Raw genomic sequence first — 144,179 nt, forward strand, 5'->3', positions numbered from 1 at the left:
TTGATGTTTAAACAAAGTCTACATTGTTTCAAGGAAGCTATTTAACCAGAAGTTGCACAGGGTGAAGTTGAAAGTACCCCTCCGTAAATTTTACGGACCCCATCACGAGTTGGTTGACCGTAATGGAATAACCGTTTCACAGATGATATCGGATATGTTCCTTACGTCGTAACCTCAATTCTTTTCCCTTTTCACGAGTGTGACCTACCGAATAAGACTTTTTATCGGGATTGTAATAACATGACGATACGACGGGTTCTTAAAGTGGAGCTGGATATGCCTTCCCTTCCAGAGCAGCTAGGATCAACCCCAGTTTTTGGTGGGGTTTGTGTTGCTTAATCTTTAGTTTTTATGACATGTGTTCTATATTTTTTTTGTCTCTTTCATTTTTAGCCATGGCGTTATCAGTTACTTTTCGATTGATGAGATTGACTATCCCTCTAGTATCTTTCGACTCTCTCTTTTAAACATTTAACAATTTGCATGAAAATTTTCTTTCTCTACGAAGTTTCGATGTCATTTGTTTTTGCCTGCGGAGTTTCCATATCAATCATGCCATCTCCTATAGCTACCTTTTCACTTCCTATTTTTAAACTAGGTATGTATGTCAATATCATTGATCTATATACACCTGTAAATATTCCATACCTTGAATTCAGGGAATAGTGAATCTTTCTTGCTTATATCATATATTCCTTTAATATATCCTGTTTGAGACAGTGAACATTCACTTTTGCATAGTAAGCGTAGATGTGATACTTTTTTGTTTAACAGATTGTGTTTGTGGTTTCAACCAATAATTGTTGAATATCTTTTTTTTACATTTTTTTAAATATACTTTTTTTATTTTTGACAATGTTTCCAATAATTTTAGTTTGTTTATAGATATTATTTGAAAAAAAAGGTTTTATTAACTGTAAAATGCGAAAATAGAATACGACTTGTAATTATAATTTTTTTTTTAAATGGAAGAATAAAAGAATATAAAATAGATCATGTTGTTTTATACATACTATTGACCAGTTACTACATTCCAATTTTTTTGGAGCTAATTTTTCTTGTCTCTTTTTATAAGTATTAAAAAACACCGATTTAGTATTGTTCAGTGACTATCTGAATTCACCATATTAAACAGTTCTTTGATGATTTAAATATATAAACAAAGTCTACATTGATACAGAATTAACAATTTGGACTAAACGTTTTCTTTTTCCACGAACATTCGATTTTATGTTTTCACCTGAAGTGTTTCCGTGTTAACCATGTTTTCATTTGTCACAATTTGTCTGATCTTTTTATATGTCAACATCCTTAATTCAGTCACGATATAAAATACCAAATTAACAATTTGGATGAAAAATTTCTTTTTCTACGAAGGTTCGATTTTATTTGTTTTCACCTGTGGTAATTCTGTACTAACCATGTTTTCATTTGTGACAATTTGTCTGCTACCTTTTTTCAAGAACGACGTGCTGCGGGAAAATACATTGTTCGCTTAATTTATCTCGCCTTTAATTTGTTTTTGGATATTGTTTAAAAACACCGATTGAGTAGTGTTCGGAAGACTATCTGGACTCACCATATTAAACAATTCATTGTTGATATAAATATTTTAACGAAATCTACATTCTTATACAATTAATAATTTAGACGATAAATTTTCTTTTTTAACGAAGGTTTAATTACATTTGGTTTACCTTTTTTGCTGTTATCACTATTCTAGAATTTTCATTTTTATACACATTTTAACCTGCCTCAGGAATGACAATCTTTCGATAATATTAATTAGCGTATATGTATTATTTGATTAATAGGTGGTTTGATAAACTGTGATTTGCGAAAATACGAGTTCCGATTTTCGCAGAAAAGAAGGAGAAAAGAATCATCCATAGTTTACGTCGTTAACTTTAGGATTAAACGCCTTTTTAAAGGAATTTATTGGTGTATAAACTCGACCAATTCACTCACAAACAAATAAAAGTCTAAAGAACTGGGTCCAGTGTATACACCAATAAATTCCTTTTAAAATGCGTTTAATCTTTATAATTCATTAAAATTGTAGATAAGGAATATATTTTTCAACATTCGCTACCTCTATCACACGTAAATTGTATATTTGTGTAATTGAATAGGCCTGGCGCATGAATAAATTTGGTTTACTCAAAAATATGTACTCAATGAAATTTGCTATCTGATAAAAAATAAAGTACAAAAACTCATATTATCATTCACACGATGTTTTAGTGTTGTTTTTTTTAAATACATAACGAATAACTTGCAATGAAAATAAATTTTGTTTACGTCGGTGTTATTGTCGCCACCATTTTGTTTACATTGGTTATGAAAAGAAGTTCGGTCAACGTGGTCTATCGAATAATAAACAACGTCAAGTTCAAATCCCGGAAGTGCTTTCGACCAATCATATCAACGTATTTCCTATTATGCAAATCATATAAGAATGATTTCATTCTCTTGACCAGTTACAACAGTACTATTTTCTTAATTTTCATTGAAAAGCTTTTGAGCTTAAAATGTTTATAAAACTTGTAAAATAATACCATTTTAAAGTGCAGAAAATGTCTCGTCCATATGGACAAAAAAAATGCCCAAATATAAACATAAATTGCCAATTGAGCTTTGCAAATAATACCCAGAAAGAAAATGTTTAGTTTTGTATGTAGCTCTTCCTCTTTCTCATTCAACTTTGTACTGTTTTTCAATGAAATTGTTCAACTATAACTTTCCACACAATTTTTTAATGGAGATAAAAATCTGTCTATGTTCTTTTTATTTCAAAACCACGTATGTAATGCTGCCAGGGTCTCATTGTACTCTAAACTGCTGTGATTTATACCTTGTACTACTTTTTTACGATGACTTGCATACAAAAATCATGATAGTTACATGATTTCCTTCTTTTTTTTAAGTTTACCTTCCTAATGTATGATTTTTATTTCTCAGAAAGAACTTAAATCATTTAAAGCAGACAAGTCCACATGAATTAATTCCTTGCATTGAATATACGCAACACAAATCCATATACCGGTTGCAGTTCACTGCTCCATTGTCGTACACGTGTACATGCAACACAACTGATCCTTGAAATTGTTCTCAAATAAAAAGCTACATAGAAATTCAAAACCACTTTTTGATAACTGTTGGATATTTTTACTAGTCCGCCCCAATTCCAGTAAACATCATATCCTTTCGTTTCACTGTTGTTATATCCCAAAAAAATATCAGTATTATGTCCAACCCATAAAGATAATTCAATTCAGAATAATCTTTTTAACAATACTTTTAACAATAAGAAAATATTCAAAAAAATAGACTATGTTGTTTCACTCTATGTTTTTTTCATACACCGGAAACTTAAGTTGTGATACATGACTGGTATGTTGGACATATCTCGATAAAACAAAGGAAGTGAAAAGGTAATATGTATGCCCGCACAATAAATGTTGCTTGAATAAGATAGAAGACAAACTGTCACATATCCAAACATGGTGTATACAAAAAAGATAAACAGCATTTTTCGCATAAATTGTTTCATTGCGTAATAATACAGACTTCGTTTAAATATTAGAATTAACAACTAACGCTAGATATGTTGATTCCATAAAGACTGTTGAACAACACTTTATCGGTGTTTTGTATACGAATAACAAATTATTAAGAAAAACAGGATAAATCATAAGTAGTAGTCAGCACTTCGGTGTTGACATCAATATCAATTATATAGTCATTTTTATGATTGTCCAGTTTCAAAACTTTGAATTTTTCAAAAAAAAACAAGGATTTTCTAATACCAGGAATAGATAACATTTATGGTCCTCAATGCTCTTCAACTTTGTACATGTTTGGCTTTATATCTATTGTTATCTGAGTGTCACTAATGAGTCTTATGTAGACGAAATGCGCGTCTGGCGTATTAAATTAGAATTCAGGTACCTTTGATAACTATAAATTAAGCAAACAATTTTTTTTATAAATATTATTACTCTTTGTAACAGCTTCTTGTATCATTTTTAGTATTTGAACCGTTTGTGTTGTTCAAGTATATCTTTTTATATACAAACTTTAGACTTCAGTTTACTAGAATATTCAATTTAGTACGTAAACATTTTATGATTTGTACATATTTTTGTGAAAGAGCCAGCAGCTACACATATCTTATGGTTGTTTTTCTTTTACACTTTTTTTGTGAAAGAATCTTCAACTACAAGAAGATTCTGAAATATATTGCTCTTTTAATCTTTTTTTTCATTATTGTACAAATACTTTTATTTGATGTTTGTTGTTTCTTTGTTTCCATGATTTACTCTCTATTATGGTTTGTCACGTGTTTTCTTGTATTAAATTGTTGACTTACGGAATGTCCTAGGTTGACGAGTTTAATCAAATCGTGATCCCGCAATCTTTATCAAGTAACAATGACTTCATAATTTTTCCAATGCGACATTCTTGTACGCTTAATTTGGGAAAATAAATGGACTAATAATTAAGTCCAAATGTTCAACATTGCAAACATAACTAACAATAAACAACACAATAAAATTCAGAATGGATATTGGAAATGTGTCAACGAGACAACAACTCGTCATAAGAACAGAAAATAAACGCTTGCATGGTTGGAAACAGAGTTTTTTTCTGTACCATCATGATCTATCGGTGGTCATATTTGTGCTTTTGAGAAAATTTGTTTGCGTGTTTTATAAACCGATAATGACTTTTCCATCATGGATATATTTTTATAATTACACATATATTGCTGTGAACTTATTTAAATTAACTTGATGCCAATATATCTTTCCATAATTCAAATTATGACATATACATTCATTAATCTTAATATTTGTTTATGGAATTTATAAATTAGTACTAGCCATATACTAGACTGGGTATCATTGTCATTGCACAACTATACAACAGACTCTCAATGACCGTGATTAAGGTCAATAAATGTACGGCTTCAACAATGAGAACAACCAATGCGACAAAGTCATCTATGAAAGTCTCTGACATAACAAATGAGCTACATTTGTAATGCAATCGCAAAAATAAATAAATAGTAACACTAGCCTGATTGATAACAAAACGATAAACGAATAATAAAAAATGAAGGTCTTCAACAAACAACCCCAATTTTAATAGAATGTCCTTGTTTGGCTTGAATGTTTGACTGATCCGCACACAACTACTGCTTACATTCTCGATATATTCATATTTTATCCTAAATATATGTAATCGAACTGTTTTATATAAAATTTATTATCTAGTGTTTTTTCAACATCATATATTCACCCTCTATTAATTTAAAAAACGTATTTAATATGAAAAAAGCTGCAACTGACTCTTTATGTCTGTATAAAACTTCTCCCTTAAAGCACATGTACAATGACTCATCGTCTTCTTTTAAAATGTAAAAAACAATATCTTCGTAGAAAATTGGACTTAGAGTGGAGCATAAAAGGTTATTTTATAACATGCTGACCACTATATGGACCAAAACACTTTTAGGCAGTACATTATTCAAACAATGACCGATGGTGAAACAAAAAGGTTATATCATGCAAGGAATATGTGATTGTCCAACTCACAGATAACGTAGAGAGCTCTCCAACACGCTTCAACGAGTTGCAACCGCCAATGATTTGAATAAAAACTGAAGCAAATGAATCTGGCGGCACATCTGCATATAACAATTTATGCTCGATCTCTTTTTTTTCTCTTTAGCAAGAAATCCTCTGTCAGTTTTAAATATTTACACAAACAATACAATCACTAGGGGAACAATTCATATTAATGTGGCAACTAAGGAATCAATATGACTTACCTTCATGTGTAAGTAACTGTCAACCGCATTTTAACACATCATATTAACGCGTGTCGTTTTAAAATCTCTGACCAGAAATGAAAACTTGACATTTGATTTTCCATTGTACTTTATTAGTATAGTATATATTAAAATCAACTATTTATTTCATTCTTAGTGGGTTTTTTTTTTTCAATTTGAATACAAGCTTCGTATTTGTATTTCATATTGAAATTGTATCGTGGTATTATAAATCGTTGTTCAATCAGGTTTAATTGACTTGCATAACTATCGCTAGATAAGATAAGATAAGAAAACTTTATTTTGATTCGGCATGAGTACAAATAAGCAACACAGGCTGTAAGGAGCTTTTGACCGAATATAAAAATATATAAATTACATAAAAACAGTGCAGTTTGACATATATAACCTGTAATACAAAGTTGAAATCTCACATACAAAGCATGCAATAAAAATAAGCAACAAATTTTCGAATGAAGTAAAAACATGCTTGACCAGAGCAACCAAAAGCAGCATACATAATAAATAGCTCAAGAATTATTTGCAAGCAGAACAGCGAGATTCCAAACCGTTCCAGGACTGAACGAGACTTTTAAAATGTGAAAAACTGTTTTCAGTCCTGAAATGGTTTGGAAGGCTGTTCCATTAAGTAGCATCAGCAAACTTGAACGATTTTTTACCGTAACGGGTTGGCTTTACCTGTGGAATTGCAAGAATATTTACATACCTGAAAGAATATTTCGATTTTTTGACATTCACTAAATTTTGTAAGCACACAGGAGCTATGTTGTTTATAATTTTATCGCTGACAGCAATATATGTATACATAGCATTGTGTGTGTTTTAAGGATGTAGTGACAACATTTCTTTGGTTTCTGTATATCCAAAATCTTAAACCGCCATTTAAAATCACTAGTTTCAATGTATCAGTATTGTCTGTTCGGAATTCCGTGTCCTACATGCTTTACGACTTCGAACTCTGTTAAAGGTTCAAGTTTTATTTTCTAAGAGTTACTGATTAGATTTTCTTTGTAGTTGGAATATACCCGTCTGGAATTCAGAACTAAACCTATTTTCGTTGATATTTTGTTTTGTTTATTCTACAAAACCAAACCGTCAGAAATTTGGTTATTCTATGTCAAAAGTAATGTTTTCTCCTAATCTATGGCAGATTTATAAATAACGTAATTTTCCGGGTAAAATATAACGTCACAATAAAATAATGCCACATTAAGTCTTCGCCGACTTCAGCAAAGATTTAACGACCGTGCAACGGCTGTATAGCCAGTCAAGGTCGTTAAAAATTTCCATTTGCAAAGGCTCTCCAAAGTTTACTGAAGTCATGTGTTTAAGATACTCAGGAACACACTTTCCGTTTTCCCACAAAATCATTATGCCGATTGTTTACAGAATGATGTGATCTTTTATTTAGAGGACGGATAATAATTATTAAATGTGCCGTTCGAATTCCGTGATAAAGAAAGGCAAAGCTGTTTTAGTAGTGGGTATTTTAGGAATAAAGTGATAGTAAACAATTTAGCGTCTACGGCTAGCAAAGTCCTTAAAGTGAGAAAATGAAATTACAGGATACCACCAAGTTGACTATAAACGATTGATTAACGATAAAAAAAATACTATGTGAAAATTCAAACTGTTTAATTTTCTTTTTATATATAAAAACTGCTTTCTTTTATGTTAATGGACTTTTTTCTGGTTGTTTTAATCAATTGATTAAACTGGTACCATACACAGATTTAGAAAAGCTAATTTCGGTATTATGGTATAACACTTTTACACTTTTTTTATGTTTGAGCTCATGAATGATTGGCCATTATGGAATTTTTATTTAACAAATGATAAAGACATGCTCGCGTTGTCGTACATTTCAACTTTAGAGGAAGACGTGTTGGTGACCTTCTGCTGTTGTCTGTTGGTAGGGATGTTGTCTCTTTGACACATTCCCAATTTCCATTCTCAATTTTATTATTTAACACAAGTTAGTGCTCGTAGGTGTACTGCCTTGTTCTACATTTGCACAAAATCGGCCATAGATTCGGAAAGAACAAAAATCCGCCATAGATTAGGAAATTACAAAACTTGCCATAATTTAGAACTTTAGAAAAATTAAAATTGAAACTTTACGGGTACCCCTTTTGGTTGTACTTTGATATATGTGATTAAAGGGATTATTATCTACAATATTGTGTCACAGGTTTTGGATAATTTGTTTTTAAATGAATTTAAAGGTGTCAAAAGATGAAAGGTGAAATAAGGTTTGGCACCCGGGACCAGCAGTTAAATGAAGAAATGTTCTAATTGGAGGCATATATCAAAAATCTAGGAAGCAGTTTCATAGTTTGTGAGTGGTTGATTAAAGTAATGAAAACAAATTTTTACTACCATTTGACCTGAATGTGCTTTTTCATCCAAGTTGGAAGACTACGTTTTAGACAATTAATGAGCTATATTTTGAGATTTATTAGACCAAAAATAAATGTATCTACAGGTTAAGAAGAAGTAATATTTCAGCTTTGAATTGAGTTAAAGATTTTAAAACCGGCATGTACATACAAACGCCTGTTAAGGATGTTTGCTCCTCTACTTTTTGAATTTTTGTCAGATTTTCGGATTCCTCTGGTTTTTTCCATGTATAAACTTTTTAAAAAATTTGCCCACTAACCCCTTATTTTCTTTTTATGTTTTTATAACATATAATTTAAAAAGCCATATTTAAAAATCTTATGAAATCCTTGTTATTTTTTCATAGTTTTTTTAAATAAAGAAGGTGTCAATGTTAAGTGAAAGAAAATTATAGAGAGAATTATTTCCCGCCAAATTTTCAACGGCTTATATCTGTAAATCAAGCACACGAACCGTCCATTTTTTCTGCTTTTTTGTTTCTTTATTTATATACTTTCAATTTTAAAAAGCTTATTATTTCTAAACAGATCAGCGAACATCCTTAACGTCATAATCAAACTATGTTTTTACATCTATACTTTCGCGGAACATCCGACTTTAGCGTATGAAAGCATCGCACTTTAGCGTGATCATCGAACTTTAGCGTCCCCATCACACTTTAGTGTCCTACATATTTAACATTGCAATAGCGCGGAGGTTTGGTCATCCACAAAACCAGGTTTAACCCACATTTCTTTTTAAATGTCTTGTAACAAGTCAGGAATATGGCAGCTGTTATCTAATAGTTCTTTACTATGTATGTTGCATTGTCGTTTGCTTTTGTTATACATGTACTTCAGTCTTCTGTTGTTTTGCTGTTTTCCTGTTATAGTTGACGTGTTTCCCACGGTTTTAATCAGTAACCCGGATTTTTTTTCTCTCAGTTGATTTCTTAACAGTGGTATACTACTGTAACAGTTGCCTTGCGGTCCTATAAGATGTAAAATACAAAAGAAACTCGTAAAAAATAATTTACCGATGTTTGGTTGGGAAGATAAAACTCTACAGAATAACACCGATAATGACGTTTAACTTAAATTTGTTATTTTTAATTGCCTACATAGCATGACATAAAGACAAATATGAAAAGCAAAATAGGTTTTAGATTAACTTTTACTAGATATCTGTGCAATGTCAATACTCAGCTTCAATAACACCTGCTTACAGGTTGCATTTTCGTAAGTATTGACAATGCAATTCCCCATAGGAACTCCTTTTACGGCTAAAACTATACCACTTTTACTATGAAGTTTTGATAAAAATTTTATCCTAGAATTGAAAGTTCATATGCACTACAATTGATTTCAAAGGTTCAAATATAGGGCTGTGCGGCATATTTTCAACGTTTATATGAACTGAACTTCTCAGAGTTTAAACTAACACTAATTGTCTTAACTACCCCTACCTCGAATAAAGGGTTACCATAGATTTCAATATGAACAATATGCACATTTATATTTACTGTTAACATTCTCGAGTTATATCTCTATGAAATTGAACACAGAGAGCATAACTGGGAACCAGTTTGTAAACAAAATTAATTGTCTATGCATATTCAGGTTCTCCCCAAAAGAGGCGTGGTTTGAGAAACAGCTGTATTTACAAAGTGTAACCTATACAAATATTTATTCAAATTGAAAACTCTCTAAAATCAGTTTTTCTCACGTTAAGACTCATTTGTTTCAATTTTAAAAGAATTTAGAAACAGGACTTTAATTATTGCCAGCTTACCTTATTTGCATATTTTCTGATATAAAATGCCTAGCACCTGTTTAAAACCATTTCGATTACATACTGAAAGCATATCAGAATACTATAAATGTAATGTTTAGCAGTCAATCATTACAACATTCAAGATTACATAAAGTATCCAATCTTGCCTCTGTCTTCAGTCCACATCTTACTGTATGCCTATTTGTAAATGAAAGGAGTAGGTCCGGTAAGGACCGATTTTGGCCTCAAATTTCAGGTTTATCTGACGAAAGATTTTGACCACTTTTTAAACACTTAAGTGTCTATTTCATTTGATTCAATTAGTTAATGTGAAAGATTTTTATCTGATTTAGTCATTAAAAACGATCCGATTCAAGCTCAAATATGAAAAATCTACCAAATATGCCGAAAAATGTCACTTTTCAGATGTTTTTTGTCAAAAATGAAAGTGGCCGCATCCGTGTTCATCCTCAACCTTTATATATGTTATGTATTATCATAAAATACAACTTGCATTTCAATATTAAGGATGAACACGAATGCGGCCACTTCCGTTTTACACGAAAACCGTCTAAAATTTAACTAAAATGCTAGAATTGTGAAGATTTCAGTAATTTAGCATGACTTAATGGTGCTAGTACCCGATATATGTGCATTGTATTGTCAAAAACAACCCATATTTATGTAGCAGAAGCATTCTACTGTCCAATAAATAACTAAAAGTTTACATTTTAACAATTTTGTAAAACTGCTATATTTTGGGGCCAAAAAGGTGTCTTACTGGACCTACTCCTTTCAAATTTTCTGCCTCAAATGGTCAATTTAGAATTCTTGTCACAACAGTATCATCTGTAACCATATATCAGACACAATTGAGCTAATATATATACTAGAAGTGTTCAAACAAAGCCATATTTGCAATAGTTGTATGTATGCAGATACAAGTCTGGGACATAAATTCACTTAAAATGTTATAGAAATGGCTGCTATCATCTGATTTTTGCTAACTTCCAAGCATATATATATATAGTTATGGTTTTCTTTATCAAGAACTTAAAAATCATAACATCATAGCATGTACAAGTTAAGTTATTTGTTTTAAGACCCAGGGGTAGGAAATTTTCTATATTTTTTTGCCCCTGGGGCCTCTAATTTCTTAATTTAATCTGCTGTTTCTAGTAATTTGGAATATTTAGTACATATTCAGGATAGAACACACTATTGTTAGATTTGTTGAGATATTTTTGTATTTCTAGCTTGAATTTTTTATGCCGTGGTGACAAAAATGTAGATTTAGGTGTTTCGGCTTACTTTTGGGCTATCGACAGGACACAAACATCCCATAAATATTATTCAGGAAGAATCTATAATTTTTAATGATTGCGAACAGTACATATAAGCCCTTCTTAACAATTCAACTTACATACATGCAAATATTATGAATTAATTTTGTATTCAGGACTTTAGATAAACTATGCATACTGTAAACAGTGAATTTATGCTGAGTCATCATATCCTAGGTCCAGGATTCTATCAATCTTCATGAAATATAAATAAAACTTCATATATTAGTTCAATTCTTTAAAATCTGTGAAAAAAGCAAATTTGGTTACATTCTGAAGGTTCTCTTTTTTTCCCCTTTATAGATTGCATTTCTATAAATATTGACAATGCAATTTCCCATAGGAACTCCTTTGACGGTAAAACTGTACCTCTTTTACTATGACGTTTTGATTATCCTAGTATTGAAAGTTCATATGCACTACAATTTGTTTCAAAGATCAAAATATAACATTTATATTTACTGGTAACATTCTCGAGTTATGTCTCTGTGAGATTGATCACAGAGAGCATAACTGGGAACCAATATGTAAACAAAATTAATTTTCTTTGCATATTCAAGTTTTTGAAACAGTTGTATTTACAAAGTGCAACCTACAGAGAGTTCACATAAACTTATCAAATCTGACATCATACAGCATACTCATCAGCTATTACAAATCACTATCATAATTATTATACAGTCAAATCAACAATAATTAAGTGCACTTTTTGAAGACTTAAACATGTGTTTTAAAGAAATTAATTAAATACCAAACATCTTGAAAAAGCTTGGCCTACAGACAAAAAAATGATAAATCAAATGAACATGGTGTTATTCAAATATATATATTTATCATATACTTAGACTAAATAACATATAATTTTTACTGTATGATAATAGCAGTAAAATAACGTGAATTCCATATTTTTCGAATTGGTGCTTAGCGGGCTGATATGAAAAGTTTATCACATGCTTTGATTGTTATCACATGCCTTTCCGTAACGTTATCACATGGCATTCCGGTACAAAATGTAATACTCGGCAAATTCCGGAAAATACACCTCAATGCTACGTTTTCAGTGAAAAACATTACGAAACAGTGTACAAAACAATTATTTAGATACTGAAAAGTATATTGTGTAAAAAAATAAAAAAAATAAAAATAAAAATAAAAAATAAAAAAACAAACAAAATTAATAATTAAATAAATGCATTCTTTATAAGCTTCAAACATAATTTAGAAAGTTACTTTGAAAAGGTTGACTTTTTCAAACAGTGTTCATTATGTATATTGTTGTTTTTTGGTGTTTTTTTTGGTTTGTCGAGTCGTCCATGTTAAAAATGTTTTCTCCTCTGTTGAGGCATATGGTAGAAATATTTGATATATCGAATGTACTAAATTTGGGTCCGACGTCCGTGAACTTTTCAATCTTTTCTATTTAGGAACCACGTAAAAGGATCAATATATGAGGTTTTTTTTCTCCATTATTGAAGCATATGATAAAAAGATGCGGCTCCTGGGCTGATATTGAACCTAGGGCTGATAATACATCCGATATGAAAAATGCTATGTAATAATCTGATATTACAATGTGTTTAGTAGTAAATACAGTAGTTTTGCATATTTGATAAATAGCCTGCTGCTTAATCCATATCTCGCAACTTTGATGCACACTCTTTATCGCATACCCTTTATCACACCCTACCCTTTATCGCAAACCCTTTATCACACCCCTACTTATTTTTATTTTTTACATAAAGTCAGCTGGTTTTGTTTTTTTTTGCTTAAGAAAAATTTTCCTCAAAATAGGTCCAATAGAACGGTCATTCGGTCGTGACGCAATTTATTGAATAACGTCATTGTTTGGTATGTGACGTCATGAAAGTCAAATTTTCATATTTTTTGGCAATATGGAACTATAAAAAATACAAAACACACAAAAAAATACAATAAACAAAATATTTTTAAAACAACAGCACGCAATTTGTAAGGTGACCTAGGTGCTTCGGATAAGTAATTGAGCAGTTCTTTTTTTTTTTTAAAAGGCCTTTGAAACTAGACAAAAGTAGAACTGAAGGTAACCCAGTGCTATGGATCAGAAAACAGTTCATATAATATAATAAATACTCTTCTGTTGAAATATATGATAAAGGATATAAAACATGACAAAATCCGTATCACATGCCGTATCACCCTCGACCAATATCATCCCTCGGGCCTAAAGGCCCTTGGGCTGATATTGGTGTCTCGGGATGATACGCAAAATGATACGGATTTTGCCATGTATTATTCTCTATATATATTTAGGTTTTTTAAAAAGCCAAATACTGAATTCGATTAATGATCTGCATTGATACACCTTTAATAGTATGTACACCTTTTATCAACAATTTTTTATCATTAATTTTCGGAAGAGAACAATTAATAATAATAAACAGCTGCGCTATGAGCGCATGATACGCCTATCAATTTTTCAATAAAGTTCAATAACTTCTAAATGTTATTTTCAAAATTTTATAAAAAAAAGGTAGGTTATCTTTATAGATATAAATCAGTCATGAAAAGTTCAATGAAAACTGCTCGGCTATGCACTTTAGGGATATTGTTCAAAAACTTGAAAATAAATTTTTTATGAATAAAATCTTATTATATTAAAACTCGACAACGTAAAATTTAGAATTCATAAAATTCAAAAGGTAGCTTACAACAATAAATAAAAACAATTTACTAAAGTTTCATAAATCCTGAAAGCCTTTTCGAGTTGTTGTCTCAAAACTGGGCAAAAAAAGTTTTGAAATAAATAGAACCCCATAAAGCTGAAACGTATAGATAACATAATTGAAGAAATAAAAACTGCTTCATGTTCTTATCTTGATGAAAGCAAAATACAAAAGTGATTAAAATCCTGTCTTGTGATATACCAGTTCGTGTATCAAATAAGCATGATAAGTAAACACACTGTATTAGATAATGTAATTCAACAGCAAAAGTTATAACAAAAACAAATAAGGATGTGTTTTATAATCATAACAATGATGTGAACTATGTACTGTTGATAGGTGTGTCATTCTCCACATCTGATATATACAGCTAAAACGTTTTATCAATAAACGTAAGATTATTAACAAGACCCACACATTCTTCTTTCAGTAACAAGATTCATTGTATAGAAATTACTTTCAAAGTCAACAACAGGAAATTTTAATATTACTGTAAACCAAATTATTTTCATGGATACTTTATTTTGCGTTTACCCTTTCTAATCCTTTTTGTAGCTATTTAATTTGGTGATTTACTATTTACCTGATGTTTATTCAAGAAAGATCCAAATTTGAAGTATTCACAACGATTTATATTTGCGGTTTTTTTTTATACTTGCAAAAGTTATGATAAATCAATTGGTCGCGAAAATTAGTTGGTTTACAGTATTTTATGTCATCAACCCATTAGAACAAGACAGTCCTGGTTTACTGCCTGCAAAAAAATACACATAATTTGTCCACAGTTTAAGATATGCCCTACAGTATTTGTCAGTAAAACCAGGACATATAGCAGAATATACTGTTCAACTGTTTAACTGCTGCCAAGAAATCATTTCCGGACAGTAAAGAAGAAAGACTGAGTGTCAAGTACAAATGCATCACATGTATATCTCAATTTCCCTTTTCAACTATAATCTAATGGATCCTGTGTAATTTGTGGTCATGAACCAAAATGAAATATGGTTACAACCTAGATACATTGTAGCATATTCATTGTTTATAATTCCATAACACCATCCCAACACTTTACTACAGCTATGAAATATTGCACCGTATACATTAGATTTTGAACAGTGAACCATTTACCTTTTAAAAGGTTAACGTTGATCAAATTTTATATCTGTGCAGAAGTAAACATTTCTTTAAATTTTGTTAGCTGATAAAGATAGATCAGAAAACTATCAGGAACTATTCTTTCTGAACTGTTCTCAAATGTAAAAATTGAGTTTACAAATTTATTAGAACTGTCTGGATATTACTCCTGTGACTAAAAAACATAAACATGATCATAAGAAAGACATTGTTTATTAAAAAAAAACTTATTAACCTTGTTTCAATCAATGCAGATTAAAATTATATAATTTTGAAAAGAAACAATTAAATATGTTTGTGTAACTCTGCTTCAACTACTATTATGATGGAATCTAGTGGCATCAATTCCATGATTGATGGTCTGAAAATGTACAAATGAAGTTGTTTTGCAAATGATTTTAAATAGAATCGAGTTAACAAGTGTTTAATGGGGATGATTTTCTTCCTGCAAGAATTGATATTAAAGAACCTTAGTGAGCACGCTCACATACCCCACGTCCCCACATTGTCATTGGAGAAATCAAATATGTGTAAGAAAAATAAATTGTGTAAGAAAAAATATTGAATAATAATTTCCAGTCAATATGCACATCTACATAGTATATCCTTATTATCTACAAAATTTCATGAAATTCTGTTGTGTGGTTTCAGAGGAGTTGAGATGACAAACTGTTGCAGAAGTACATTGAATTAAATAAGTTCAAAGGGGCGTAACTCCTAGACAAAAACGGATCGTAATTTTCTGTTGATATACACATCTACGTAGTATGTCCTTATTATCTACAACGTTTCATGAAACTCTGTTGTGTGGTTTTTAGAGGAGTGGAGATGACAAACAGTTGAAGTAGTACCTTAAAGCAAAAAAGTTCAAAGAGGTGTAACTCCTAGTAAAAAAAATGAATCTTAAATTCCTGTCGATATGCACATCTAGATCTACATAGTATGTCCTTATTATCTTAAAAGGTTTCATGAAATTCTGTTATGTAGTTTCAGAGGAGTTGCGATGACAAACTGTTGCAGTAGTACATAAAAGTAAATAAGTTCAAAGGGGCATAACTCCTAGAAAAAAATTTGAATCGTAGTTTCCTGTCGATATGCACATCTAGATAATATGTCCTTATTATCTAAACAGTTTTCATGAAATTCTGTTGTATTGTTTCAGAGGAGTTGCGATGACAAACTGTGCAGTAGTACATTGAAGCAATTAAGTTCAAAGGAACGTAACTCCTAGAAAAAAATTGAATCGTAATTTCGTGTCGATATGCACAACTACATAATATGTCCTTTTCATCTAAAAAGGTTTCGTAAAATTCTGCTGTGTGGTTTGAGAGGAGTTGCGATGACAGAAATAGGACTGACGGACGGACGGACGGGTCAAAAACATTTTACCCTCCGCAACTTCGTCTCGTGGGGTATAATTAAAGTCTAATTTTTTGTTATATTTGCAGGCATCCATTTTGTGATAATTTAATTGTTAAAATGTGTTAATTGATAACATTTTATAAATTTTGCTGCATGCAAAATTTTAGGGAAAGGACAAATTTAACAAAATTTACCACTTGTTGAATTACATATACCTCTATACAGTTATCACATGGCACTATTGAATTTGATTTCTTTGTTTTATATGATAAAAGTCTATGACAAGTAAGTAAGAAAAATATTTCTTACAACATACTAAAATACATAGTACAGTTAGCATACCTAAGTACAATGAATCACTTAGTACATTATATTATAGTTAAGCGCTCTATTACAGATCAAACTGGGTCTCAACAACTCTTCCAGTATGTAAGTCTCTAGCTCGGACTAAAAGTTCAGTGTTACCAAATATCATTGTCCCTTCCATCTCCACTGTTTGCCCAGATCTGATATCTGGTAGTGGAATGATTAAGTTACCTAGTCGCTGACAGTTTGGATCTGTAACATATCGTGGGTTAGGGTCGGTCGATATGTAAATTGTAAACTCTAGGTTACTTTTGTCTGATTTGAAAACTTGGAATACTTGGGACACTTCATGACCTGGCATCACTTTCTGACCAGCTTGAACATATTTAAAGAATAAATCCTTGCATCGATTAACAACAACTAGATGTGATTTCTTGTATTCTGGGTGCATATGAGGACCCCATAAGCTCTGGATACCATAAGTACGTCTCATTAATCTGGCACTGATAACCTTTGGTTGGTTGCCATATAAAACTGCTCCTTTAAGGACAGCAAGACCTGCTTCTGCAGGAATAATGATCTTTTTATGTTTTCCAAATTTTTCTTTCATTTTTTGCTGTATAAGTTCACATTCAGAGAATCCCCCTACCATAATAAGATTTTCTAAGTCTGATAACTTGTCATCACGAAACATTCTTTCTAGATGTTTTATTAAGGCTTCGGTTGTAGATTTGAATAAATCTCTAAATGTATCTGGGGAAATATGTAACTTTTGCTTACTGTAAGAAACTGCCTGACCATACGGTGATTGCTCAAGAGCTGTCTCCATTTTACCCCTATGGCTTTTAACTACATCAATTAAGGCAACAGGCAATGTAACGACTACTTTGTTAGTTTCATCTACACGAATTGACCTTTTTTTGGTTTCAAATTCTCTAAATAAATCAATAAAGTCTTCCAGTTCAGTTTTTCTTAATTCTTCCATGACTTTGGATCCAAATATTCTTATAAGAAAGCCATGGAAAGCTTCATCTATAGATTTCCCACCCCAGGGACCACCACTGGCAGGAACAACTTGCTTCAGTGAACCATCTCCATATCTTTGAAGAACTGTTATGTCGGCTGTGCTACCTGTACAAAATATTACATTATATATTAATGTCTAAGAATATAACTTAAACACACTAATTAATACATTAAAAAGTTCTATTAGATGTTAAATAGAAATACGCAATATTTCGCTAAACAAATTAGCTTCATCAGGCGTGTGCATCTCTCAAGGTGAAATCGGATGCATGACAAAAAATATTTGTGTAGCTAAATCTATACAAGAGTTGAGGAAAAGTGTAACATATTGATTGATGTTGCATAAAATAACAACTTGCTTCAGTGAACCATCTCCATATCTTTGAAGAACTGTTATGTCGGCTGTGCTACCTGTACAAAATATTACATTATATATAAATGTCTAAGAATATAACTTAAACACACTAATTAATACATTAAAAAGTTCTATTAGATGTTAAATAGAAATACGCAATATTTCGCTAAACAAATTAGCTTCATCAGGCGTGTGCATCTCTCAAGGTGAGATCGGATGCATGACAAAAAATATTTTTGTAGCTAAATCTATACAAGAGTTGAGGAAAAGTGTAACATATTGATTGATGTTGCATAAAATAGTTACATATTTTATGCAACATCAATCAATATGTAACACTTTTCCTCAACTCTTGTATAGATTTAGCTACAAAAATATTTTTTGTCATGCATCCGATTTCACCTTGAGAGATGCACACGCCTGATGAAGCTAATTTGTTTAGCGAAATATTGCGTATTTCTATTTAACATCTAATAGAACTTTTTAATGTATTAATTAGTGTGTTTAAGTTATATTCTTAGACAGTTATATAATTTTAATTCAGTAACTGTATCAGTTTATTTTCACAAACTGATCCACGCTTAAATAGATTGAATGTTGATTGTTGCTATTTTAAGACATTATATATATATTATATATAATATATATATATAGAGAGAGAGAGAGAGAGAGAGAGAGAGAGAGAGAGAGAGAGAGAGAGAGAGAGAGAGAGAGAGAGAGAGAGAGAGAGAGAGAGAGAGAGAGAGAGAGAGAGAGAGAGAGAGAGAGAGAGAGATGTTAGTCACATGCATATTGTTAAAATATAATTTTTTTAACTCTTTCAGTCTTTTGGAAAAGGTTGTTTGTCCAGAGACAGAGAGAGAGAGATGTTAGTCACATGCATATTGTTAAAATATATTTTTTCACTCTTTCAGTCTTTTTGGAAAATGTTGTTTGTTTTTTTAGATCAATGTCAAGATCCATTCTGTTACGTTTTTGTGATCAATGTATTTGGCAATCGTGAATGGAAGTCAGCAGGGTTTAAGAACATAAGTTGGTCAAAGCATTATGTTAACATATACTTTTTCACTCTTTTGGTCTTTTTGAAAACTGTTGTTTGTGCAGTATTTGGACCCCTCTTCAACGAAAGGAGTAGGTCCGGTAAGGACCGATTTTGGCCTCAAAGGAGTAGGTCCAGTAAGACCCCTTTTTGGCCCCAAAATATAGCAGTTTTACAAAATTGTTAAAATGTAAACTTTTAGTTATTTATAGGCTAGTTAAATGTTTCTGCTACATAAATATGGGCTGTTTTTGACAATACAATGCACATATATCGGGTACTAGCACCATTAAGTCATGCTAAATTACTGAAATCTTCACAATTCTAGCATTTTAGTTAAATTTTAGACGATTTCCGTGTAAAACGAAAGTGGCCGCATTCGTGTTCATCCTAAATATTGAAATGTAAGTTGTATTCGATGATAATACATAACATATATAAAGGTTGAGGATGAACACGGATGCGACCACTTTCATTTTTGACAGAAACCATCTGAAAAACGACATTTTTCGGCATATTTGGTAGATTTTTCTTATTTGAGCTGGAATCGAATCGTTTTTAATGAATAAATTAGTTAAAATCTTTCACCTGAACTAATTGAATCTATGAAACACACACTTAAGTGTTTAAAAAGTGGTCAAAATGTTTCGTCAGATGAACCTGAAATTTGAGGCCAAAATAGGTCCTTACTGGACCTACTCCTTTCAGGTTCATCTAACGAAAGTTTTTGGACACTTTTCAAACACTTAAGTGTCTATTTCAATTGATTCGATTAGTTTATGTGAAAGATTTTAACTGATGTAGTCATTAAAAACGCTCCGATTCAAGCTTAGATATGAAAAATCTATCAAATATGCCAAAAAAACGTCACTTTTCAGATGGTTTTTGTCAAAAATGAAAGTGGCCGCATCCGTGTTCATCCTCAACCTTTATATATGTTTTGTATTACCATAAAATACAACTTACATTTCAATATTATGAATGAACACGAATGCGGCCACTTTCATTTTAGACGGAAACCGTCCAAAATTTAACCAAAATGCTAAAATTTTGAAGATTTCAGTAATTTAGCATGACTTAATGATGTTAGAACGCGATATTTGTGCATTGTATTGTCAAAAACAGCTCATATTTATGAAGCAGAAGCAATTTACTTTACAAATTATTGCTTAAAGATTACATTTTTGCAATTTTCTAAAACTGCTATATTTTGGGGCCAAAAAAGGGTCTTACTGAACCTACTCCTTTGTTTTACATACACACGTATACAAATTGCGGTTGTTATCTAACGTTGTTTTCATATATTTATGATACTTTCCTTTTATTGCAGGATAAATTAATATTATTCATATATTTTTTTTTCAGATACTTTGTTTCTATTGTAGATACTAAACATTGTTTTTTGTTTTTGTTTTGTGTTATAGCATTAATCTTTGGTTAATTCGTATTCATTTCAGACATATTTACTTTCTTTTTCTTTTAGGAACTTAACATTTCCTTGTTGCAGAAGATTTTGTTTATTTCAGATTTTATCTCAGCATTTTATTTTTACAGTTAAGGTATTATCATTTTGTACAGCCATGTCAGATTATCTATCCAAGGATGAGATCAGTAACATAGTTATGGCCTTCAAGGAGATGGACCTCAAACCATGTGCACAGACAGCAGATGATTTTAAGACATGGATGGAAGATTACAAAGACACTGATGATGATTTATGGAATGCCTATTTACCACGGATATCAGCATTTTCCAGAGATGCAAAGACTGGTGCATCATACGACCTATGGAAATATGAGGTACAATGTCTCATCAAGACAGGACATACACATGAAACCATCAAAGAGAGGGAGGATGAATCTATGATGTATGTGTTGGTTGAAGACGTTCAACAAGAAGTTCACCAAGATATTCAGCTGGATGTCGTTATCCAATTAGATGATTAAACAGTATCGGTTGAAGAGGAGGCTACTGTTCCTGGTAACGCTGGTGACGATCAGGACCGCACCGAGGAACATTCTGAATTAGAGGAGGACGCTTCTTTTCCTGAGGATTCAGGAGGTTCAGAACACGAAACATCACTAGATGATCAAGTACATGATTCGGCAACAGATGCTTTACATGATGTAACAGATGATGATAGCAAGGAAGAAGAGAACATTGATGGTGATGAAGAACCACAGCAAAGACGATCTACCAGAACTTAACATCAACAGCTACAACCAAGTAAAAGGTTTTTGTTGTACAACCAGTCTCCAAGAGTGCACAACCCGAATTGATGGTTCGTGCTGACTACCTTAGGATTGCAGCATCCTCTGGAACTTTTATCAACACGGCTGATCAAGTTTCTAGAGCGATGTTGAAGCTGATCAATAAGCCATATGATTGGATGAATTTTGTATTTCAGTTTTGTCCAGTATTAGACGAGGACGTCTTTTCCTCACACAGAAGGAAGATCAATGTTCTATATTTTTTTTTATTTTCACCATGATTTCAGTTATGTCTTGGAAGACATTCTCGCAACAGGGGGAGAATGTGACTATTTACACCACTGGGTCAATGCCACTGCTGAAGGACGTTTCGTCCCCGAGGGTATCACGAGCCCAGTAGTCAACACTTAAGCGTTTAAGTGTTGACATGAATATCAATAGTGTGGTCATTTTTATAAATTTCCTGTTCACAAAATTTTGAATTTTTTTGAAAAACTAAGGATTTTCTTATCCCAGGCATAGATTACCTTAGCCGTATTTGCTACAACTTTTTGGAATTTTGGACCCTCAATGCTCTTCAACTTTGTACTTGTTTCGAACTTTAAATATTTTGATATGAGCGTCACTGATGAGTCTTATGTAGACGAAACGCGCGTATGGCGTACTAAATTATAATCCTGGTACCTTTGATAACTATTTACACCTCTGGGTCGATGCCACTGCTGGTGGACGTTTCGTCCTTGAGGGTATCAACAGCCCAGTAGTCAACACTTAAGCGTTTAAGTGTTGACATGGATATCAATAGTGTGGTCATTTTTATATATTTCCTGTTCACAAAATTTAGATTTTTTTGAAAAACTAAGAATTTTCTTATCCCAGGCATAGATTACCTTCGCCGTATTGCCACAACTTTTTGGAATTTTGAATCCCCAATGCTCTTCAGCTTTGTACTTGTTTGGAACTTTTAATATTTTGATATGAGCGTCACTGATGAGTCTTATGTAGACGAAACGCGCGTATGGCGTACTAAATTATAATCCTGGTACCTTTGATAACTATTTACACCGCTGGGTCGATGCCACTGCTGGTGGACGTTTCGTCCTTGAGGGCTATCAACAGCCCAGTAGTCAACACTTAAGCGTTTAAGTGTTGACATGGATATCAATAGTGTGGTCATTTTTATATATTTTCTGTTCACAAAATTTAGATTTTTTTTTAAAACTAAGAATTTTCTTATCCCAGGCATAGATTACCTTCGCCGTATTGCCACAACTTTTTGGAATTTTGAATCCTCAATGCTCTTCAGCTTTGTACTTGTTTGGAACTTTAAATATTTTGATATGAGCGTCACTGATAAGTTGTATGTAGACGAAACGCGCGTCTGGTGTAATAAATTATAATCCTGGTACCTTTGATAACAATTTACACCACTGGGTCGATGCCACTGCTGGTGGACGTTTCGTCCTTGAGGGTATCACGAGCACAGTAGTCAACACTCAGGTAGCAATAAACAGTTAGGAAAAAATATCAAAATTATCGCTCATAAATTTTAACATCCCCTTTTCATTGCTTTCTTGCAATATTAAGCTTATTATTTGTGTCATATATGTGCATATGTATGGAATCAGAATCTTCCATAGATTTTATATCCAGTATATAAAATGGTAAAATATAGTTTCTTTTGGATGTATCCATGGCAACAAAATGCATTCATTAGCTATAAAATATTGTAAAAAGGGAGGAAAAGATGTCGCATATTTCCCCAAAATTTGGGTAAAAGTAGAATTTCAATCGCCTGAAGTAATACCTTTTCAGAAGCTGTTTACATATATCTTTCAGTTAATCCAATGAAAATCATATGTCTTTCATCTCATTTTTTGGTAAAAAACTTCGTGTAGAAAATAATGTTTGTAAACATTACATTAATTTCTGGACCAATGACCCGTCTAGCTATGAAAATACGGAGAGTCAAACAGAAAATAGCCCATAAAACATGTTAAAAATAATCTTGAAGTCCTTATAAATCTTCTTTGAAGGCTAAATTAATACTCAGCTGTCTAAAAATGAATTTTATTACACAATAACTATCATATTTAAAAAATTCACAGGGGCCAAAATGCGAAACTAAACTCCTAACTGTGAATTGCTACCTTAAGCGTTTAAGTGTTAACATGAATATCAATAGTGTGGTCATAGTTGTGGATGACCAATTCCATGGTGTCAGTCACATAACTTTATAAAATTGGTTCCATATGTTTACTTGTGAAATAAAGTGATGTAAAAGAACCCTAGATTTGTCGTTTTATGGATACCCCGTAAAACAAGACTAATATATTTATATCTTTCGACATGAGCTCCCTTTCGATCTTTATAAATTTTACATTTTTCATTACTGAGTTACCAGGTTTTATTCATAAAAAGGGGGATTTTCCGGTTTAAAGTTAATATCTCAAGAATGTTTTCTTCTTCTTGCAAGAAATTTTGGTAAATTGTTTATATCTTTCGACATGAGCTCCCTTACATTTCTTTTAAATTTCAAATACCGGTATTTAATTACGTTTTAGGGTTACCAGGTTTTATTAATAAAAAGGGGAAATTTTCCAGTTTTCGGAAAATTACAATTTACTCAAAAATGCTTTCAGCAGTTATTCTCGTGAAACTATTGTGAATTGTTTATTTCTATTTATGTAAGCTCCCTTTAGAATTTCATAAATTTAGATTTTACATTTCTGAGTTATGGGAATTTACTTTTTTTTTTACAATAACTCAAAAATGCTTACAGCAATGCTCATTGAACGGTTTTACACTAGTTTTATTTTTTTGGGCCCTTTATAGCTTGCTGTGCGGTGTGAGTACAGCTCTATTTTGAAGACCGTACTTTGACCTTTAATGGTATACTTTTACATGTTGTGAAAATTGTGACTTGCATGGAGAGTTGTCTCATTGGCACTGATACCCCATCTTCTTATATCAATGATCTTCACTTTGGCTTTCACATGAACACGGACTATGTTTGTAATTGTAAAGTAATATGAAAATGGTTTGTGTAATTATGAAACGGATTTCCTTTTATCCTACAGTTTAGTCATCAAATTTGACCTCCCCTATGTCAGGAAGGTACATGAATGTAAAAATTTCCAGAAATGGTGAAGAAAATGGCAAAGGAAGACGCCTGATAAATGTTTCAAGTACAATTCAGCAGTTGGTAAGTATATTATTTGTATGGTGCCAGATTTTGTTGTTGTGTTGGAAACCATTTGTGGCCTTCCGTTGTTTTTTGCTCTTTGCCAGACTTTGGTCGATTGTTGTCTCTTTGACACATTTCCCAATTCCATTCTTTTCTACTATACATTCAATTAAATATCTTGAAAGTTCTTTCTGTCCGAATAGCTTTTTTTCTGAGACTTGTTGGTGAGACAGAGATTGGGATACACTGCTATAACAAATAGTAAGGAGAATTATTAAAAAAAAAAGACATAATGCAATAGAACATAACCCCATGGAAAATTGACCATCAGGTCAAAATACCGCTATGGTAATTAACCCCCCCCCCCTGTACATGTTGATTGGAAAATTGAACATTTGGGTAAAATAAAGATGACTTATATCTCTGAAAACAAAGCATTTAAAGCAAAACTGACGTCGGGTAAAATCTTTAACCAAATATCATGAAACTTACACAACATGATTAATACCACTAAATACAGATCAAGTACACATTTGGGTAGGTCACTTTTACTATTCTGGAGTTATGTCCCTTTATAACATTATACATATATGCGAGATTTGGCATCATCTGTGTCCCATGGAGACATTCCCCAGTTATTTTCTATAACATCTTGTGAAATTAAGCAAATTTAATTTAAAAAACAAAATTATGAAAATGGACAAATCTGACATTTTGATAAACTAAGTATTTATAGTGAATCTATTGTTTTATTCAGAGATGTCTTGAAGGATGGACCATGATGATCGGGCATGTATTAACCCTTTATGGAAAAACACTGTCATTGAAAGTGAATTGAAACTATTTGTACCTATATCATGTGTATAATACAAAAAGAGAGCCGTGGTGTAGTGGTTAGGGAATCGGACTACTAACACAAAGGTTCCTGGTTACGGCTGGTGTTTCTGGAAAGCCAAGCAAAACCAAAGGATATTTTTATATAATGGACTTATGTAGGCAAGGCAAAAAATGTAGGTATGTGTATAAATATATGTATGCAATAGTTGGAGAGTGTTTTAGAAAAAAAAATGTTTTTCCAAACACATTGCAGTTGATAAAGTTTCATGGGTTACCTATATGAAATGAATAAATACAAATTTTCAACTAACTACTTATGGTTATAACACTTAAAAACCTCTTTGATTTTGTGAGTTAAAAGATCAGTTGTGATTGCATTTTGTTTTGCAATATATTGTTTTTATTACAAATATTTATTGCTTCCAGTTTTTAGCTACATATATTAAGATTTAATATAAAAATAAGAATATGCGGTATGATTACCAATGAGTCATTACTCTCCACCAGGACCATTGAACATGTTGAAGTAGAATTTAAAAATAAGCAAAACTCATGCCAAATGTAAAACCAAAAATCATGTGTTTAAGACTTAAATATCAATCAGCATACATCTAACGGATTTAGAGAATGGATCACCATTATTCATAGGAGAAGCTTGACATTTTACAATGCCAACATATACATGATATAGGTATCAACAGTTTGTAAACATGGAAACAAACAATAATTTTTTGTTTGGTTTTAATTTACTGATAGTAAAAACCAGTTTTATATTTATTAAATACTTTCCAGTTTTACTCAAATATGTTATATCAAAAGGAGACAAATATAAAAAGGAAGATGTAAAGGCCAATTTCATGTTAAGAATTGTATCAAAATTCGTTTAGCAAATTTATTGATTTTTTAAAACTTACCTATGTACATTGGTTACTTTCCCCTTCTCATATATTTCCTTTAAAATTGAGAAATGGGTCACGACAATTTTGAGCCCTTTAATTTTGAATTATATAGAAATATCAGAGTATAACAAATAAGGTATGTTGATTTTTACATTTATTCTATGCATTTTGTGGTAATATGAAAGTAAATTTAGCTATTTCAATGCCGTTAATGTGAACTTGAGACAATGATAAATATTGCCAATCTGAGTGATAAGTGTTTATTTTCGAAATACGAACTTTATTCATTACTTGTGTAAATCCTAGATGTTACAATGATTGTTTTCTATATTTTCACACCAATGTTTATATTTTTGTGAATGATTTGAACATTGTTATTGGTATAATTCTCATGATGATTGTATTTTCTTTGTTGTCAATCTAATCTCGCCTGTTTATACTTTGGATCTAGTAACTTTGAATATTTTTGGAATAAACTTGAGGTGTGAATTGTATTATATTCATTTCGACTGATATTAGCGGGATACAGAAGATGTGGTACGATTGCAAATGAGACTATTCTTCACAATAGAGACCAAAAGGACACAGAAAAGCATGTTTAAAGTCACTGAGGTTATTTCATTATGTTTAAAACTAGCAACTTACAGTATATGGGAATAATTAAATGTATGATTATGAATGTAATTGTTTTCTTTTCAGATGAAAACAACTTTAAGAAGAATGACATTTAAAAGATAAAACATTCAATTGATGTTGTTATTTTGTCAACAACAAAAATTATAAAGTAGATTGTGAGGTTTTGAGAATGTTGTAAATAAAAAAAAAGTTAAATCAAATTTTTGAACGTTTTCTAACAACAAATATTCTGCAACAAATAGACAACAACAAAAAATTATAAATGAGATTTTAAAGAGTATTTATTGAATTTTTCATTTAACATGTTTAAAAAAATAATGCTATCTCAGATTTCTCAAGACATTAGGTATTATTAAACCTGCAAAGGACACAACTTCTAAATTGTATTTAAATTGATGCTAAAGTAAACATCTAATACACTTTTGGGGTTTTCCTGTTCATATTACATGCATAAGTCAACAACTATGTTATTCAAAGTTTAACCATAAGCAACACTTTAACAAAAATTTGTCAAATACTTGTACAACATTCCACAAAATCTATTTGAGACAATTTTGACCTCTATTTAAATATAATGTGGTATTACTGCCAATGAAACTACAATGAAATTCCATCAAATATTTCATATCATGGTCTTTTCAAAAATCTTAGTGTCAAATGTACCTGATAAAGGTTTTAAAAACATGAATAGCATGTGACTGATATTTTTTTGTTTATTGGTGTATTACAACAGGAAAATTTTAAAGACTGATGAAAAGTGAAGTCTCGTCTGCAATATGATGCTGATGTTGCTTGTCAAAATGAGATTTGTGGTCAATATAACATAAAGAGATGTTGTATGATTACCAACTGAACAACTATCCATTAGAGTCCAAATAAAACTGATTAAATTAAATTGAGAATGGAAATGGGGAATGTGTCAAAGAGACAACAACCCGACCAAATAAAAAACAACAGCAGAGGGTCACCAACAAGTCTTCAATGTAGCGAGAAATTCCCGCACCCGGAGGCGTCCTTCAGCTGGCCCATAAACAAATATATACTAGTCCAGTGATAATGAACGCCATACTAATTTCCAAATTGTACACAAGAAACTAAAATTAAAATAATACAAGACTAACAAAGGCCAGAGGCTCCTGACTTGGGACAGGCGCAAAAATGCGGCGGGGTTAAACATGTTTGTGAGATCTCAACCCTCCCCCTATACCTCTAACCAATGTAGAAAAGTAAACGCATAACAATACGCACATTAAAATTCAGTTTAATAGAAGTCCGAGTCTGATGTCAGAAGATGTAACCAACAAAAATAAACAAAATGACAATAATACATAAATAACAACAGACTACTAGCAGTTAACTGACATGCCAGCTCCAGACTTCAATTAAACTGACTGAAAGATTATGATTTCATCATATGAACATCAGGCACAATCCTTCCCGTTAGGGGTTTAGTATCATACCATCATAACATATATGAGAAGAACATAACCCGTGTCATGTAAACAACTGTTTTTAGAATAAATGTGTTTAGTTCCGATGCAAAGACCTTATCAGTGACTCAATATTAACGCCAACATATGCAATCTTTAATGACTTGACAACAGTATCGTAATTATATCCCTTCTTAATAAGTCTATTCAAAAGTTTTGTAAGTTTCTGAGGTGAATACTGACACCTTTGTGCTTTATAAAGAATATTTCCATTTAGTAAATGTTTTGACTATTTTGTGATATCGAAAACCCTGGTGTAATAATTTTTCAGTAATACATAAATTTCTCTCGTTAAAATCTAAAACATTGTTACATACACGAGCGAATCGTACAAGTTGAGATACATAAACACCGTAAGATGGTGACAAGGGAACGTCACCATCTAAAAACGGATAATTAACGATAGGAAATGAAAAATCATCCCTTTTGTCATAAATTTTAGTATTCAGCTTTCCATTAGTGATGTAGATGTCAAGATCGAGAAAAGGACAGTGGTCATTGTTAGTATTAGCTTTATTTAAAGTAAGTTCAGCAGGATAAATTTCATTAATATACATACTGAAGTCGTCATTATTGAGAGCCAAAATATCATCCAAATATCTAAAAGTATTATTAATTTTGTTTATCAGATGTTGTTTCGATGGGTCTTTGCTTATTTTTGTCATAAATTGTAACTCATAACAATACAAAAACAGGTCCGCAATAAGTGGTGCACAGTTAGTCCCCATTGGAATTCCGATAATCTGACGATATACGGAATCCCCAAAGCGAACAAAAATGTTATCTAGTAAAAATTCAAGGGCATATATAGTATCAAAGCATGTCCAATTAACATAGTTTTTTTTGTTTATTGCTACTAAAAAATGACCTTAAAGAGTTTGAACATATATATTCACGTTCTGATTTTTTGAATGCCCATTTAATTAGGTGTGTGAATTTTTTCTTAATGAGAATGTGAGGCAGTGTGGTATACAGGGTAGAAAAATCAAACTTTGAACAGATTCAAAATCACCAATATAAGCATGCAATTTATCAAGTACTTCCAACGAGTTCTTGACACTCCAAAAGTAATTTATTCCACTATTTTCGAAGGCCTTATTTGAACAATTTATTATCAGGTTTTTAATTGTACCAAGTGTGCTTGTAAGAAGAATAGACAATTTAGTAGTTGAACAATGGCTTGAAGACGAAATAAATCTATATTTGTAAGGGGTTTTGTGTAGCTTCGGAAGCCAATACATAGTTGGGACTTTCATTGTATTTGGCTCTGCTTGTAAAGCGGTGGCTAAAAGTTTATGTTTGTTACAGATTTCGTTTTCTGAAAATGGAGTCAGTTGGAATGTTGGTGAATTGGTGATTTCCTTTTTCAGAACGTCAATGTAAAATTTACGTCAAACAATAATAATATTATTAGCAGCTTTATCGGCCGGGACAAAAACAGATACCTTGGCTAGTTCTTTTAGTTTATGTTTGATATGAGAAATAGGTTTATTGTGGTTATTGTTAATAGTAAAATGTTCTTTAAAATGTTGAATACGTATATCAACTATCTTCATTACTAAAAAAAAATTAAAAAAAGAGTCCAAAGATCTTTTGTCAGCTTTTTCCTGTTTTATCCATTTCATACAGTAAGTATGGAGTGAGTCGTGGATGATATTACGACACTCATTCCAATTAATAATTGACGGGGGACGATATTTAGGTCCTTTACTGAGGAATGATTATATGTCCAGAGAACAGCCTTCAAAAGTAAAAAGAAATCGCCTTGGTTGTGTGGAACATATGGAATGTGAACTAGTTAACTTGACAAAGGTTTTATGGATGATCTGGAATAATATCTTTTAAAATTTGTGAAACATGTGTTACACACATGTTATACTCATCATTTAATTTAAAACGCATATTATACACAGGTTTCTTACAACATATGTTTAACGCATGGTTTTGAAACATGCGTTTAACATTACATATATTTTTCACGGGTAACACGCACGAATAACGCATGTTTTAACATGTAATTTGCATGTGTAAAACGCAGTAATAAAGCATATTTGAAACATGCGTTATACGTGCGTGGTAGGAAAAAGACGTTTTGCAAACGTTTCCAAACGCACGTTTTATGTATGTAAAACATGCGTGGCACTTTTTCCTGTGTATGTTTATTTGTAATTGTCATTTGATAATAGTTCAACGTCTGGACTTTATTTGAATTTCTTTCTTACCTACTTACTTATATCGTATATTGTCACTTGGAACTAAACCCTAATTTCACATGTATAAACAGATCCAATAAGTTTCCTCTTGTTTACTTTCTCTTCAACTTAAACCATTGAAAGGTTAAAGTCCAGGCGTCATCTGTCAAAGTCTTGTTGAAAATCATTTTTTATTATGGTATATTGAATATGACCCGTTTTGATGTACCTTATAAAACAACTCTAGAAGGCAGATATTTTTAAGATGATTTTGCACACGTTCGAAAAAGGAATATCCACATAAGTGCTAAAATGTGTAGTAGTAACATAGTTTAAAGTTAATCTGAAAAATCATGTTGTTAATATTAATCGTATGAATGTGAATCAACGGTTAAATGTTTAGAACCAGATAACACGTTCAATTTTTTTTTTTTCGGAAACAAAAATTAACGTTAATTCCTGCGAAAAAAATGCTGAAACTATTATTGTTGATAAACATCGATTATCACTAACATTTTTAGAACTTGACCGTTTGAAATTAACAAAAAAAAAAAGAAATTTTCTAGACACACGAAAATATCATGGTTGATTATTATACATAATTCATTTACCCCTCTATAAAAACTATTTGCATTATTTATGAATGCTAAACTGAAACAAGTATGGACCAAAAAGACATTACAGCATTATGATGTGTGAGGTTGGTTTCCTTCTCCGAAATTGAAAATCTACTGTCATCAGAATCAACAGACGCTAACTTTATTATTTTCTTTCCCATAAAATATCATTAAAAGCCAGTTGATTTTATCTAGTAAGTGGTGTCAAGTGTCTATCAAAATTATTTTCATACCGTTGTTGTTTTTTTAAATAATATTCGATGTCTAAACATTACATGTTCATCTTTTAAGACTTATAGTGCATTTGTATCTAACACAAACGATGCAAAAGGCTAAGCGTGCGTATGTTTTAATCATTTGTTTCTAACATACATTGCACGTTTGCAAAGTTTACATAAACTTTGACAAACTATGCACTCGCTAAAAAATGCGTCTACAGTTGTCGTTCATCGTTTGTTAGTACAAACGCTACATTTGTTTCTAACTTCAACCTGATTAAACGATGTATGTGTTTCTACATGCATTATTGAAAGTTCAAACAGTGTCAGTAAAAAAAGATTAAACTATGTATTTGTTTCTACTATTTTAAGACGTATCAACCGTATCATATAAGTTGACGTTACCGCATCTGCAGATATACCAAACAAACAGTATGTGATTCAGGGCTTTGGTTTTATGTACTTTCAAATATGCAAATGGGCACCTGATTAATTTATAATGTTAAAAAAAAAATTAACAAAACAATTAGGAAATATCGAGTTTTTGTGGAGCATGTTATCCGACATTTAAAGATATTCCGAAAAGTTGGAACAGTTAACAGGCATGATAAGAGTGAATACGGTAAAATCGTTTGATTGTGTGATAACTTGTGCTCACGTTGAACCAAATTGTTATTTAACATATTGATACTCATTACGTTTTTTTCAAATATATTTTATGACATATGACGAAAACTCGTGTTTCTATTACCTTTTATGATAAAATCGCAAATGAACTATATTCAAAGTTCCTGTGTTTATTCATGTAAGATCTTGAAATATTTTTGAAATAGATTTTGCAATTTTGGCGTAAAATAGGCAATATTGGTATTGGTAATTATAGACAATCGAAAATTCCAAATGAGGTGTTGCGAAGTGATGGATCCGTTACAAATAGCATGGACGATGTTTTACAAAAATGGAAAGACAGTTTTCATGGGTTGTTGAATTCCGATCCAGATAACAACAAGAATTTTGGTGTTGAAAATTTAATTGTAAAGAATGATACTGTTTGTAATGATTTAGATGATTACATATCTTTTGATGAAGTTTATAAGGTAGCAATGACAGCCAAAAATGGAAAAAGCCCAGCTGTAGATTGTATTCAGGCAGAATTATGCAAAAATTATGCAATTATTTTTTACTTTAACTAAATTGTTTAATATTTGTTTTAAATTTGGCAAAGTTCCAAATATGTGGAATAAACAATGACCACTGCCCTTTTCTCGATCTCATATTTATATCACTAATGGAAAGCTCAATACTAAAATTTATGATAAAAGGGATGATTTTTCATTTCCTATTGTTAATTATCCGTTTTTAAATGGTGACGTTCCCTTGTCACCATCTTACGGTGTTTATATATCTCAACTTGTACGATTCGCTCGTGTATGTAACAATGTTTTCGATTTTAACGAGAGAAATTTATGTATTACTGAAAAATTATTACACCAGGGTTTTCGATATCACAAACTAGTCAAAACATTTACTAAATTTTATCATCGGTATAAAGACATCATTCGTAAATATAGCTCAACATGCAGACTTCTAATACGTTCAGGTATTTCACATCCAATTTTTTATGGTAATATTCTTTATAAAGCACAAAGGTGTCAGTATTCACCTCAGAAACTTACAAAACCTTTGAATAGACTTATTAAGAAGGGATATAATTACGATACTGTTGTCAAGTCATTAAAGATTGCATATTTTGGCGTTAATATTGAGTCACTGATAAGGTCTTTGCATCGGAACTAAACACATTTATTCTAAAAACAGTTGTTGGCATGACACGGGTTATGTTCTTCTCATATATGTTATGATGGTATGATACTAAACCCCTAACGGGAAGGATTGTGCCTGATGTTCATATGATGAAATCATAATCTTTCAGTCAGTTTAATTGAAGTCTGGAGCTGGCATGTCAGTTAACTGCTAGTAGTCTGTTGTTATTTATGTATTATTGTCATTTTGTTTATTTTCTTTGGTTACATCTTCTGACATCAGACTCGGATTTCTCTTGAACTGAATTTTAATGTGCGTATTGTTATGCGTTTACTTTACTACATTGGTTAGAGGTATAGGGGGAGGGTTGAGATCTCACAAACATGTTTAACCCCGCCGCATTTTTGCGCCTGTCCCAAGTCAGGAGCCTCTGGCCTTTGTTAGTCTTGTATTATTTTAATTTTAGTTTCTTGTGTACAATTTGGAAATTAGTATGGCGTTCATTATCACTGGACTAGTATATATTTGTTTATGGGCCAGCTGAAGGACGCCTCCGGGTGCGGGAATTTCTCGCTACATTGAAGACCTGTTGGTGACCCTCTGCTGTTGTTTTTTATTTGGTCGGGTTGTTGTCTCTTTGACACATTCCCCATTTCCATTCTCAAATGTTCAACTACGGATCCTAGAGATCCATTATCATATAGAGGTGTTACCTTATATTTAGCACCTTGTGCATATAAGCTTTATTGTGACGTTTTAAATAAAAGGTTAACTGAGTGGTTAGACAAAAGGGATATAATAAATGATGAACAAAATGGGTTTATTAAAAGGAGAAGTACAATAGATCATATCAGTACATTAACATCTGTTATTGAAACTAGAAAAAAAAGTAAGCTGTCAACTTTTGTATCTTTCATTGATTTTAAGAAAGCTTATGATTCTATGGACAAAGTTTTGTTATTTAATAAAGGAGTAGGTCCGGTAAGGACTCATTTTGGCCTCAAATTTCAGTTTCATCTGACGAAAGATTTTGACCACTTTTAAACACTTAAGTGTCTATTTCACTTGATTCAATTAGTTTATGTGAAAGATTTTAACTGATTAAGTCATTAAAAACGATCCGATTGAAGCTCAAATATGAAAAATCTCTCAAATATGCCAAAAAACGTCACATTTCAGATTGTTTTTGTCAAAAATGAAAGTGGCCGCATCCGTGTTCATCCACAACCTTTATATATGTTATGTATTATCATAAAATACAACTTACATTGCAATATTAAGGATGAACACGAATGCGGCCACTTTCGTTTTACACGGAAACCGTCTAAAATTTAACTAAAATGATAGAATTTTGAAGATTTCAGTAATTTAGCACGACTAAATGGTGCTACAACCCGATATATGTGCATTGTATTGTCAAAAACAGCCCATATTTATGTAGCAGAAGCATTCAACTGTCCAATAAATAACTAAAAGTTTACATTTTAACAATTTTGTAAAACTGTTATATTTTTGGGCCAAAAAGGGGCCTTACCGGACCTTCTCCTTAGGAAAACTGGGTGTTAGTACATAATTTATGTATGCTTTAAAGGCTATTTATTCTAATGTAGAATGCAGTGTCAGATTAAATGGTAACATGACTGAATGGTTCAATGTAAATACTGGTTTAAAACAAGGCTGTGTATTGCGAACAGTAATGTTTAATATATTTATTAATGATTTAATTGATGATATAAAGTTGTTAGACATTGGTATTAATATTGATGGTGAAAAATTATCTATCGTGCTGTATGCCGATGACAGTTTTATTAGCAGAAAATGCTAAGGATTTACAAAAATTATTAGAAGTTTTAAATGTATGGTGTAATCATAATAGTTTAAACGTAAATTTAAGAAAATCAAATGTTATACATTTTAGAAATCCTTCTGTAGCCAGATCAGATTTTCAGTTTAGTTTAAATGATGAAAATATTGAGTATGCTTCAAATTACCAATACTTAGGTTTATTGTTAACAGACTTTTTAGACTATCAATTAATGGCAAACGCTGTAGCCAGGTCAGCAAGTAGGGCATTGGGTTTACTTATTGTTAAATGTAAAGCACATGGTGGTTTGCAGCACAATATCTACATAAAGCTATTTGATAAGATGGTTTGGTCAGTCATAAATTATGGCTCATCTATTTAGGGCATGAGAGATTTCTCGTGCATCACTGCAGTACATAATCGCGCCATGCGTTTCTACATGGGTGTGGGTAAATATACCCCAAACGATGCTGTGTCAGGTGACATGGGCTGGAAACCACCATGTGTTAAACAGTGGACAAATATTTTTAGACACTGGTCCAAATGTACAAAAATGGACAATAATAGAATTAATTATAAAGTTTTTAAATGGTCAGTGATGAAAGGTAGTTGTAAATTAAAAAAATGGTGCTACAAAGTTATGGAGATTTTGAAATCCTTTGATTTTGAAAGATATTGTAAAATAAATGAAAATTTTCTTGATAGTTATAGTATATCTCAGTTAGAAGAGAAAATGTTTGATAAATATAAAAAAGACTGGTGTACAAGAATTTTTTCATATAGTACCGGTTGTAAACTGAGAAAATATAATCTTTTTAAACATACTTATAACACTGAGCAATATTTGCTACAGAAAATGCCACAGCGCCATCGTAGTGCCTTTTCAAAGTTTAGATGTGGTGTTGCACCATTAAAAATTGAAACTGGTCGATATGGGAAAAAAAATCTAGACGAAAGAGTCTGTTTTAACTGCAATATTCTAGAGGATGAAAAACATGTACTTGTAAATTGTCCGTTGTATGAAGATTTAAGACATGCTCTTTTTATTGATATATTGTGTCATTATGATATGTTTTTAAACTTGTCTGATGAAGAAATAATTATATATATGTTTAAAAATACCAATATTTGTAATATTGTTGCCAAAACCTGCAATAACATTTTAACAAGAAGAAACAGTATTTTATATCATTAACTACTGTATTTGTAGTATTTTATAAAATGAATAAGTATTATATGTATTTTAATAGTCTCCCATAGTTCTTTTAAGAATGGCACATACATATATTTAATTGTTTTAAATTTGTTTACTGTATAATTAATTTTATAATTGTATCTTGTTTTGATCATGTTGTATGTGGTGAGACTTAAATAAACTATTGAATCTGAATCTGAATCTAGATTATAAAAGAATTTTGTACGATATTCGTGTACCTTCCCTACATTGGCTCCTTTTTATGGGCATGTAAAAGTAGTTGATAGACCCCCTTATTTTATTTTTACAAAACACCACTATCGCAAATATTGAAAGTGAATGTTTGATTGTTTCGAACATATTCCAATTAGTTAAACGTAAAAGAGTCTAAGCTCGGAATCGCATAATATTTGTTTATATATCTGCGGATGCAGATACGTCAACGTTTACGATACGGTTGATACGTTTTTAAATGACCGACCTCTATTGTAGCGTTTAGAAAACAACAACAAACGCCATACAAAGTTTACAAAATTCTGATTAGAAATAAATGCACTCTTAGATTTTTAATGTCTATAAGAAATATTATTAAATGTAATGTTTGGTAGATGTTTTTCTTAGATACTGCTGCATTGTGTTCGTAGTCAAATAAAAACAACGTGGATACTTCGTCACTGTTGTATCATCTGTGCAATTGTTCACTTAACAATGAACTTGTGTACTAAGATTCTAGCTGGTGTGACTCTATCCTGATACATTGAAAGAGGGTGAACAGACAGATTACACGGACAATAGACTGTTATTTTAAATATGGTAAGACATAATCTTTGAATCAATTTACAACAACTTTGACAAATCTCGCTACTAGCCTTGTTTGTAGTGTGCTCGACTGTGTTCTTTACTACTTAATTGTTCTTTGTACTCCCAATGAATTCTTTAGAATTTTTTTTAGTAACGCTTCGAATACCAAATAATAAGCTAATTTCGCCGTATAAACTTTTCAATGAGTTGATAAGTTATTATTATGTTATAGATAGCCTCTGACTAAATTTTATTGTATCTAACTGGTTTGGTCATAGAAGTATTCACATTATGTCAGATTTATAAATAGGCAATTATACGACGTTCCTTTTCCCTATTATAATTTCAATGATCTTCAATAGACCTAGGTACCTTTGCCCTTCCCCTTAAAAAATCCATTTCAGAAAAGAATCACATGTACAAATTTATATTAAATTTAATTTAAGTAATAAATAAGTGTTTTTTCGGCGAATCTACTGTAGTGAAAGTTCATGATAACAGCGTCCCTGAGACGATAATAGTCAATAGTTTCCAAATCAATCTTATTCATGTAAAGCATAACAAAAAATAAACGAGTTGAAATCCATTTGAAGGCTGTCTACCTAAAATATAAAAATAATTCCAAATTGCTCATGAAGGAGGTTTCCGTGTGAGTGGCATTTGAAGTATATTTGTGTAATTATATAGTCTTTTCTCCCTCTGTTGAGTGTTCGTTAAGTCTATTTCTAGATGAAAATTCCATTTCGCTGAAAATAATTTGTAAGTTTATTATGGACGTCTGTACCATGTCTACTGGTATCTTTATGCCAATGTCATATCTAAATATGGTGAAATTACCATATATAGTTTATTATCTACCCGTACAAGTCCGTCGTTCTTCATTGTCGTCTTTTTTTTTTTTACATAGTTCAGTATGCAGTATCTTTCACGGATCAGAATAACCGTTGTCGTTGTCAGTTCAATTATGGTATACTTACATATTTCAATTTGTTGCATTGGTTCTTTGAAAGACGTATAAAAATTATGAGAGGTGATATGATTGCCAATGAGAAAACTAAAGGGACAACCAGTTCCTATTTTTAGGGGAAGGTGGATTTTTTTCTGAGGGAAATATATGTTCAACTTTGTACGGTTTTGACGTGCAAACGTTTCTTTTTACTTTTTGACTCCGTTATCTACTGCATTGCGTTGGGTAAAATATACATTTTCATTCGGTTTGGGCGAGGTTATTCATTTTTAAGTCCTAGCCATAAATCATACATTTGTAGTTAGTAATCCGTCAACATATTAAAAGTTAGTTACGAGAAAGAAAAGGAGATAAGTAAATCAAATAATAATAACACAATTTGCAAAATTAATATAAAAAAAAATAGTGTAATTTTCTTAAATAGACGTCTTAAGACTCTCATAAGACACCTCTCGTGAAGTCCTAACTTTATGCCCAATTTAAAGAGATGTCATAAGTAAGAACCACGGTGTGAAACCCACTTAGGACTTAGATGTGTCGTATCTATAAAACAGTTATAACAAAATGTGAAACAATTCAAACGAAAAAATCAACGTAAAACAAACTTGCTCTCAATAGTAACATGTGATTCATTAGCAAACAAGATTTGGCAACAAAGAGTTATCAAGTAATTGATGAGATTTATACATCAAACAAACTAATTTCGCGGTATTCGAAGCGTTACTTAATAAATGGCTAAAGAATTCTTTAAGGTACAAAGGACAATAATAGACAGTCAAGTAGTAGGGAAGACAGTTGAACAGACTACAAGCAAGGCTAATATTTAGATTTGTCAAGGTTATTGTTAATTCGGGTATGGAGCTGGCATGTTAGTAAATGCTAGTAGTCCTTTGTTAATTTATGTACCATTTCATTTTGTTTAGTTTCTTTTGTTAACTATTCTGACATCGAACTGAGACATATTTTGCCCTGAGTTCTACTGTGCGTATTGTTTATTTCTACATTGGTTATAGGTAAAGGGGGAGTGTTGAAATTAAAAAAAGAAACATGTTTAATCCCGCCACATTGTTGAGCCTGTCCAAAGCCAGGAGCCTCTGGTCTTTGTTAGTCTTTTATGATTTTTAATATTAGTTTCTAGTGTGTATATTTTAGAGTTTAGTATGACACCCATTCACACTGATATAGTATATATTTTTGTTTAGGGGCCAGCTAAAACACGCCTCCAGGTGCGGCAGTGCTGCATTGAAACCCTATGGTGGCATTAAGCTGTTGTCTGTTCTTTGGTCGGTCGTTGTCTCTTTGACACCTTCCCCATTTACATTCTCAATTTTACTATAATTTTCAAATGTCTCGTGTAATTAAAATTTGTTTTTGCTATTTATTTAGGATTAATTGATTGTAGGCTGCTTGACTTTCTTGTATTAAGCATACGTAATGACAAAACATCTGTTATCTTCATTGGAGATTGGTAATTGATTGACGATACCTTTTCGATTTCTGACCTCGTAAAGCACAAACTTATTTACCTCCAAGGTCAACTACCATGTACTTCATTCCATCTTTAATTGTCTGTTTAAATGCATTTTTTTCTCGATTATTTCGATCAGTCATAAAGTGCTGGCAGCAAATAGCAGCTGCTTCAGGCTCTAAAGCAATACTCAAGTGCTCACGTTTTATACCAGCCTGTAAATATATAGTATATAGAGTATAGAAAATTGTTATGATGTGGATCTTCATGAAAAACTACACAGAGCATGAATCTCTCATCTGGTATTGATATAACTTTTTGATATTTAGGTGTTTTTTTTAAATTAAACACAACCCTATAACTTTTCTGAAGCCTTCAAGTTTTTTTAAGTAAAAGATATTGTGGTTGTCTGAATAATAAGCAGACACTCAACATAATTGTTTATGGTATTAACTCTGTGACACAGTCATCCGATATGTTCTATCATGTTTGAACTTTGACCTTGTATTTTGTATTTCTGGTTATTTTTTTCTGTTTATAGTATCTACTTCACCTATTAATCTTATCATGATAATAGACATTATCAGGAAAAGTAATAACAAATATAATATGTAATTTTGACTGTTCACTCTTATTTATAATACATATATAGATAACGGGGAAACTTGATGACACCCGCGCACAAATACTTGACGGTAAACAGGAAAAGTTTGAGTGATGAATTTGAAAATGAATCACACGGTAAAGCTGACCTATATAATCCCTGAGAAATCCTTGTAATGTAATTCCTAAGAACATTGGGGCGAAAAGTATTCATGGGACGGACAGATTGACAGATGGATCGATGTTCGGTACGACGTATGGATGGACGAACGGACAGACAGAGGTAAAACAATTTACCCTTACTTTTTTAAAAGCAGGGTAAAATAACAAAATAATGAGTACACATATGTCCATGCTGTCTCCGAGGTTTGTGTTCTAAGCATTGTGTATGAGTTAAAAAAGATAAGAATATAAATTTAGGTAAAGTACAGACACACAAAAATGACGAACGGATGGACGGTAACAGTTAATGCCTTCCTCGCTTTCGACAAGAGCATGGACAATCATTGAAAGTCAAACACTCCAATATGAGAGGCCACCCATATAGGAATGTTTGTAATTTGCTCTTGCTGACCGCTTTATTTATTTATTACAGTTTTTAGAATGAAAGCAAATAAAACTATAGGCTCTGTTTTTCAAGTTTGCTCTCTATGCTTTGGTTATATGGAGATCAGCCAAAAACTGTAAACTGAATATTACCCTATGTACTTTTTTAGCCATATATGCTATCTTGGTTCGCAGGCGTGGTCTTCAGACACAGTTTTAAAACAAGATACCATAACGATGATTGTGGACAAGTTAATTTAAAGTAGGGGCATTAAGGCCTGGATTTGGCAAAACAAAAAAAATGTTTGATATCTATTCCAAATTGGCACATAATGTTTAGAAATGCATAGGTTCAAGAAATATAAAAGAAAAAAAATAAGATTTTTACCTGATGATGTCACAATTACGTCACAATATGTACTATTTAAAAAAAATATAGATTTTATTCAGTTTTTCATCTTTATTTCTGTTATGGAAACATCGTAATTATCTGTAAGTATTTCGGCGAGGGAAAAAAACTACATTTGCTACCGCAATTTGCAGATTTAACATTGTTGTTATGATATTTAGAGTAGTTATATGTAAATAAACCATGAATGTGTTTTCAATTTAGACTTGTTTATATAATATAGATATAATATATGTATAAACCAGTTTGAAACGTTTAAAAAAAAGGTTTTAGTTTGGGATTATCAAAAAAGAATGCAGCTTAGAATTTTTATCTATTTTTAAACTGGTTTCAAAAACAAATAATCATGAGTAATTGATTAATTTTCTTCACATTTGCATTTGAACTTTAGCCTAAAAACTAACTCTTTAAAAAAACAGCACCTGGAACATCCAGTGAGTGATTTAGTATGTTGTATTTCGAGAGAGGAGATGACAAATTGATTCCTTAAAGAAGAATATTTCACTCCACATTGAACAGTAGTTACATTAAGTAAACAATCATGGTCAGTTTCTAATTCTTATACAACAAACATAATTTAAAACAATGCATCTTTATTAAACAATTATCTGATATTTAATGCCAAACAAGCATTTGGTTTTACGATTGTATTTCTTTTTGCATTTTTTTAAAGAAAGCAACTTGTTAAATACTTATTTAACGTCTATGTTATATTGGCATCTACGTTTTACAAGCGATACAAAACTTTGAATTTTTCGAAAAACTAAGGATTTTCTTGTCCCAGGAATAGATTACCTTAGCCGTATTTGGCACAACTTTTTGGAATTTTGGATCCTCTATGCTCTTCAACTTTGTATTGTTTGGGTTTATAACCATTTTGATATGAGCGTCACTGATGAGTCTTATGTAGACGAAACGCGCGTCTGGCGTACTAAATTATAATCCTGGTACTTTTGATAACTATTTATACCACTGGGTCGATGCCACTGCTGGTGGACGTTTCGTCCCCGAGGGTATCACCAGCCCAGTAGTCAGCACTTCGGTGTTGACATGAATATCAATAATGTGATCATTTTTATAAATTTACTGATACAAAACTTTGAATTTTTCGAAAAACTAAGGATTTTCTTGTCCCAGGAATAGATTACCTTAGCCGTATTTGGCACAACTTTTTGGAATTTTGGATCCTCTATGCTCTTCAACTTTGTATTGTTTGGCTTTATAACTATTTTGATATGAGCGTCACTGATGAGTCTTATGTAGACGAAACGCGCGTCTGGCGTACTAAATTATAATCCTGGTACTTTTGATAACTATTAATGTGGTATTTACATTGTGTCATAAGATTTTGATAATTATTTGTACAGTGAATGTTTACGTGTTTTAGTTTAATAAGCTTTTTGATAAATGTAAGCCTTCTGTGTTGATATAAGCCAAGAGCCTGCAGTTGTTCATGATACCTATTTATTATAAGCTTAAATCCTAACTAGCTTACTATCTGTTGATACTTTACGTTGACTTTCAATGACATTACAACACTTAATCCCTGCGCTGTGTTTTAATTGGTATTAGTCTCTGATGCGTGACTTTTTTTTATTGTTAAATATTTTTGACTTTTTACTAGCTTTCAGTTATAGTTTCGTTTGTTCTTGTAATAATTATACGTTTCTCGTTATTACAATAGATAAGACCGTTGGTTATCCTGTTTGATATGTTCTTCAACTTTGTACTTATTTGGCTTTATAACTATTTTGATATGAGCGTCACTGATGAGTCTTATGTAGACGAAACGCGCGTCTGGCGTACTAAATTATAATCCTGGTACCTTTGATAACTATTTACACCACTTGGTCGATCCCACTGCTTATGGACATTTCGTGCCCCAGGGTATCACCAGCCCAGTAGTCAGCACTTCTGTGTCGACATGAATATCAATTATGTGTTCATTTTTATAAATTTTCTGTTTGCAAAACTTAGAATTTTTCGAAAAACTAAGGATTTTCTTATCCCAGAAAAAGACAACTTTAGCCGTATTTGGCACAACCTCTTTGAATTTTGGATCCTCAATGCTCTTAAGGTAGCAATACACAGTTAGAAGTTTAGTTTCGCATTATGGCCCCTGTGAATTTTTTAAATATGAAAGTTTTTTGTACAATAAAATTGATTTTTAGATAATTGAAGAATAATATAGCCTTCTTAGTGGGTTTATATGAACATTAAGATTGTTTTTAACATGTTTTATAGGCCATTTATATGATTGACAGTCCGTATTTTCCTATCCGTACCGTTCATAGGTCCATACATTATTGTAGTGTTTATTAACAAAAATTTTGCGCTCGATCTTTTCAATTCAATTTTATGGAAAAACGAGCAGATAAGCATATGATTTTTTTGGGACCACTTGATAGATATAAACCTATGGATTCAGGAAAGGTATTACTGTAATTGATTGACATTTTCCTTTAGACCAAATTTTGGAGACTTTTGTGACATGTTCACCCCCCTTTTTTGCTATATTTTGTATCTAAGAAATGCAGATTGTTGCCATGGTTACACCCAAGAGGGATTATATTTCACCCTTATGACCATTAGAAATCAAATCTATGGAAGATTATCTTTCTATAAGTATATACATGCATAACACACATATAAAGCCTTCTTTGTTAGACAGGAGGGGAAAGGGGGTGTTTAAAAATTATGAGTGTCAATTTTGAGTTTTTTCCTAACTGTGTATTGCTAACTAAACTTTGTACTTGTTTGGCTCTATAACTATTTTGATATGAGCGTCACTGATTAGTCTTATGTAGACGAAACGTGCGTCTGGCGTACTAAATTATAATCCTGGTACCTTTGATAACTATTTACACTAGACACTGTAGTTCCTTCAAAGCTTAAAGTTTGGTGTGAGTAAGGCTCCATGTTGAATCATTACCTTGACTTTAATTTTATAAGTTTGTATATGTTGTGACTTAGATGGACTTGTCTTGGTAGCACTCACATCACATCTTTAAAAAAGCTTATTTGAAGGCTATAAACACTTTGAAAAGACATAACATTGGTATTATTCTAAAACTACCATTAATGGTCATATGTGTATTGTTAAAAATTTCTATCTATCTTGATTCAATTTTTAGAAATAATACAAAAACTAAACAAAAATTACTCAAACATCTTTAAAGGCAATAATTCCTAAAGGTTGTAATTTGTTATTACAGCTGTTTAAAAAAACGACGCCTCTTTTGGAAATATATGATATTTATTGATAGTTGGTTTTGTTAACGTACTGGCTCTCAGATATGCTATCTATGTATCTTCTCACAAAGACATACCTTTGAGATGTCAACAGTATTATAAGGTTACTTTAATTTTTAAAACTTTTCATATAAAAAAGTGGTGCAGTTTAGCTGTGAAAGGAATACATGGATTTTGAATTTTTTTGCAAAAGTTAATTTGCTAAGGTAAAACATATGTGATACATGTTGGCTTTAAAATATACTGGGCTGAAGCAATAAGTAATTGTTTATAGAAGACCAACCACGTTATAATTGTAAATTAGATCATTTAAAAAGTTAAAAACACAAAAATACTGAACACAGTGCAAAATTCAAAAAGGAAAGTCCCAAATCAAATGACAAAATCAAAAGTTCAAACACATCAAACGAATAGATGACCACTGTCATATTCCTGACTTGGTACAGGCATTTTCTTATGTAAAAAATGGTGGATTGAACCTGGTTTTATAGCTAGCTAAACCTCTCACTTGTATGACAGTCGCATCAACTGTCATTATATTGTCAACGATGTGTGAACAAAACAAACAGACCTAATAGGTGAAAATGTCAAAAATAGGGGTACAGCAGTCAACATTGTGTTATCATCTTAATCACTATAAAACAACAAATGTAACGAAGAAGCACACAAAAGCATACATCAACTTAAACATCCTCATTTTGCTTATATTATACGATTTAATTTATCTATGTAAAATCCACCCATAAAGGATGGAAGGTTTTAAAATCTTTAAGTGTGTCAAAATTCTGTATTTCCTGTTAAAGAATTTTTTTCAATTCAGACGTATTTAGAAACATTTGGATAATTGGCGTAGCTTGCCGTTCACACTTTCTACCTCTTCGTAACGAGTACAAATACATGTTATATTTTTCTACGATATACAAACTATGCTTTAGCCGACAATTTATTATTTACGCTTAATTTTCAATAAAATCGACAATATTCTAACGGGGACCGCAAAATAAACTGCATCGTAAACAATGATTTTATTGGATCCTTTCGCTTCCAAAAGAAACAGGACACAGGAAATCTATGCGTATACTCTTTTGTATCTACATGTAACGGTCTATTGTAAGATACCAAGTCGGCTGCAGGACACAGGTCCTTCTTTCAGCACTACAAAACACATTTGCTTCAGCCGAAAAAGCACAGTTAGGTTTGATTTAATGTCATATACATTTGGTTTTAAAAAGATGTTGATCAAATATTCTTAATTTATAATACGGTATATACATTTTCGGTTTGTTAAAACGGTTTCTTACGTCTATACTTTCGTGGACCATCGGACTTTAGCGTATGCAGGCATCGCTCTTTAGCGCATACCATCTCTCTTCGTGGTGACCATCGTACGTTAGCGTCCCCATCGCACTTTAGAGACCTACCCATATATTCAAATACGTTTTCATCTGTTGACCTACACTTTTGTTTTCAAATCATTTAATGTTCATTAAATGTAAATGTGACACACGAAAATGTGTCATATTGACACAATTCCATTCTCATCATATTACATTTTCATGATAAATAAAGGTTAAGAACGTCAAAACAGTACACTTTACTTTTCAATTAAATGCATGTATTGGTATCTTATGTTTACATGACCATAGATGAGTTAAATGAAAGATAAAACTAAAATAAATGAAACACTTCTCAGGAACCATTTAAAAGGTTTTCAATCCTGGATGTGAATTAAACCTTATGCAAACCTTAGTGGCAGCTTCCCTCATAAACTGCTTTGCAGAGTCTTCCCATACTGCAGGTACTGTGAGGACATAAAATACATCATTCTCATCGATACCTTTAATTATATCTGATAAACGATCCATCAGGAACTTAATTACATAATGAAACACTGTCAAAGCCTCCATTTCTTTATCGCACGCATCTTTTATCTTGATGTCTCTTGTGATTCTCTGCGAAAAAAATAAAAATTGGTTTTAGCAAACGAATGAAGATACACTCATGTCTATGCTCATATTTAAAAAAACACAAATGGATATATTATGGATGTCAAGAAGTACTTCAAAAATTGAGTATTGCTCGGCGAAACAGATTAACAAATATCAAGATAAAACCAATTACATAGTTTCATGTAATACCTTGGTCTCCTTCTCTTCAGACAATGAACGTTTTTGGGAACTCATTTAGTTAAATGATATATAGATCTGCATGCTTTGTATTATCTAGTCCCAAATAATATGGTAAAAATATTAGTATCAAAAGGAAATATTTTTTTTGTTCCTATTTTGTGAATAAATTCTAAGCAAGTCTTCTAATTTCTAAGTGCGTATCGTTATGTAAATAAAGGCAACAGTAGTATACCGCTTTTCGAAGGTCATACATAGATAAGAGAAAACAGATCCTGGTTACAAACTAAACTGTAAATACAACTATAAGAAGAAGAAAAAAAGGAAACAACTGAAGTTCAACAAAAACTAAAACGACAATGCAACACACAGAGAAATGAACTATAAGATATAATTATGTTTTGTGGCATTCCCTCAATGATGTTACATTTTTCCATCTTGTCAAAAAGTGTCTGAATAATTCTATTTGTCTTTCATTTTGTTTAGTTATTGATGAATAGTCAATAAACACGGGTTCACTGTTGTCCGGTTCTAAATGTGGATAAGATAACGATCTTATTCTTCCACCACATCAGAGGTGCGATGGAGTAAGTGGTTCACTTTCGTTGATATTTGTTGAGGTGTATGTTAGTGGTCTGTCGTTCATTGCACTTTCTACTTCCGTAACGATAGTGTACAAGGTTTAAAAATCGATCAATGCTTTTCCAAGGACTTTATAACGTAGTTTTTGTTACTGCACTATTAGTCTCTCCCAAAATCCACCATACCAGGAGGCACGATTCTGAATAAATCTCTACTGTACACCTAATCTGCGATTTTACTTTGTACATTTTGCGATTTAATTATTTGTTTGATTTCTTTTAAAGCTGCAACAAAGGTCAGCGCATTGTCCGTTATAACAACTTTCGGTATAGACTTGCGACTTGTGAAACGACAAAAAGATTGCATAAAACATTCTGCTGATAAATCCGGTAAAACCTCTAAATGTACTCCTCTTGTTGACGCAGATGTAAATAAGCACACATATGCTTTTGCTATATTTTTGTATTCATCCCTTACATGGAATGCTCCTGTAAAGTCAATACTGGTGGCAGTAAATGGCGGTGCATCTTGAAGGCGTCCTTTGGGTAAAGGTGGCGGATCCAGAGCCTTATACAAAGTTCAATGTACTTTAAGACATGAAGTACATTTACGTAAAATCTTATTAGTAAATTGACGAAAACACGGTATCCAAAGGTTTTGACGTATATGCGATATGGTACTACTAGTTCCTGAGTGTAGTAAATTGTCGTGTGCATCTCGTACTATCAACGTTGTTAGCTTTGTGTTTGCTGGTAACAAAATGTAAAATTTGGCGGAATCGGGTATCGGTGTATTCTTTGTTCTTCCTTTACCACGGATAATGATGTTCTGATCCATAAATAGATTCAACTGACGAATCCGTGATACATACTTTGTACGATCACCTTTTACTAGCGTGTCGTATTCCTAAGGGTAGTTTAATGTTTGGCATGACTTATCCAAAATTGTGCTGACTTCTGTATTTCCTTCACATTACTAGGACCAACTGTTCTGTCTTCATTTGATAATTAACAGTTTTGAATAAAGCGTATACATAGGCCGTCGTTCGTAATAGTTTCTTGTATGATGAAAATCTGTCAATTTTAACAAAATCGTGAATTCCTGTCGTTCTATTCTCAAGTGTTGGTTGCTGGACATCAATGTTATCAGTCAATATAGATAGTACCGAGTTATCTTCAATCGTATTAACCGGGCGTTTTATTGTATCTATTATCCATGACGGACCATGCCTCCATAGCATGCTTTCTGTGTATTGTGTCGCCGTTATTCCATGTGTAAGTATATCTGCTGGATTTTGATATGGGACAATACCCCTAATGCACCTTGAAATGAGGAACACAAAAGTCACGTGTAAACAAAAAATCTCTGTGTAGTGATATTTGACACATTTCTATGATAAACAAATGACTGAGCTGAAGCATTAGTGTTAATTTAGAAAATAAGGGAACACAGAATAAATGTGTAAAAACCATGGAGCTATGAAATGTGTTCAAAGTATTAAAATTTCAAAGAACTTATTGTGTTAAAATTGGGATTTTTTACCATGAGGAGCGACATCGCAAAAGAATACTCGGGGTTTGCTAAATTACGGAAAAATGAATCACACTTCGTACCCCGAAAATTTAACCACATATGTAAAAATGTCTCAGCTTCGAAACAAGCCATCATACATATACAAGTTTACGATATGGGCTGAGCAACAGAAGAAAACGTTACCATTACGGCCTATGGAGAAACAATTGCGCATATTGCCCCATCTGTCGGACAGTATCTATAGGGTCTTGTTAACTCGTTAATTTCAGCTACCCTATTTGCAATAAATCGTTTAAGTGTTTTTTTCGACATCAGCCAATTCAATATTATTTGACTGTCAGACCATAATTCTACGTTGCTAATGTTGGTAAACGTGGATAAAATGTGTTGTGTAAGTCTCGCGCCAATTACAGCTGCCATTAACTCTAACTGCGGTAGTGTTAAACTTTTAACTGGAGCGACTCTGGTTTTCGCCATAATCAATTTAGATTCATTCCCGTTGCAAACATAGGCCACGGAACCGTAAGCTTTCAAGCTGGCATCAGAAAATACTTGCAGTGTTAATGATGTGGTTTCGTTTTGTGTACCGGTAAAATAACGTCTCGAAAAAGCAGTCTTGATACTCTTTTGAATATTTGTTGCGATGTCAATCCATGTTTCGCATAACTTTGTAGGTAAGATCTCATCCCCTTTGTAGGTTCGCGCAAAAGTTCCTGGAGAAATAATTTTGCTCTCATTGTGATTGAACTCAAGAGGCCTAATGGGTCATATATTTTCGACGATTGCTTCAATATCTCCCGTTGAGTTATATCTGTTTCCGATGTCAATTGAGTTACATGTTGTGCGAAATAAAGTTCGTCTTTTTGTACATCCCAACGCATTCTTAGCGCTTTCGGTTTGGTGTCCTAGTCAAGTATTTTATCAGCGAATGCTATTGTCCGTAAAAGCTGACTGTTCCATGTCTATGATCGAAGATTAAATCAACATTTTGTCATTAATTCTCTGGCTTCTTTGTAATATTGTACAGCTATGTTCTCGTAAGTTACGCTCGATATAATATTATCAACATAAATGTCCTGTTCAATCAGTCACTATTCTTTCCTTGAGTCTACACATGCTTGAGTAATGTCGCGCTCAGAATAAAGGGAAAGCATGTAGCGCCAAAAAGAACAGACTTAAACGATATGTCACCGATTTACTGTTTATGTTTTCTGCATCAGACATCCACAAAAATCTGTCATGTTCGTGTAAACCTGTAAGAATGCCTTTTCGATACCAGTTGAAATTGCGATGGCGTTTAATTGGAAATGCGATAATAGTTTTGTCAAGTCATTAAAAACGGGTGGTGTATTCATCAAACAATCGTTTAAGCTCGGGTACAGATCAGATTAGCTTAAACAATATTTTATTACAGATCAGATCTACAACTACAATCGTAAACAATACGAATTGGTGCGGTATATAATGTACTGTCTTGCCGTTACATTCCTCATCATCATTTTTTCAATGAATGTTTAAGCTCTTGGTTCTTTATACTATCGTCATACGTTTTCAACAGACCTGGTTCCCTGCCTAACCTTCTAATTACAGATTCGGTTCTTCGTTTTGCAATACTAAAATTTGTCGGAAGTTGATCATGTTCTCGTTTCCATGGTAATTTTGCGATACATTGTCCGCCTTGCAAAAATGACATTCATTTGACAAACACTAAATTAAATATAAATGATAAATGTTTCCTTATATTTTTATGCTTTCTTTTACATATGTTAGACAACAAAAAGAAAGAGAGTTTTGATCCTTTTGATCCTTTTGAAAATGTTTAAATTTAAAGTTAGAATTATTTTAAATACCTTTGATTCATTGGATGTTTTACTCTCCTTTATTCCCGTATATTTTTATTTTTGTTCTGATTGTTCATGAGTAAGTACAGAATCTAACTAAAAATTTGAAGATCCGAAAATGTTTTAATTTAAAGTTAGAATTATTTTCAATACCTTTGATTCATTGGGTGTTTTACTCTCCTTTATTCCCGTATATTTTTATGTTTGTTCTGATTGTTCATGAGTAAGTACAGAATATAACTAAAAATTTGAAGATCCCGTTACAAAAATACATTTCTTATCTAGGTCTGTCACTGCAAATTTTTTCACATGATATACAATTTATAACATTGCGATCGGTTATATTATTTAACCATTCACGATCTTTTTCCCAGGATTTTTTATATTTACGTTTCCTTTTATCATTTTCATATACTTTATTCCGATCTTCCTTTTGAATGTCACTTATCTTAAAACATTTTGTCCGATGTTCAACTCCTTCCGAAAATTTCAACATTTTGTGTTGTTGTGAAGACGCCAACTCGAGATATTAATCAACTGGATTGTAAAACTAAGTATCCCCCAGCTCCGTGTCATTGATGGTGAAGGTAATTAATTTTGTAAATGAACAGTGATTATTGCGACGCAGTGATTTTTATCGACAAATTTCTAGTAGTCCGCCGGACCACCAGCTGGCATAATATATTGGTCCGACGCAAATTCTACTGGTCTCCGGACCAGTGCCAATTTCGACCCCTGGGGATGAGTGTCATATGCTATATCTTTCCATCCAAGACAAAATCTATTAAAGTAATCAATCATAGGTTCAACGCTGAAAAGTAAGCTATAAATGAAAAGAAAAAAAAATAAGTTTAGATCCAACGCCGCAATTTTTGAAAAGCATGTCAAAGTTCACGTCCTTGTTGCACATACACATGGATAACATTATAAATGATTTAATTAAGGTTGGCAAATGTCGGAGTCCGATAAAAATATACAAAAATTCAATATCTCCATCAGAAAGAAAAAAAGCAACTTTGAAAAGACTAAAACAAAATGAAATTACAACTGATTAATTTATTACCTTCAAAACAAAGGAAACCGTTTGAAAAAGAAAAAAGTCCATAATACGGAAATATGTCAAAAATCAATATATATATATAACTTTTGTTAACATTGTCAGATAAGAATATAAAAAAATGTCTTTTACAGTTTAAATGAAACATGATTGATGATATAGGTTTGATGCATGTTCTGTACTAGTCAAATTCTAAATATGAAAATGTAACTTAGTAATCTACAGTAAATATCTCATTATGGAAAACCGATCTTTCTGAAAGATGTTTGTTTAAAAAAATAAGGAGATGTGGTATGCTTGCCAGCGGACAACTATCCACTTAAGTTCTAACGAAGTGGATGTAAGCAATGATAGGCAACCGTAATAAATTCAACAATGAGAAGAACCCATATCGTAAAATCGGCTATAAATTTTCCCGATTTATGCTTATACGTTGTTGTTTCTTAAAGACAAATTAACATTAGAAAATATTTTTTGTAATTCGAGATCACGATAAAACATTACCGTTTTACCGAGATCTCGATAAAAAATATATCGTTATCTCGATAAAACGAAATTGTTATATCGAGATCTCGGATTATTAAATCGTTACGAGATCTCGGATTATTATATTGTTATCTCGGTTTAATATATCGTTATCTCGAGAAAACGAAACTGTTATATCGAGATCTCGGATTATTATATCGTTATCTCGATTTATTTTATCGTTATTTCGATAAAACAAAACTGTTATATCGAGATCTCGGATTATTATATCGTTATCTCGATTTATTAAAACGAGATGTCGGATTATTAAATCGTAATCTCTGTTAAATATATCGAGATCTCGATTAAAATATATCGTTATCTCGATAAAACGAATCTGTATTTCTGAAATTCGTCATTTTGATGTTATCTAACAAATATTCAAATTAATATCAGAAACAAAAATTCAAAGCACTCTTTAAAAAATTTAACGTAATTCATTCATTTATTTAGTTTCGGAGAATAAACTAGTGGATTTCCATAACTATTATTAAGATACTCAACGTTATCTTTTTTTATTTTCACGTTACCTTTGCTGTTCTTCATCCCATATATATAGATATAACATGTCCATTGTGCCGCAATGACCATAAGGGGTTACGGAGGACCTAAATGCCAAAATACGCGTGAAAATTATGAAAATAGCCAATTCTAAATAATGAAATGGATCTTTTGAATAATGGAATGGACTGCTGCGACCCTTTAGCCCCTAATTACATACATACCTTATACCTCATTCGAAAACTTATTTATATAGAACAAAAGACATATAGTCAATATGTTCCGCAACGCATATTAGAGGAGTAACACAGACCCTTCGGCCCCTTCATACACTACTTGAAAGCTTATAGAAAGAGAGATAAAATGGTATATTAATAAGCTTTCGAGGTATAATGTATATTTGGAATTAGGAGCTGAAGGGTCACAACAGTCCATTCCATTTTTCAAAATATCCATTCCATTATTCAAAATAAGCTATTCCTTAAGTTTCACGCGTATTTTGGCCTTTAGGTCCGCCGTTACCCCTCTAATGGTCATTGCGGCACAATGGACATGTTATATCTATAAATATGGGATGCAGAACAGCAAAGGTATCGTGAAAATAAAAATAGATAGAGTTGAGTATTTTAATATTTATATATATGTTTTGGTATTCAGGTCGTCCATACATTAAACCAAGGAATTTCATATAAAAATAGTTAGGGAAATCCACTCGTTTATTCTCCGAAACTAAAAAAATACGAATCAAGTTAAAAATTTTAAAAAGTGCTTTGAATTTTTGTTTCTGATATTAATTTGAATAATTGTAAGATAACATTAATGTAACGAATTCAGAAACACAGATTCGTTTTATCGAGATAACGATATATTTTTATCGAGATGTCGATATATTTAACCGAGATAACGATATAATAATTCGAGATATCGATATAACAGTTTTGTTTTATTTAAATAACGATATAATAAATCGAGATAACGATATAATAATCCGAGATCTCAGTTTCGTTTTCTCGAGATAACGATATATTTTTTATCAAGATCTCGATATATTAAACCGAAATAACGATTTAATAATACGAGATTTCGATATAACAGTTTCGTTTTCTCGAGATAACGATATATTAAACCGAGATAACAATATAATAATCCGAGATCTCGATATAATAATCCGAGATCTCGATATAATAATCCGAGATCTCGATATAATAAATCGAGATAATGATATAATAAATCGAGATAACGATTTTCTAATCTGAGATCTCGATATAACAATTTCGTTTTATCGAGATAACGATATATTTTTTATCGAGATCTCGGTAAAACGGTAATGTAGATAACAATATAATAATCCGAGATCTCGATATAACAATTTCGTTTTATCGAGATAACGATATATTTTTTATCGAGATCTCGGTAAAACGGTAATGTTTTATCGTGATCTCGAATTAAAAAAAATATTTTCTAATGTTTTGTGTGTCCCCTTACGGCTTCCGTATTTTAATCATACAAAAAGGTACAATATAAAAAAAAAATTAAAACCGTGAAATTTTAGTGAGCCCAAAAGATATTTGACACATTCTAAATGTTTCCCTGTTTAACGAACAAAAAATTCAAGGATCCTTTTTTTTTAACTGTCTTCACGAAAGTTGCTGGCCTCATGAATATGAACACGGACCGTTATCAACGGCTAGTTTTACATTAATTAGTTTGTCTTATGGGTAATTGTGGTCTTCACTGTTTCGTTGCTGTCTTGTGGACGAATACCTAAAATCTCCGTTTCATCATCGATCATATTAATGGATTAGAACGGCTAATTCAAACACACCTTTCGTTAATCTGAGCAGTGAAAGAAAACTTTATATCACAAACTATGAATGTGTATACAAAAAGTGAAAAAACTAAGCAAAATTGTGAATCCAACAATGCATGATAAAATGTGTTGTATTTCAGTAAATAACACGTGTTTTCGGTTGATTGTAAACTTCGTCTTCTTCTTCTTCTTCTTCTTCGGAAGTCCACCCTATTTGCAGGGTCGCCGCATTACAAATATCCTAGTTTTAGATAATTTTTTAAATATGCGTAGTTATTTATGAAATATTAAAAATTTGTTAGGTTTAAATATGTAAATTAGTTTTAATAAAACAAAAATAATAAGGATAAAAGGTAAAAACTTGTATTTACACTGTACAGATCATACTGCCATAAGCTTAAAACTCTGATTACATTTAAAATGCAAAAAATGAATAAAACTTAAAATTAATAAGTTTAAAAAAGTTAAAAAATAAAAATATGTGTTAAGATTTATTTATATCAGTGATGATAACGAGTTAACATCAAACGAGGTTCTTCATTAGACGTTTCATTAAAATTTTTAAAAAAAAAACTCATTAATACATGTTCATTTATTTTAACATGTATTATTATTTATGTCAAAAATAGAACATTGAGGGTCATTTTAGATGTAACTCATCACCTAGCAACAGGATTAATTCTCTATTTTAATGGAGTATTTAAGGTTGGAATGGCAACAAAAATATCATTAATAACCATGATGATATGTTATTATTTATACCCATTCTCATGACCGATACTAGCAGGAATTTTAGATGATGGGATGTTCATCAGCAAGGAGTCAATTACATTTGTATATTATCCTCAATGAATTTCTGTACTCTTGCGGTTAATATGCAGAGTATAAATGTTATATATTCTACATTGGCTAGAGGTATAGAGGGAGGGTTCAGATCTCATAAACATGTTTAACCCCGCCGCATTTTTGCGCCTGTCCCAAGTCAGGAGCCTCTTGCCTTTGTTAGTCTTGTATTATTTTAATTTTAGTTTCTTGTGTACAGTTTGGAAATAAGAATGGCGTTCATTATCACTGAACTAGTATATATTTGTTTAGGGGCCAGCTGAAGGACGCCTCCGGGTGCGGGAATTTCTCGCTACATTGAAGACCTGTTGGTGACCTTCTGCTGTTGTTTTTTCTATGGCCGGGTTGTTGTCTCTTTGACACATTCCCCATTTCCATTTTCAATTTTAAATATATTTCACTGTAATTCTGCTTTCTTGGTATGTAATGCATATACCCAGTCTTTATAGATCTTTCTATAGCTACTAATTGAGATTTTGGTATCCGACGGTTGGTGGAACTGTCAATTAATAATTGGAGTAGTTTTTCAGATTCAATGATGTAGTCGTAGTTGATCTGATTATCAATCATCAAATGTTTGAGTCTGATATGGTGATTTTTTCTGACCGGGTTAAGGCTTTTGCAGTTCACAAGAAAAGGTTTATAGTCTTCTGTTTCTATCATACATAGTTTGCACTCTGCAGATTTTTTTAAATCAAAGCGGTTGTTTATACTTTGAGTTTTATACGTTCCAGTATTCTAGATTTAATTATGCCTTTAGCAACATCTCTCTTGTTGTCTCTGACACTGCTCCAACAATTATTAAGACTTCGGAAATTTCATTTTCTTATTTCCATATGATTTAATGTTGATTTTGTTTCAGCTATCTCAGACCATTTTGTTTTCCATGTTGAATCTATCATATTATGGGTCAATCTTTTCCAGTTTTTCATTGGATTCAGAAGAGGGCAATCCATATGACTTGAGAATATTATCCACTTTGATATACCAGCTGTTGGAGTTCTCATCTTTTGTCGCTAATTGTCTGATTCCTGTTTTGTACTCAATTGAATTTGTATCTTTTGAAATTCTAAGGAATAGAGAAATCATTGCCTTGTCAATGAGTTGTTCAATGGATTCTGATCCAAGCAAAATATATATTGCAAAGTCTGCAGTTCGTTGTGGTAGAGATAGCAGATGTTTAAATGTCTTTTTCTGGAAATTCTCCAATTTCAAAATATCAGTCTTAGTAAAATCAAGAATTTCAAAGCCATATAGCATTCTTGGTATTACAAATGTTCTCCACAGTCAATTTCAAATCAACGGATTTACTCCATTTATTTCATGCAAGCCTGCTCCCTTGAGAGAATACATATTAGGTCTAGCAGTGGATATTTTGTTGACTACATTTGGGGTATTTCGGTATTGTCTTTCAATACCCAGATGCTTTATGGTCTGTTGAAAAAAAGTTCAAGGTTTGATTCTTTGTTCTTTTTGTTGATCAATAATATTTCGGTCTTTTTACTATTAATTTTAACCCTATCATTTTTTGTACAGCTTTCAATGATACGGAGTTGAGTTGAAGCATCCTGTTCAGAAGTTGCACATAGCATAATATCGTCTTTACACGTTGGACTACCCAAGTAATTGGTTCCGATCTTTAATCCAATATTTGTTGCTTTAAGTGTATCTAGGATATTCTTAGTGTATGCTTTATAGAAGTTGGCAGATAAAATACCTCCTTGCTTTACTCCTTACTCGTTTGTGAAAGCTTGCGAGATACATCCTTGAGATTTTACTTGGGTTGATGTATTTTTATACAACTCTCTTATCAGTATCCAGGTAGGACCTGTAATTCCTTGGTGATAAAGTTTCCAAAATAGATGTATGTGATCTACCACATCGAAAGCTATTTCTGCATCTAGGGTGATTAAAATTATTTTTTCATTATTATCCTTTGCTTCATTTATTGCTTCAGTGATTATAAGAGCAATGTTTGTTGATGCAGCACCTTTTGTAAAACCTTTCTGTAGTCTATTTTGTTGCTTATTCAAGGTACCATCAATTCTAGCTCGTAAACAGAGTTCTAGGACTTAGCATATGATAGAGATGACAGTTATTTCTCTATAATTCGATTAAGGCCAAGTTTGGATGGAACTCGAGTTCTGAATCTAGTTCCATATGAAAGGTAAATAATTTTGAAGAGTAAGGACTTTAGATTACCGGAAGTACAGGGCCCCTACTCTGAATATGTTTACATTCAAATTTGATTGGATCGACGTCATAACATCCGGGATATCGAGTCGATCTCTAGTAACCCTGCCACAACCCAGGGCTCATTGAGTTCTAATGGCAGGAAAGCAATATCCAATCATAACAGGTGTTATATATGACCAGGTCAATCCCATTTACTCTAGATATCCATCCGAACTTGGCCGGAATTGTTGGATCCTTGTCTTTTTTATGAACTGGAGTTCCCTTTTTTATAGCAGCAGGTACATGTTTTGTGTAGAAATTGAGTTTTCATTAACATAAAGAATAGTTCATTGTCTCTATCAGATGCATTCATAATTTCTTCATGTCGCTGATTTCTTTTGTCAGCACTTTGTTGTCTTTGTATTGATCTTACTAACCGTTTAGAATCAAGCCTGTGTATGCTATAGATGTTATCTTTAGAAGGAGGCGATCCTGCTTTTTTCCAGAGGAAAAATGCCTTTTTGGATTTACTGACGGCATTGGCAAGTTTTGGTGACCATCTTATCTTTTTCCTTCTATCAAATTTTGATTTTCTTCGAGGATAGCATGTACCCAAAGCGTTATTTAAACCAGTAAGTAATTGTGTAGCTTGGTCAATTCCATATGGTGTTTTAATGTTAAGGTATTTTCTATCCTTTAGTACTTCCTGAACTTTAAGAGCATATTCACTTTTTTCCAGTTAATTTTGGTACGGATAACTTCTCTGTGCTGTTTCTGACTGGCACTTAGTTCTATACAGAGATCGGCAGACACAGGATAATGGTCAGAGGTGTTGTGACCTTCACGTAGGATTTAAACCTGAATAAGTTCTTTTAATCGTATATTGTTCTCTGTTAAAATGGATAGTTGATTATTAGGATTCCTAGAAGGTTTGCCCTTGTAAAATTTCCCATCAAAGTGCGGTAATTTGACTAGTTTAGGTAATCTGTGGTTTTGACTGCAATTTGATACCAAAGAAAAGCCTTGGTTGTACAAATTGTGCAAGTCACGATGGGTATTTTACATGGAGCGGAAATTATCAAAATTGGTTGGCTGTACATTAGATTTTGTGTGGTATGATGGTAGAAAACTATTTGCCTTTGGATCTAAAGACGTTGTTGCGACATTTTGAGAAAGTGAATCAGAATGTCATCTTTTTCTAATTTTTGAAGCTTGGACTCTAAATTAAACATATACTCATCAGACTCTTGAATTTCCTCTGCTACATCCTCCCCCGACGTCAAATCCAGTATCTTTTCATTCAAATCCACAATAGTCCTCTGTTTCTGTTCAATTGCATCCGATATTAATTTCATATCGTCTTTGTCTAAGTCCGAATTCTTTTCTATCTCAACAAATTTCTTTATTAACTTTATAACTTGCCCTCTGTGTCCTCTGCGTACTGCTTTTAACTTTGATTCCACTGTTTACGACTGTGACGGCACCAAAATGTCGGGAATACGTGAATTAAGTAAGAAAACGTTGCATGTTCTAATATGTGTAATCAATCTATAGAAGCCCAAGTATACAAGTAGCACGTCACAAATTCTTACGTAACAATATAAGAAATAGGTGACGTATACTTGGGCTTCTATAGATTGCACATGCAATAAATAAATGCCAAAATAATAAGCATCTGATGTGCATATTAAATGTCAGGGTTATAATATAAATGTTTTCAGCATATTATAAGCCAAGATAAAGAAGGATGAAAGTCACTCATTATCATCTACGGTAGGTTGGTCAAGTGTATTGTGCTTCTCTTGGATTATTGAGAAAATGGGAGTTAATTTGCTATACAAGTACGTGATGTATCTTGTAATTTATAGCCATTATAGATAGCTGTTAAACATGTTAAAACATGAAAAAGTATCATCCCCAAGGTAGCTTCGGTGTTCGACGATTGATTTTTCTTAACTTTCCGTTAATGACTGGGTCAATGTCCGTTCTTGTATTTCAATATGCAAATTTGGGATCACGGACCGTTTTTTTTTAATACATTGAAAGTATCTTAATCTTATATTGGTTATAGAGGGGAAACCTTTGTTTTCTATATTGATGAAATATTAATCTCCAGGATTGTTTTTCATAAATACACATACTTCTGAAATATCAAATACAAATAGGGGTCATTTGCCTTACTTTCTTGAGAAATTCAAAATACACAAATTGACCCATTAATTCAGTTTATATTATCTGTCCCTGATTTTAAAAGGGTTTTTTTCATAAAAAAAAATGTATATACCCTTTTTGACTCATAATATGTTATAGTTTTATAGTTATATTTCAAGTCATATATATGTTACAGGCATTTTCTAAATTTAGGCTTTTTGTAAAATTTTAGGCATTCTCTACGACCGAGTTCAATTGAAACATAAAAACAATTGAACGCTTTGAACACCAGAACAGTTTTATTAATTATAATTATTACTGAATTAAACAAGAAGGGTTTAAATAATCAAGAATAAATTTTACAAAATCATTTCAATAAACTCAACAACTATTTATCATTTCTCAATGTTTGTATGACAGAGCTGTTACACAATATTTGTCCTGAACTTTTATAAATACATAATTGTTTGACGTAAAATATGGTCTTAGCACTTCAACCTTATTTGGAGGCCATCACATTTATTTTTCGTTACAATTATTGACAAAACGTTCGACAGCATTATGTTTCGCAATAAGAAATTGTCAATTGACGCCTTGTGGAGTTATTGCTCTTTATGGTCATTTATAAAAAAAAAATAAAAAATTTAGGTAGTCTTTTGCAAAAATAAATTTAAACCTAGCCACAATTTGCAATAGTCTATCTTGATGGAAAAATGTATCTGATGACACTAACAACCACATCTTTGCATCACATCAGAACACAGACTTGTATGGCAAAACCCATAGTGTAGAGGGGAATTTGTTTCGATGTGGGTGTAAAAAATTAAAATTCTTATTATTTCTGAATGGAAATATTAAATATTGCCACCATGTTAGTAAAATTCAATGCTTTCTTCACGTTTAGATGGAATTTTCTGTCCCTATCCAAAATACCTTCATTTCAATTGCAAACAGCCGTTGAAATTTCTGTCATTTTTACTGGTCAATCCCCTACAGAAATAACCCATATGAATTCTAAAGTATTCAAGTCCAAAAAATGCATGACATATTTGCAACTGAAATCAAACAAAAAACAATCAGTCAATCAAAAAAAAATCTTTTTCCCTGCTTCATATGTTTATTTCAATTATCTGATTTGAATTTAAAATTTCTAAAAATTCTATTGTAGATTTTGTGCTATTGACAGAACAATTGATTCTTTTGAAAATTTGACAAAATAATCACAAATTCACTACTGTTATCTGAAATACAGAGTGAGTACATACTTTATGTAGTTTCACTAATAAGTACACATCATATGACATATAAACCTTCCCAGCTGTTTTTTTTTTTATAATAAATTAATTTTACCAAACCATTTGGTATTTTCGTTTGTCCACTTTTGTCAATGATAACCTTATTATATAAATTGCCTGAAAGTGAACAGGCATTTTGTGGAATTTTGCTTCAAAATTTCAGTCATTTACAAAATGACTAGGTATTTTTAGTCATTTTTTATAGTGCCGGTTAATGTTAGGCATTTCATAAATTGCCTGTAAATTCAAACCGCGCTGAAGAACGTCCATTATTCACTTTTCATTATTCAAAATTCAATAATGAATAATTAAATAGTCCACTATTCACCATTTAAAGTAAAGTAATGAATAATGAATAATGAAATAGTTTATGTTTCATTATTCAAGTTGAAGCGGTGAAAAGTGAAAAAAAAACAATTGACTGTGACACTATAGCTATATCCCGTATTTCTAAATTCGTCTTTTTGGTGTTATATAATAAATATTCAAAATCATATCAGAAAAAAACAAACACTCTTTAGATTTTAATTTGATTTATTTATCTGGGTCCTAGTTTCGGAGGATAAACCAGTGGGTTTTCCTACCTTTCTTTAACAGAAATTCATTGGTTCAATGTATGGACAACCTGAATACCAAAACATATATATCAGAATTGAAATACTCTACGAGGTATTTTTTTTAATTTTTCACTGGACCTAATTGATCTTAATGCCAAAATACGCGTGAAAAAATATCCAATATTGAATAAGGAAATGGATATTTTGAATAAGGAATGGATTGCTGCGACCCTTTAGTCCCTAATTATAGATATACCTTATACATCATTCGAAAGCTTGCACGAGAGGGACAAAAGGTATATAGTCAATATGTTCCGCAACGGATATTAGAGGAGTAACGAAGGACCTAAATATCGAAATAAGCTTGAACATTAAGAAATAGCTTATTTTGAATAATGGAATGGACTGTTGCAACCCGTCAGCCCGTAATCAAGGCAAAATCTATACACCAAATTAAAGCTTATTGATAGAGCAATGTATTGAGTATAGACGATTTGTACCGTAATGACCATTAGAGGGGTTACGGAGGACCTAAATGTCAAAATACGCGTGAAAATTAAGAAATAGCCAATTTTGAATAATGAAATGGATATTTTGAATAATGGACTGGAATGCTGCGACCCTTTAGTCCCTAATAATAGATATACATTATACCTCATTCGAAAGCCTATTAAGAGAGGAACAAACGGTATATAGTCAATATGTTCCACAACGCATATTAGAGAAGTAACGAAGGACCTAAATATCGAAATACGCTTGAAAATTAAGAAATTTTTGAATACTTAGTTATGAAATAGATATTTTGAATAATGAAATGGACTGCTGCGACCAGCTCATTTCAAAGGTGTTGTCCGAGGCTATTCGCCACTTAAATATTTTTTCTGGGATCTGGGCCCGTCTGGCCACCACAGAGGTTTAAAGTCGCCCATTTACGTTTTAGTTTTCCATTCCAACCAAACATTCGGCACTTTTCGGCATAACCCTACGGCAAAGATCCGAACCAGACCTAGCTCATTTCAAAGGTGTTAACCGAGGCTATTCGCCACTTAAATTTACTTTGGCACCCGGGCCCGTCTAACCACCACAGAGGTTCAAAGTTGCCTATTTATGTATTTTCCATTCCAACCACACATTCGGTACTATTCGACATAGCCCTACGGCAAAGTTCCGAACCGGACCTAGCTCATTTCAAAGGCATTGACATAGGATATTTCCCACTTGAATATATGTGTGGGTTCCGGGCCCGTCTGGCTACCACTGATGTTCAAAGTTGCTGCCCATTTACGTTTTTTTTTTTCCATTCCAACCACACATTCGATACTTTTCGGCATATCACTACTGCAAAGTTTAACTGGACCTAGCTCATTTCACAGGTATTGACCCAGGCTATTTCCCACTTAAATTGTTTTTTGGGATCCGGGCCTGTCTTGCCACCAGAGGTTCAAAGGTTCCCATGAACGCAATTTTCCTTATTAACCACACATTTAGTGCACCTCGGCATATCCCTACGGCAAAAATCCGAACCTGACCTAGCTCATTTCAATGGTATTGACATCGGCATTTAACCACTTAAATACTTTTTGGGGATCCGGGCCCGTCTGGCCACCACAGAGGTGCAAAGTTGCCCATTGTCGTATTTTCCATTCAAACCACACTTTCACTTCTTTTCGAAATATCCCTACAAAAAAAATTCCGAAGCAGACCTAGCTCATGTCAGAGGTATTGACATAGACTCTTTCCCTCTTAAAATATTTTTCTGGAATCCGGGCCGTCTGGCCACCACAGAGGTTCAAAGTTGCCCTATAATCACGTTTGTATCTTCATCCGTTTGGTATTAATTTCATATATTACATTCTTATAATATCGTCGAATTTTGGACATTGAAAGACCATCTTTATTAAGCGGTTTCCGGTTGGTTTCCACTATACATATTTTTTTTGTGGGGGTGGGGGGGGCTTTCAATAAATATTTATATTTATATTTCTAAATGTTTCTGGAGTGATTGGTTATTGTTTTTGTTTTATATATCACTCCAGAAACATTTAATTTATTAAATTACATCTTTGATGAATATTTGATGTCATTTTTTGATAAAATTCTATATAACAAAAAGACAAATATTCAACTTATATAAGGGTTTATATTCGAGGACAACGAGAATTTACGACAGCTTGAAGGGGTCATACAACGATTTCAGGCGTATCTTTTCACTCCTGTCAACTATGAAAATCATGCTTTTGATGTTATCAAATATTTCATTTTTTTATGATTTTTAACAAAATTTGAGTATTGAACCGATTGCTAGCAGCAGCAAGGTTGAATATCAAATATCGAATATCGAAAAACGAACCGGCTGCTTACTTCACATTTTTATTTTAAACGGAATAAAAGGTTTTTAAAATCAGAATAGGCATTAAAATTGTCGAATTCCGCTATTAAGTTATAACTAAGATTTAAGGATTTTTGGAACGTTGGAGTCTCATGCCGTTTTTTTGTTTTTAAGACATATCATCACAATTGGCTGCTGGATAAAAGTGTCTGCTATTTTGATTGGCTGCTAAGGCCCTGGTCACAACGAACCCACGACACATCTATGCAGCTCCAAGACATGAACTTTTGTCAAATCGAGGGTCATCGGTGATCGTCGTACGACAGACGCACGATATTTTGAGTGTCGTGGCGCTGTGGTGTGTCGTGGGACAAAATTGGACATGCATCTTTTTTGCTCTACGATTTTTTTGTCGTACCACTGTCTTGTGGCTGTCGTGCGAATGTCTTACATGTACCACAGTCGTGGGACTGTCGTGCGATAAACACATTGTCGTGGTGCCGAGAAATTTAGGTGAGGCACATGTGGGCAGTATGAGAAACTTGCACTAACTTAACAAAGAGGAACACAATGCTTATAACTTCCTCGTAGTGGACACTGATATGTAATGTTAGTTGTAGTGTTCTTTTTTGGAAATGACACCACAAAATGAGATTTGTCACTCAGTCTGGTTAGTACTTATGTGAGATAGCAATATATATAAACTTTACCAACCTTTTTCCTTGCATTCTTACAAATAAAGCATACTGTTTGTGTAATATATGTGCATAAATAAGTAATCAGTATTTTTTATTGATTTGATATCCAGTAGTTGAATGGTTAAAGATACTTATTTTCTTTTTGCTGTATGGCAACAACCTGCATGTATTTTCTTAAAAATATTGCAAACATGTCACATATTTCCCCAAAATTTGAGCCAAAGAAGAATTTCAATCCCATGAAGTGATACCTTTTCTGAAACTGTTTACAACTTTACATATATCTATCAAGAGACCAAGAGTGCATTTCTTTCTAGTAAACGTTGTGTGGCATTTGTTATAGCTTGTTTAACGTTACAGTAGTAGAAAGAAATGCATCGTTTAATCAGAGTTTGCTGACCCTGTTTGAACTGTCAAAAACGCATGCAAATTTTGCTGTTATTTGAACTTATTACGCGGGGAATTAGCCTCCGTTGAAGATGTTATAGACACAGAGGACATCGCTCCTCTATGCATATTTAATTTTATTGACAGTGTTTCATTTTAATCAGATGAATGTATGAAGATAGTGATGATAAAGCCGTTTTAAAAAAAAGTATTGTCCAAAATTACTCAAATTTAGGTATTACCCTCCTTTCTTTCATAGCTGTTATTTTATGAAAGAAAGGATGATAATACCTAAATTTGAGTAAATTTAGACAATATTTTGAGTTATGACAAGCAAGAACACGTTTAGATAATTGATTTAATGTTAAAGTTAGAATAGGCAGGATATTCTTCCCTTCCAGAACACCTGAGTTTATACCAGGTTTTTGTTGGGTTATATGTTGCTTAGTTTTTAGTTTTCTATGTTATGTGGACTGCTGTTTGTCTTCCCGTCAGTTTTCGTTTTTTTCTATGACTGTGTCGGTTTGTTTTCGACCTTTAAGTTTGATTCTTCCTATGGTGTCTTTTGCCTCTCTTTTAAAATGTTGCCTCTTCTTGTAAAAGTTAAGACACGTACTGTACATGGGTGAATTTTTGTACAGTTATATATGATGTTGCCAATATATTTTTGCGGAGGCAGAGTTATGAGAGTTAACCAGATCTGCACACACTTTAAGAGAATCGTGTATCAGTCATGTGTTCTCGTGTATGGGCGAGTAGAGATCAAAGAGTGGTCGAATGTGGTCGCGAAGATATCGGGTATTGGTCGAGTTGGTCTGCGATAAGATAAATATAGAAGTCGCAGTGATCTGGAAGCGATTGGACATTGGTCGAATTAATCTGGAAATGATCGGACATTAGTCGAGCAAAGGTCGAAATGATCGAGTACTGATCGGTAAAATTTGTGTATTCCGACCAAACTCGATCTCTTCGCGACCCTTTCCCGATGAATTCGACCGCTACTCGACAAATTCTCGATCTCTTCTCGAGTGACTTGCTTCTTGGTCCTTACTCGATTGTTTTTGACGTGTCAAAAACTCTCGGGTAGAAAGTCAGATCAATGACGAGTAAGGTAGACTATCCCGAACATCCTTGTCGATTGAGCCAGACCAGTCTCCCGATCACGTAATTTGTCTTGATCGGGGTTGATCGAGTTGGTCTGATCGGCAGTGTGAACCTAGCTTAACACATGCATCCCATGACATGAAAACCTAAACACATAGCCCAAAACAAGTCACGATTGTCGAACGACTGTCTCACGACTGACTTGCGACAAACCAACGACAGTACAATTACATTTTTTTTTCTGTCGTGTTCCCATCGTTTAATCATCGTGAACATGTTGTAGCTGAATTGACCACTCGAAATATTATTTTGACATTTTGCACGAAAGTGCCACGACAACTGTTTGATAGATCTTCAACGACAAAAAAATCGATCGTACGATCCGTTGTGACCGGGGCTTAAAAGTGGCTGCCAGCTTGAGTCTAGTCTCTATCAATAAGCTTTAATTTAGTGTATACTTTTTACCTTAATTAGGAGCTGACGGGTTGCAGCAGTCCGTTCCATTATTGAAAATAAGCTATTTCTCAATGTTCACGCGTATTTCGATATTTAAGTCCATAGGTACTCCTCTAATGTGCGTTGCGAAACATATTGACTATATAATTAGTTTTCGAATAAGGTATAAAGTATATCTGTAATTAGGGGCTGAAGGGTCACAGAAGGCTTTTTCATTATTCAAAATATCCATTTCATTATTCAAAATTGGCTATTTCTCAATTTTCACGCGTATTTTGACATTTAGGTCCTCCGTTACCCCTCTTAATGTCATATCGTTTATACCCAGTTTATTCCTCTATCAATAAGCTTTTATTTGGTGTAAAAATTTGCCTGGATTAGGTGCTGACGGGCTGCAGTAGTCCATTCCATTGTTCAAAATAAGCTATTTCTTAATGTTCAAGCCTATATCGATATTTAGGTCCTTCTAGGCGAGTGACTTTAACCATGAAATTAAATTTTTAATGCACCTACCTAACACACCGCTAAATATATATCATTTGAAAGCTACAAATCTGTACTATCTGTTTTGCCCGGTCGTAAAAAAATCGTACGGTGCAATTTCCGTCAAATCAAGATCAAAGGCCAATGACGAATAAGGGCATATTGTCTAAGCTTTCAGCTTGATTGCATAATAGGACTTTTACATACTTAATTCACATATGAAAACAATTTAAACTTTTAGCAGAGAGATTAACAGTCATTAATCAAATGCATTTTTATATATTTAAAGCGTGTTTTTGATAGACAGCACATGTTTCCTGAAATTCGAGTAAAAGTTAATAAAAAGTGCAAAAACACAATTTTTTCTTTGTTCGTTGTACAGGACATTTGAATAAAAGTGATGGTTTGAACATGGTTTTAAACCAGAGTTCAAATGCAAAGTTGGAATCATCCCTTTGAAAATTTTATGGACGCCAGTACGAGTTGGTTTACAATTATAAAATATTTGTTTCACCAGATGAAGACTGATAAATTCCAATCGACGTTATCAAAATACCGTCATATCTTCCTTGAATGACACCTACCCACTAAGGCTTTGCACCGAGTTAGGAATTAAATGAGCCACAAGACGGGTGTCACATGTGGAACATGATCTACTTACCTGTTAGGAGTCCCTGAATTCACCCCAAATATTTTTGGGGTTTTTTTGTTACCCAATCTGTAGTTTTATATGTTGTGTTTTGTATACTGTTGCTTTGTCGTGTTCGTTTTTTTGGTCGTTTTGTCAGTTTGTTTTCAATTATGAGTTTGATGGCCCTTTGACATATTTCGTCACTATTCAAGTAGTCAAAGGTTTTTAAATTGTAGATCATTGTAGCTAAATGTATCATAATAACGATTTTGTTCTATATATACATCACCGTGAGCAAATTAAGTTATTTTCGAGAATATTTGTCTTATTGCGTTATTCTTATTCACTTTACTTTCAGGCGATTTTTTGGCCGATTTTCATTACTGCAAGTTAATGTCTTTAAAGTAAATTAATACCAAAAAGGACAATCAACATCTTAAAGCATGAATCAGATAAATTTAATTAAAACCATGAACAAAATAAAATTAAAGTCTAAGAGACGAACAACAGTTCACAATATACAGCACACCATGAAAACGATCACTGCCTAAAACAGCGAATGATCTTATGAGATCAGGAAGGGTATTCAAGTTTTTCATTTTTTTATTTCACAACTGCTTATAGTGTTTTACATACACAATGACCTGCATTTGTAATTTAAAAGTTTATGTTGAAAATACTCAAAGTATCTTTTATTCAAATAATTAAAGCGATTAAACTTCTAAACACACTTAATATTACTAACACGATTTTAGACTAAATAAGAAGCAGCAGCATTATATTTTGTTCGTTTACATCCCGCTTTAGACAACCAAGTGTTTCTAAGCAAGGTTGCTTTTTTCAATGTTACCTACGATTTAGTAGCAAAGTCATGTTTGCATCTAAACACGATTTCAAAAAGTTAATACGTTTGACTTCGTAAAAAACAAATTTTTACCTCAATTAGCTCGTAAATTGAAATACCCCTATTTTTATTATGGAAAATCATTCTCCTCCCTGATATTGACAATAAGCGATGTGCTATCTTAACATAGAATAACAAAAAGATCGCTATTTGCAGATGGCAGATTTTTGGGCAACTGCAAACACTTCAATAGAAGGCTGTTCTATGAACAATAATTAATAATTGCATCTTAAAATTCAAAACAAATATTCCCTGGCCTAAGACATATACATTTATCAATTTTTTAGCATACAAATATCGATTCCCTAAGATATATTTTGCTTTTGGAACAATTTTTCATTTTTTTAAGATTTGCGATAAATATCAATTTTCGGGAAATATTGCGCATCTAACCTCTATTTTTTTGTTTGATTTGGAAATAATGTATCATGTTCCATTACATTCATATGATCTTTTGAAAAAATTTATGGTACAAGAATTAGAAAATTGCTTTTTGTTTAGTAATCGCAACAATTGGAATGTTTATTCATGACCTTTGACCTTGATTTAACAGAAAATGCACCGTACGATTTTTTTACGACCGGGCGAAACAGAAAGTACAGATTTTTAGCTTTCGAATGATATATATTACAGCCGTGTGTTAGGTGGGTGCATTAAAGTCGTTAACCAAGCGTCTTTTTGAAATAAGTCACTCGCCTATTCGTTACTCCTCTATTATGCGTTGCGGAACATATTGACTATATACCTTTTGTTCCTCTCTTACAGTGACTTGACTGTTAGTGTTGCTATTCACCTATTGCAACTCATTCAAAATTTTGACCCAATTGCAATTTGTTTTATTAAATCAAATTGTTCAACTGGTCAAATATTTGAACAAACTGTTCAGCCAAAATGTGAAAGTGCAGAGTGATAAAATAAATCATACTTACAATCCTATAAGTCTGTAACTCCACTGTATTGATGTATTTCCTAAATCAGTCTATCAATCTGTATAGTTATATTATTGCCATTACCATACTAAAGGTAAACTGTTTTATTTTGAATTGCTATAAAAATGTCAAAACTAAGCTTTTATAGAGTTTTTCTTTCGAAAAGTATTCTATATTTATAAGAATCACACACTATGTGAATAAAAACATTTCATATTCAGTAAAATATTTGAAATTGCAATATGTTTGTAGGAAGGGGAGATAATCGCTTTTTGGTTTCAAAAAGTCTTTATTCAAAAGAATAGTATTTTAGGTTATCTCCCCAAGGAAGCATATTGTTATTTCATACATATTTTACTGAATATGAAATGTTTTTATTCACATAATGTGTGATACTTATAAATATAGAATACATTTCGAAAGAAAAACTCTATAAAAGCTTAGTTTTGACATTTTTATAGCAATTCAAAATAAAACAGTTCACCTTTAGTATGGTAATGGCTGTAATATAACTATACAGATTGATAGACTGATTTAGGAATTACATCAATACAGTGGAGTTACAGACTTATAGGATTGTAAGTATGATTTATTTTATCACTTTGCACTTTCACATTTTGGCTGAACAGTTTGTTCAAATTCTTGACCAGTTGAACAATTTGATTTAATAAAACAAATTGCAATTGGGTCAAAATTTTGATTGTTGCAATTGGTGAATAGCAACATTAACAGTCAAGTCACTGTAATAGCCCAGTAGTCAGCACTTCGGTGTTAACATGAATATCAATCATGTGGTCATTCTTATAAATTTCTTGTTTACAAAACTGAATTTTTCGAAAAACTAAGGATTTTCTTATCCCAGGAATAGATTACCTTAGCCGTATCTAGCACAACTTTTTGGAATTTTGGATCCTCATTGCTCTTCAACTTCGTACTTGTTGGGCTTGATAACTATTTTGAAATGAGCGTCACTGATGAGTCTTATGTAGACGAAACGCGTGTCTGGCATACTAAATTATAATCCTGGTACCTTTGATAACCAATTAATAAGCTTTCGAATGAGGTATAAGGTATATCTGTAATGAGGGGCTAAAGGGTCGCAGCGATCCATTCATTTATTCGAAATATCCATTTCATTATTCCAAATTGGCTATTTCTTAATTTTCAAGCGTATTTTGGCATTTATGTCCTCCGTTACCCCTCTAATGGTCATCGCGGTACATATCGTGTATACTCAGTTTATTCCTCTATCAATAAGCTTTAATTTGGTGTATAAAGTTTGCCCGGATTAGGGGCTGATGTGACAATATGATGGGCTTAAAAAATCGAAATATATATATTTATATTTATATTTATGATTATATATTCTCAAAATGTTTTTTAAATTGAATAAAATAAATACAGGGGAATATCTATTAAAACAATCATGACCTTGTAAAAGGTTGTTCAATTGACCGCTACCTTGCATATAACATGTTTACATGCAGACCAGGTGGTGACATGTTGCAATAACAATTAGTTAAAACACTGGAGACATACGTGTAATTTTCAAACATCAATTTCCAGGTTGACCAAAACATGTCAATTAGAGTCAAATTAATAGATATTCATCCCTGTATCTTTAGAATTAAAAGTATAATGGACAAATTAATAGAAACCTTGACATTGTTTATATTCTTTATATATACTTATGTATTTTACTGTATGAGGAGGAAACCGTCCGTTATGGACACTGGTCCAGACCGGCTTGAATAAACTTCTGTTCCAAATAACCATGTGTTCTGTTACATGTGGTTATTTTTGGTTAATCGTGACCAAAGGATATTAAGGTAAAGTGACTATTATTGATAATCTTTTTTTTTAAATTTAAAAATGGCTGATAAAGAATTTAATGTTAGGTCTGTTTTTTTTTAAATTTAGAAACACAAGTTTAAAGTTTCACTCAAAAGGTATTTAAAAAGGGCATCAATTCGATTGAAAGCTTTGGTGGTTTAAAATCGCAAAAAAAGAGGAAAGGTTTTACAAGTTGTAAGCACACTTTTCACGCAAAAGATATTAACTTGGCTGAACTCATCAGAAAAAGATGTTTTGTTAAAATAATGTAGATTTTATAAGTTTAAATGTAGATATTTTTTCATGATTCAATGGTGAAGGTTTAATAATTTTTGTATTGATGTTGTTTTTTATGTAACCATGATAAGGGTGTGGGTACTTTAGATGAGGTATTTGGGGGGTATAAGTCAATATACAAGACTTGCAACTTTATTAGTATTTGATAGTATTAGTCAATATAAAAGACTTCCGTACAAATTGTAATGATAATGAAAAGTTGTATATATGCTGTTTATAAAGGTAGAATAGGTATTGAAAAAAAAAGATATTCTTTAAAACATGTGAATATTAATATTTTAGAATTAATTCACAATAAGTAAAAAAATCTTGAGATGCACGATATATTTAGAGTATTTAACTGCTTGAATAATGATAAGATTAAAACATTTATATCTTGATTTCGAATATAATAATTTCATTTTTGATTCATAATTTGAGTTGTTTTCTGAAGATACAATCCGTAATTCTAGAATTTACGCGCCTGTATACATTGGTATAAGAAAGATTCATTTAAGAACCTTTTGGCGACGAAGGTACTGGTATTTCTGCGACGTTATAACCATGATTGTTAAAATATGGTTGACGCAGTTGGGTAAGTGCGTAAGCAGATTTGTTTAGAGAAACAAAATATTCTATGTTATTTAGAATCCAAACCTTTATTTGCGAACAGTTATTGTGGTATTTTTAAAGAATTGCGGAACTATCTTCGGAAAATAGCGCTTATTTGATAAAAATTGATATAATTGTTAAGTCCACTCTTAGTGAAATGTAGGGTTTTATAAGTTTTAAAAGTATTTAGCGGTAGATGAAAGATAGGATTATTTATAGAGTACATAAATCTATACTAAGGGTTAAAAATGAAAATTTTTTCATAATAAAACAATTTAGGACTTAAAATATGGAAATAAGTATCATATGATTAATCGTTATAAACAATTACGCGATACATCTTCCGCAAATATTTTAATGTGACCCTGATTGAATTAAAAGAAAATTAGCAACCCAAGAAAAAATGAGACAAAGAGAAGCATAAGGTCATCTATAACTTCCGGTTTAAGTGATATGACAAATGATAATAGTTCTGATAGATATAATTTAGAAAGTACCCAAGACATGCCTGTTGATAAAATCAAAATACCAAAGAAAAATAAACGAAAATTCATAAGTCTGAAAGAAAGATCAATTAATGTTTAACTTTCTCTCAAAAATTGCTTGTTATCTTAATAAAATGCACGACTCACACGACGTAGACGTAGGCTTCGTGATGATTGCTTGTTATCTTAATAAAATGCACGACTCACACGACGTAGACGTAGGCTTCGTGATGATTGCTTGTTATCTTAATAAAATGCACGACTCACACGACGTAGACGTAGGCTTCGTGATGATTGCTTGTTATCTTAATAAAATGCACGACTCACACGACGTAGACGTAGGCTTCGTGATGATTGCTTGTTATCTTAATAAAATGCACGACTCACACGACGTAGACGTAGGCTTCGTGATGATTGCTTGTTATCTTAATAAAATGCACGACTCACACGACGTAATCGTAGGCTTCGTGATGATTGTGTTTAAATAAATATATGTGTATATGAAATAATTTTGTCTTGATTAATCATTCTAATTCTCGCTTCAGATCGATCGCTGAAAAATTGTTGATTCTTTAGAAATTCTATTAACATCAGTAATCTCTGAATCACAGCTGTGTTAATGAAAAAGGAAGGAAAGTGTTGGTTGAATGTCAAACCTTATTAAAACAATTTTTAGTCCTTCCGAGGGAAATAGTTTTCTGAATTTTTGTATAACATTTTAGAGTTTATTTTATTTTGCTCTTATTTTAAATAGATAACATATATCGTTAATTTTTTTTTCAAATTAAAGCAGTTAGAACTTGAGGACGACTTTAAACTATCAAATTTAGTAAATGCATTAATTTATTTTGTTGCTATACATTAAAAAGGTATTTTCTATTAATATATTCAAAAGTTTAAGATAAGGTGTTTAGCCAAGTGAATTAAGAAATAAAGAGGTTCAAATAGTCACACGATACCTTGGTGGCGATCAAATGGTGTCAACTAATGTTGAGGGCGATGGTACTACCTCAAGAGATGTTAAAATAGCTTGGGCACCATTACTAGAACCAGCCACTAAGAACCATTATCCAGGAATGGATATTGACTTTGATTTTGGACACAACGCAGACGTTTAGATGTACATAAAACTATACGATCACATAACTTTATATAGGTAGAGGGAATCGTTCTACAACATCATAGGTAGATTTGCCTGAATTGTTTCAGCCAATGATAACTGAGCAACCTAGTCAGGGACTCTGAATCAACAGAGTAGGTAAGCTAGGTCAGTTAGGAGTAATATCAAAGACTGATGGTGAATCACATGCAGGTCGGAGTTATCAACAACGGATGGTGGATCACATGCAGGTCGGAGTTATCAACGACGGATGGTGTATCACATGCAGGTCGGAGTTATCAACGACGGCTGGTGGATCACATGCAGGTCAGAGTTATCAATCACGTATGGTGGATCACATACACGTTGGAGTTATCAACGACGAATGGTGGATCACATGCAGGTCGGAGTTATCAACGACGGATGGTGGATCACATGCAGGTCGGAGTTATCAACGACGGATGGTGGATCACATGCAGGTCGGAGTTATCAACGACGGCTGGTGGATCACATGCAGGTCGGAATTATCAACCACGTATGGTGGATCACATGCAGGTTGGAGTTATCAACGACGGATGGTGGATCACATGCAGGTCGGAGTTATCAACTACGGATGGTGGATCACATGCAGGTCGGAGTTATCAACGACGGATGGTGGATCACATGCAGGTCGGAGTTATCAACGACTGATGGTGGATCACATGCAGGTCGGAGTATATCAATGAATGTCGGAGTAATTGCAGTACTTCTAAATGACGATAAACAAACGGATTGGTGGAGTTGACAACGACGATCAGATGAGCAGTTCACTGGAGTCGGGGTTATGAAGACGGTTTCGCAGTTGATGGTTGTGCCTTTTTCTAGATTTAAGACGTTCCAATATTTGATGTTACGAGGGGTGTTATATTTAACATTGCCAATAAAGTGCGAGGTTTGGCATGCCACAAAACCAGGTTCAACCCACCATTTCTTCCTTTAAAAATGTCCTGTACCAAGTCAGGAATATGGCCATTGTTATACTATTGTTCGTTGCTGTGTGTGTTACATTTTAACGTTGCGTCGTTTGTTTTCTCTTATTTTTGAGTGTAAATTCACATTGCGATAAGACGTGTCACGGTACTTGTCTATCCCAAATTCATGTATTTGGTTTTGATGTTATATTTGTTATCCTCGTAGGATTTTGTCTGATGCTTGGTCCGTTTCTGTGTGTGTTACATTTTAGTGTTGTGTCGTTGTTCTCCTCTTATATTTAATGCGTTTCCCTTGGTTTTAGTTTGTTACCCCGATTTTGTTTTTTGTCCATGGATTTATGAGTTTGAACAGCGGTATACTACTGTTGCTTTTATGATAGAACTTTAACAACTAAGGCCGTGTTCACACCAAACTCCGTGTACAGGAAACATGTTTACAATTAGTTTAATGTACTGGACATTGGTTTCACATTAAATTTGTTCACATCTATACACCTTGTTTAATTACCTGTACATAAGATTTGTTCACACTTGTAAACTCGGTGTCATTTAAATGTTTATCCCGTAGAACTGAATGCAAAACTTTTCTGGCAGTAAGGGAACGATCATTTGACTTCAAATCGGGGGGAGGGGGGATATTCCGAACCCCAATTGGATAAAAACAAATTTTGGTACTACAGAAGATACAAAAATATTCTGATTCAAGAGTTTCCCCATATATAATAGTGTTAATTGTTGAAAAAAAAATTGAATACCAGCATCGAAAAAATAAATTGAATAAGCGTTTGCGCGGGAAAATTTCTGACTCAGATAAATAAACAAAATACGCCCCCTTCTTTTTGAAGTTAATTGGTTGCTTCTTTATGAAAGCCATTTTGATGATTTGCAGTAGTTTAAAGATACTAAAGATGTCTCAATTAAGCATTAGAAAACGTAGGCTGTAGCAGTGTGTTTACAGACGAAGAGGAAGGGTTGATATATTAGGGATCACTAAATTTCTATCTTTTCTGTGTTTCAAATGGCATTTCTTCTCCAAGGAGTATTTAGCAAAGGAAGGGGGTAATGGTTTTTTTTTTTTTTTTAGTTTTAAGTGTAATTTAACGGATCCGAGATACTAGATAAACAATACCTTTACCTCACACTTTTTAAGTAATGCATATGTTTATGAGTGAATCGTTGTTTGAGTAAAGACCTGTGGCAAATATTTCTGTGTCGATTCGGAAAGACCTTAATTTTCAAATAATTTATGTGTTCGGCAATGATGCTGCTTTGAGTCTTGATAATGTCTTAATAAAGCTACGTTAAGTTTAAAAAAAAAAAAAAATAACCCAAATAAATATATCAAGTTTTGACTATTCAAACATCGTATTTTCCTTAAATATAAACGGCGAAACTAATGATTTAAATGCCTAGTTTTGTGTACACTTAATCTACACAAGGCCTACATCGAGTATCGACTGCATGTAGACAAAACATGATTTACACTACATGTAAACATTGAGTTTTATCAATGGGAACGTAATTTTGTTTAGTTTACGTGTGAGTTACACTTACACAACACCGAGTTTAGGTCAATGTGAACACGGCCTAAGTTATTCACGCAAGAATTGTATGAACTATACATTGCTGAACATTTAGATGTTGTATGAACTTTGGAAATGATTTTCTTTATGAATATTTTTTCGTTGTTTTTAGGGAAATTTGCAAGCATTCATATTGTCACCGATTTTAACTAAAATATAAAATTATATTTCTTAAGAAAGGGAGGATTATGACAATATGATTGGCTTAAAAGATATATAAATATATATTCAGATTTATGATTATATATTCTCAAAATGTTTATTAAATCGAATAAAATAAATACAGGGGAATATCTATTAAGAAAATCATGACCTTGTAAAAGATTGTTCAATTGACCGCTACGTTGCATATAACATGTTTACATGCAGACCAGGTGGTGACATGTTGCAATAACAATTAGTTAAAACACTGGAGACATATGTGTATTCTTCAAACATCAATTTCCAGGTTGACCAAAACATGTCAATTAGAGTCAACTTAATAGATATTCATCCCTGTATCTTTAGAATTAAAACTATAATGGTCAAATTAATAGAAACCTTGGCACTGTTTATATTCTGTATATATACTTATGTATTTTACTGTATGAGGAGGAAACCGTCCGTTATGGACACTGGTCCAGACCGGCTTGAATAAACTGCTGTTCCGAATAACCATGTGTTGTGTTACACTGACGGGTTGAAGCAGTCCATTCAATTATTCAAAATAAGCTATTTCTTAATGTTCATGCGTATTTCGATATTTAGGTCCTTCGTTACTTCTCTTATATGCGTTGCGGAACATATTGACTATATACCTTTTGTTCCTCTCTTGATAAGCTTTCGGATGAGGAATAAGGTATATCTATAATGAGGCGCTAAAGGGTCGCAGCATTCCAGTCCATTATTCAAAATATTCATTTCATTATCAAAATTGACTATTTCTTAATTTTCACGCGTATTTTGGCATTTAGGTCCTTCGTAACCCCTCATGGTCATTGCTGCACAATCGACTTGTTATATCTATAAATAAAGTATGAAGAATAGCAAGGGTCCATTGAAAATTTAAAATCAAAGTGATGGAAATCACTCATGGAAAGATTAGAAGAGTAGTTTGAATTATTTCATATTAGGTATGGTGGGGAAAAATGAACATTTATAAAGCACTATTGCTGAAAATTTCATTTACAGCAGGTCTTAAGAAGGAAACTTGCTTTTCCAGTATGAAGATAAAATGAGCTCAAATTAAATAATATGGGTCTCTTAATTTGCACAATTTTATTTAAACTGCAGTTTATATCTTATCGAAATTATGTTGCCGGTTCTGAACATGTTTCAAAAAAACAAAAAAATGCAAAAATTCTTCTAGTAAATGTTACCAACTATCCTTGTAAGACATAAATCTGGACCAACAGCTTAAAACTTTAAAGTGTCAACAAACAAAATTGAAAAATGTTGTTATGGGGCATTTTATAAGTTGAAACAGAGGTTATAGGGCATTGAAGATTAAAAGTTTTAGAGTGCCTTTTGATCAATTTTTAAAGTATTTTTCAACACAGGTCATTGAAAATGTACTTTTTCAACGTAACCAATTAAAAAACTTATCTTATTGAAATATGGATTCTTTCTTGATTGCAAACATATGTATTCAATTCTAATAAAAATTCAAATGACTAAAATAGACATAATGATTGATGGGAAATAAACTAATAAACATTGGTTTGTTATGATTAAAAGTTTTAAAATTTTTAAACTGTTTCAAGCCAATTCCTGATAAAAAAAAAAGTGTACTAATTTAATTGTTGATTAATTACAGATGATTATTGGAAATTTATCAAGTAAATTATAGGCCTTACTTGAATACCTTTTATTTATTCATATTTATATTCATATTTCATTTTTTTAAGATCTTGTTAATCCATTAATCATTTATCTTTCAGATATAATTTACAGAATCACTTTATGTAATGTAGATCAAAAGTAATTGGCAATAAACAAATCTATCATCCTTATAAATATCAAACATCTAATATACACATTAGTGTATTCAATTATGAGGTCAAATACTTGTGTATTAAGAATTATATTGAGTGGTCTGTATAATTATGTAAGACTGAGGTTGATAGGTAATGTGGTCAATTTGATTGGCAGTTTAGGAGGTGGGGCATTGTAATTAAAGGTTCACCTTGTCTCTGATTGTTTAGTGATAATGACAGTTGTCAATCATACTAGTTGAATCAATACCCAGTTACCTAATCAAAATGTTTTTTAAAAGCCTGCACATCAACACACCTTAATGACATACATTCTTGAATGAACTGCTCCAATAATATACCCAGTTTTTTCAGTTTATATGTGTATTATGTGCACATATATCAGAACCATAGGGAACTATATTTCAGTGTGAATACATTTAGTAACAGTAGCTAACCTGTCCTGTTCTTAGGGAGGCTGGTGCCTAAGTAAAGATTTAGAACAAGTTCTAATCTTTCCAAAAAAACCTCGTAGAGTATTTCAATTTTGACATTTATGTTTTGGTATTCAGGTCGTCCGTACATTGATTCAAGGAATTTCTGTTAAAAATAGTTAGGAAAACCCACTGGGTTATAATCCGAAACTTGGAAACAAGATAAATAAATCTAATTAAAATCTAAAGAGTGTTTTTATTTATTTTTTCTGATATCATTTTAAATATTTATTAGATAACACCAAAAGGACGAATTTACAAATACGGGATATAGCTATAGTGTCACAGTCAATTTTTTTTTTTTTTTTTTTCACTTTTCACCCCTTCAACTTGAATAATGAAACATAAACTATTTCATTTTTTATTATTCATTCCTTAACATTGAATAGTGAATAGTGAACTATTTCATTATTCATTATTGAATTTTGAATAATGAAAAATGAATAATGGACGTATTCAGCGCGGTTTGAATTTTAGTCATATTACAAAATGCCTCAATTTAGAAAACGCTGTTACATATATACATGTATTATGTTGTAATGTGAATGATACTTTGTAAATAAGATAAAATATTTGTGCATCATGCCCAAAAGCGATCCTCAGAAAAAGACACTGATCTATCTTAAATCTTAAGTTTTCAAACTTGATACTCACCCTGTCATGAAGAAGCATCTTAAATCTATGAAAATAATAATATTCCTCATGTACTTCATCAGCAACTAATTCAGAGTACATATTCTCAGCCTCATATCCAAACGCTACAAATTCCTGATTGGAATCTAGTAAAACGGCAGTAGGTGCTTTAAGTTTTGATCCAGGCCAGGTAATTGTTGAAATCGAAGGTCGCTCCCTTGTTAAATCATCCTTAGAACTAAATGCAACACCTGTATATGTAGTACCTATATCTATAGCAGCACAAAACAAGCACCCAGAATCTACCATTGACCATTCCCTGAATTGTCTATCAAAGAAAAAAAATGTATTAAGTTTTGATTTAGCATAAGAATATACTTTGGTTTCTTTTTCAATAAAATATTGCATACTGAAACCTTTTTTTGATTTTTTAGCTGAATCATAGTGACTTTATGTCAGGGACTGTTGTTAGTAAACTCACATCGTTGATATTTTTTTAAGTGAATTTCCTTCTGTAATTAACTCCACGAAATCGGATGATTTAATAGAGTTTTCCTATTGTTGGAGATCTTTTTCTATTTTTTTAACCTGCTATCACTTGATATAATCCTACATATCTTCTTTGTAATATTTTATTTACGAAGTTTGTCATTTGATTGGGTTATGCAAAAAACTCAAATATAATGGAATACTTTATCAGAAATTTAGATTCTGTTCGTAAAGATACTCATATTTATGTTCTTTTTATCTTCTCACTTTCATTTACACAAATGGTGAACACTGACAGTAATGCTGATCATTGGCAGTTATGGTGAATACAACTGACAGGAATGGTGATCAATGACACTAATGGTAAGCAATGACAGTTATAGTGAACAATGGCAGTAATAGTGAACAATGACAGTTACAGTGAACAATGGCAGTAATAGTGAACAATGACAGTTATAGTGAACAATGGCAGTAATGGTGAACACTGACAGTAATGATGATCAATGACAGTAATGGTGATAAATGTCAGTAATTGTGAGTAATGGTAATAAATCACAGTTATGGTAATAAATGACAGTTATGGAAAAAATTAACAGTAATAGTGAGTAATGACAGTAATGGTAAGTAATGACAGTAATGGTAATCAATGACAGTTATGGTGAAAATGATAGTAATGATCAGTAATGACAGTAATAATGAGTAATGACAGTAATAATGAGTAATGCCAGTAATGGTGAGTAATGACAGTAATGGTGAGTAATGACAGTAATGGTGAGTAATGACAGTAATGGTAATCAATGACAGTTATGGTGAAAATGATAGAAATGATCAGTAATGACAGTAATAATGAGTAATGACAGAAATGACAGTAATGGTGAGTAATGACAGTAATGGTAATCAATGACAGTTATGGTGAAAATGATAGTAATGATCAGTAATGACAGTAATAATGAGTAATGACAGTAATAATGAGTAATGGTGAGTAATGCCAGTAATGGTGAGTAATGACAGTAATGGTGAGTAATGTCAGTAATGGTGAGTAATGACAGTAATGGTAATCAATGACAGTTATGGTGAAAATGATAGAAATGATCAGTAATGACAGTAATAATGAGTAATGACAGAAATGACAGTAATGGTGAGTAATGACAGTAATGGTGAGTAATGACAGCAATGGTAATCAATGACAGTTATGGTGAAAATGATAGTAATGATCAGTAATGACAGTAATAATGAGTAATGACAGAAATGACAGTAATGGTGAGTAATGACAGTAATGGTAATCAATGACAGTTATGGTAAACAATAACCGTGATGTTGAGATATGACAGTAATGGTGAGTAATGTCAATAATGATGAGTAATGACAGTTATGGTAAATACTGACCGTAATGGTGAGAAATGTCAGTAATGGTGAGTGATGACAGTAATGTCGACTAATGACAGTAATGGTAGTCAATGACAGTTATGGTAATCAGTGACCGTAATGGTGAGAAATGTCAGTAAAGGTGAGTAATGACAGTTATTATGAGTAATGACAGTTATGATACACAATGACGGTAATGGTGAGAAATGTCAGTCATTGTGAGTGATGACAGTATTGATGAGAAAAGTCAGTAATGGTGAGAAATGTCAGTTATGGTGAGTGATGACAGTAATAGTGAGTAATGACAGTAATGACAGTGATGGTGAGTAATGACAGTAATGGTAATCAATGACAGTAATGGTGAGTAATGGTAAGTAGTGACAGTAATGGTGATCATTGGCAGTTATGGTGAACACAACTGACAGTAATGGTGATCAATGACACTAATGGTAAGCAATGACAGTTATAGTGAACAATGGCAGTAATAGTGAACAATGACAGTTACAGTGAACAATGCCAGTAATAGTGAACAATGACAGTTATAGTGAACAATGGCAGTAATGGTGAACACTGACAGTAATAATAAACAATGACAGTAATGATGAGAAATGTCAGTAATGGTAAGTAGTGACAGTTATCGTAATAAATGACAGTTATGGAAAACATTGACAGTAATGGTGAGAAATGTCAGTAATGGTGAGTAATGACAGTAATGGTGAGTAATGACAGCAATGGTAATCAATGACAGTTATGGTGAAAATGATAGTAATGATCAGTAATGACAGTAATAATGAGTAATGACAGAAATGACAGTAATGGTGAGTAATGACAGTAATGGTAATCAATAACAGTTATGGTAAACAATGACCGTGATGTTGAGATATGACAGTAATGGTGAGTAATGTCAATAATGATGAGTTATGGCAGTTATGGTAAATACTGACCGTAATGGTGAGAAATGTCAGTAATGGTGAGTGATGACAGTAATGTCGACTAATGACAGTAATGGTAGTCAATGACAGTTATGGTAATCAGTGACCGTAATGGTGAGAAATGTCAGTGAAGGTGAGTGATGACAGTAATGGTGAGTAATGACAGTTATTGTAAACAATGACGGTAAAGGTGAGAAATATCAGTCATAGTGAGTGATGACAGTAATGATGAGAAATGTCAGTTATGGTGAGTGGTGACAGTAATAGTGAGTAATGACAGTAATTGTAAGTAATGACAGTTATGGTAAACAATAACCGTAATGGTGAGATATGACAGTAATGGTGAGTAATGTCAATAATGTGGGTAATTTCAGTAATGGTGGTTATGACAGTCATGGTGAGTAATGACAGTAATGGTGATCAATGACAGTTATTATAAGCAATGACAGTAAAGGTGAGTAATAACAGTAAATGAGTAATTACAGAATTGGTGAGTAATGACATTAATTGTGAGAAATGACAGTAATGGTGATCAATCACAGTTATTATAAGCAATGACAGTAATTGTGAGACGTGACAGTAATGGTGAGTAATAACAGTAATGGTGAGTAATAACAGAAATGGTGAGTAATGACATTAATTGTGAGAAATGACAGTATTGGTGAGTAATGACTGTAATGTTGAGTAATGCTAGTAACGGTGAGTAATGATAGTAATGGTGAACAATGACAGTAATGGTGAACAAAGACAGTACAGGTGAACATTGACAGTAATAATGAAGAATGATAGTAATAATGAACACTGACAGTTGTGGTAAACAATGGCAGTAATGGTGAACAATGACAGTAATAATAAACAATGACAGTAATGATGATCAATGACAGTAATGGTGAACACAACTGACAGTAATGGTGATCAATCACACTAATGGGAAGCAATGACAGTTATAGTGAACAATGGCAGTAATAGTGAACACTGACAGTAATAATAAACAATGACAGTAATGATGATCAATGACAGTAATGGTGACAAATGTCAGTAATGGTGAGTAATGGTAAATAGTGACAGTAATGGTGATCATTGGCAGTTATGATGAACACAACTGACAGTAATGGTGATCAATGACACTAATGGTAAGCAATGACAGTTATAGTGAACAATGGCAGTAATGGTGAACACTGACAGTAATAATAAACAATGACAGTAATGATGATCAATGACAGTAATGGTGACAAATGTCAGTAATGGTGAGTAATGGTAAGTAGTGACAGTAATGGTGATCATTGGCAGTTATGATGAACACAACTGACAGTAATGGTGATCAATGACACTAATGGTAAGCAATGACAGTTATAGTGAACAATGTCAGTAATGGTGAACACTGACAGTAATAATAAACAATGACAGTAATGGTGAGAAATGTCAGTAATGGTAAGTAGTGACAGTTATGGTAATAGATGACAGTTATGGAAAAGATTGACAGTAATGGTAAGAAATGTCAGTAATGGTGAGTAATGACAGTTATGGTGAGTAATGACAGTAATGGTAATCAATGACAGTTATGGTGAAAATGATAGTAATGATCAGTAATGACAGTAATAATGAGTAATGACAGAAATGACAGTAATGGTGAGTAATGACAGTAATGGTAATCAATAACAGTTATGGTAAACAATGACCGTGATGTTGAGATATGACAGTAATGGTGAGTAATGTCAATAATGATGAGTAATGACAGTTATGGTAAATACTGACCGTAATGGTGAGAAATGTCAGTAATGGTGAGTGATGACAGTAATGGCGACTAATGACAGTAATAGTAATCAATGACAGCTATGGTAATCAGTGACCGTAATGGTGAGAAATGTCAGTAAAGGTGAGTGATGACAGTAATGGTGAGTAATGACAGTTATGGTAAACAATGACGGTAAAGGTGAGAAATATCAGTCATAGTGAGTGATGACAGTAATGATGAGAAATGTCAGTTATGGTGAGTGATGACAGTAATAGTGAGTAATGACAGTAATAACAGTAATTGTAAGTTATGACAGTAATAGAATCAATGACAGTTATGGTAAACAATAACCGTAATGGTGAGATATGACAGTAATGGTGATCAATGACACTAATGGTAAGCAATGACAGTTATATTGAACAATGGCAGTAATAGTGAACAATGACAGTTATAGTGAACAATGGCAGTAATGGTGAACACTGACAGTAATAATAAACAATGACAGTAATGATGATCAATGACAGTAATGGTGAGAAATGTCAGTAATGGTGAGTAATGGTAAGTAGTGACAGTAATGGTGATCATTGGCAGTTATGGTGAACACAACCGACAGTAATGGTGATCAATGACACTAATGGTAAGCAATGACAGTTATAGTGAACAATGGCAGTAATAGTGAACAATGACAGTTACAGTGAACAACGGCAGTAATAGTGAACAATGACAGTTATAGTGAACAATTTTAGTAATGGTGAACACTGACAGTAATAATAAACAATGACAGTAATGGTGAGAAATGTCAGTAATGGTAAGTAGTGAAAGTTATGGTAATAAATGACAGTTATGGAAAACATTGACAGTAATGGTGAGAAATGTCAGTAATGGTGAGTAATGACAGTAATGGTAATCAATGACAGTTATGGTGAAAATGATAGTAATGATCAGTAATGACAGTAATAATGAGTAATGACAGAAATGACAGTAATGGTGAGTAATGCCAGTAATGGTAATCAATAACAGTTATGGTAAACAATGACCGTGATGTTGAGATATGACAGTAATGGTGAGTAATGTCAATAATGATGAGTAATGACAGTTATGGTAAATACTGACCGTTATGGTGAGAAATGTCAGTAATGGTGAGTGATGACAGTAATGGCGACTAATGACAGTAATAGTAATCAATGACAGTTATGGTAATCAGTGACCGTAATGGTGAGAAATGTCAGTAAAAGTGAGTGATGACAGTCATGGTGAGTAATGAAAGTTATGGTAAACAATGACGGTAAAGGTGAGAAATATCAGTCATAGTGAGTGATGACAGTAATGATGAGAAATGTCAGTTATGGTGAGTGGTGACAGTAATAGTGAGTAATGACAGTAATTGTAAGTAATGACAGTAATGGTGAGTAATGACAGTAATGGTAATCAATGACAGTTATGGTAAACAATAACCGTAATGGTGAGATATGACAGTAATGGTGAGTAATGTCAATAATGTGGGTAATTTCAGTAATGGTGGTTATGACAGTCATGGTGAGTAATGACAGTAATGGTGATCAATGACAGTTATTATAAGCAATGACAGTAATTGTGAGAAATGACAGTAATGGTGAGTAATAACAGTAATGGTGAGTAATTACAGAAATGGTGAGTAATGACATTAATTGTGAGAAATGACAGTATTGGTGAGTAATGACAGTAATGTAGAGTAATGATAGTAACGGTGAGTAATGATAGTAATGGTGAACAATGACAGTAATGGTGAACAATGACAGTAATGGTGAACATTGACAGTACAGGTGAACATTAGTTTAAACAATATTTTATTCAAATAAATTGAATTGGATTGGGCAACAGGCATAGCCTATGTAAGCCCTCTCCACAAAACAAGGTACAATATATTACATTTAAACAAAGCAACACATACACAAACATAAAAACAAAACAGAATTAATTTTTCAAAAATACCTCTTAGCTGACTGGAATGATATTTCAAATAGTTAACTCAGATCAAAAGTATGACTATTTTAAAATGCTTCAAATGTTAACTCAGAAAAATTATGAAAAAATAAATTATGAAAAAAAAAGTTTTAGTATTCTAGGTTGTATACTCCAACATTGATTTAGAGGTCTCACATTAAGTTAAATGGTCTCCAGTCAGCTATCTAAAATAATAAATTTAATAACTCATTTTTAAAACAACATGTTTGATATCATGTACTTATTTTTACTAAATTATTGCACCTGAAGAAAAACGACAACAAGTAGTAACCATATTGATACATTAAAGAATTATAATAATATAAAAAGAATTTAGAATGTTAATAATAAAAGAAAAAAAATAGATTTAAGAAATTAAAGATATACAAATTGAATATATGAATGATATAGAAAAAAAGGTGCATTTATTAGCTTTTTAGCTTTAATAATATTAATTTCAATGTACTGTCGTTTCATTATACTTTTGTTTCAATTTTAATTATTTTTCAGCTGGTTCGGGTCTAAGAGCTTAATATAATATAAAATATAGACATACAAAGTAAAAGTTAATTTGGTTTTGGACTATAAAATACATTTCATTATACAAATCTCTCTGAATTTTTTATATATTCATGAACAGCCTTAACTATCTGCACATTGTCTTCAATACTCATAGATTGATCACCAAATAGTATCAAGTTTAAATCAATATCAACTCCATAAGCAGACAGTTTATCAAGGAGTGTGATCCTGTTAATAGTGTATGATGGACAATCAAAAAAATAATGTTGGTTGTCTTCACATTTGTATAAACATTTAGGACAGGAAGGTTCTTCTGTCAAAAAATCATGAAACAAGTGAGAATTTAAATTACTTGCATCGTTTCGTAATTGACAATGAATAATATTAAATTTTCTTATACCTGAACAAAAATATTTAGGAGGAATTTCTGGTTTATATATTTTATCAAGTACAGATTTGAACTGGTTAATCGACAAAGCATTTTTAGCATTAGTATCTAATTCATTCCAGAGTTTAACAACAGATGGTATGAAACTTTTATAATATGAAACTGTTCTGCACCTTGGGATGGTATAATTCTGAGAGTCTCTCCTAAGATTGTAATCATTCGGCGTGAGAAAACAAGGTTCTAATAACAGACTTGGGGTCAATTACATAGGAATGTAATTAATTAAATTACACATTACATTGCAAAAATGATCAATTACACTAATTACACATTACACAGTTTTTGAAATGTAATTAATTAAATTACAATTACTTTACTAAAGTAATTAATTAAATTACACATTACATTTCATCATATTTTTTAACAATATTATACATACATGTGTAAAATATTCATGTAAGCATAGTTTAAGGGTTGCAATTGATAATCATTAGTTATTTTAATGTTTTGTCATTTAGTCTGAATCACTCTTGTCTGTACACTTTGACAGCAATTCTAAATAGTCTATCGACAGGAACATATCTGGCAGATATTGCTTAATCAGAAGATCATCACATTGACAGGAGAGGGAATTTGTTACTATTAAGTTGTCAATACATCAAGGTGTATTTTGACATCTCAAGTGAAGTCATTTAAATTAAACATAATTCAATAAAGAAATTATAAATAAATATAAAAAAAAAAAAATTACTTTAAAAATATTGAAAAGTGTTTTTTTGATATGAAATTGTTTTAACAATATCCCATTTTACAATATTTTAGTTAGGACCTGATATAGGTGAATTACATGTAATTATCACGATGCCAGTCCTTAAGAGGACCCCCTAATCCCTTATGTTGTTGTAGTCTAATTATCAAATGTTGGAGAAACGTGACTAAACCTTAATTTTTAGTACATACAATGTATATATATATAAATGTCTAAATATTAGCAATATTTTGCTAGTTAGATGAAATACATGTAATAGTGGCATTGCCCCTGGACATTTTAATCTGATTAGTTGCTGTTTGTTTTCATAGCTGTTAATTTTTATTTCTATAATGCTTTTGTGTATACTAATTTGACAAAATGATTGTGTGCAGTGATTTTAAATTCTAAATGAAGTATTTAGGAATGATTTTTCAAAGTGACACATTTTTTTGTTTTTGTTTTAAAAGGTGATTAATTACTTATCAATCTATTTAGTTAAAAGATCTTTCTTAAAAACTGAACAACACAAATATTTGATCCTCACTTTTTTTAAAATTATAATTTTAGTCTATTCAAAATAATTCTGTCATGTATGTAGGTCAAATAAATAATATAAAAACTTCAGAATAAATTACAGACTTTATATATTAAAAAAGTATGTGATATCAATATTTGAAAAATAAATATAATTTTACAATTTATATTATTAAACACAAATCCTTATCTTTAACGCCAATAAAGTACATGTAATTGAAATGTAATTCAAAAGTAATTGAGCATTACATGCTTTTTTCAATGTAATTAATTAAATTACCATTACATGTAATTAAAAAAATGCTCAATTACACATTACATTCAATTACATGGAAAATTGTAATGCATTACACTTAATTACCATTACATTTTCAATTACCCCATCCCTGTCTAATAAATCTATCATATAATTTTTTATTTTATAAAATGTAGTAAGTTTATGCTTCTTCCTTCTGTCTGATAATTTTTCAAGACCCATTTCAGTGTATAATTTTTTAAGAGAAGTTGTACGTCTGAGACCAGTAATAATACGAACAGCTTCAATTTGAACACTTTCTAATAAGTTAGCTTCTTGTAAAGTACAATTATCCTATATAATGTTTGCATATTCAAGAATAGGGCGAATAAATGCTGTATAAATTGTAATAAGTACATTTCGATCCAAACTATATTTTACTTGTCTTAATAAATGTAATCTAGAACATGCTTTTTTATAAATTGCATTTATATGTAATTTCCAATTAGCCTTACTCTCAAAGTTGAGACCTAGGTGACAGTGCCAAAGTAAAAAGGGGGAGGATTGATGTCTTTTCTAGAAAATAAAAGGGTTTCAGTTTTGGAGGGATTAAAGGTTACAGCCCAGTTTTCAGCCCATGTTTTAATTCTCCCAAGATCATCAGTCAAAGACATAGAAACAGTATCATAGTCATCATCAATAATGGCATATAAAGAGGTGTCATCTGCAAATAATCTAATATGATTACTCATATTTTCCACTATATCATTAATATAAGTTAAAAAAAAAAAGGAATGGACCCAGTACCGAGCCTTGGGGTACCCCAGCACTGGTACCTTTTTGAGATGAATAAAACCTATCCAAAACAACTTTCTGGCATCTGTCACCTAGGTAATCTCCAATGCAATCAATTAAATTACTATGGATACCAAAAACTTTCAATTTATATAGTAAACCATCATGCCAAACTTTGTCAAAAGCTTTGGAAATATCGCAAAAAATAAAGCGAATATCTTTTCCTTGATCAAGATTGGAAATAATAGTATTATATATTTCTGCTAGTTGATTTACTGTACTATCACCTGGTTGAAAACCAGATTGAAATTTACATAATAAATTGTGATCTTTCATGTAATTAAACAAATGCTTGAATAAAATTTTCTCCATAATTTTGGATATGATACTTGTAAGCGAAATAGGTCGGTAATTAACTGGATCATGACAACTTCCCTTTCCCTTAAAAAAAGGAGTGACATGGGAAAGTTTCCATGCACTTGGAACCCTTTTGAGTTTCAGTGAAAAATTGAATAACAAAGTAAGTGGTTTTACAATACCAGATTTAATTTCTTTCAAAATTCTAGGTGAAACACCATCAGGACCAGAAGGTTTATTACAATTTAAGTTTTTTAATTGATCAAGAACTTCTTCTTCTTCTGTAATAATTATTTCCTCCATTTTAAATGGTGGGTCTGGTACATTATTTGGAAGTTCAGGCTCAACATCAATTTTAGAAATATTTGAAAAATGAGAGTTTAAGAGTTCAGCTTTATTTACTGGATGTAAAAATATTTGACCTTCAGATTTCAGAAAAGGTGTAGGTTCACGAGACTTTGATAATTTAGAAATAGATTTTACAATCCTCCACCACTTTCCTGGTGGTATATTTTTGTCAGTAATTTCTTTTGTAAGTTTTTGTTTATATTGCTCTTTTGATTGTCTAACCAAATCAATCACCTCATTACGTAATTCTCTAAATTTTTGCCAATGAATACAATTATTAGTATTTTTAGCTTTGTAATGAATTCTATTTCTTTGTCTCATTTTCCTACGGATAGTGGAAGTCATGAACGGTTTGTCAGCTGGACGTATAGTAACAACTTTAGTTGGTATATATTTATTCACATTTGTTGAATAAATATTTAAAAATTGAGAATACATGTCATTTATATTATCACATGAATGAAAATGTTCATTCCAATCAATATTGTTTAAGTCACTCACAAAATCTTTATAATTAGCATTTTCATATTTTCTAATTGTACGTTTGTATGTATATTCTTTATTCACTTTAAAATTAACCTCGGCACACACAGGTGCATGAGTACTACAAAACGGTGACAATTTATCCCCGGCTTAGTATATATCTAGGATTTTGATTGGTTAATGCACGTCGTTACAAAACCCATAGCCCCTGGGTGTTGCTAACCCATATCCCCGGACGTTGCTAACCATTATCCCGGGGAACTTCACGCAAGTTTTCCTTAGTTCCATGATTGCTCCTTGTGAAATATTGAACTCTGTAGATTATCCATGATGTTTGTAATTAAATATTTAATTCATTAACGATTGTGTCCTATTATGCCGATCATTTACACTCATTTCATTAAATGCATCACTTGACTGCCACATTTTCAAGGAATGGGACTACTGCCCTAGCTATGCAAATTACCCACGTTGACGTCACACCATCTATGGCGTAACGCTCACAACATTGAGCGCCAAATTTGACTCAATCCAGTTTCTCTGTCTCCGTATTAAAAAAGTCTTATATTTGACTATCTGTAGGGTTCTACCAAAGGTAGTACCCTACACCCCGTAAAAAATATGTAAAATTTCCAAATTTCAATAAAACTTTTTTAGATAATGAAAAAAACGTTGTTTTCGCGTTACACTTTGTACCCGAATTTCCATAAAACTCGCCCGATTCGGACTAAGACCGGGGATAAATTCGTTATCTACGTTCATATCCGTAGATATGTATATTTTAACACCCATCAGTACCCTGTACACCCTTCGGCTACGCCTCATGGTGTACTGGGGTACTTCAGGGTGTTAAAATATCCATATCTACGGATATGAACGTAGATAACTTATAATATCAACTGACTTTACACAACTTTTTTTGTTTGTCAAGAATAAATCAATACATGTGCCTGTATCAGTAGTAAAGTTTGTCTTTTCAAAGACAAGATTGTACATATTCAAGCGTTGCAAAATGTTTCTCAAATTGTTACTACCGGTACTTCTACATGGCATATTATTGTTTGATAGCATATCTACATTGAAATCACCAGTCAGAAAAACAGGCAAGTTTTTATCTAAAGCTTTCGACACAGAATCATAAAAAATAATCCCATAGTTTCACACAAGAATTTGGGGGTCTGTAAAAAACACCAAGTAAAAAATGACAATGTTGGGTTGAGATTTTCAACCACAATAATTCCAAACCTGGCTTTGCCAATTCAGGTAGTTCTTCATAGTATAAATAATTTTTAACATAAATTATGACACCCCCGCCTGCTCGTGTTCTATCTAATCTAATAGGCTTTTGAAAACCAGCTAAGGCTATTGATTCATTAGATATGCTATCATCAAGATGGGATTCAGAAAGAGCAATAATATCATATGTACCTAGTTCACATTCAATCAAATCTACTTTAGGTGGTAAGCTACATACATTATTGTGAACTATTTTAATATTACGTAAATCTGTTGAGCGATGTGGACCTGGGTTCCGCTCAATACCATACCGTACAAGGAGTATTGACAAAAGATGTGAAAAATGTAAGTTGATAATAACTTCGAATTCACTGGTGACAAAAAACAGGAAAATAAGTTTATACATTATATAACACTTAAGGTGATTGATACAGTTAAATGATGAGCCAGAGGGACACTTACCAATAACGTTCATACACTTAATAGTGATCATTATTTAATCGTATGTGTCAAAAATCAAAAGTATATTTGGTAGTGTCCTCATTTTCAGGAAGTAAACAAATATATAAGCATAAGAACCAACAACTAAAGTACCAAAACATAGGTTGTAATGCACCAAAATAATACAAAATAATATCATTCTTGTCAAATGTAACATATATACAAGTATTAATACACAAGATAAAGAAATATAAAAAAGGTGTGTTACTGTTGAAGTAAGACACAGCTGTAGACAATAGTAGTAACTTATAATTATAGCTATATTGCTAGATATTGAAATCAGATAGACCAGTGTGACCTTGTCAATATTTAGTTTGACTATAAATAGAGCCATGTGCTTTTAAACACGTGTTAATGTTTACAAATAAAATATCAACCAGCACATGTTTATTAATTAATCAAATTTTAAATTACGAACTGTTAAGTATCCCCTGATTCTAAGGTTGGTTCATTAGAGGCAGATGATGATTTGACAGATGTTTCCTCTAGGATAGTCGACTGGTACGTTTGTGATGGTATTGGTACTGATGGTGACTCTGATGACTGTTTATTGGTTTTAACCGCTTTAGCATAACTGGATGGTCGTTTGCCTGTTTTGTTATCATCTGGTTTTGAGGGTTTATTGTTGATAGGAAGATGTTGTTGAAATGCAGTCGGAAAATCTGATGGTCTAGTGCATAAAAAAATGCGGTCGTCTGGCATTTTAATAAAAACTTTCCCATCAAAGGTCCAGGTTTCTTTTATGAAGTTGTTATTTTTGAGCCAACGTGCATTATAGGCTAGTTCAGATCGCTTGCGTGTAAGGTCTTCATACATTAGGTAGTTTGTACCAATACTCTTGTTGAATTCGTGCATTGTTTTTTTGCATTTTAAGAGTTTTTGTCTGCTTTTGTACGACACAAACCTAACAATAATTTCTCGAGGCTTTTGCTTACTATCATTAGATCGCGGTGGACCTACTCTGTGTGATCTGTCTATTTCACCAGGTTCTAACTGAGAATTAAGCACATCATTAGAAAATTTAAGAACTTCTTCATCAGTACTTTCGAAAAAAATTTCGGGGATACCTGCTATACGAATTGACTGTCTGCGAGTGTATTGTTCGAGGTCATCGTTTTTCCACTCCAATTCCTCACATTTTGCTTCGGATTTTGTTAGTTTATCACTCATTATTTCTACATTTTTACGTAAAGGAGTTAGGATGTCTGCTATTTGAGCATAAAGGGATGGTAGTAGATGTTCAACGAGCTTTGATTTCAAATGGGGTATGTCACACAATGAGGCAACAAACTTGTCCATGATCTTTTGGTCATTGAGGATGCCTACGAATACATCCAACAGAACTTCAGGGTCATCGTTTTCAATGTCACTACTACCAGTCCGAAATCGTTTTGCGGAATGGTAGCCACCACGGCCCTGAGCCTGATCTTGACCCTGGGAACTTTGAAACCCCCGTTGATAGCTCAGTCCCCCTTCCTCTAGTACGTCCCATAGGGAATGTTAGATGTAGATATGATGATCAAAGAATATTTTAACTGTCCAATATTAATATTAAATTATCGGGATTGTATGATAATATTTTCCAGGGAGAGTCTATTTACAACGATTTCAACAGGATTGTCGAGAACAAAGAAATTCTTCCGAAATTTGACCAATTTGACCTGTTACTCACTTTTGCGGTGACAAAATCCAATGACAGTTATATTGAAGAATGATAGTAATAATTAACACTGACAGTTGTGGTGAACAATGGCAGTAATGGTGAACACTGACAGTAATAATAAACAATGACAGTAATGATGATCAATGCCAGTAATGGTGACAAATGTCAGTAATGGTGAGTAATGGTAAGTAGTGACAGTAATGGTGATCATTGGCAGTTATGGTGAACACAACTGACAGTAATGGTGATCAATGACACTAATGGTAAGCAATGACAGTTATAGTGAACAATGGCAGTAATAGTGAACAATGACAGTTACAGTGAACAATGGCAGTAATAGTGAACAATGACAGTTATAGTGAACAATGGCAGTAATGGTGAACACTGACAGTAATAATAAACAATGGCAGTAATGATGATCAATGACAGTAATGGTGAGAAATGTCAGTAATGGTGAGTAATGGTAAGTAGTGACAGTAATGTTGATCATTGGCAGTTATGGTGATCACAACTGACAGTAATGGTGATCAATGACACTAATGGTAAGCAATTACAGTTATAGTGAACTATGGCAGTTACAGTGAACAATGGCAGTAATAGTGAACAATGTCAGTTATAGTGAACAATGGCAGTAATGGTGAACACTGACAGTAATAATAAACAATGACAGTAATGATGAGAAATGTCAGTAATGGTAAGTAGTGACAGTTAGTGTAAAAAATGACATTTATGGAAAACATTGACAGTAATGGTGAGAAATGTCAGTAATGGTGAGTAATGACAGTAATGATAATCAATGACAGTTATGGTGAAAATGATAGTAATGATCAGTAATGACAGTAATAATGAGTAATGACAGAAATGACAGTAATGGTGAGAAATGTCAGTAATGGTGAGTAATGACAGTAATGATAATCAATGACAGTTATGGTGAAAATGATAGAAATGATCAGTAATGACAGTAATAATGAGTAATGACAGAAATGACAGTAATGGTGAGTAATGACAGTAATGGTAATCAATAACAGTTATGGTAAACAATGACCGTGATGTTGAGATATGACAGTAATGGTGAGTAATGTCAATAATGACGAGTAATGACAGTTATGGTAAATACTGACCGTAATGGTGAGAAATGTCAGTAATGGTGAGTGATGACAGTAATGGTGAGTAATGACAGTAATGGTAATCAATGACAGTTATGGTCAACAATAACCGTAATGATGAGAAATGTCAGTAATGGTAAGTAGTGACAGTAATGGTAATAAATGACAGTTATGGAAAACATTGACAGTAATGGTGAGAAATTTCAGTAAAAGTGAGTGATGACAGTCATGGTGAGTAATGACAGTTATGGTAAACAATGACGGTAAAGGTGAGAAATATCAATCATAGTGAGTGATGACAGTAATGATGAGAAATGTCAGTTATGGTTAGTGATGACAGTAATAGTGAGTTTTGACAGTAATGACAGTAATTGTAAGTAATGACAGTTATGGTAATCAATGACAGTTAGGGTAAACAATAACCGTAATGATGAGAAATGTCAGTAATGGTAAGTAGTGACAGTTATGGTAATAAATGACAGTTATGAAAAACATTGACAGTAATGGTGAGAAATGTCAGTAATGGTGAGTAATGACAGTAATGGTGAGTAATGACAGCAATGGTAATCAATGACAGTTATGGTGAAAATGATAGTAATGATCAGTAATGACAGTAATAATGAGTAATGACAGAAATGACAGTAATGGTGAGTAATGACAGTAATGGTAATCAATAACAGTTATGGTAAACAATGACCGTGATGTTGAGATATGACAGTAATGGTGAGTAATGTCAATAATGACGAGTAATGACAGTTATGGTAAATACTGACCGTAATGGTGAGAAATGTCAGTAATGGTGAGTGATGACAGTAATGGCGACTAATGACAGTAATAGTAATCAATGACAGTTATGGTAATCAGTGACCGTAATGGTGAGAAATGTCAGTAAAAGTGAGTGATGACAGTCATGGTGAGTAATGAAAGTTATGGTAAACAATGACGGTAAAGGTGAGAAATATCAGTCATAGTGAGTGATGACAGTAATGATGAGAAATGTCAGTTATGTTGAGTGGTGACAGTAATAGTGAGTAATGACAGTAATTGTAAGTAATGACAGTAATTGTGAGTAATGACAGTAATGGTAATCAATGACAGTTATGGTAAACAATAACCGTAATGGTGAGATATGACAGTAATGGTGAGTAATGTCAATAATGTGGGTAATTTCAGTAATGGTAAATACTGACCGTAATGTTGAGAAATGACAGTAATGGTGATCAATGACAGTTATTATAAGCAATGACAGTAATGGTGAGTAATAACAGTAATGTGAGTAATTACAGAAATGGTGAGTAATGACATTAATTGTGAAAAATGACAGTATTGGTGAGTGATGACAGTAATGTTGAGTAATGATAGTAACGGTGAGTAATGATAGTAATGGTGAACAATGACAGTAATGTTGAACAATGACAGTACAGGTGAACATTGACAGTAATATTGAAGAATGATAGTAATAATGAACACTGACAGTTGTGGTGAATAATGACGGTAATGGTGGTTAATGACAGTAATGGTGGTTAATGACAGTAAGGGTGATCAAAAGCAGTTATAGTGAATATTGACAGGTAGTATGAACAATGACAGTAATGGTTAAAACTGACAGTAATGATGAACAATGACAGAAATAATGAACAATGATAGTAAAAGTGAACACTGACAGTTATCGTGAACAATGACAGTAATGGTGGTTAATGGCAGAATAAGTGATCAATGGAAGTTATGGTGAGTATTAGCAGGTAAAATGAACAATGACAGTTATGGTAAACAATGCCAATAATGGTTATCAATGAAACTGACAGTTATAAAAACATGGGCAGCAATGTTGAACAACGACATTAATTGTGAACATTGATAGTTGAGGTGAACAATGACAGTTTTAATGAACAATGCCAGTTATGGTGAACACTGACAGAAATGGTTATCAATGACACTGACAGTTATGATAAATATGGACAAAAATGGTAAAGTTTGATAGCAAATGTGAACATTGACATTAATGGTGAACATAGACATTGATGATGAACACTGACAGTAATGGTGAACAATGACAGTAACGGTAATCAGTGACAGTTATGGTGAACAATGTCACTTATTATGAACAATGACAGTTATGGTTAACAATGACAGTTATAATGAACAATGATAGTTATGGTGAACACTGGCAGTAATGTTAAACAATGATAGTTGTGATAAACACTGACAGAAATGGTTAACGATGATAGTAATGGTTAAAACTGACAGTAATGAGAAACACTGACATCGGTGAACTAAAATAGCAAATGTAAACAATGACAGTTATGGTGAACAATGATATAATGGTGAACCCTGACACTTAATGAACGAGGAACACTGACATTAATGGTGAACTATGATAGCAAATGTGAACAATAACATTAATGTTGAACAATGGCATTAATGGTGAACAATGTTAGTTATAGTGAACACTGACAGTAATGGTAAACAATGCAAGTTATGGTGAACACTGACAGAAATGGTAAACAATGATAGTTGTGATAAACACTGACAGAAATGGTTAACGATGATAGTAATGGTGAACACTGACAGTAATGAGAAACTCTGACATTAGTGAACTATAATAGCAAATGTAAACAATGACAGTTATGGTGAACAATGATATAATGGTGAACACTGACACTTCAGTAACGAGGAACACTGACATTAATGGTGAACTATGATAGCAAATGTGAACAATAACATTAAAGGTGAACAATGGCACTGACATCAGTGAACTATAATAGCAAATGTAAACAATGACAGTTATGGTGAACAATGATATAATGGTGGACACTGACACTTCAGTAACGAGGAACACTGACATTAATGGTGAACTATGATAGCAAATGTGAACAATAACATTAATGGTGAACAATGGCATTAATGGTGAATAATGATAGTTATAGTGAACACTGACAGTAATGGTAAACAATGCAAGTTATGGTGAACACTGACAGTAATGAGGAACACTAACAGTACTGGTTTACACTGACCGTAATTATGAACACTGACAGTTATGGTGAACAACAACAGTAATGGTGAGCGAGGACAGTAATTTTGAAAAATATAAGAAATTCAAACACTGACAGTTATTGTGAATAATGACAGTAATGGTAAACACTGACAGTAATTGTGAATAATGACAGTAATGGTAAACACAAACAGTGATAGTAAACCCTGAGAGTAATGGTAAACAATAATAGTTTTGGTGAACGTTGACAGTAATGAGGAACACTAACAGTACTGGTTTACACTGACAGTTATAATGAGCACTGACAGTAATGGGGAACAACAACAGTAATGGTGAGCGAGGACAGTAATTTTGAAGAAAAAAAACAGAAATAGGAACCCTGACAGTTGTTATGAATAATGACAGTAATGGTAAACAATGACAGTTATGGTGAACAATCATAGTAATGGTGAACACTTACAGTTATGGTGAACACTAAGAGTAATGGTAAACACTGACAGTAATGGTGAATAATGACAGTAATTAGAATAGTCAAACTTTGGTCGACCAATTGTGTGCAATTTTTTTTACTATGATTGAAAAGAACTGAGAAAGATTAAACTCACACCTGAATGCGTCACATATTTTTTTAAAGATCGTATTTTTTTAATCACTATTTCACCTTTTGAGATACACAATATAATGTCTAATGAAATGTACATTAAATCGAAATAGATAAAACTAAAGGTAAAAGTAAGAGAAATTCATAATTCAAAAAAAATTCAAACCGGAAAGTCCTTTATCAAATGGGAACATCAAATGTTCAAGCACACCAAAAATAAACCAACCTGTCAGATTCCTGTACAAGAAATTTGTTTTTGTAAAAACATGGTGGATATACTCTAGTTATAGGGCTAGCTAAGCCTTTCACTCTGACAGTCACATAGAATAAAAGTACTAAACTGTAAAAGTGACGCTACCCAAATTTGTACACGATCTGAGTTGGTGGTAATAATCATTGTGTATATAAGTTTCATAACGTTTAGTTTTTTCAAACGTAAGTTAGAGAACAGAACGCAACCACTTTTCCATTTTAAAGGGGCACAAATCTAGAATGGTAAAAGTGAAGATGTTTTTTAGCTAGTTAATATCTCCAATTGCATGATATTATTAGTTGTTTAAAAAAAATGCCAAAGGATGAGAAACCAAAACAAACATATTTGGGTAACTTGGCCATATATGGGATCAAGCAACTGAAACTGTGAACACATACATTACATAAATACAACACAACTGAATTTAACATTCCATCACACTTACAATATAATCAAACACAGACAACAACAAAAACCATTTTTGGGTTAATAATAGTAAATAAAAATGAGAATGGAAGTGGGAATTATGATACAGAGACAACAAACCGAGCAAAGAGTAGACAACAGCCGAAGGGCACCAATCGGTCTTTAACGCAGCGAGAAAATCCAGCAGTGGTCCTCTGCTGCCCCTAATAAAGTTTGTACTAGTTCAGTGAAAATGAATGTCATACTAAACTCTTTACAAAAACATATAACTGAACTGAAATTTAATAGAATAACAGACTAACAAAGGTGAAAGACTCCTGACTTTGGGCACGCGCAAACAATGCGATGGGGTTTTGTGAGACTTTCGGAGTCCCTTTTAAAATGTCATGTTAATATAAATATTTTCGTTTGCCGGATATTTTATCTAGTGTGCATCTGAACTCATTTGCACTTCTTTTCAGATCGTGCAAGGGACTTTCAAATTACTGCTAACGACTTCAAATATGTTTTGCCGCAATTTTGAAACTTTTGCTCTCTGCTCAAAAGTTGCGAGCACCATTTTAAATATTACAAACGTATTATTGGTAATTAAACATATTTATGTCTACAATGCTCTTTAGGGGCTCCTTTCATAATGACACACACACTTTCCAAAAAAAAAAATAGAAAATAAGCAAAATATGAATACAAGAGCAAAAAAAAGAAAATGATTATAAAACAAGTGTGTTCGAATCACATTCCTTGACTCGTCATCAGAAGGAACACAAAAAGCCGAAAACTCGAATAGATATAGGAAGATGTGGTGTGAGTGCCAATGAGACAACTCTCCATCCAAATAACAACTAAAAAAAAGTAAACCATTATAGGTCAATGTACGGCCTTCAACACGGAGCTTTGGCTCACACCGAACAACAAGCTATAAAGGGCCCCAAAATTACTAGTGTAAGCTGGATGAACATATATCGAACCAAGTCGAGAATAGTAGTACAAAGACAAATAAAAACAAAACGTAAATGAAAAAAAATGGTACACACAGTCAGTACCTAGAATCTTTAACCTAAAATCATCTTGTAGAATTTGTTAATTAGACACTGACTATTTATCTATTATGTTTTGGTTCTTTCCAATGAAATTTTTGAGTTAAACTGAGACCACGAAGGCTGCAAATTGGGTGTCCGTAATCTCTAGTTCATGATTACTAATGGGACCTAATAAAAAAAGTTTGTATTTATAATGGAAAGAACTTCAATACACATGCATGTTAAATTAAATGAAAACGCTTTCTTGATTTAACCCTTACAAAAACAAAAAAAGTACACATTAAGATATTTCCAGAATCAGATCAGATCAATCAAAAGATTAATTAAAATTTGGCATGTCACATAACAATAGCATAAGCTCTTTTAGCTTTTATAACCGACAAATTCATACATTTACTCGATAAGCATACACAATACATAATACTTATAGTAAGCATAAAATACATAGAACATATATTGCATGCACAGTTAGACCAGGCTGAATTAATTGAAATACTACACATTATATACATTTTTTAGCACTAAGCTAAAAGTAACATTAAGCAGTAACATAAAACACTAAAGCTCAGCAATCACAAATAATAAAAGCTAAGCAAATAAAACACAAAGAGTGGAAGTATAATGAGCAGCACTACTATGTTTCAAAACTGTCACATAAAACGTGAAAATATATACTAAACACAAGAGTTGCCATCCCATGAGTTTATTAGACTCTTGAATTGGGTAAAAGATGTACCGGTTCTAAAGTGGTTTGGCAACTCTTTCCATATTTAGGCTGCAGAATATCTCAAAGATTTCAAGACATACCTTGGAGTTGTTAATTCAGGCACCTCAGCTAAGTTTTCATGTCTGAAAGAATATTTTGTTTCTTTAATGTTAATAAGATCCTGTTGGCATTAGATTTTCTATATTTACAGTTTTGAATACATCTGTTATAATGTTTCTTCGGCCTCTTACTTTAAGTGATGGCATTTTTTATTTCAAGTGTAAATCATCATATGTGAAAATGTAACCATGAAACATGAAGCGAGAGGCTCTTTCTTGTAATTTAAAATTTTAGTAGAATTTGCCTTGCTCCCGAAATGCTAAGACAATGAGCAGAAAGTAAAGTTTGACATATAGAAGGAGTACTGAAGGAGTAATATATTGTTAATTTCCCCAGTTTGTTTTAGTTTTCGCAAAGTCATTTTCGCAGATGATGGAGATATGTGTGTTTAAATTTAGTTCAAAGTCAATGAAAATGCCTTATAGTTTGACCTTTTTCACATTTTGTTTTGTAACTGCCATACTTTAAATGTAATGTGTTTGCCCAATGTTTTATTGTTAATTGCCAAGGCTTTAAATGTTCATGGTTTGCCTTCATTTGATTGGAAGAGAATCCGTCTATCAGATTCTAACTGGTTTTTTTTTCAAGTGTGGAAATAACTGTGTTTGCATCCCGTTTCGTATTAGAAAGTGTAATATTGTCTGTACATGTATAATTGTAGAGTGAACTGTGTGTGTGAAGGTTTCATTAAAGAAAATCTTGAAAAGTATAAAAAAAAAAAAAAAAAAAAAAAAAAGAGAAAAGAAAAGAAAAGAACCTTGTAGTACTCCTTTGTATATACTAGTATTTTGCTAATTGCTCAGACTGGACCAAACTCGAAAATATTGTTTCCTACTACATGTAAGTAGTTTTTATCAGTTCGAGAGAAGAAGTTGAAACACCATAAGCTTTAACATTTAGCAACAGAAGATCGCGAAGAAGTGGGAAAGACAGCAAAACGCCTTAGAAATATCCATTATAGGCGAGTGACTTTAACAATAAAATCAAATTTTTAATGCACCCACCTAACACACGGCTAAAAGAGGGACGAAAGATACCAAAGGGACAGTCAAACTCATAAATCTAAAACAAACTGACAACGCCATGGCTAAAAATAAAAAAGACAAACAGAAAAACAATAGTACACACGACACAACATAGAAAACTAAAGAATAAACAACACGAACCCCACCAAAAACTAGGGGTGATCTCAGGTGCTCCGGAAGGGTAAGCAGATCCTGCTCCACATGTGGCACCCGTCGTGTTGCTTAAGTGATTACAAATCCGGTAAATAGTCTAATTCGGTAGGTCATATTCATGAAAGGGAAGGGGATTGTAGTTACGACGTAAGGAACATATCCGATATCATTTGTGAAACGGTTATTCCATAACGGTCAACCAACTCGTGATGGCGTCCGTAAAATTTACGAAGGGATGATTTCAACTTCACCATTTGGAACTCTTGGTTTAATAGCTTCCTTGTGAGCAGCAAACCTCTATCAAGAAAATCATGATAGGAAATGCAAGCACGGGAATATCGTATCAATTGGGAGATATATACCCCGTATGCAGGTGCTGCTGGAATGTTGCTACTTAGAAATGGAAAGTTCACAATTGGAAAGCTGAAATCATCTCTTTTGTCGTAAAGTTTTGTTTTCAACCGACCCTCATTGTCAATTTCTAGATGTAAGTCAAGATATGAAGCCGACTTAACTGTATCTGTAGTATCCTTTATCTCTAGTTAAAGGATCTCTAGCTAAATTATATATCATTTGAAAGCTACACATCTGTACTATCTATTTGCCCGGTCGTAAAAAAATCGTACGGTGCAATTTCCGTCAAATCAAGATCAATAAGTGCAAATTTTGTAAGATTTCAGCTTGATTGCGTAACATGACTTTTATATACTAAATTCACATATGCAAATTTTTTTTAATTTAAGCAGAGATTAACAGTCATTACTCAAATGTATTTTTAAATATTCAAAGCGTGTTTTGATAGACAGCACATGTTTCCTGAAATTCGCGTAAAAGTTAACAATGTGTGAAAACCCAAAAAAAAAATTTCTGATGCAACTCTTAATCACTTTAAATTAAGTAAAACCCTGTAAAAACTATCAAAGAAGTTTTTGACACTATTAATTTCCTAAAATTATGCGTAAATCTAATCAAAGAGCAAATCATAACAAATAATACAGTTGCCCTAAATACCGCCATCTGCAAAAAACAATTGTTAAGCATTGCTTCCTATTTACACATTGTATGTTGTCAATATAAGATTTAATAAACAAATTCTTAAGAATCTGAAAAATTTCAGGTAAAAAAAATATGTGCGCGATCATACTATTGCTTGAAATAAAGTGGGGCGAAACTAAGAGATTGCAATCTGCATTGTAATTACCAGACTGAAATAAACATCTTTCGATTTTCTAATTGTTTGATTTGTAGCTTCATTATGAATATTGATGTAGTGAAAAGACCGTTTATTCATTAAATGTGAACCATAAAAAAAGGAAATTGAAAATTTTGACAAAAATAACGAAAAAAATTAAATTGATGTAAATTGAAATTTAAAAAATAAAAAAAAAAACACTAAACAGATTATAAAACTTGACTTTTTGATTGCTTAAATTGCGTTGTTTATTGTTTAAATGCACTAATTCATCAAATAAGAATAATTTTGAAGAAAAAAATCCATTAATACGCAACCTAGACTTCCTGAATAACTTGAATGACGAGTTCATTTTTTCATTCGAGGATGACATCATGCAAGAGCTTCTGATGACGAATATTGATGTAGTGAAAAGACCGTTTATTCATTAAATGTGAACCATAAAAAAAGGAAATTGAAAATTTTGACAAAAATAACGAAAAAAATTAAATTGATGTAAATTGAAATTTAAAAAATAAAAAAAAAAACACTAAACAGATTATAAAACTTGACTTTTTGATTGCTTAAATTGCGTTGTTTATTGTTTAAATGCACTAATTCATCAAATAAGAATAATTTTGAAGAAAAAAATCCATTAATACGCAACCTAGACTTCCTGAATAACTTGAATGACGAGTTCATTTTTTCATTCGAGGATGACATCATGCAAGAGCTTCTGATGACGATTTAAAAGAAGCTACCATTATCTTGAAACTCCACTTTCCACTATATAGATGATGTCATCTCACTTAAATTTGTGACAATGTTGCATTGGACTCGTATTTTTTGTTGAAATTTAAAAAAAAAAAAAGACTCAACAGATATACATTGTAGTTTAATCTATCACGTATCTTAAAATCGACGATCTGGGTTGGTTGAGAACAAGTAGTTCAACTCATGACAACACTACTTACTTCCCATTTATTAACTTTTCATTTATATGTAGCAACATTATAGAAACATATCTATACTACTAAAGGAGGAAACCGATTTCATTGAGCTCCAACTCCTGAAACAATAACAAGTCGGAAATATTTATGATATGAGGTATAAAGGTTGGGTTTTGTATCTCCTTAATTTGTCTTTGCAAGCTCAGTCGGCGTCCTAACCGTGAAATTAAAAACAAATATTTAAAAACTTGCCCTATTGTAACGCGATTTCGCGGCATCTTGTTGTGGAGTATATATCTCCAAGTTGATACAATGTTCCAGAGCTCGAATTTACTTTCACGATTGTCGTGATAGTGCGTAACTGCTCAAAATGAAGTTATTAAATAAAGGAAACTATAGTATACCGCTATTCAATAGTCATCAATCGATTTGCTAGTAACTGAAACAATTCCGGGTCACAAACCAAAACCGAGGGAAACACATCAACTATAAAAGAAACACTGTACTGCTACAAAAACAAACGCAAACATACAAAGAAACATATTATTCGATACTAACTGCCATATACCTGACTTGGTACAGGACATTTAAAGAATAATAATTATATGGATGCCACTACGAGTTGGTTGATAATTATGAAATATCTGTTTCGCCAGATGACGATTGAGAAGTTCCAATCGACGTAACCAAGATACTTATTTTCGCGAATTGTGTATTTCAAACACGTTCGAGGGTATTTATTTTCGCGATTTTATAATTATTGCCTTTCAGTTGAAAGGTTTGATTTAGATTTGCGTGTATTTATTTTCACGATAATAAAACAACCGCGAAATTCGTGAAAATGAATACACCGCAAAAATAAGCACAATTACAATAATTTCGCGGATATTTGTCTTATTACGTTAATCTTCTTTACTTTACTTTGAGGCGATTTTTTTTGCCTATTTTCATTACTGCATGTTTATGTCATGAAAGTAAAATAATACCAAAGGGACAATCAACATCTCAAACCATGAATCAAATAAACTTAATTAAAACCACGAACAAAATAAAATTAAAGTGCAAGAGACGAACAACAGACCACAAACCACAGCACAGCATAAAAAAGATCATTGCCTAAAACAGCTAATGAGGTCAGGAAGGGTATTCAACTTTTTCATTTTTTTTTATTTCACAACTGGAGTGTCAATTTTGCTGTATTGTCAGAACTGGGACGTTTCCCCTTACATTATGATATTGTAAAGTCAATTGTAAAATACTGGTATGGATTTCAAAATCTTAAACTGAATTCAGTCTATTGAAAGATGCTTATAAATGCAGCCAAGAGCTTCACAAATCTAACATAACTTCTTGGTTCTCATTTGTTAAAAAAGTATTAGAAGTTTTTGAAATTAAACAAGAAGTTAAACATTTCGGACAATATAAATTTTTGAACATATCTTGTAAATTAATTCACACTAAATATATTAGCAATTGGTATGCTCGCCAAAATAAAGCTTCTGATGGAAAACTGTTTAATTATGTGAAATTTAAGCAGAATTTTGGTTATGAAAATTATCTTTCTTTAATTAAGAACTTTGATTTTAGAAGATATATATGCAAATTACGTATTTCTGCTCACAAGCTTCAAATTGAAGTTGGTCGTTTTTCAAATATTACACGAAATGAAAGAATTTGCAAAAAATGCTCCTCTGGCTGTGTTGAAGATGAAATCCATTTTTTAACTAACTGTGAAAATTTTAAATCGGATAGAGATGCTCTCTTTGACTTTGTTTGCCAAAGAATTCCGAATTTTTCTATACTTGATTATCAGCATAAATTTATTTATTTATTACACTGTGAAGACACTCAGGTTCTTAATGCTATTGGTAAATTTATTAAAGTGAATATGAGTTAGTAATTGTATTGTAACTGTATGTAAAAAAATGTTTGTATCTATGTATCTATGCAAATCAATATTCTTTTGCCTTATTCATGTATGCCCCTTGTGGGTCCTTAATTGGAAATAAAATATGTTCTGTTCTGTTCTGTTCTATAGTGTTTTGCATACACAATGACCTGCATTTGTATTTGAAAACCATATGTTAAAAATACTCAAAGCATCTTTTATTCAAACAATTAGAGATATTAAACTTCTAAACACATGTTATATGTCTTACACGATTCTAAACTTAATAAGAAGCAGCAGCATTATATTTTGTTCGTTTACATCCCGCTTTAGACAACCAAGTGTTTCTAAACAAGGTTACTTATTTCAATGTTGCTTACGAGTTAGTAGCAAAGTTATGTTTGCATTTAAACGTGATTATAAAAGTAAATAAGTTTGACTTCGTAAAAAACATATTTTTATCTCAATTAGCTCGTATTTATTCTTTTTGCATTTAAATACCCCTTCTTTTATATGGAAAATCATTCTACTCCCTGATATTGACAATTAGCGATGTGCTATCTGAACATAGAATAACAAAATGCTCTCTATTTGCAGATGGCAGATTTTTGGGCAACTGCAAACTTTTCAATAGAAGGCTGTTCTATGAAAAATAATTAATAATTGCATCTTAAAATTACGAAACAAATATTCCTTGACCTAAAACATATACGTTTATCTATTTTTTTAGCATACAAATATCGATCCCCCAAGATAAATTTTACTTTTTGAACAATTTTCAATTTTTTTAGGATTTGTGATGAATTTCAATTTTTTCGGAAAATATTGCGCATCTAACCTCTTATTTTCGTTTGATTTGGAAATCATGTATCATGTTATATAAAGTTCATATGATCTTTTGGAAAATTTTATGGTAGAAGAATTAGAAAATGGCTTTTTGTTTAGTATAATCGCAAAAAATGGAATGTTTTTGCATGACCTTTGACCTTGACTTAACAGAAAATGCATTATACGATTTTTTTACGACCGGGCAAAACAGAAAGTACAGATTCATAGCTTTTGAATGATATATAATACAGCAGTGTGTTAGGTGAGTGCATTAAAGTCGTTAACTAAGTGTCTTTTTTAAATAAGTCACTCGCCTATTAGTAATGATCCAATAAACTTATTTTCCAAACATCAATGATTCTGAGGACAGTAGTTTGACGTGCGTATTTTGATCGTAAAGCTGAGAAATATGGACGAACATGTGTATTGCTGTATTCGACCAGCTGGTTGTAAATTGTTCGTTTGAACATATTTTGAATAACTGGATGTACAGGTCTTTAACACATGGCAAGCTTAAAATCTCTTTGTTCTTTTTGGATTTTGAAAGGGGCGTTATTCTATCAAATTAAAAAAAATATCACCGATTGTAGCGAGACTAAAGACAATTTTTAACGATTTTAAGCTAAAACACGATACTTTGTCCAATCAAAGGGTTACCGACCTGTTCGTCCCCACCCCCGAATCCGCCATCTGCCTTGAAATTACGACAAAGTTGAACTTCGTACAAACATCGTAGTTTCAAAATAGGAAAAAAAAGAAAGGTTTCTCATTCCTTCTTTTTTTTATCTAAGCTGGGACATAAACTATTTTATTATATTTTGTGTACAACGTAAATCTAAATCAGTGTTTAAAACTTAGAAAGATAGTTAAATCAATTTTTGGTAATTTCTGCCAAAAAAGAAATGTATATCTAAGAATATCCGAATAAAAGAAATCTGATTTGGATTAGTTTCAGACGTTTCAGACTCAATTGAATTTATAAAAACTTTTTGGATATCTCCTACATTTTAATGAGTTATACGTTATATGTGATTAGAAACATTACTAGGCGATGTAACCTGTCAAAGATTAAATATAATTGTACTTTTCATGAATTTAATAAATCAAATAAATAGTAGAGGTTTGAACGCAAAATTGCCTCCATTTTAAAGAAGGATTTGATTTTATGATACATGTCAATGAATTAGTTACGATATTATCATCAATGTTTAAAGACCATAGAATGATTGAAGTGTTGTTGAAGCTACCCCCCCCCCCCCCACCACCACCACCACCACCGAATATTCTTGAGGAGATCGATATAATTCTTGTTTGATGTATACCATATTGCCTGCTTTTAAGAAAAGTTAAAAGATGTGATGTTGGAGGTATTCTTTTACAAACATCAGGAAATGAATCATTGTTGCAACTGACTCTCCTCATAAAAAAAAAAAAAAAAACATTTGTGTCTGTATTTTTATCTGTATTTTATTTTTCATTTGCATGTTGTACTGTTAAATCAATCATCTTTAATCAGAACGATAGTTGTATGTGTTAGTGCATGCGAGTGGGAGAGAAAGGCTTTTTATCTATTTTTTATGTGATTACATGCTTGTTATGAGCGCTATGATTAGGAAATAAAATATATTCGTCCTATCTTTATCTTATCTGTTGATGTTCAGAGCAAAATTTTTTAAGCATGTCCAATTCACGGATATATTTCTTGGAAAAATAAAGAAAATAAACGACACACACCGAACATGTAGTGGCATATTTTTAAAATATTTATGTTGGAACGATTGTGTGCCCCCTCCTCCTAGCGCATTATCTGTGCATCACGTTTATGGAACCATTTAATTAAGTGTTAAGATTCAAATTATAGCTTCAAAATTATGACATACCTCCTAGTCAGCCTTTTATCTATGTCTTCCATAACTGTTTTCATAAAATTATCTTCGTTAAAACTTTCAATTCGTTTTGGATTTTGGAGGGTTTGATCTATTTCAGTCAAATTCTGTACATCTGTTTTAAGACGTTTCCATTCAGTAAAGAAAGTAACGTCATGTGATTCTTGTAAAAGGTTGTCGATCTGCAGTAATATGCCAGATGATTCATCATATTGACGCTGAAAGAACACTCGTTTTCTGTCCAAATCTTCTTTCTCATTCGTTTGGAAGTCCGATGCAGCAGTCATATGTATTTTTTTTGTATGATCAACTATTCCATAAATATCCCGGCATGTTTTTTCGACTTTTTTAATGTAAGAGTCAAAATCAGATGTAATCTGATGCGTTTGTTTTGTTTTTATTGTTTCCAATGTCCTCTGTACAATTTCAACTTTCGCTTTCAAATTTTCATTGGTTTCTTTTGCATTTACTCGGTACGCATCAACACTCTTTTTAATCGTGTCCGTTATATGACCATTGTGAGAACTTGTCATACATTCGTCGCATGTAAGGCATTTACATGTACTGCAAAAGAAAAGGAATTTTTTCTTGTGAAATTCACAAACGGGTTTTGCTTTAAACATGCGATTACCTGCTTTATTTATGTCAACTACATGATGATCCTTACAAAATTGGTCATGAAGGTCGTTACATCCCTTGCATAAAGACTGTTCGCATTCCTCGCAATACACTGAAGCTGTGTGTATAGTTTCACCTTTGCAAGCATGACATTTTCGAGACGGAGTTTGTGCCATTGCAACATACATTCTTTCCATGTTGTCAAGGTGGTCACATGACATAATTAACATAGGTATTTGATACGCTACGATTTACAAGGAAGCTATATAGAATCTATATATAGTTTCTACAATAAATAAATGTTACAACCTCTGTTCATAACCGTGCAAACGGTTTTTACACACGTCAATCTGAAACTAATATAAGATAGTACCGTTTTTTTTTATTTTTATGTAATTAAAAGTGTCATTTTAGAAATTAATATGTAATATAAAGTAAAATAATACAAGCCACCTTAGCTATTATTGTCTACACATTTCTTTACTAAATTAAAAATCGTTTCAATAGGCAGATATTGTTTTATTTCTCTTGTTACCTTTTAAAATCGTTTGTAGGTAAGTGCAATACAAACTGGTATGTTTGTGAAATTAATATAATAAGAGAAGAGAAATTATCGGATAAAAACCAAACGAATATCGTGCTAGATATCGTGGCGTGTTATAAAACACAATAGAAAACTTAAGCTACTTTTAAAAATTGACGCTTTATCAAAAATGGCAAAACATTTATAGCACTTTGTCATTGTATCGTACTGATGTTTCTGCTACGTCTGATGACTTTTAGAGCCTGGTGTAAAACAAGAGAAAGTTCTAGTAAATATAGATGCTTATACTTGGAAATCAGTAATCAAAGTGACCGATGAAAACCTTAATATTTTCCATATGCATGCTGGCGTGGTCAGATGATCACTGATTTATTAACTTTCTCTGGTTTTCACCGATCAAAAGGTACCTTGTATCGCTCCCTTGACCACAATCTATTTTCACTGGTTGATGAATAATCAAGTCATGGGTGAGAGGTGTTATTAACAATTTCACACATGAGTACTAGGAAAAGGTTGTTTAATAAAAGCCTTAATTTACATATCAGGTACATAATCCAGATCAATAATTTAGCACTTACATGTCTCTTTGTTATCTGGCTGAATTACGTAATCTTAATATTCAAGTTGTATGTCGTTCTTCTTTGTCAAAAATTAACATTCCAAAAATAATGTAACTTATTATGTTAGAAGAAATTTTAGAAATAAAGTAAAAATCTAAACTTCCAAATACTTTAAATTAAATTGTACAAATTGAACAATTTTCACTTTAGTTTGGTCTGTTATATAAAATAATTATTTTTGGCTATTCATAATTTTACTATAATAACTCTTCACTCAACCTCACTAAGCTTTGTCCATAAGCTTGAATTTGAAACATCAAATGAACAGAAAAGATAAGCATAATAATTATATATATATATACACATGTTTATAAAATGAAGATAAGAATGATAAACTATACTGTAAATGTTCATATACAGTCATTGTTTATATATCACTCTCATGTGAAGGTAGTGTTGTGATCTAATGCCCATAAAATGAAAAATGTATATGATCATAATTGAATATATTCAATAAGACACCAAAATTCCAAAATTGCAAAGGGTGTTTGTTAATACATTTGTATCGGGGAGGCACTGAGGAATTGTATGTTTGCAAATATGCATGTATTTAGTATTGTCATTTTGCAATGTTGAGGAAGATTAACACTTCACACTAAAATATGTGTGGGTGTCACAGGGTGACTTTGGTTACTCACATATATGTTAGTATTTTGGTTGTTAATTCTATTTCGATTTGCAGAGCGTCAGTATATTATAAATGCTATATTCTGCAGACTTCAGTGTATAATACATGTCCACATTTTACATCTAATTAATTGGGTAGTGTCCACTATTTACTTGGGCATTTACCTGTAAACTTGTCGAACGGATTGAGTAACATGTGATACCTGTATTTGATGAGCTGACTATTCACTCTCAGGTAACACCTTAACGAGTCAAGGTGTGGCCAGATATGTTTTGTATAAAGTTAGTTTACAATGTGGCGTGGACACACACACTGGATTTCTGAGGTAGAACTCAATTTATTCTTATTTATTTAATCATTATTCGTTCTAAAGTGTTCAGTTTTCTGCAACAACGCAAATATAGAATAATTATTTAAATTGTAATTGTAATTTTTGACATTGCTATTTTGTAAATGTCACAAGTTAATTAATGTTCATTATAATGAAAGATTAACACGGTTATATGTTTTCGGTTGTAGTAAATATTCGAGTGTCGAGATCGTTTGGTATTTTAGGAACGTTTGTGTACGATAATGCAATGATGTATGTATCTCCATAAGTATGTAAAGTAATATGCAACGTATAAGCATAAATGTATATTCAGCGTTAAAAGCTGTATATTGTGTGTAGTTATTGTATAATGATAGTATACAATAAAGTCAATTATGTGACTTGTAAAGTAAGGCATTATACGATATGCCGTAGCTTGTATTGTGTAAAGTAAGGCATTATACATGTTATACGATATGCCGTAATTATTTGAGTATAAGTAATGCATTATTCAATATGCTGTAATCTTCTATAGATTGGACATAAGTAGTCGTACTAAGTATTTGTCATTATTTATGCGACATGTGTAATACATAAACATAATTATGTATATTTCTTGAGTATAGTATTGTATTTTAACGTACAGTATGTATTTCAATAGGTCTCAGTTTCGAGCTAGATGTATGTAGTTTTGATTAGTAAAGTATGGAGATATATTACAAATGGTGGTGAAACCTGTTGACGGTGCGACGTTCCATGTTTTTAATCAATAGTTGGGCAACCTACAATATTTGGAGTCGAGTCTAGACAATAGGGCAGCCGTAATGTGTACACCTCTTATGTTGGGCCAGTTTTGTGTAGTTACCAAAAACCAAATACGTAAAATTCCGTAGTATCGTTATCCAAATTTCAAAGCTAAATATAAAGAAGGAACAGTTCATTAAACATTTGACATTATTATTTCATTTGATTTCATTTAGTTATATTTGTAAATTTGTACAATATTAAATTGTTATTTTGTTTAAAGAAGTAGTCAATTATTATCTGTAAGTACAAACTCATAAGTCAGCTCTCATCTATCCGTGACAGTGGGTTTATTTGTTAAATAGTACTGATGCAGTTTTCCAATAAAGAAAACTCAAGTAAACCAGGTGCTAGTGCAACAGAAAAATCAAAGTACCAATACATTGTCATATCAATAGACACATGAACAATATAAAATTGAAATATAAAACATGAAAATAAATGATTAATTACATGCTCACTTCTTGAAAGCGCATGTATTGCAATATCCATGGTCTAATTAAGAAATAAATCTTTCTAGAAAAATGTTTAATGTATAGGTTTTCTAAATCCTAGAAAGAAAAAGACATAAACTAAACATTAACACGCTCTAAACTCCGTCACTTTGGCTCTCGGTAACATTTCACTGAACACTTAACTTCATCATACCTAACTATAGTATTGTAATGGATTCTAGTTTTTCTGGACATCATTTGCTGAAATTAAAAAAAAAAGTGATGATTAGTCGAATGAGCACGGTCGTACTCTAGCACTACTGACAACAAAACACTTATGTATTCTGTAAGGTTTGACTTCATATCATAATTTGCCTATCAAATTCCAGAAATTAGAAAAAAATGTTAATCAAAGGGTCAAAAATTAAAAATGGTCTACTGCGCAGTTTCGAAACTTGAGTTCAATCCAGATTATTTTAACGTAAGTGAGTTTTTTGCCATTAAAGCTTTATCTGTGTTATTCCAGTGAAATGTATACAGTAGTTTGTTTTCACCTATGGCCTCGTAAAAAAATATTCATCTGTTTTCTCCTCCTTCCTTTCTTAGTTTTCCTTGTAAAATATTATTGTATTAAACCGCTTCCTATGTTTTGTTTTGGTTCCTATGTCGGTTTGGAACCATCTTTCCATTTTACAAGAAAATTTTATTTCCCCTTGTTTTCCTGTTATTTAATAGTTTCTCAACCTCATGAAACATATCATCTATAACATTGTTTGGTTTATCTTGATTATAACTGTCAGTTTCTGAATATTAACTCTCATTTCTGCAATTTGATCATCTTGATCATTATCTGCAGGTGGATTATCTTGCTCTTCATGTGCATTATTTTGAACCGGACGTTTTTTAGCTTATGGTGGATCACGGTAGTCAGTGGGATCTATATATTGCCTAAGATTGCTCGCATTGACCACAGCTTCAAGTTCCTTTTGGTGACTTCAGCGTCTTAATTTATATGTGAAATTCGGCCCACAGTCAGTTATGTAATAAGGACCATTGTATTTACCAACTAATTTTGGTGAACGACCGACAGGGACTATATTTTCTTTAAGTAAAAAATAAAACTGTATCTTTAAGCCAAAATTAAGGAATTTTGGTAATCATGTCGTATCGTTCTTTCATTTTTGCTTGTTTAAGCTTAATATTTAAGAGCTTGGGTAATTTTGAGGTTTGAAATTATTCCTTCTAAATGGTGTTTTGCATCTTTTGACAGATTGTCTTTTGGCAAAACAGAGGCGTCAAAAGTTAAGTTCACCTCCTTGACGAACATTATTGAGAAGGGAGAGTTGATGGATAATTTCTAAAAGTCATTTAAAAATACCAGGGAGTTTATTTGGCCAATTGTTCTGATCCTTATCACTATAAACTCTGACTGCCTCTATCAGTGTGCTATTGGTCCTTTCTATTAATGCATTTGTCTGTGGATGGTACGATCTTGTATGATGCCTTGTTATATTCAACATTTCTCAAAAAGCATTCACCAAATTAGAGACAAAATTAGGACCAAGATCTGTAACTAGACACATCATTGCACCGTATCGACTAATAATCTTACGATTAGACTTTCGCAACCTCTGAAGCTTCTTGAGTTTTCATAAGAAAGGCCTCACTCCATTTTGAAAAAAAATCCACTAATAGCAACATAAAAGAATAACCTTCATTAGTTTTACTAAGTTTTAGAAAATCCATATGCCATCTTTCATAGGTTGTGTCAACTGGCAGGGGATTAAGAGGTGGTTTCTTACCCTTTGTATCTCTTTTAATTCTCTAACAGCGATCACATGATCAAATGTAGTTTTCAATGCTTTAGTGCATTTTAGACCAAAAGTACTCAAAGCATGATAAACACGTTCGATCCCAAGATGTGGATCTCCTAAGAAACCGTCATGTTTTTAACTTAAAAGAGCATCCTTCTCTTAGAGCTTGAGGGACACATAATTGTTTGATCCACTTTTCACCATTATCGACTCTGTCTCTCATCTGAAACTACTTATACAGAACATTACAGATTGAGTAATGTTAAGCAGATTTTTGAACTTTTCACTGCCTTAATCCATTCGGAAAGAGTGTTTACGTCTTCCTTCTCGTGCTTAGTCCATGTTTTTAGTCCGTATTTCAGCATTTATTTGGTAGAACACAAATCTAGGGTGCTCGCATAAAATGGAGCTTAACTGCATAAAAATAAATTGACAGCTAATCACCTCAAGACAATACAACATTTCTTTATACACAATTTAAAAGCAGTGTAAGGAGGTTTTTCAAACGTACATATCATTGTACTTTTAAAAATGTGTTTGGATTACCTCACTTACACTGCTATTAAATAGTCTCAACTATTTGTCCATGTACCTGGAAACTCTTGTTTTCCCTCTTTTTTGCCCCCAATTCCTAAACGCTATGATCCATAACCCCACAATGTCAATCCTAACTATCCCCTTGAGGTATAGAAACTTGTGGTATAATTTCAGAGAGATGCATACACTGTACCACAAGTTATTGTCCGTAAACTAGAAAAATGCTTATTCGAGCCATTAACTCCCAAATTGTTAGGACCACAACCCCCACAGTCAATCCCAACCTTCCTTTTGTGGTAACAAATAAACTCATTATAGATACTAGGACTTAATTTAGTATACGCCAGACGCGCGTTTCGTCTACAAAAGACTCATCAGTGACGCTCGAATCTAAAAAAGTTAAAAAGGCCAAATAAAGTACGAAGTTGAAGAGCATTAGGTAATGTGTTTAAATTTCATAGATTTCTATTTACTTATAAAATTACTTATAAACTAAAGTTAATGTACGGAAACCAAATGTCTTCAGACGACACGGACGACGACATGAAACCAATATACGACCAAAACAATTTCGCAGTCGTATATAAACTGCATTTTTACCTTTATCTTCTATTTTTAGCCGTCGGCAATCTTGGTTGGCGGGCTGGACCATTCAACACATTTTTTTAAAACTAGATACCCCAAAAATGATTGTGGCAAAGTTTGATTAATTTGGCACTGTAGTTTCAGTGGGGAGGATTTTTGTAAAAGTTAACAGACGATGACATGGACGACAACAGATGCATACGCCAAGTGATGAAAAGTGAGAACCCTGTCAGGACTGACAGGAAAATGTCCGATAAAATAGGGGCTTGACAGGAAAACCTGCACATTTAAAAATCACATGTAAAATGGACAGTAAAATGCCTGTTCTTTAATTATTATACAAATGGGCCAAAGTCCTAACTTTTCCTTTATTTAAATTTAGCAAAAGAAGCTTAAAACTTCGTTACTACTTGTTTCCAATTTCTAGCCGTGCGTAGGACTAGAGCAGACGCCGGGAGTACTGATACTAAATTCCAGCAGTAAACTGGTTACAATATAATCCATAAGAAACTAATCTTTAACAGATATAAATAATGGAGCCATAATAAAACTATTAATGTAATGACTTATTTCTTACTCTTATAGAATCCTTAAGAGATTTAAGATATATATTGACAACGACAAAAATATTTCCTAATATGACCTGTAAAATGGCTCTTCACGGAGAAACAACAAAAATACTTTGGACCGATAGTAAAACTTAAATATTTCCTTACTGAGACACTTTCAGGACTTATAATGGGTTGAAATATAATCTCAGGTATATGCTTATTCGTGCCAGACACCTTACAATCTATGTAAAATATGTTATACAGTAAAACGAGTTTGGTAAACAAGTGGAAGGGGCACTTGCCAAACAACATGCATAAAGTTAAAAAGTTGCAAATATAACAGTATGTCCAATTCAAATAAATGTTCATAAATTCAATAATATTTCTGTTGCAGGCCATCATCCAATAAAGTTTTCATCCATCTGTAGTTGACTTATTTCTTCTGTTGGCATAGTAAATTCCAGGTTGTAAAAATTATTAAATGTTATAATTGTCCAGATGATGGAGACTTGGGTACATATGATGGAGGCTTGAGTACAGATGATAGAGGCTTCGGTGCTGATGATGGAGGCTTGGATGCCGATGATGGAGGCTTGGGTATAGATGATGTTGCAGATGGAGACTGGTTGGTTGGAGCAAGTGGAGATTTGGTTGGAGCCACGATGGGTTTGGTCTTGGAGACTGAGGAGAAGATGTCTGGTCGTCTTTCTATCCTGGTTATTAAGGCAGGAGAGATGTTAAGGGTGTCAGCACACATCTGTTGTTTGTGATAAAATTCCTCCCCGTAAACTGGTGATCCGCTATGGGACATTGTGGAAATGTCAGTTGGCCTGATGGTATTGGCTTTCCTCTCTTATGCTGCCTTAAACTTCTCCACCATTCTTATCACTTGGTCAATCTCGACCCTGTACCAGATCATCTCCTTAACTGTTATGGTGAAGAGGGCAATCAGGGGTCCATCTGTGTTCATCTGAATGCTGTGGAGTGTGAGCACTGATGGCAACAGGGGGTCATACTCCTCCATTGGTGCGTCCTCTTCCAAGATGATAGTGGGCACGTCTTGCTCCCATTCACTCACTGCCGACTCCACAGATGGTTCCCTGATCCCCTGTCTAGGTGTTCCAACCACATCTGTATCTCTGAGATGGTTTGCCCAATCCTCCTCCCAGCTCTGTCTTAATCTGCGTATGGACTTGCACTTCCCCAACCAACTGGTGACATGGCTCCTTGCCTGGACTGCAGAAGGACTTCCCTTTGGGGTGACTTTGGTGACAATTCTCCTATAGTCCTCAGGGAAAACGCTAAACCAGTATCCATTGGCCTCGGACATGAAGGTTTTTTCTAATTTTGGTGCTATATCTGGGTGTTTCTCGTCCAGGTGGCACTTCAGGTCACTGATCCTGGAGAATCTCTTCTCATAGGAGAAACACCACAGACAAACAACAGATAGTCGGCCTCCATGCGTTCCCTTACTGGCTAGGTGTCTCTTTAATGTCTTCTGGTCAGGGAATTGCTGTTGACAAATCCAGCACTCATCTAAGTTCAGTGGTCTCATTCTGAAAGATTTCAATTTGAACCGGATGGTAAGTTAAGGTGTTAACAGTGTCATGGTATTTTATTTAAGCATTGAACAGTATGATATCTATTTCTTGGTTATAGGTATATACACAAATATCTTCCTATTCGGTCACTTTTATGGCTACATGTAGTTCTGGTTATTTTTCTTTAGGTAAGCAATCATGGTTTGTTATTTTGGAACTGGTCTCCCTTAGTAATTTCTGTGGCTGGTTTGAAAGCGGTTAAGTAATATTTTCTTTTCAATTATTATTTTTTTGTCTGGAATATTCATTAAAACATAACTCATGGAAATTAAATGGCTGGAACAGCTGGAATCCTGGTAATAGGATGGCTTAGCATATGGTTTTGGTTTTGTTTAATATAATATAGCCCTTAAGCTACTTCTCATTGGAAACTGGCTGTATGGTAAATGATACAGGTGTATGTTATACATCTAAATATTCCTACACTAAGGTATTACTATAGTAAAGGATACTGGCAGTATATCCACACTGAGTACCTGGCTACAAGGGAGGCTTGGACAGGACAGGACTTTTATACACACAAAACTAATTCAATTACAAGTGAAATAACTTTATTTCTTTTGTCACATTTCAACACTGGTACAAGGATTACAATATGGCTATCTTTACATATATGCACGGTAAACTGATTATATACATCATCAGCAGTCTCTTCGCTGACTGTACAGGACTTCTCTTCTTCATCCATCTCCTACCTTCAGGAGTACAAAAATTTAACATAAAATATTTAGCGGAATTCCTAGGATGGCCAATCCCATAATTTAACTCTAAAAATAAAGATTATCTTCAAGTATCCAATGAGTCTAGACGTCACAGGATCTATAACAAAAACATTTACTGGCAAGTGCGCATCGTCACCAGTATTACTCTTCCTGTCTCTCTTCATAATACAAAATTAACAATAAACAGTATATACATATGTGTCAAATCTTCTGCCAATCACTACAACTTTTATTTCTCATTATTTTTTTTCTACTTTATCCTTGTACCAGGTTGGTGGGTTTCTGCCCTTGTATGGTATTAGCCGGTCTATGTGGTAAACTTTTGCTGGTTGCCGTGGTGACTTTTTCACCATATATATAAGATCATCAATGTTCTTCAAAACTATGAAGGGTCCTTTCCATTTAGGCAACAATTTTGAACAAACGCCTGGTTTCCTGGTTGGGTCATGTAGCCATACTGGTTGTCCTGCAATTAATTCTCTCTTCTTGGCACTTTGGTCATAACATTTTTTCTGATATTCCTGACTTCCTTTAAGGTGTTTTCTTGCATGGGCAAGGGCTTTGATAAGGGAACTTTGGAGTAATTCTACATATTCATGGGGTTTAACCTTGTTTTCATTTTCTATTTCTGGTTCTGGGATAAAGGCTTGGATTGGAAGAGTTATCTCCCTTCCTAACATCATTTTATTTGGTGTTACACCGGTGCTTGCATGTTTTGATGACCGGTATGCCATCAGTAACTGGGGTATAAACTCATCCCAACAGTCTTGATTGTCTTGGCAATACATTTTAACCATGGATACTAATGTGCGATTAAATCTATCAACAGAGCCATTTGCTTGTGGCCTCATGCTGGTCGCTCTCGTTTTTTCTATTTGTAACAGGTCGCATACTTCTTTTAAAAGTGTTGACTCGAAATTCCGACCTTGGTCTGAGTATAGTTGGAGAGGTGTTCCAAATCTGCTTATAAATTCATTGGTTAGGGCCTGGGCCACTGTTTTTGCTTCTTGGTCTGGTAGAGGATATGCTTCTGTCCACTTAGTGAACAGATCTGATAGAACTAGTACAAATCTATTGTTGTTTTTAGACATTGTGAGAGGACCAAGTATATCCATGGCGACTCGCTCCATAGGTTCACCAGTGAGGAATTTTCCCATAGGGGCCTTTCTTGCCTGTAGTTGCTTTTGAGCTGTACAACTGTCACATCGTTTTATGTATTCGACAATGGTGTTTTTCATTGAGGGCCAATAAAAAGTTTTCTGCATTCTATCTAAGGTTTTATCTATGCCTAAATGACCTCCTGTTGGGATATCATGAAAATATCTGATAGCTTCCTGTCTTTTTGATGTTGGTACGATTAGTTGCAGAAATTCTTCTGTCTCATTTTCGATCCATTTCCTGTAAAGAAGACCTTGGTGTATTTCCAGTCGATCCCATTGTCTCCATAAGGTTTTTATAACTGCAGATTGATTGGAGATTTCGTTACACTCTGGGCGCTTTTTGTCTTCTATTCTCATTAGAATTTCAGATATCTCATGGTCATCTAATTGTGATTTTCTTAGTGAGATTTGGTCCCAACCATTTATCACTAGGTCTTTAATTTTCGTTAATCCTGCACTTGGAATAACCTGTCTGGATCTGGTTACAGCTCTGATTTGATTAAGTGGGGTGCATTGGGGAATTGCTGTCTCTTTGCTGTCTTCTTCAATATTTTGCACATCATTCTGTGTCTGTTGGTTTAGACAGGACGTACAGGGCACTCTGGATAGGGCATCTGCATTGGTATGTTTCAGGCCAGGGCGGTGAATGACGTTCAGATCATAGGTACCTAGCTCCTGGAGCCATCTTGCAGTCTGACCTGTAGGTTTCTTTAAATTTTTCATCCAGCTGACTGCAGCATTGTCTGTTCTTAAAAGTACATTTTGACCGTATAGATATGAACGAAAATGTTTTAAAGCTGCTACAACTGCTAGGAGTTCTTTTCTAGTTACACAGTAAGATTGTTCAGGCCTTGATAAAGCTTTACTCATGTAAGCTATCACATGCTCCTTTCCTTCCTGTTCTTGTGAAAGTACAGCACCAACAGCTTGTTGACTGGCATCCGTATCCAAACTAAAAGTTTGGCCCGGTACAGGATCAGCAAGAATGGGTGACGTTGTAAGTGCCACTTTCAGGGTCTGAAATGAGTCATTACACTCGTCAGTCCAGGTCAATTTTACCCCTTTTTCACATAATTTGTTTAATGGGCGGGCTATTTTGGCAAATCCTTCCACAAATCGTCTGTAATACGAGGCTAGGCCTAGGAAACTGCGAACTTGCTTGATAGTTTTGGGAACTGGCCAGTTTTTAACAGATACTTTTCCTGGATCAGTGCTTATACCTTCTTCTGAAACAATGTGACCTAGGAATTTTGCTTTCTTTTGGAAAAAACTACAATTTGAGGGCTTGAGTTTTAGATTAGCTTCTAAAAGGCGTTCAAAAACATGTTCCAGTCGCTTGGCACATTCTTCAAAGGTTGATCCAGGTACTATGATGTCGTCCATATAAACTAAACATTCCCTCCATTGTAGACCCCTGAAGACATCTTCCATTAAACGCTGAAAGGTACTTGGGCTGTTACACAATCCAAATGGCATTACAGTGAATTGGTACAGGCCCTGGCTGGTGGAAAAAGCTGTTTTCTCTCTGTCAGGTTCCAAAAGCTCCACTTGCCAAAATCCTGAATTTAAGTCCATTAAATTATACAATTTAGAGTTAGATAAAGCCTCTAAACAGTCATCTACTCGCCCAACGGGGTACGAATCGACTCTGGACAGCTGGTGTAACGATCTGAAGTCCACACATACTCTGGTAGTTAGATCTGGTTTGGTTATTAAGACTAAAGGTGCACTCCAGGGGCTGTTTGAAGGCTCAATAATGCCACGTTCTAACATTTTTGAAACTTCTGTCCTTTCTATTTCTCTCTTACCAATTGGTAGTCTCCTGGGTGGTACTCTAACTGGACGAGCATCTCCAGTATCTATGCTGTGTTTGATTTTATTAGTTCTTCCGATGTCTTCTGGGGACCTTGAGAATACATCTTGGAATTTATTCAGGAGTTCTGCAAGGGTCATCTTTTCTTTGGGCGTCTAATGTGTGCAACTTCTTGTCAAAAGGTCTTGGAGGTGCTCTGTCACCCCGTTTTCATCAGTTTCTACTTGCCTGCTTGGTATAATGTTGACGCCTGCACATCTGTCTTGTCTTAACTCCGGGAAGGCTGCTACAGATTCACAAGTACCAAGCATGGTGTTAGGATAAAGCTTAACATCTGAGTCACTGTAATTAACCACTTGGACGAACGGGTATTCGTCATCAGAATTTATTATACCACTAACTACAGAGATATGTTTTTCTTTGTATAAAAGATTGCAGGGTTCTATTATAGCTATGCTAGTAACATGCTCCTTGTTTGGTACATTAACAGGTAAGGTCATACTAGAGTTTGATGGTACAACAACAGTATCTCTGGCTAACACACGACAGGTCATTCTAAATTCTCTCCCCCCCCCCCCACCCAACATTTAATATCTAAATTTTCTGTTTGGAGTATATGAGATCTGTAGTCAATCTTTTTCACATGCTTAAGTAGGAAATCTTGTCCTAAAATGGCATCAGGTGTGATATCACATACAATAAATTGGTGACGAAAGATGGCGCTTCTAAAGGAAAACTCAAGAGTTACCATTCCATATGTAGTTAAATTGGTCCCATTTACGTTCTGAAGACTGTATTCATCCTGTGGACTTTCAATATTGGGGTAATTAAAACTATTGGTTTGGATACCATTTGATAGGTATTCCTGATTTACATCTGGACTGGACTGGAAAATATCTTTATGAACTTGGTTTGATATAAAAGATACTGTAGAACCAGTATCTATCAGAAAATCTAGCTTGTATCCAGAAATTGTACCATTGGTATACAATCCATTGTCCCGTCCCATTGGTCTAAATGTTTACCTACTTGTATTACTCTGTCATTAAATTCATTACTCTCTATATCCATGTCAGACCCTTCTAACTCCGTCTGGCTCCGGTCTGGTGAGCTGACGGGTAACCGTATCCCTGGTTCTGTTGGTTATTTCCACTTCTTTGTCCTTGGTAATTAGGACTGTTTTTCGACCAATTTGAGTTTGGTGGGGAAGCTTGATTTGGTCCTGCTGGTCTCTTGTACAAAGGGCAATTCCTGTAAAAGTGGTCAGGAGAGTTACAGGTAAAACAAACTCTTGGGCCTCTTTGAGTGGTCTGGCTACTATTTGAACCATGTTCTAGTCGATCTATTCTGTTAATAAGTTGCTGTAGGATTGATTCATTTTCTTTGCTTTGGACTGGTATGTCAGTATCTTGGGTGTTTAGGTAGGTCTTAGTATCTGAAACTTGTCTTATGTTCCCCCTTTTTTTATCATTAGGATCCCCCAAGAGAGCCTCATATCTCTCTATTAGGTCTACTGCTTCAGTAACTGAACGACAATCTTTATCTATACAACGACACTTCATTTCAAGGGAAATATTTTTATACAATTGGTAAAGGGCAAGGACTTCTTGGGCTCTTGTGTCTAGGTTACTGTATGCTTTTTGGGCCATTTGGCGTAAGTCATCTCCAAAATTTGCAATGGGCTCTTGAGGTTGTCTGGTTCTTGTTTCAAATCTTGAAAGCCATCTATTCTGATGTCTGGCATTTCCAAATCTCTGCTCAAGGGTTCTGACTAATAAACAGTAGGATTTTTTCTCAGTACTGGTAAGGCTTATATAGAACGTCCTAGCTGGTCCCCGTAGGCTAGCAGCAAGCAAAAGAACTTTTTCAGATTCTTTCCATCTTCCAAGGTCTGCACAGTTTTCAAAGTGAGAAATATATTCTTCCCAACTGTCCTTTCCATTGTAGGGCTCTGGTTTAATGGTAGTTCCATTTGTATTTCCTCTTGGAAATCCTGTTGGTATCTGGTTGTCAAAATCTGGATTGTTGCCACGGATATTTTGGTTTCTGTCTGGTAAATCTCTCTGGTTTGGTCCAAGTTGGTATTCTTTACGGTAAAAATTCTCGCCTACGCCTCAGTATTCTTCTCTGATCGGTACGTCACCTTGACCCGCTTCGTCGTCGTCCCCGGCGGTACCACTGCCACTCGGCCCTATGTTCCGTCTGAACATGATTTCTCGGTCGGGAGATTCATCTCGAGGTTTTAATAATTGGGGCGTCTCATTATCATCACATTCAAAGTCTGACATTTCTGCTGCTGCTTTATCAAAAAGATAACAAACATTATTTTGTGTTTGTTTTATAAAACTGATTACATACAGGGTTAAAATACTGTCGTTGAAACGTTCATCTAAATTTTAATTTATAAATACAACGGTAACGGAACAACGCAAAATACGATAAAAACAGTAACTGGAAACGTTATTTACAATTTTATTATTTACATATTCCACCACACGTCGAAGCTAAAATAATCCCGAATTGGCTATGGGTACGATCACGGGATGTCTGGAAGAATTGACATCCCACTTCTGACACCAGTATAACAAACCGCCGCCACAGGCCGAGTAATTGTGGAAGGGTCTGTTGACAAGTTTTGGGGCTCTCGTCAGGAATATTCTGCATCTTGGGGTTTTTCCTTTTTCTACCTCTAAAGACGAATGGATGCCAGGCAAAGCACTCATATTTCTCAGTCCATAAACTATAGGTTCGAACGTATATTATATTTATTATTACATGTTCATGGTATATAGTACACAGACAAATGCAGACATGCAGACGCTTAATCAATAATCAGTTTTCGGGTCATTTAGGTCACTCAGTGTGGTGGGGGATAACTGCCTTTATATTTACATTTCCTTAAAAGTACTTCATCTTATATTATTAAAGCATATTAACCTGCTTGGCTTTTCTGTTGGGCTAGGTCTGGTAAAGATAAACTTTCAGGTTGTCAGTAAGCTACTAGTTAGGCTTGAGCTAACAAGTTATCCGCCATTTCACTGAGTGGAACCTTATTTATATACTTATGAGATCCCTGAAAGTCAATCGAAAATAAGGGATCTAGCCAGGGATCCCTGAGGGCCAATGAGAACCCTGTCAGGACTGACAGGAAAATGTCCGATTAAATAGGGGCTTGACAGGAAAACCTGCACATTTAAAAATCACATGTAAAATGGACAGTAAAATGCCTGTTCTTTAGTTATTATACAAATGGGTCAAAGTCCTAACTTTTCCTTTATTTAAATTTAGCAAAAGAAGCTCAAAACTTCGTTACTACTTGTTTCCAATTTCTAGCCGTGCGTAGGACTAGAGCAGACCCCAGGAGTACTGATACTAAATTCCAGCAGTAAACTGGTTACAATATAATCCCTAAGAAACTAATCTTTAACAGATATAGTTGCAGGCCATCATCCAATAAAGTTTTCATCCATCTGTAGTTGACTTATTTCTTCAGTTGGCATAGTAACTTATGGAGACAATGGGATCGACTGGAAATACACCAAGGTCTATTTACAGGAAATGGATCGAAAATGAGACAGAAGAATTTCTGCAACTAATCGTACCAACATCAAAAAGACAGGAAGCTATCAGATATTTTCATGATATCCCAACAGGAGGTCATTTAGGCATAGATAAAACCTTAGATAGAATGCAGAAAACTTTTTATTGGCCCTCAATGAAAAACACCATTGTCGAATACATAAAACGATGTGACAGTTGTACAGCCCAAAAGCAATTACAGGCAAGAAAAGCCCCTATGGGAAAATTCCTCACTGGTGAACCTATGGAGCGAGTCGCCATGGATATACTTGGTCCTCTCCCAATGTCTAAAAACAACAATAGATTTGTACTCATGGTACTAGTTCTATCAGATCTGTTCACTAAGTGGACAGAAGCATATCCTCTACCAGACCAAGAAGCAAAAACAGTGGCCCAGGCCCTAACCAATGAATTTATAAGCAGATTTGGAACACCTCTCCAGATATACTCAGACCAAGGTCGGAATTTCGAGTCAACACTTTTAAAAGAAGTATGCAACCTGTTACATTATACAAATAGAAAAAACGAGAGCGACCAGCATGAGGCCACAAGCAAATTGCTCTGTTGAAAGATTTAATCGCACATTAGTATCCATGGTTAAAATGTATTGCCAAGACAATCAAGACTGTTGGGATGAGTTTATACCACAGTTACTGATGGCATACCGGTCATCAAAACATGCAAGCACCGGTGTAACACCAAATAAAATGATGTTAGGAAGGGAGATAACTCTTCCAGTCCAAGCCTTTATCCCAGAACCAGAAATAGAAATGAAAACAAGGTTAAACCCCATGAATATGTAGAATTACTCCAAAGTTCCCTTATCAAAGCCCATGCCCATGCAAGATAACACCTTAAAGGAAGTCAGGAATATCAGAAAAAATATTATGACCAAAGTGCCAAGAAGAGAGAATTAATTGCAGGACAACCAGTATGGCTACATGACCCAACCAGGAAACCAGGCGTTTGTTCAAAATTGTTGCCTAAATGGAAAGGACCCTTCATAGTTTTGAAGAAAATTTATGATCTTATATATATGGTGAAAAAGTCACCACGGCAACCAGCAAAAGTTTACCACATAGACCGGCTAATACCATACAAGGACAGAAACCCACCAACCTGGTACAAGGATAAAGTAGAAAAAAAATAATGAGAAATAAAAGTTGTAGTGATTGGCAGAAGATTTGACACATATGTATATACTGTTTATTGTTAATTTTGTATTATGAAGAGAGACAGGAAGAGTAATACTGGTGACGATGCGCACTTGCCAGTAAATGTTTTTGTTATAGATCCTGTGACGTCTAGACTCATTGGATACTTGAAGATAATCCTTTATTTTTAGAGTGAAATTATGGGATTGGCCATCCTAGGAATTCCGCTAAATATTTTATGTTAAATTTTTGTACTCCTGAAGGTAGGAGATGGATGAAGAAGAAAAGTCCTGTACAGTCAGCGAAGAGACTGATGATGTATATAATCAGTTTACCGTGCATGTTTTTAACTTCAAAGAGCATCTTCTCTTAGAGCTTGAGGGACACATAATTGTTTGATCCACTTTTCACCATTATCGACTCTGTCTCTCTTCTGAAACTACTTATACAGAACATTACAGATTGAGAAATGTTAAGCAGATTTTTGAACTTTTCACTGCCTTAATCCATTCGGAAAGAGTGTCTACGTCTTCCTTCTCGCGCTTAGTCCATTTTTTAGTCCGTATTTCAGCATTTATTTGGTAGAACACAAATCTATTAACTGCATAAAAATAAATTGACAGCTAATCACCTCAAGACTTCTTTATACACAATTTAAAAGCAGTGTAAGGAGGTTTTCCAAACGTACATAACATTGTACTTTTAAAAATGTGTTTGGATTACCTCCCTTACACTGCTATTAAATAGTCTCAATTATTTGTCCATGTACCTGGAAACTCTTGTTTTCCCTCTTTTTTGCCCCCAATTCCTAAACGCTATGATCCATAACCCCACAATGTCAATCCTAACTATCCCCTTGTGGTATAGAAACTTGTGGTATAATTTCAGAGAGATGCATACACTGTACCACAAGTTATTGTCCGTAAACTAGAAAAATGCTTATTCGAGCCATCAACTCCCAAATTGTTAGGACCACAACCCCCACAGTCAATCCCAACCTTCCTTTTGTGGTAACAAATAAACTCATTATAGATACTAGGACTTAATTTAGTATACGCCAGACGCGCGTTTCGTCTACAAAAGACTCATCAGTGACGCTCGAATCTAAAAAAGTTAAAAAGGCCAAATAAAGTACGAAGTTGAAGAGCATTAGGTAATGTGTTTAAATTTCATAGATTTCTATTTACTTATAAAATTACTTATAAACTAAAGTTAATGTACGGAAACCAAATGTCTTCAGACGACACGGACGACGACATGAAACCAATATACGACCAAAACAATTTCGCAGTCGTATATAAACTGCATTTTTACCTTTATCTTCTATTTTTAGCCGTCGGCAATCTTGGTTGGCGGGCTGGACCATTCAACACATTTTTTTAAAACTAGATACCCCAAAAATGATTGTGGCCAAGTTTGGTTAATTTGGCACTGTAGTTTCAGTGGGGAGGATTTTTGTAAAAGTTAACAGACGATGACATGGACGACAACAGATGCATACGCCAAGTGATGAAAAAAGCTCACTTGAACTTTCAGGTCAGGTGAGCTAATTAAAAAAAGGATGATTAATTTAAGCAACAGTGTTATACATACTGTTTTTCGTTCATTTTGTTTGGTACATAAATTTAGCCGTTTTTCTTGTTTGAATTGTTTTACATTTGTCATTTCGGGGCATTTTATAGCTGACTATGCAGTATGGGCTTTGTCCATTGTCAAAGGCCGTGCGGTGACCTTAAGTTGACAATTTCATATGTCAGTTGGTCATTTATAAAGAGTTATCTCAGTCATTGTCAATGATACCACATCTTCTTTTTTAAAATAACATAGAGGGGTTGATGCAAACTGCCTTTTTTCTATACAAGAACTGGCATAGCAATGAAAGACGGAAGATATTTTGTTCTCTTCATTTATCCATTTACTTACATGTGCTCATGCTATTTTTCTTATTATTTCTTCTTATTATTACATAAATTTGCTGCCTTCATATCATGTCTCTGAATTTTATTCAAAATTTGTAGTCCTCTGCTTTAATAAGTTACATGGCCTATCAAATTGAATCTTAACTACACAAGATGACTTTAATTGTAAAATCTGACATCATACAGCATTTTCATATCTATCACAAATCACTATCATAATTAAGTCAAATCTTTTATCATGTTTATGGTTCATTGCATTTTCTTACGACTTAAACATGTGTTTCAAAGAACTTATAATAGAAAAGCTTGGCCTATAGACAAAACAAATGATAATATAATCAAATAAACATAACTTTATGTTATGATATATATTTGTAGGTATTATAACATCATGATGAAACTGATACAAACATTTTATTTACTCAAAGTTTTATCATTAAATTACTACGAAAGAAATGACATAATTTTAAAATGGATAATCTGATTGATAGTTGCTTGCTTACAAATTGTAGTATCCAGTGGCAAAAATTTCATCAATATAAAGGAAGATAACGTAAGCACAACTAAAACAAATTATTTAATTCATGTGTCCAAAATGCTTTTCTGGATGTACCTCCATCCTGGAAATGGACAGGAAATATGGACTACAACTGGAAATGAGGGTTTGTTGGACAGGACCAGACTTTAACATTATAACAAGCCACGTCAAGACCCTCATAAATGCTGCAAGGGTTCTGTAATGTTAGAAAGTGTAGCCCTCTTCCTACATATAGAAAGAACGTAAAGGCATCAGATAAATGCATGTATCAAGACCAGAAGAAACTGGGAACTAAACTTTACGATCAATAATAGAAGGGAGAAGTTCAGGGATAGCTGTATTTCATACCCAATTCAACTTTTAGGCATATAGTGATGAACATTATAGGCTTTGCTTTCTGAAAGGCAATGTGCAGAATTGTAGGACCAAATAAATCACACATTGTCTCAAGGTGATGCATTCATTTGCCAAATATCAAATATCCTATTTCAGAGTATCTACTTCTGTTCTGGCCAAAAAACATGTCAACAAGAGTCAATTTTTTTTTACCACAAGGTCAAACTTAATGGTCATATTAAGGTCACACAATGTGTGATACTGTCTCTTGTTATTTAATAAGTATAAAGTCAATGTCAAAGAATAAAAAAGTCTTGGCTTAGACAAAATTTTATAAGAACTAGACCTAGGAGAAAGAAAAGGTAGAACAAGATGAAGAAAAATTAGAATACTGCTAAAATGAGACTCAACAAGATAAAAGAACTGAAGAAATGAAAATAATATGACTTCAAAATTGTTGAAAGTGGTGATCTTGATGAAAGCAACTTCAAAAATGATAAAAATCCTGTCTTGTGATACACATGCATCAAAAAAGAAAATATATTTAATCTACTCTTCTTCATTTAACAGTTAACAATGGTTAATGACAGAAAAAACAAATAAGGATGTGTTTTATAATCATGTTGTGCTGATAGGTGTGTTATTCTCCATAATAAAAATACAACTAACAAGTTTTATCAATAAATATAAAATTAATTACAAGCCCACCACATCCAATTCGCACACATCTTCCTTTTAGTAACAGCCTTAGATTGATTGCTTCGCAAAAACTTTCGATTAAAAAACTGGAAATTTAAATATATACTGATTAGTTTAAGTTTATTTTAGGTCATCAATCAAAAAACGCAAGGTAGTGGCCATTGTTCTCTTAGTTTTAGTACCTGCAAAAATTTTAAAATCAGAACTACAATATCAACAGAAAAGCAGGATGTCCGTGTACTGTTTATTCTTCTTCTTCCAACTGGAGTCTAAAGGATCCTGGGTATTTTGGTGGTTATAAACCAAATTGATATAATAATACATCTTTGGTAGCATATTTACTGTTTATAGTTCCTTAAAATAATCCCAACACAACAGTTCAGTTACAGCAATTTAATAATGTCTTTGAATTTTTTTAACTGATAAAAAATAGATCACAAAGACAATCTCGGACTATTCTTTCTGAACAGTTTTCTTAAATATCAATGAAAGTCTTCAAATTTATACGAGTTGCCTGGGCAATTGTTAACTCCTGTGACTAAAAAATATAGACATGATAAAAAGAGACATTGTTTATAAAAATATTAACTCTGTTACAATCAATACAGATCAGAAATGATATAATTGGGAAAACATACAAATTAATATTTTTTTATAGGAGTACTATTTTGATGGATGAGGCTTAAAATTTAAGGGCATCAATTCCATGATTTATGGTCTGAAAATGTGCTAGTGAAGTTGATTTTGCAAATGAAGTTTAATATAATTGATTTAAGGGTGATTTTTATCCTTTAAGAAATGAAAGTAAAGTATAGTATTTGAAGATGTGTAGGCATCCACCTATAAACTCAATGCATGATAATTTAATTGTCAATCGATACCTGTTATATGAAAATTGCTGCATGCAAAATTTTAAGGAAATGGAAACATAACAAAATTTACCATTTGATGTATTACAGAATACAGATATCTCTATATATATAGATGGCACTAATGCATTTGATTCCTTTGTTTTATATGATAAAAGTCCATACCAAGTAAGAAAGGAAAATATGTCTTACAAAATACTAAAATACAATGTACAGTATGCATACCAAAGTACAATGAATCACTTAGTAAATGATTATCTAGTTCAGCACTCTATAACAAATCAAACTGTGTCTCAACAACTCGTCCGGTGTGTAAGTCTCTAGCTCGGACTAAAAGTTCAGTGTCACCAAATACCATCGTCTCTTCTATCTCTAATGTTTGTCCGGCTCTGATTTCTGGTAACGGAATGATTAGGTTACCTAGTCTCTGACAGCTTGGATCGGTAACATATCGTGGGTTAGGGTCTGTTGATACGTAGATTGTGCACTCTAGGGTTCTTTCATCCGGTTTCAAAGCTTGGAAAACCTGGGACTCTTCATGACCAGTTTCCACTTGCTGACCAACCTGGACATATTTAAAGAATACATCCTTGCACCGATTAACACCACCCAGATTGACCTTCTTTGATTCTGGATGCATCTGAGGATCCCACTCTGGCCAGCTCTGGATACCATAAGTACGACGCAATACTCTGGCACTGATAGCCTTTGGTTGGTGGCCGTATAAAACTGCTCCTTTAAGTACAGCAAGACCTGCTTCTTCAGGAATAATTATCTTTTTATGTTTTCCAAATTTTTCTTTCATTCTATGCTGTATAAGCTCACATTCAGAAAATCCTCCCACCATAATAAGATTTTCTAGATCTGATAACTTGTCATCACGAAACATTCTTTCTAGATGTTTTATTAAGGCTTCAGTTGTAGATTTGAATAAATCTCTAAATGTATCTGGGGAAATGTGTAACTTTTGCTTACTGTAAGAAACTGCCTGACCATACGGTGATTGCTCAAGAGCTGTCTCCATTTTACCCCTATGGCTTTTAACTAAATCAATTAAAGCAACAGGTAATGTAACGACTACTTTGTTTGTTTGGTCTACACGTATTGATCTCTTTTTGGTTTCAAATTCTCTGAATAAATCAATAAAGTCTTCAAGTTCAGTTTTTCTTAATTCTTCCATAACTTTGGGTCCACAAATTCTTTTAAGAAAGCTATGGAAAGCTTCATCTATAGATTTTCCACCCCAGGGACCACCACTGGCAGGAACAACTTCCTTTAGTGAACCATCTCCATATCTTTGATGTACTGTAATATCGGCTGTGCCACCTGCAAATGAATGATATGACGTTATTAATAAATAACTGAAGATGATATGTACCAATATAATTGTTGAAATGAACATCATCTACAAATAATTACATTAAATGTATGTTTCACTATAATACGTTATTCTGATTGGCTAACTGTACATCACATGTTATTCCTTAAGCAGTTGTATCACACAATAAAACTTTTCATTCATGATGACACGAGGTCCCACAATAAAGTGCACAGGTAAATGAAATCAAAACTTGATAAAAGGCGTGTTTTCATGATCATATAGGTAAAAATGTAATTATAAGTATTGAATGCTTTTTTTTGTAACTTTATAGGGTTGTAAAAGCGTTGACCGTGCGCACATTTTTAGTATGAAGCGCTTCCCCGCTTCATACAAAATGTACTTCGGTCAACGCTTTTACACCCCAATAAATTTACAAAAAAGAGCATTCAATTCTTAATTATGTTTAAAATTATTTTTCCTTTATAATGTAAATCAATAATGCAACAACTTGCATTCATGTATGATAAACAACTTGAATCACTTAGAACAATGATAAAAAGTAAAACAACCATGCTTGGTGAGTAGGAAGCAAGGTGTCCGACAGATCTGAAATGGCCTCAAATCTTACAATTTATCAATGTCAAGACCATGACCAAATACAGATTTATTCTGGTTCAGTAGTTCTTGGGAAAAGTGTGACAAAAAGTATTTGTTGGTCAAACAGATGGACAATACAACAGACTGACACGGTAACTGTTATATAATCCTATTTCTAGAACATATACTGTAGGTCCTTAATTCAAGCCATATTTCTAAAAAGTTATAATTTTAGTGTTTCCCCCAAGAATGTTTTGATGGATAGATGCCATGCCCTTTTTTCACTTCTTTGGGTGACGCCTTTGTCTAGAAAGTATTCTACATAGAAGCCTTTTCAAAAATTAAAATTTTAAAATTAAATGCCTATCAGAATTTCTGTTAAAATTGTTTCATGATTCTGTAATACTCTAATTAACTGACAATGGGATAAAGTTTAAATCCTTGCCCTTAGATGTTTTATCACATCTGTTAATGCTAGTTTACTTTTAATTAGTGGGGCTGGACATTAGGCAACGATCAATCAATCTAATTAGGGGATTTAAGATAATTACTGTAAATTAAGAAATTATTTTGATGTTTTTATTATTGCGAAAAATGTGACAGGGTTATAATCCAAATAATTTAAACTTGCATTTTGAAATATTTATATGAATTAAACAGGATTTTTTTTCATGTCGCAAAAATTAAAATTGCATTAGTGTCTAAAATCATAAGATCGCAATAAAAAATGCACACAATAATTTCTGAATTTACAGTAAGTAAATACTAGATATTTAATACAGAATGAAAATGACCACATCTTATTCATTTGTTTATGTACAGCATGTACACCTGAACAACTGTATTCTAAAGGTAAACATTGTTTTGACTAAATTGGTAAAAAATTGTTTTGTTTCATAACCCTGAGTATGAAATTAAAAGAAATTCCTATTTTGAACATAAAGTTATCAGACCACAAATCAAAAAATCTTTATCTGTTCAACCGAATTTTCACAGCTTTCTAAATATTTTACCTAAGTTTAACTTTATATAGAAACCAGGTATATCCTGATTTGTACATGTATCAGCTTTTTTCATGCCAAGTTGCAACATACCTTTAAAATCTTATAAGAAAGAAGAGGTCTCCCATATACAGGTAAGGATGACTATAAAGTCACTAATTTCATTACCTCCCCTATCAAAGGTCAAACTTATTTACCTCCAAGGTCAACTACCATGTACTTCATTCCTGCTTTAATTGTCTGTGCAAAAGCATTTTTTTCTTTAGCATCCTGTCTATCAGTCTTAAGGTGCTGGCAGTATATAGAAGCTGCTTCAGGCTCTAAAGCAATACTCAACTGGCTACTTTTTATACCAGCCTGTCAATATATAAACAAACAAAAATATAAAAGTTATGTTCATCATATTTTATTTTTTTTCATTTGTTGTTTTGGACATTAATATTGTTGCTAGTGTTTTCTTTTCAATTGTTTTCTTTTTTTACACATCTTAAGTAGATAAGGAATCTGTGTTTAGCTCATTGTAGATAGCAGGTAGGTGATCTATAATAGTTCCTAACATCTATATTATTTGGTCTCTAGCAGATATCATGTCTGCTTACTGTAAACTAACTTTTGTGGTCGATTTTTTTTAAGCAAGAATAAAATAAGGTAAAATATATATTGTTTCAAATATGTAAAACTTGTGTCTTTCCTTATTTATATAATTATCTACATCAAGCAAATTCGAAAATTGAAAAATTAAATTGCTGTGAAATGGTTATTAAGGGCTAAATTCAAAATAAAGTATCTGCCAAAATAAGTTGTTTTAGAGTAATGCAGTATTCATATAACTTGGTAATAAAAAGAGTGAAATGTCTCACCTTTTTTCCTTATCATGTTGAAGGTTTAACTACAAGTATTACACAACTTAATATGTTTAATGTTTTATGAAAATGCAGTAACCATGCAACAGATGAACCTATCTGAATACAAGATATGAAGCATGCAGGTATTTTACCTGATGAAATATTAAGCTAAAGACAAAAGTTTAGGCAGTTGCAACAACCACCCCAGGATTATAATCCCATTGTCTTGCATTCATCGACACATGCAATACTTAAAGAAATCTCTTTTTTGTTGACCTTGTATTGCTGAACATTTTTCAGTTTACAGTTTCTTTCATTATTCTGAAGTTAAAAGTACTAATAAAATAACTGTATGAAGGTAGCTGTCAAAGGTTATGTACATTTTTTGTACTTTAACTTTCATCTACTTAAAATGTACATAAATAGTATAGTAAACTCATCATAGATACCAAGATTAAATTTTGTATGTACCCAAGACGCGTGTTTCGTCTAAAAAAGACTCATCAGTGACTCTTGAATCCAAAGAAGTTAAAAAGGCCAAATAAAGTATGAAGTTGAAGAGCATTGAGAACCAAAATTCCTAAAAGTTTTGCCAAATACAGCTAATGTAATCTATTTCTCAGGTAGAAAAGCCTTCCATTCTCAATTTTATAGGTATTTCGAAAATTCAAACGTTTTGTAAACAGTTAATTTATAAATAACTTTTTAGCCTGCAGGTATGTTGGTCCATTAAGGTCGTAAAATAAGCACCTTTTTCTTAATCTGTCACTCCACTAAAGATTGTTTCTTAAAAAAGTCCCACCTTTTTCTGAAATTAATCCAAATAGCTATTTGATTTTAAATCATAATGCACTTCTAGTGAAATTTCTATTTAATGATAGTTGCAAAGAAGTATTATATATTTATTGTTCTTCTTAGCAACTTTTTTGCCCGGTCGTAAACATTTCATGTGGTGCAGTTTTTTATAAAATGGACAGAAAAAAAAAACATTTGGGATTTTTTTTTCAAATTTCAAGATGGGGAAAAAATTTGAATTTTGTCTTTTGACATATGATTTTGCATTTTTTACAGAGATTAATTGTTTATTCATAATGTAAAACTAGAATTCCTTAATTTTTTTTCTAAATTTTGTCCATTTTCACTCAGTTTAGCGAAAACACACTCTGTATTATTTTTACGAAGTGGTTAGGATAAATAAAAATATATGTGTGGTTCCAGTAACCCTACCGTCCCTACTTTTTCGGCTTAAAAATAGCCTACCCTAAAGATTTTATTGTCATTTTTCATTAAGCACTGTTAAATTTCAGAATGTTGCTCCCATAGACTCAATGTAATAAAAAAACATAAAATAAAAAAAAATCCCAACCTACCTAACCTAACTTTTTTTTAGATGTAACTGGAACCACACATACTTTTTTATTTAGCCTTACAACATTTGTAAATTTAGATTACATTGATAATTTCTTGATTTTCCGAATTAAAATGTTTTAAACTTCCAATTGAAAAGTTTCGAAGCCATTCCAAGTCAGTATTTCTTATAAATTAACTTTAATGAGGATTTTTAGCTTTGCATTATATAGTTCAAGGAAAATGATCTGGACCTCCTCATTATTCTGATGTTCGTTGAAAAATAGTAGAAATGTTTCTAAACTTCCTGTCGAAAAACTGCGAAAAGTCCTGACAATAACAGAATGCATACTTGCTTTAAACATAAACCTGTTAACCCCATTTCATCTTGCTTAGGCATTACAATTACACCATGAGTTTGGCTCTCAAATTTTTATTGAAAATCCAAACTCTTATGGTTTTTGTGCATCCTATTGTGAAGTACGTAGATATCGGACTTGTTTAGCAAATTTGTTAAAAAACAGATCCAAGACATATTTTACTTATTAATGGTATTGATCTATTAAGAAAAGGTGGTCGTAATATACAGGAGGGAGCAGAAAATATTGACTTAAGGGGGCTCGCGGGTCTAAATCGAAATTTTTATTTAATATAGGACTTCGCTATATTTTTCTATAAATGAACTTTATCTTATACTTAAAAGAAAAATGAAATAAAAAAATGGGGTCACCGTTCATTTACGGTCACAATCTGCCATCGAAAGAAGCATACATTTTTGTTAATGTCCTTTTTTTCTGTTGAACTAATAGGAGAAACAGAAGTAATATATATCGAAATAAAAAAAGAACTAAATTACAGAAATCGCTTAAATTTTACAATTATCTAGTTTATGTACAACTTATTCGAAAACAACAATAAAAAAATATAGGTCACCGATGACTTAAAAAAGATATTTCAATTTTAATGCCAAAAAATGGCATTTTTGCTCCAAAGGGAGATAATTTGGAGCTTTTTCAATGATATCTACATTTTAAAAGTCACCTAGGGCTAACACGAATTGGTTTTTTGGAAAGATTTTTGTACCATATGATAAAGTAACAACTACTAAAGGTAATAAATAAAATTTGTAATGAAAAATAAATGTTTAATTTTTTCTGAAAATTTTATACCCGCGAGCCTCCTTAAATGCTGTAACAATCGATGGTAAAAATACATTTTACTCCATGACTACAGTTGTATTTCAGTATCAAAACAAATCATTAAACGCCAACATGAGTTCCATAAAGGTTAAGATCTTTGACGTTGAATGATTCGAACACCAATCGTTTGGCATGTTAAACTCTTGACAAGCCAACAGAACGGCATGGACCTCCTCGTTATTCTAATGTTAATGGGAAGATTGTGTCTTGTTTCATGGTAAACCGAAACATATCTGTCCTGTCTTTGGTATTTGGAGACAAAACTTAAGATTCGATTCCATTTTCATTTTGGACCCGTTCTTACAAAAGGCTCAATCTGAAATTTCATCTGTAGCCTATGCTCCAGTTATATATGCCAAGCCTAGAAACATGGCAATAGTATTTACAACTATGAAACAATGTTTAGATATGTCAAAACGTGCCTGTTGCCCAAATGTAAAATAGTTTATACCAGACGTGTTCGAGGAATAACTTTGGTATATTAGGTAAGCTCTCGTAGCTATTTTAAAAGCATTCTTTAATTGGTGTAAAGACGAAAATCGTTTAATTAATATTGAACCAAATGTGTGGAAGGCATTCTTTGACTGTCACAGTTCATTTGCTGAAACACCCAGAAGCGCTGAAGGTATTGAACAGGTTTTTTTCAAATTTTAAATAACCTGCCATTTTTTGAAGAATTCAGAATACATTCTTGTAAACTATCTATCACCAACCTTCGTATTTTGGGATATGTTTCTTCGTGCAGTTGAGATATTGTTACAGAACATTAGGGCTGAACGGAATGGGTTGTGGCTTTTACATTTGCAAATGGTTGCTGCAATGTTGCGATGCTTTTTCATTACCAATCGGACGACCTATGCTAGGTGGACACTGGCCTACATATTGGATATGTTGAATCTGTCTGAAACGGTAAAATCTGTCTTTAAGTCAGGTGAGTTTTCAATCAGACATAAACATGGAGCCTTAAATAGTATCTGGAGTGATATGGCTACAGATAAACTATTATTAAGGATTCTAAAGGATGTAGATGCATCATAGGATTGACAAGGAAAACACCTGCTTTACTTCGATGGATGCTTACAAGACACATCCCTGCACATTTCAGTTCTGAAATGAGGTCACGATCGGGATTAACCACAGATGCAGAAATTGAACACGAAGAAAATAAGCAAACGGCAATGACACGAAACAAGAAGAATGTCTCTGATTTCATAGGGTACCGGTTTATGCATTCAAATATGACTGATCCATTTAACGTTGCCAATCATCATTAGCCATTGATAAATATTTCTACAGGCTGAAAGCCTCAATAAAATGATTGATTCTCTTCTTAAATCTCTTGAACGTGAAAACCAGATGGTTAAATCTTTTGTGGAAGGCTGATCTAATGAGTCCGAAGCCCATGTCTTCTACAGTCCTATGTCGTGGTGTCCTCTCAATACTTTTGATGATACGATTAAGACCTCAAAACTCAAGTGTAAATCAGGTGACTTTGTTAAGGCACATATTAAACCCTGTAAAACTAGTTCGTCGTGCTTTATAGTTCTTGCTAATGTTCGTGGGAATGTGACTGTAGTCAGGATATTGGCATATACTATTGGTCCGATACCTTTTGCTCTGTTCCATGATGATGGTACCATGTGGAAATAATGCTTTGAATCTTCCAATTTATGACAATATTTATCAAATGTACCAGCCTTATAATTAAATACGCCAGATGCGCGTTTCGTCTACATAAGACTCATCAGTGACGCTTAGATCAAAATATGTAGAAAGCCACACAAGTATAAACATTATAAAGTTGAAGAGCATTGAGGACAAAAATTCCCAAAAGTTGTGCTAAACACGGCTAAAGTAGTCTGTGCCTGGGATAAGAAAATCCTTAGTATTTCGAATAACTAATACTTTTGCAAACGGTAAATTATACAAATGACCATATAATTGATATTAATGTCAACACCGAAGTGCTGAATACTGGCTGGTGATACTCTCTTTAGATAAGTTTTCAAACGGGAGATCAGGAATCGCTGTTAACATTGGAAGTGCATTCATCGCCCCATTGTATGATCCGAAAGGAAAGTTTAGGTTTCTTCATGATGATATTAGCAAGCTAAGGGTGGAGTTTGCTGCCACAAAGGATGCCAGTCTTGTGAAAATTCCTCCATGTGAAAACACGTTTTTCCAGCACATTCCAAGTGCAATTCTTCAATCGCACTTTCCAAAGACTCTGGTTGGTAAGAGGGTAAAACGGTTTGCTCTCGGTTTTCTTTCAGGGACCTATGTCAGTTGATTTCCTTCAGGACCTTGTTTGTATGTATACGGACAAGGGAAAACAGCTTGCAAATAACAATTGTGTATGCAACCAACAGAAATTCGTGTATACCAATATTTGTTCATGTGAAGGGTCTGATGGTTGTAAAATTATTTAACTCACCAAGCAATATTGGAAGAAGACGACAATAAAAATGATGACTGATGTCAGGTTTTTGAAAGTTGTCATGCCTTTTTTTTGTTAAAATACCCCATATAACCACTCTTTCTAAGGGGTCCATGTGTGCTTTTGTAAGACAAAGGCACACAAAACCTAAAAAGTTCATTGAGCTAGAATATACGCTGAAACTTAAGTCCATCATAAAACTCATTTGATTTAATTGCCTTGTGAAAAATTTGTGACTGGCAATAAATATTACATCAAAGCATAAAACCAAATTGACTTCTATTCTTTTTATAAAAGCCGTAAAATTCAGAAATATATCTCTATAGAAGTACATGCGACGTAAAAAAATCAAAGCGCTGTAAGCACTGTAGGCAGTTAACCAAAATCCAAGGCAAACATAATTATGAAAACTGTGGTAATGTTGATTCAATTTTTTTTTAAAGATTTAAAAGAACAAACATTCATATATAATTATACATTTATGTTCATTTAATGAATTATTCATTAAGGCAAATAATTCATATTTTATCAAGGTTTTCAATAGCAACGTATATATCAAGTATATTTTTTTTTCATGGTCATGAGTCTTGAGTCAGCAGTGGTACAAATTCACAATGATTGCAGTTCTTCTAGTTGATCGTAATTGTTCGTATTAGTTGACTGTTAGTATTTCAAGTTGACTTTAGTACGAGCTTGTAAAAGTATGAATGGACTTGCTTCTCTGGAAAGAAAACTGAGTTTGTGTTCTACAGTACAAAAAGTTATGAGACACAAATCAGACAAATGTTTACTACTACAGGGATCTGTAACAAAGGGGCTGCTGGCTCAGTCGATACGCCTCCTTGTTACGGGGTCATAATCTTATGCGAAAAATCATTAGAAAAACGTTTACACCAATGACAGGAACTAGTTGTTGCAGTTATCAAAGATCAAACAGATTCACTTTTGATTATCATTTAATTCCAAGTCCAAGAAATAAACATAGGACAATGTCAATATCAAATGTACGACTCCTAACTGTAACTATCTCGACTCTCTGTTCTTACTCTTTATCCACACTATTTTTATTCTCTACTGTTTTACATTTATTTTCACACAATATTTATACTATTAATCAGACAATACTTCATTTGTAACAATACTCAAATTAATATGACATTTCATAACACCTAGCAATAAGTAACAGTTTTCACATAATTAATATAAAAGATAATTATAAGTCCTCATATAATCCCATTAACACATATATATTCTCTTATATGCTTAATTCTCTCACATTAATTCTCAATCTGTCACAAATCCTTAAATATCAAATGTCACTAATTAACTCACATTTTGTTTTGACATGTAAATTGTTCAATTTGTAAAAACAGTATTTTTGTAAAAGTCCAATTTTTGAATAAAATAATAAATTAAAATACGGGGTCATAATTTTATGCGAAAAATCATTAGAAAAACGTTTACACCAATGACAGGAACTAGTTGTTGCAGTTATCAAAGATCAAACAGATTCACTTTTGATTATCATTTAATTCCAAGTCCAAGAAATAAACATAGGACAATGTCAATATCAAATGTACGACTCCTAACTGTAACTATCTCGACTCTCTGTTCTTACTCTTTATCCACACTATTTTTATTCTCTACTGTTTTACATTTATTTTCACACAATATTTATACTATTAATCAGACAATACTTCATTTGTAACAATACTCAAATTAATATGACATTTCATAACACCTAGCAATAAGTAACAGTTTTCACATTATTAATATAAAAGATAATTATAAGTCCTCATATAATCCCATTAACACATATTCTCTTATATGCTTAATTCTCTCACATTAATTCTCAATCTGTCACAAATCCTTAAATATCAAATGTCACTAATTAACTCACATTTTGTTTTGACATGTAAATTATTAAATTTGTAAAAACAGTATTTCTGTAAAAGTCCAATTTTTGAATAAAATAATAAATTAAAATATAAGTCCAAATTAGCCTTATGACAGATCAATAGTGAGGTCTGACTGACCTGTCCATAGTAAATGTAAATGACTTCCACCTTCAACCCAAGTCCATGAAGTTTGGAATAAAATGACAGGTGTTAGGTCTAGCGAAGTGATATGCATATGTGACGCCTATGAGATTGACCTTGTATGTCATTCAATCTTTTTGAAATGACAAACAGGAATGAATATGGTTTAGGACTTAGGTATCTCAATCTTTTTAAAGTTCTCAAAACACACACAAGAGGTTGTGAGTGACACTAGGGACTACCCCTATTTTTCATTTAATTTTTTATATTGTCCCATACATGAATATATATGGTTTAGGGGTGGGGGACTCCAGTGACTTCCCCTATATTTCATTTGATTTGTTATATTGTCCAATACATGAATATATATGGTTGAGGGGTGGGGATCTCATCTGTTTCCAAGTTATCAAACAGGATTGGGTAGGGTGACCCTAAGGACTCTCCCTATATTTCATTTGATTTGTTCTTTTGTCCCATACATGAAAATATATGGTTTAATTTAAGGTTAGGATCTCGACTGTTTCCAAGTTCTCAAACAACAGGAGGGGTGGGGTGACCGCAGGGACTTCCCCTATATTTTATTTGATTTGTTATTTAGTCCCATACATGAGTATATATATGGTTACATGGTGAGGATCTCGACTGTTTCCAAGTTCTCAAACATGGGGGTGCAGTGACCCTAGGGACTCCCCCTATAAATCATTTGATTTGTTATATTGTCCAATACATAAATATATATGGTTTATGGAGGGGATCTCAACCGTTTTCAAATTCTCAAACAGGAAGGGGTAGAGTGGCCCCACGAGCTCCACCTATATTTCAAATGATTTGTTATATTGTCCCATACATGAATATATATGGTTTAGCCCTTTAGGGGTGGGGATCTCGACCGTTTCCAAGTTCTCAAATAGGAGGGGTGGGATGACCCACAGGGACTCCTCCTATATTTCATTTGATTTATTATATTGTCCCATACATGAATATATATGGTTTAGGGGTGGGGATCTTGACTGTTTCAAAGTTCCCAAACAGGAGTGGTGGGGTGACCCCAGGGACTCCCCCTGTATTTCATTTGATTGGTTATATTGTCCCATACATGAATAAATATGGTTGAGGGGTGAGGATCTCGACTGTTTCCAAGTTCTGAAGCAGAAGGTGGTGGGTGACCCTAGGGACTTCACCCATATTTCATTTGATTAGTTATATAGTCCCATACATGAATGTATATGGTTGAGAGGTGGAGATCTCATCCGTTTCAAAGTTATCAAACAGGAGGGGGTAGAGTGCCCCAAAGGACTCCACATACATATAATTTGCTTACATTCAGGTATCATATAATCTAGTTGCACTATATGTGTAAAATAAGAAACTTCCAGCTATTTTAACTGACCCATCAAAATTGAGAAAAAAAATACCCATTTAGTAATATGTTTACACTTTAAAAGCATCTAACTTGCTTTACCAACATTTATTACTGATAAAGAAAATTTATACTGTCACCAGGACCATATAAATTGTTAGATATACTGTTCCCAGCTCTCACAAAGACTCACATTGTATTGGATTTTGACATTAAAAATTGTCAAAAAGTAATTTTGAGTTTCCTATGGATACCTATGGATCTTCAGAACGCTGGCACTATTGCACCATTATATTCTGCTCTACTTCATCATCATTGTATTTAATTGTACGTTTCTCAGGTTACACTATTGACTGGACCGAATGACAGGACCAAATGAAAAATGCTAATAACTTTTTCATTTTTTAAAGAATTGATCTCAAATTTGAAATATAATAAGATTTCACATTTTCAGTACAAAATATTTTCTGTTTTTTCATTCTTATACATATATCTTTTGGTTTTCAATTCTAGTGTTTATATTTATTTACAAAGATATATTTTGTCATCTGTCTGATTTTTTTAAAAGTTCAAAGATCGCCAAAACCCGGAATTACCCATATCCGCTTCCGGAATCGGATCCAATATTAGAATTTTCTTCTCACGTCAGCCATTTTGTTTTCAATGTTGTTTTTGTCAGATACGATTTTACTCGAATTTACACATTATTTGTCGGCGATTTTCTGAACAAAATGAACATCGCTGTCATGAATAATATAATGCTAAAAACAAGTTTTGGGATCGTTTATTAGGAGACTTTTGTAAAAAGGTTTGCAAAGTTATTTTTTTATTTCCTCTCAAGTCGTGCATGTCGAGCGTAGCTAGTAACCAAGTCGAAAGTCCGACTGCAAAAGTGGAAGTTCGCAGACCTCGGACAACCACTAATTGAACCCCTACCTCCAAATTGAAAAGATACAAATATTTCGTCTTATAATTTAAAATTGTCGCCAACAGCATGAACAGTGGAACTTATTTTAAGACTACTGACGAAGTTGACTACGTATTGATGACAAACAATATTCCTACGACTTTTGCCATTTGGGAAATGTAAACTACTTGTCTTTAGAAATTTTCGGCGATTAAACATTTCATACATTTGTTCTTTGACAGCGTAGCCAAAATATCAGGGGATAATAAACTACATAAAGATTCCTAATGTGCCCTACTTCCTATGTGCAACTTCAAAACTTTTGGATAAATCGACGATCATTTAAGGTTTTTCTGATCATATTTTTTGTAATCAAGAATTAAAAGTATGAAAAAACTGTCCAATTAGTTATGAATAACATAACATCCAGCTAGATAATAACAATGGCACATGTTTCAGCATTTATTGGATAGAACACAAATCTAGGGTGCTTGCATAAGACAGCTTAACTGCCTAAAAATGAAATGGGAGTCAGTTGTTCCATCTTCTATTTTCTTATTGTTGCTAGTCTGAATTTCTTTTAAAATGTGCATATGGTGGTTT

The 144,179-nt window shown here is 32.8% G+C and overlaps 2 protein-coding genes and 1 long non-coding RNA gene across 5 annotated transcripts in view; 1 reads left to right on the plus strand and 2 right to left on the minus strand.

The window, feature by feature from the left end:
• Positions 1-17,969: 17,969 nt before the first annotated feature.
• LOC143042950 (uncharacterized) lies at positions 17,970-109,503 on the minus strand. The gene is made up of 7 exons (XM_076215454.1): positions 108,683-109,503; positions 100,769-100,810; positions 79,248-79,554; positions 46,117-46,323; positions 39,620-39,776; positions 18,238-18,293; positions 17,970-17,987 (listed from the first exon to the last, which is right to left on the minus strand). The coding sequence occupies exons 1-7, from the start codon at positions 109,501-109,503 to the stop codon at positions 17,970-17,972; spliced, it is 1,608 nt and encodes a 535-aa protein (XP_076071569.1).
• A 1,713-nt stretch (positions 109,504-111,216) lies between these two features.
• Positions 111,217-112,437, plus strand: LOC143043090 (uncharacterized). The gene is made up of 2 exons (XR_012968189.1): positions 111,217-111,423; positions 112,070-112,437. It is a non-coding gene; the product is annotated as an uncharacterized LOC143043090 (long non-coding RNA).
• Positions 112,438-128,226: 15,789 nt separating this feature from the next.
• Positions 128,227-144,179, minus strand: part of LOC143084928 (heat shock 70 kDa protein 12A-like) — a 27,228-nt gene continuing 11,275 nt past the window's right edge. For all 3 annotated transcript variants that reach the window (XM_076261007.1, XM_076261008.1, XM_076261009.1), the window contains exons 4-5: positions 133,640-133,799; positions 128,227-131,849 (exon numbers count right to left, since the gene is read on the minus strand). In XM_076261007.1, coding sequence (XP_076117122.1) covers positions 130,795-131,849; positions 133,640-133,799 — 1,215 coding nt within the window. In that variant the 3' untranslated portion in view covers positions 128,227-130,794. The remainder of the gene's footprint in view (positions 131,850-133,639; positions 133,800-144,179) is intronic.

This window comes from Mytilus galloprovincialis, chromosome 8 (genome assembly GCF_965363235.1).
Source record: "Mytilus galloprovincialis chromosome 8, xbMytGall1.hap1.1, whole genome shotgun sequence".
NCBI classification, from domain to species: Eukaryota; Metazoa; Mollusca; class Bivalvia; order Mytilida; family Mytilidae; genus Mytilus; species Mytilus galloprovincialis.

Bases quoted from the DNA above. Each gene is read 5' to 3' on its own strand.
- LOC143042950 (XM_076215454.1), bottom strand. From the start codon at position 109,503: ATGGAAAGAATGTATGTTGCAATGGCACAAACTCCGTCTCGAAAATGT. The intron at 39,777-46,116 runs GTTTGCATAAGG...ATATATTTACAG, and splicing joins TGAGGGAAGCTGCCACTAAG to GCTGGTATAAAACGTGAGCA. The intron at 18,294-39,619 runs GTAAATAAGTTT...TATTTTGTACAG, and splicing joins CATGGTAGTTGACCTTGGAG to GTAGCACAGCCGACATAACA.